Below are 143155 nucleotides of genomic sequence, written 5' to 3' on the forward strand. Positions count from 1 at the left end.
CTATACAGTTTTTGATATACAAGAGTGTCTACTTTTTTAATTAAGGGTCATTATTAATAGTTTGTCGGAGCAACCCACCTGATGCTAAGGTACTTGAAACTTGGAGTCCAACAATTGCGAAATATAACAAACAACCCATGACTGCCATGATATCTAACTGTATTGTGCATGTTTAGTTATCGTTTGCCTTTTATACACTTTCTGCTATTTACTAAGTTTAGTCAAATCTTTTGTTTTTCAATTAAGTTATTACATTTATTGTGGGTTCCGTACATAAATATATCTAATATACTTATTTTATTTATTAGTTAAATTATAACAATAGGATTATTATATAATATATCATAACCATATTTTTTTAAAGAAAGAAAGTCTAAAACACTTGTTTTAACAGAACTGTATTTCTGGGGATATTTATTTGTATTCTCAACTAATATTTATCTAAGACTTGGATTGAAAGAATGGGATAATTATTTCATTTATAAAATGATTACTTGGTATCACCCTCTCATCGGATATTCTTCCGCCAAATAGTACTTAGTACTATTGTGTTCCAGTTTAAATGGTAAGGGCAGTCAGTAACTACAGGACAAGGGACATACTATCTAACTTAACAAGGTTGGTGGTGTATTGGCGATGGAAGGAATGGTTAATATTTCTTAAAGTACTTATATCTATGTGCTATGAAGACACCATCAGGTGGCTGATTAGCCCCTCCCCCTACCTGTATTAATATTTTATTTTATTTTTAAACGTCAATCAAATTACTATCTACTAATTAGTGCGGGCAATAGATGGAATAAGCTCTAAAAGTTCGCCCTCAGAGGAGAAAAGGCTTGGCAGTAGGGTGTTTCAGACTGTTACTTTCGTTTCATTGGTATAATCATAGGTAAACAAATCTTTAAAATATTTTTTTCGAAATTGTTAAATAGTTTCTGACTATATAGCGGAATATTTAACGTCCTGAAAAATACGTTTTTATATTTGCTTAAGGATTTACTAAATCATAAATATTTATCACCAAATACAGAATATTCATGCTGTTAACATTTACGTTCAATTGCTTCTTTAATTATAGTTTAGAGACGATTAGAATGTAAATTTTTGAACTTATTATTTATAATGATGTATATACTTCTTTATGTGATATAAAATGTATTTCAAACATGCAGCAGGGTGTTCTTATCTATGTTTAATTGGTTGCATCGAAGCAAGCGCGGTGTACACCTCACATGCCAATTACGTTTGCGACAGGCAGAGGCTTTAAAGAAAAACCGAAATTATTTTTAAATGAACTTTAATTATATTTAAACTTGTTACAAATTAATCCTACGAACGGTGATTCCACTTCAAAGTGGGAATATGGAATAATCGTTTTTACAATTTTATTATTAAAAATGACTTTGTAAAATGGCTACATAATTGCTCCATTGACAATTTGATATATCAAATATAATTCAATAGAAATGTAACGTCGGCGTTCTTTATGTGATAGTTATATGTTATCGATAATTTGCCTTATCGATAAAAACGAAAACATTTACAAATACGTGTTGTGTAAAAAATAATTAGCTATTTTCAGCTTTTTTTTGAGTATTTAATTTGACTTATCGCTTAAACAAATGAGTTGTTCAGTTTATTATACAAGCTAGCCATTTAAACTAACGTTGAATTTTCCTTACATCAAAGTTGGTAAATTATCACCTCCTACAGAAGCTATCACGTTTAATATTGCTAAAGTGAAAATCATTCGAAGAATTTCGAGAATAGGACTTTATGTCCAATAGCGAAACCAATACTTTAAAACCTTCGAGAAAATGAATGAAATTCGTATTTGTATACTATCCTTGAAAGTTAAGTCTCCTTTTTCCGAATTTCTCTTATGTACTTATAAATTATATTGTTGTTATAATTTAATCATTAGCCTTTTTCTCTCTTTTTATACACGTATCGTTAAGTGTGCTCTTAGTATAAGTTTGCTTTCTATTTTGTCTAATTTTAATACCAATACTTTGATCACGGCTCCTTCGTATATTCATTAGATGACGCATTTTTCTCTGTTGTCGAATCGTCATCATTATCATCAGCCCTTGTTAGTCCACTGCTGGACATAAGCCTCTCCTACAGCATGCCCACTGACCTTTATCTTCAGTTCTCCTCATCCAGTCTCTGCTCACTGCCTTCGAAATATCATATTTCTTGGATGCTTATCCAAATTTATACTCTTTCGATTATTGTTTGAACTTACCTGAACAGCAAGAAACAAAACTACATTTGACTTAGTCTTTATACCTTTTAGTTCTTGCCTTATGACCATTCGGTGTCCATTTTCGCATCTGCATATATAAATAATTTTTTTTTAAAAAAAGTGAAATATTTCCCTTGTTTATTACTAGCGACCCACCTCTGGTTGTGGAAAATGAGGAGTGAGCTTAGTTAAAAAATATTAAGTAGATATTTTTATTTTTTCATAAATGTGAAATATGAATGATATAAAAATTTATTTCAGTCGTAATGATATTGTAAAAATTTGTCATTCAAATTTAGGCAAATTTTAAATGCCAAGGTCAAAATGTTATTGTTACATCGTTATCGATGCCAATCATTTGCGTCGAAAAAGCGTTCGACGCAAATGATTGGCACGCAATTTGGAGTCACTGATTTCTTCTACAGCATCATTCGAATGAAACAAAGTAGAAGACAATTTTAAATGCCTAATATTTAACATATTTGTTTAAATAATGACTAATAATTAATTGAAAATACTTATTACGAGTATAGATTATAGAACTTAGAAGGTAGACAAATACTGTTGCCGACTTTTGTATATGCCTTTTCACGACCTACAATTTCTAAGGCTTAGCCAGAGTTCACCATGCTTGCATACGAAAACACTTTTATGGGTAAAATATCGTTATATTTTTATCCTTTTATCTGTTGGTATTGTATCAATACCAGCTCCGCTAACTTTTAAGTTACTTCGGCTAAATTCTGCTAAACTCTGGTCTAGTCTCAGTGGAAGAAGTTATCGGAGACAGACATCGATATTCGAATTTATAATACCTATTTATAGTTTAAATTATGCTAGCAGCATAGGTTTTTGTATCAAGGAAGTGATGAATTAATTTATCAAAGAAAAGAAAACAAACAAAAAAGGTACAGCAACGAACTTAAGTAATCATACACTTTTACAGCCACATCAAGTAGTTGTGTCTTAAAAAAAAGCCTATAAATCGCGCATCCATTATTTATATACATAATTAAAGTCATACTTGTTAAGTTTTGTTCCTTCTCATATAAATATTTGATCAGAAGAGTAAAACTCACTCGTTGATAATTTCGAAGTATAACTTTGTTCTTATTCACATTGTAATTTCTGCTTAAACAGGAATATATATTGCTTTCAAATTCAGATTGTTTTGATGAATTTCGTTAGAAATATGACAATTGCGAGATTCGATTTACATCTTCTTTTGTCAATTCTCTTCGATGGCGAAAATTGTTCAAGTATGCAAATGCCTATTGAAATCCATCCATCTTACACAAAAAAAATAATCAGTTACTTACCTACCTATATTTTGTTTGTAATCTAACGTGTAACTGCCTTTAGCATAATGTTTCATCTGCCTGAGTGATTTTATCATTTTATAATTGTTACATAAAAAAATTATATCTTTGACATGAAGTTCACTAACGTTGTTACTATATAATATATACACGATGTTACTTCAATCTAAATCATTTCAAAATAAACACATTAGAAAATAAATTAAATCACGTATTGTGTACGTTGGAGGTAGAAGTGGTTTCACTACATACTGGCATAGCATGAGATCGTTTTAATATGACCATAAAACCTGATACCTGGTATAACGTAGTAAGACACTACGACGTATCAAAAAATTGCCTTCAATTTATCTCATAACGTCTAGGAAGAAAGTCATATTATTTGCAAAACATGTAACTTTTTGAGAGAAAGCTTAGACTTTAATCCAGTACCCTGCGTCAATGTGAAATGGTTAAACCCAGGGGAAAGAAGCGGAGTTCCTCACGATGTTTTACTAAATTAATTATTAACACGCAGTGGTAATTGCCCGAGTTTGAAATCTATTGGATTAGTAGGCACAACTCAACTGGACCCGCTTATCATTAATGCAAAAATATACGAGTAAAACCGCAGATGGAGCAGTATATAAATATATACCAATCTATCCATTAATGTTAATTATTATTTACTGTATTCGATATTTTTCAAATACCGAACTCAATTTATAAACTTAAAGTAGTACATATCTAATAGTAATAAAAGTCCTAAAGAATACATAAAACTCATCGTCTACCCATATGATTTTAAATAATAAAACCATATTTCCGGTAGTCTGAAATTTATAGCATTAAAGTCAGGAAAAAGATTAGGAATAGGAATGATATTAGAATGGAAGTCGAATTGAAAAGATGCAGCCGTTCGGGCCGACGAGGCGTGAAAGAGATATAAGGAATAGAATTTTAAATGAGGACATTAAGGTTTAACGTGTCCATCCAATAAAAACGAGACTAGCATTTAGGAGACTTCATTTAATTATTTTTTTTGTACAGATGCAGTGTGACCTGTTTTATAAAATTGCTTTCATTAAATCTGGAACTTTTGTTTAAATGGTAACTCTTATAACGATGTCTATTACGGTTTTCGCAATATTTGAAATCCTAATCGAAGGTTGTGGGTTCAATCCCAAGCAACCAATGAATTTTTATTTGCTTTTTTGTTATATAAATCTTGTGCTCGGCGATGAAGAAAATCTTTGTGCAAATATTTGGCTGCAAACCTGAAAAAGAATAGGCGTAAGACCAGCGATGTGATAATTACTGCTAGTTACTGTACATTTTACTGGCGCAATAGTAATTATGATTGACCTTGAAAGTCGCTATATTGATATTTCTTTAAAAAAAAAAACGTTTTCCTAAATAAGTATTTAGTATAGTTTAAATGTTTTTGTTTGCCAATGACCTAATAGCGTTATTAATAAAATTATTTAATTTAGTGTTGCTGTATTAATTAGAAATAAAATGAGCTAGCGCGTGCACGTAATAGCATGTTCCATATTCATATCAACATTTTTAAATTACGAAAATTATTGTGTTGATATCAACGATTAAAGTTAACTAAGGTTGAATTAGGGAATTGAAAGATTTATATTTGCAAAGGATTAGTTTTATTGGGTGCAGCTATGTATGTGTAAAATTGGTGTAATAGTTGTCCTTTATCTTATTTAAGTATCTTTAAAAATTTAAAACATATTTGCTATATTTGTGTCGTAACATAAACATTTCCGGATTTTAACTACGAACAATAATTTTTTTTTTACTAAACATTTTGTCTGGATGAGATGGGTAATTAGCGATAAGTCCGCCCATAGTACATATCTTTATATTTCTATATTTGTTTCTGTTTTTTTTTTTTGTGTTTAGTCCTAAGATTTCTATATTTTTGTTTGTGGTGTACAATAAAGTATATTAACATATTAACATTAACAAATATACATTGGTTGTTCGCGAGCTAGTGAGTGTGCGCCTTCGATTTTGACTTCACGAGTTTTCTTCGTTTAGTTCCATTTCACTTTTACGTTGTTTGAAGGTTATAATTTTTTTTTAGTCTCATAGTTACGGGTTCCGTTTAACAATGTTTTTATACCTACCACCACGCTGTTCCAATGCGGGCTAGAAAATGCATATGTGGCAGCCTGTCATCCGACACATACAATTTCCACAGGATATTTTCCTTCACGACTACGACACGTTAAGCACAAATTAAACATAAGAAAATTCACGTGCTTATACCACTGGGCCATCTCGACTCATAATAAAAAAGTGAAAATCTGAATTGTACAATAAACAATCTTTATTTATAATTGTTAAATACATTTCTAGTCTTGAAGGATAAGAAAGTGCGAGTGTCAACCGAATTAGGTCACTTACTTTTGGCCTGTGGAGCGGTACTTCAAGCCAAGCAAGGGCTCGTATGTTTTTAAAGTGTGTCTGCGTTGAGAACAAACTCAATTTGTACTTTATCTATTTATGTAACGTGAAATATAGCCTTGGCACTTTTTTTTTATAGTAACTTCGTATTATTATCGATGATATTAATTAGAGACGACAAGAAATAGATTTAAATCTAAATGCAAATATTTATTACTATTTAAATTCCTGTAATAATTAATCGGAATGGTTAGTTTTTTTAATTGTCAGTTTTTTTGCTTATGTAGTTATATTAAATATTACAAAGATTCAAAGAATGTTCAAGTTATATCATATAATATTGTAATGTATCTTATTTAATTAGAAGATTAAATCGTCATCTGGCTGCGTTTTGAAGGAATACTAGAAAGATCAGTTCCGAAATAATAGTACTAAAAGGACAACACCGCGTGGTAACTCTTAAGTGTTGACTCAGTCATAGACTTTAATTCATAAAATCACAAAAAAAATTGCTTGATTACTTACAAATTTCCGTGGATTACAATCCTTTTTGATATTATATTTTTATTTTAAATAATAAGTGTTACCTTAAAAATTACATACTACTATATTTTTCTTTCTCGCTTCCTCACACCTCAACCATTGCGTAGATGTCTCAGTAAGTAGATCTTCAATACCTAATTATGTTATTTTAATCGACGCTTGAGATACAATAATAATATTGACAGATATTACTTGTTTGTAGTAATTGGATATAGTCGAACCACTTATCAATTAAATCTTTTTTGTTCTTATTTGTTTAAATTAATATACATTTATACATTTAGTAGGTCAACTGTCAAGCTATTGCAAATATTAGTAATGTTACATACGCTGTCAATACAAAAACAATCTAGGTAAATAATTACCAATTACTAGACTATTTAAAACAGTCTGACGTACCGAATATTAACATCTTAAATTACCTACTAAAGTACTAACGTACGAGCTGGTACACGTTTCGTACAGCAAGTGCTGTACTAAAAAAGATATCTTGAAACAATAATGTAAATTAATTTATTTAGTTAGTGACTCGATAGTTTAATTTAATATATATTAGGACCTAAATTGGCTTTTTGTATGGGAGGACAAAAAAGGCAATTTTTTTGTAAAATATATTTAAAGGTCAGTACGACAAAACGCTAATTTCATATGTAAGGAACTAAGCGTTGTTGCACACAACGAAATTATTACATTTATTTGTGATTGGACGTATTAATACGTTATAACTAAATAAATTTATAAAAATGTTCCTAATTTTAAAATTAACTGGAGACAACCACTATGCTGTTTGTACTTATAATTGATTAATATAGTAGAAAAAATATAATATAAATTTTATGAGGTTTATCATTGGTATATCAATAAATAAATTCATCAACCAAGCTATGAATTCAACTAAATATACTTCAATCTAACTATCCCGTACACCTGTATTCTCGCCAATATAATTATCGCCCCTTAAGTTATTTATTATAATTATACCTCTCTCTCTCTCTATCAATTATCCACCTTTCTGTAACAAACAGACACAATAATTTAACAGTCTATAATTGTTGTATGTATACATTAGATTATTATTATTGACTGTATAAATACGTGTGCTTAATTTGTGACTTACAATTCATCTCGTGTTCGATCGTGAATGAAAATATCGTGAGGAAACCTGCATCTGACTAATTTAAATTAAATTCTGCCACATGTGTATTTGCTAACTCGCATCGGAGCAGCGTAAAATGAGTTCCAAAACTTCTGCTTAAAGGGAGAGGACGCCTTAGCCTAACAATGGAACAGGTTTTTTACTATTGCGGTTTAAACTTCCAGCGTGAATGTGAACCTTACACAAAATTTTTATATCTTAAAAGGTTATGCATATAGATATTACGTTAAAAAAACATTTTGTGTTGTATAATTTTCGTAATTACCAATGGGAAATTCGAAATAAAAAATAAAGTAACAATCAAACAAAATACAACTCTATTGAATTTTAGTAAGATTTTGATTCTACTCTAACATGCTTTAGTCTCACAAAAATGTTAAGACGTCTTAGATTTATGTAGGTTACGGATAGGATAATAAATTATTCTAAAACCTCTTAGAAGGGTTAGAAAAAGCTGACTAACATTTATAAAATAAACGATCTCCTGAAGGTTTTTATTTTAAGAAGATTTGATGGATACGAGTTACTAACAATACCATGTTACTATTTACATGTAGTCATGTGGTCACTTGATGGTAGACACTTGTACAAGCCTGTCTAAGTAGGTACCACCCATTACTTATTTTACCACTAAACACCACTACTTAGCGTTATATTATTGTGTTTTTGTTGAAGGTGAATGAAGCAGTATGCAAGGGACATAACTTTGAAGTTCCCAAACGGTAGCGCACTGGCGATGTAAGGAATGGTAAATATACCTTACAGAACCAATTTCAATGGGACGTGGTGACCACTTTGGTTAAGTAGCAATCCACTTTTACTATACATATATCAATTATATATATTATATCCATATATACCAATCCACTTTTATGTCGAAACTTAAATTACCTCTTAAACTAAGAAGTAACGCAACAGCAACTCGCAGCTGCCACTCAATTTGTATATTTAATCCAGGAGTTTCAGTCAATATACAAATTATTATATGGTTAACTTCCATATGACTTTGAGAGTGAGGGAATAACTTTACCTGTGTAGCCACACACACTTGTGCAATAATATAGCTTTCACAGATAAATAGTCTTTGAAATTGACTGAAATGTCAGAAATTGGAACATCATTATAATATTACCAATTAAAAACGTCTTACTAATAAATATATCGTACCTCTTTTGCCTATATATTATGTCTTATCCCTTAAAACCTTTTTGCAAATGGCAATAACGATCTCACGGGCCAGTATCCAATAAGAAAAGGAGGGACATTATTAAAATCATTTCGAAGACGTTTCTCTATTCAAACCCGGGGTTAATCTTGTAATTACCTTTAATTAATTAAATATACTTCCCATATAGAGTGGAAAGATTTTAGGTGTTAATTAAATGTAATAGTTCAAGTAAAATAAATCTTTGATACATCTGCTTCTATTTGTGTTTTTGCGATAAAACTTCATTGATTTTAGTGTCTATTGAATATTTTAATATTTTATTTTTATAACTCCACGTCTTAAAACAATAAACAATAGCTTCAAATTGAATATGATTTATTTAAATATAATGGTGTTCTATATGAATTTGTGCTATGGCTTATTACGTCAGCAACGTCGGAGAGAAAATTTATCGGTCCGGACGCTTTCTAAGTGAACGCTGCCAAAACATATGTACATGGAAATTGAGTATTTCAGACTTGTAGATCTTTAAAATGTTCACAGAAAAATCCTTGACACCATTATATCTATATTTTAAAGTCAAATGACAGTTACTGTCTTTCTGTTTCAGAAATGGTAAATATAATTAGATAAATAAATATAGTAATTTTTAATAGATTTTTTAAATATATTGATCGTATCTGATTTTTTTATATTTTCCGAAAGTGCATTCCATAACTTTATGGCATTTACAGTGAAGGAGTTTTTGAAAAATTTTATTTTATGTACAGGCATTTTAAGCATAAGGTTCCGCGACGGTCTTAATAAGGAAGAGCCTCCTAGAAATTCAAACTGTACCTTTAAATAGGAAGGAGAGTTAGAGTTGAATAGAGTACTGTACAGAAGAGAAAGAATATACAGGTTCCGGCGAAGACGTATAGAAAGCCACTTGAGCCTTGAACGATATTCAGAGATATGGTCATACTTTCGCAGCCAAAATATGAACCGGATAGCAATATTTTGAAGTCGCCCAAGCTTGTCAAGTTGGTCCTCAGTCAGATCAGGATAACTAGCATCTGCATAATCTAGAACGGATAAGAGGTGAAAGTTTGCTAACATAATTTTGGTAGGAATTGGAAGAACAGATTGGAGACGTCGTAATGAACTCAGTGTAGCAAATAATTTCCTACTGACCTCTTTAATTTGTACTGACCACGATAATGTCTGATCTAAATAGACACCAAGGCAGCCGTTGTATTCTACTGATGGTAGTTTAGTACAGTTTTTTTATGTTAAGTGTACATTTAGGTAATTTAAAGTGAGTTTTTATCGAATAAAATTTGATATTTAATAATAAAATTTTTTACCAATGTTATTTTTATATTTATCAACTTTGTAAATATAGGAGCAAAACCTTTTCATATAAATGTCTCCATTGGTATCGTTAGCGACAAAAGTGATAGAAGTCAGTAATAATTAATTCTTATACGAAATGTCACGTCTACGATATTTCTTGCGATGCATAGAACTGATATTGCATACTTTTGTATATATATAATTTAAATAGTGTAGCACAAGAAATATAATCTATCTAAATCTTAAAATAAAATTAACGAAATAATTTAAGTGTAATTATTATATTAAGTGTATTACATAAATACATAAAAAAATATTATAGCTTATGTTTTGTTTAGTAAAGTTAATCTAAATAAAAAAATAATAAATTGAGATATAAGAAGTTGTGATATTCATGATCAAATTTGTTCAGAAAATGTGAGTTTAACTTGGTACATTCAAAATGTACTTTAAGGTGCATATAGTTAAGTTTTTCTTCGTAGGTCCGTTTTAATCCAGGGAGTAAAAACCTAGCCACCGAGTATTGTGAGGTGCCTCGCTGATAATAATCAAGAACTATCGGTGAGACGCCTCAGAAGGTTTTTTAAAACATTTTTTTCAGATCGCAAGAACACTACTTTTGCCCGGGCGCTTTTAGTGCGCAGGGTTGTCTTTCCAAGCAAAATGCGAGGTTTATCGAAAAAACCTATACGATAATAGTTGTTTGTCTTAGTTTGCTGTAAATAATGTTTCTTCGAACTAGACGATTCACCGAATTTGAATATAATGGCGTGTCATGTCAATCAAAAACTAAAATCTTTTCCACATTCAAATCTCTATGTTTACAATTTCAATCAATGAGGGTATTGCAATTTATGTATAACAATTTAAGCTTGGACTGGCAAGAATCATTCGCCTTGGCATAAATTATAAATTGTAATGGCTTACATCAAATAGAAAAGATTTCTCTAGACTTCACGCCTTCATTTCACAGTGGACTTTGAATCATATGATTACGCCGAACATACTGTCGATATCGAGTGATAGAAAAATTAAGTTAAACTACTTTTTATAGAAATAATATTTCACGTGTGTGTTCTTAAAATATAATTATTCGCGAATTCATGATTTATATTTAATCGAGAACATTTATATATTTATAGTACAGTTTTGATTTAACTTCATAAAGCTACATGGGATTACAATAATAATCAAATAATATTGTTTAACAGTAGAATAGAATGAAAAAAGAACAATTATGTACATGTCTGTGTTCGTATTCAATATTTATTTTATTATTAAAATATGAAACGAATGTATAACAGGAACAGTAGAGCTATTCTATAAAGAAAACTCGAAACTCATCGCGGAACACATTAACGTCTGTCTGATGCATCAAAAAAGCATGTATGTCATTTTTGAATATTTCCCGAAATTAATTCTTAAAAATAGCACTAGAAGCTCGGATGCTATTTTTTAATTGAAAACAATCCTTTAAATTTTAAGGAATATTATTGTTTAACTCTGTTATCTATCTCATTAATATTCCATTCAATACACTCACGTGGTTGAACATGATTGTAATAAATTCTATCATCATAAGGTAAATAAATGTATACCTCATTAAAATATATAATGACTCCTAAATTGGGCCATCCAATTTTATAACGGGCGGTAATTTGCAAGGAAAACACATAAAAGAAAAACGATCTTCAATACGAAAAATAGGGATGATTTCTTAAATGAAAATTTCGAAATTCAGCCCTTTAATTATAGTCATATTATATTAAAAAATGTTATTAGTAGTAATTATAATATCTAAAATAATGTTTACTTAGTAGTAGGGCTTTGTGCAAGCTCGTCTAGTTACCGACTACTCTTCAAATATCGTACTAACAAACTATTTGTAGGGTGATTGAGCCAGTGTAACTACATTTACAAGGATCGTTACATCTTAGTTTTGAAGGTTGGTGGTGTATTTTAAATGTAAAGAATAACCTTCTGTAATAGCGCCCTATGGGCCCTAGTCACCCCTTACTCAGATGGCCCATTTACTTATCTACAATTAGATATAAAAAAAATCTTCCTACATGAACGTGAAAATGAAAGTCACGTAGGCCAATCGTCAAGACTTACTTAATAATTGGAAGTCTCAAACAAAACTCTCCATATCTTCCTCCTAAAGTCACCAATAGCCTTTCAATCCACTGGCAACTTCGTAACTTCAGGCTGCTACTAAGAATTTCTGGATATAAAAAACCCCATCATTTTTATTAATATTTACCAGGTGGTGGTTTCGTTGAAGCCTGTCTGAAATTGTACCATCCACTCAGCAGATATTCCATCCACAAATAGTAACACTTAGTATTTTTGTTTTCCAGATTGAAGGATGAGTGAGACAGTGGTTACACTGTTTCACTCATCCTTCAATCAGTTCAATGTTCATTCAATGCAGGCACAAAAGACAGAACATTTTAGCTCCCAAAGTTGCTGGCGCATTGGTGTGATGTCAGTGAAACCATACCTTATATGGCTAACATTTACTACAGTGCCAATATCTATGGGCGATGGGGACCATACGGTGGCTCATTTGCCCGAACTATTACGTAAAAAAAAGAATTAAAAGTTTTTTTTTACATTTTTATTTAACCCAATATTTAGAAATAAATGTAGTAGTTTCTGGCATTATCTTTTTTATGTTTAATATTGTGTTAGTCCTAAAATATTGTAAAATTTTCCAGGTTCTTACATTTTACGCTTTACAAGTATGAGATCACGCATGAATGCGCGGATTTAACTAAGTGGGAACATGAATAGAATTACCAACCTGGAACGTACTTGAGCATTTTTGTCGCCCTTACGAAAAAAGTCAGAAAGTCAAGCGAAAATTCTTTTGAGTTTTTGCCGCTTGAAAGTATTATATAAAATGTATTGTTTAATTATATACTAGGTTTTTTTATGATAGGCGCTCCGCGTAAAAATAAATTCTATATAAACTTTATTTACATCAATACATTTTTGTGATATTCATGTAACATATTTTATTCCGTTGCAATCGGTGCGTATAAAATTAAATTCGTGTCAGGTTAAATTAATTAGGACACTTTTAAATAAAAACGAATACTATGTATCCTTACCAACAAAGATCTATAAAATATTTGTACTATAAGTTATTTATTTATTATTATTAATTCATTATATATCTCATGATAAATTAAAAGATAACATTCAAATCCTATTATCATGATGTCATGTTGCAGATAAATATGTTAATCATACTAATGTTCTGAATTTTGATCAAGATAAGAAGCACCTAGGTTATATATGTAAATGTTAAATTTGTGCACACAATATCATTCAGTATGCGGCGACAAAGGTACACATCATGAAGAAACCAACTTTAGGTGGATTAAAGCATATAGGGATAACATAAGAAAGGAATCGACCAAGCTCACATTTGATCATCGTCTGTGAGAACATTTTTTGATATCCTAAATATAGAAAAGATATAATACTTTGTCCTTTTCTGTGCCCTGATCACGTGTATGCGAAGTCAGGGTAGATAAAGGGTACCTAACACTCAAATAATCTAGTATGTTTCCGTATAAAATTTTACATTTCAGTGAACTCCGATGAGATAATTGATATGATAAGCTTGACCTGATTCTACGCACAGTATTAGCTCTAGATGCAGGAACTCTTCAACCGTCAGCAGCATAGACAGGAACTATTGTACACCTACATAGGTATAAAACAGTGATAATGCTGGATCAATTACCTAAATGAGTAACTTGTGTAAGTCTATTTAAATAAATATATGTAAATTTATCTTGATTTAGATTACGAGAGAATTACAACATTAGTGGTATATTTGGCTGAGTGGGCGTTTTCGCCCCACTAAATATTAAAACAGTTTTAGGACTAAAAAGTTGAAAGTACTAATACAGACCCAGTTTAAGGTGAAGCAAATTGTGTTAGTTATTAAAACAAGTGTCAAAACAATCTGACAATACAATGGGTTGGTCGCACGTTAAGTAGTTACCGTCCCTATAGACAATATACGTACTATCCGGTGAAATATACACCTGCCTCGAGTCACCGTACATATGACCTTGAAACCAAAGATCTTTTTTATTTCAAAAGAAAACTTTTGAAACAATGTAGGTACGATACGACGACCAAAATATACTCTATAGATGGTACCAAGTCGCACTTGTACAAAACTCTTAACAAGTGATGATCACTTGGAACGCGATTTTATATAAGCAGTTTAATATCATTAAAGTTTTTACACATTTATAAGAACAAAGAATGGTCATAATAAATAATAATTTGAATACAGTTTTTATTATAATAATAATTAATTGCAGAGTAGGCTTTTGTACAACAAGTGACATTAACTGGCTAGTTCTGACTGAAACAATATTGTAAGCCTTCATAGTTTGCCTTTATTCAAATGTGTTTGTCGTTATAGTTTGGCAATTGTACGGTCTCTCGGTCTATGATAAAAGTAAATGAAAATGTTTTACAGTGTGTCAAGAATACGAGGATGTGTTTTAAAGAGTGCGTGTATAATGTACTCTTTAAAACACATCCTCGTATACTTGAAATGCTGTATTTTTTATTAGATTGAAAAAATATATTAATTTTTTCATATCTTAAAAATTAATAAAATCTTAACATATCTTTTTAATACAGCCCTGACCTCTAAACTAGTCTAAATAATGCGTCAGGAGTCAGTGCCTTTACATTATTACAACAAGATCTTAACTTTAATAAACCTAAATTAATTTAAACCTTTGGTATACTCGTATATTTGAGCGTGAATGTGTGGGTGTGTAAAATATCTTTGGATAATTGTGATATGTGTGCGTCCACTACGAATCCACTACGAATCTTGTTTGTAGTTAAGACATTACTATTTCATAATTATATTTGGTTAAATTTTTGAGTTTGATTGTGGTTTTAATTTTGTTTTTTTATTGGAACTCAGTTATATATTTTGTAAATGTGAAGAATTTATGGTGTAAGTCTATAGATATATGAGATATTTTTCATCAATTCCTTGTACTTTTGGTTTAAGTAAGTGTTTTTAACAACAAGACGTACTTGGTACTGATCAAGATTATACTATTCCCTCTTAACCATTTTATGACCAGACGAGAAGTGACAGCCACAAATATCCAACTGCTATTACAAAGAACTCCTTAATCCACTGCGCTGCTCTGTAGCGGGTTGGTCGGTGAACATGTGGAAGAATTAAAACTGAAACATGCATTCACCTCGATGTGTTACTTCACCGCCGAGCATAACATTAATTATAAACACAAATTATACGAGAAGATTAAATGTATTCTAACAACTATATTAAGCTGACTTAGTTTAGAATTAAGCAACTCTACAACTAGTGCAGTTTCCGCAGGGGAAGTAAGCTTGTGTTAAAATACATATCACACGTCATAGAGCTTGACCCAAAAATAGAAAGATTTACCCACTGAAAAATCTAAAATTAAATGTAAAATTTCAAACTCATGATAAAAGTGTAAGTAAGAATACTTACACCTTTATCATGAGCAAGACCAAGCTACTGGCTAATAAATTATGTATTTTTTAACGAACGAATTATATCTTATGAGGTTTTATTTAACTGAACCGAAACTCGAAAGTCGAGTAGTATTAGTAGGTCAAAGTGCCGATCAACCAATTGAGTTTAAATTTCCACGTTGAATTTCCACACGTTTGGTGCACATAATACAGTAACCATACTAAGATAACTGATTTTAGTACATGAATTAAACTAGTCTTTAAACATTAACAAAAAATAAGCCTTCTCGGAATAATGGGAGAGAGTAAACATTAAAATACTCGAAGTCACTTCCCGCCTTTAGTATAATATCGGGTTTAATGTTAGCTTTTCAGTCCATTCTATTCAGCTTTCTGCCTTAATTCATTCCGATTTACCGGCTTTTAACAAACTCATGGAACTAGAAGCTATTAGCATCGAAGGAAGGAACTTATGTTAAAGCATAACAAGGTCCTCTTGTAATAAATGGACTGTGTCAGTTTAATTAGCAGTATATTAGTAATGGCCATAAATGTCTCACTGGTGGGCTAAGAGATCCTTTCATCTCGAGAAGAAGGCTTGGAGCTTATTCTACTACACTGCTACCTTTAACGTTCGGTGGACACACATGTGACAGAATGTTGCTCGAAATATCCTGGATTCGCTATGTTTTTTTTCACATAAAAATACAGCTGTACTTGCCTGGGATTAAATCCGTAATCTTCGATCGACTAGGATTCACGTGCTCTAGACACTAGGTCTTCTCGGCTCTTTTATTTATAATATAGTTTAAAGTTAAAGTTTATACTTTAGATCTAATTTCTTATAACCGCCATTTTGGCCCTTCGGCTCTTCTTCCTTTCCATTGACGATATAATTACAAGATTAATTTCAATTTAAGATATATTTGTATATCCAATCCTTATTATAATCATAATTGCACCGTTTAAGTAGTTAGGCCTTGCACCGTAAGCAGACAATATAGGTATATTATATTTTTAAACATTTATGTTATAGTATAGTATAGTAAGAAGTAGTTTTTTATAATTCAAGTTTCCTAATTTGCTAAACATAATGATTGATGTATCGATATGCAAATCATGCTTATATTTAAAACATACGTTTTGTCATTATTATATTTCTAGAAAAGTTGCGAGCTGTAATATGAAATTTTTGTTTGCTTTGTTAAGCATACTATTGTGTAAAGCTATGTTACATTTATAAATTAAGCATTTTAATAATTACAAACAAATGGTCCAATGGTCAGCACAAAGGAGTAGAATTCATTTCGTGCTCGGCAGTGAAGGGATCATATTATGGCAACCTGACATTATTTGACATTGGCCATACTCGTATGTATGCATCTACCCGTGATGAAGGAGTATGACGAAGTAATCTACTTCGTTTTAAGAGAATAAAGGTTAAGAATAAACCTTTTGCCCAGCAGTGAGACATCTGCGAGCTGTCATTTTCCTTTTTTTTTACAAGGAAGAAAGATAAAAGTGCCCACAGCTCATGGACATTGGCGCTGTAAAAAGTATTAACCATTCCTTACATCGCCCATGCCCAACTTTGAGAACTAAGATGTTATATCCTCTGTGCCTGCAGTTAAAACGGAACACAACAGTAATAAGTATTATTGTTTCATGATAGAATAACTTATAAGTGTGGTACCAAACCGGGCTTGCCTAAAATTGTAGCGCAAAGTAAAGTTAGTTTTATAATCTTAATTTTTATGAAACTGACTTTTTTTTGCCCATAATTGCATTTAATCGAATCAATTGTAACAGGCGCAACGCAAAATGTAGTTCATACCAAACGGTATGAGCATAGTTTAGAGTTTCATATTTGTGCCGTTTCTAGTGGAAATATTTGAATGGGGAAGTCTCGTAGTCACTTTAGTCGACATTTAAGCTTAGGTATGAAATTCGTTAACTCTGACTGTATTGTGTAATACTCTACCACGATTGTTTTGTACACATATACAGTTGCGTAGGAACAATTACCTCGCAGGATCGTACTACTAACATCACAAGTGACAGATAATGTTTTGACTTTTCATAAAAAAGGACTAGCTATTTTTTCAAAAATAGAAATGTTTAATTAGTCCAATCATTAAATTTATCATAACATAAATAAATCAGTCCGAGAAATGCAAATGAACCGAGAAGGCTGATTTTTGGATATGTTGTAGGGAGGGCTTAGAAAAGCTTAACTTGAAATTGTCGACCTCGATTTCCTAATTGCGTTCGCCGCCATCTTGAAAAGGGTTTGAATATAGTTTTATTGCGATAACTCCTTTGTGCGTCTTGACACGAGAATTATTATAAAATCATTTTTTGTTGCTTCATTTGCATTCTACAATTTAGGTTCTATACATCTTTAACTTACCGTTGATGGTTATTGAGAAAATACCATTAAAAGAGTTATCGCAAAAAAAAAAAACAAATTCAATCCTTTTTTCAAGATGGCGGCGAACGCACGTAGATAATTGAGATCGACAATTTCAAGTTAAGCTTTTCTAAGCCCTCCCTCCCTATAACATATCCAAAAATCAGCCTTCTCGGTTCATTTGCATTTTCAAATGTATATAATGACTGAATTAAATGGATTCTTACTAGTAAGTATATTAAGATATGAAATTCAGTTATTCGTGATATATACAGGAGATGACATTTCCAGTTAATCGGACCTAGAGTTTCGGAGATCTGTCGTAACGAGTTAATCAGTGGAATTTCGCTTACAAATATATTAATTAATTTGGCCAGTTTCAATTATTAGTGAATATATTGTATTCGTTGTGTAATAACTTAAATTGTTACGAAAGCTGCTACTTACGTAGTTTATTTGTTTCTTAAAATATTCAGAATATTATAAGGATTTTTATTGGCTCATAATCAATTTTACGATGAGATTATTATTTCAGAGTAACAAACTTTAAAGCAAGTAAGAAACAACCAAGTCCAACCTAAAAGTGCTACAACTACTATCTCAGGTGATTGTGTCTGCATTTCCTGAGTAGCATACTTTATTAGGAATTACTGTAGCTAAGATACTTTTCTGTAGTTTCGATGTTTTCTGAGTATTTTACACTGGGTTACCAAATTATAAATTTACGTATCACTGTACGAATTATTTGGTATAGTCGATATAAGAAATGGTCAATATTTCTTGCAGTAAAATATGAATGGGCAGTGGTGACCACTTACTTTATGGCCCATTTGCCTGTCCGCAGTATCTACGTTTCTAAACGTTACATAATATTTCTATGTTCTTCTTATAAACCACTCAACCAATTGTGATGGGGTTTATATATATATATATATTAATATTATATATATAATATTAATTTGTAAATATTTTATACAAATTCTCTAAACTATGACTGAGTCTTATGCAAAAAACTGTTTTCGTACGATTGTAAAGCTAACGCTAACTAAACTATAAGAGATACAAAAAATATTGGTTTAAAATAGTCTACAAAAGGGCATATGTTCATCTTGAAGTACCCTCGTAGTAATTATTTTTATGTATTACTAATTAGTAAAATAACAGGTATAGGTTATTTGCGAATTAAATAGTAGACTGAAGCGGCTGGTCATGTATATCTGTATACCTTTGATGCAGACGACTACTAAAGAGATAGGAGACCGGCAAAAGCAGTTTTGGGCTTCAGCCAGATGAACCATAGAAGGTGAATAATAATGACAAGATTGAATTTCGTAGGCGGAGAACCGGGAGCTTTAACGTATCTTGGAAGAAACCCATGTCCAGCAATGAATACTACTAATGATAATGATGATGAATTTTGTACCGAAAATCGATTCGTTAATTTGTTTTTTTTTATATATATATGTATAATTAATCGATGATTCGACTCACTGTATAGTCAAAAAGAAATAAAGCAAACATAGTATACCTTGCGGATGAAAAAAATCAAAATAAAGTTTAAATCTGACCGCAGAATTTTTAAATTTATGTAATATGCCTATCAACAAATAAATTAAATTAAATATAATTATGTTTAATGTTGTGACGAAATAACAATTTAACTAACAACAATGAATATATGAATCAAAATATGTAAAATGCATTTTTAGGCAAAAACACGCTATAAAAGAAAGTTAATTAAATATGAAATGTGCTTTGGCTTTGAGTTGAACGCTTGAAGTGCTAATGTGTGAAAATTATCCGCTCTCTGAGCAAAAACACGTATTCGAATGTTCTTGAAATATTATAGTTTAAAAACAAAATGTTTTGTGAGTATAGTGAAATTTCATATTAAAATAATATAATAGCGGTTTATAAATAAAATAATTTAAATTTATAATTAGACTATGAAGACTATGATTATAGTATGATTAGACTAAACTTTTGTATAGTACATTTTGTTTGAGTAACTAATAAATATTTGGCTCACAATCCCTTCTAAACGGTATAAAGGATCTTATGCAATGAAATGTATTCCTTTCTATTAATTGTATGTATAGTGTAGCTATGATAGAATTGATTTCAAATATTGTCGGCTATTTCTGTAATTGTGGGCACAGTATTAATGCGGAACACGCTATATTCTAGGCTACTAAGCAACTTGTCACTTTATCGCAATCAAATCGTTAATCGTTGCTGTTTAGCCGTTTTCCTATTCTACTAACACAACAAAATATTATTATAAGTAGAATTAGTCGTCAGTTACGTTTCATTTGAGGTTTATTTTTGTGAGTCGAAATTGAATCGGAGTAAAATCGCGAAAATGTCGTAGCCGTTAAAAAATAGTTGAATTGATCCTCAGTTCATTTGAAAATATCCTTATTACGTTGTGCACAATCTTTGCATAGAATTTTTATACAGGACTAAAAATTGTACACTTGATACACAAGAATATGTGTCAATCAAAATATAATTATATTATAATCGGATCACTATGTCACGTTCAAATTTGTAGAGTCTGAGCAAAAAAAAAACAATCGCCGCTAAATCTGAATATGATATGTATTTAAAAAAAAATTAGCTATCTCTTTCTTTTGTATAAAGTTAAATAAAGATAATAAATCTTTAAGTCTTGTATGTCATAAAAATCAATATACACTTTTATCAAAGATTCGGAAGTTTCACTTTTTAAAATAAACTGTTAGTACTTCTATTTCCTATCGAAGCGAAATCTTATATATGTATTTATCGATACGGCGTACGAAACACTACTATAATATTTTATATATACTTTCCGCAATCATTTAAATCCTTTCATTGATCGTGCAAGCGGCAATTTGGCCATTATTATGAGATTTCATGGAGAATAATAAGGCTTTGTGTGCTCAATATTATTGTTTGTCAATGCTGATAGCAATTGGCTATCGAGAAAAGTACGCGTCGGTTTAAAATGTAAATTCATATTGGGTTTTAATATAATTTTTATATTGTAAACTTTAAGTAGCTTTAATAATAATCATAATAAAAACTGTAATAGCTAATCCAATAATATTAAATATCGGTAAATATATTTTTTAAACAATAATCGCACGAATGTCTATCTCTTACGGTAACTAATACGGAGGCTGCTTGGAGAAACTGCGAACAGGCCACAAATAAAATCTTAGAGCGTCTAACAGGACAATTACCATTCAGATGACAGGCTTCTGAGGGGGATAAGTATACTTTTCGGGATAAAATTTAATTGTGTTTTTAATTGTTTTTTTTATACGTCTTTCCTCTTTCTTTTTAATCCTTTCTCCTCTTTATATTATTATATAAAATAACAGTATTTTTTTTTACAACTGTACTGCACTTTGTCTGTTTTTCATTTTTCAAAAATTTTTCCAAAGAGTTAATTGCTTTTTTATGGCATAGTGGCGTAGTTCTTGCTGCATCAATAATACTGAAAGAATCACGACCCTAATTAGTATTCTGGTATCGAATTCAATTATGTTTTGGTTTGTAAGTTGAACATTTTCGAAATTGAATCCTCTGTCTTTTGTATCACATATGATGCATGCTTTTCGTGTAACTATTGTATCAGTTATTTATACAGGGAACCTGTTCAGACCTTGGTTTTACTGGAAAATTTGTATATCCATTTATATATACGAAATTATTACAATATGTGAGTCATGACGACTAGGTAGTAAGAACGCGTGCATCTTAACCGATTAGTGGTAAAACCCAAGCAAGCACCACTGAATTTATATGTAATGAATTAGTGTTTATAACTCATCTTGTCCTCGGTGGTAAAGAAAAAAATTGTAAGGAGCGTTGGAGAAGCGTGGTGGCAAGCTAGAAATCTCTTCCTCGAAGAGAGAGGAGGCCTTAGCTCAGGCAGACAGGCAGGCTGTGGAACATAAAAATATTTTATACATATGTATTGTAGACTACAGTGATTTTTTAAAATGCATTTGTCGCGTTTATTTCTTATGATATTATTTCAAACCATTTGATGCTTGTTTACTGTTTGTAGTATGACAAAAAGTATTTCTATGAACAATATTTTTTAACAGGAAACCTTTAAATTCTTGATTAGAAATATAGAAATCCGTGGCATATAGGAAATACGCTGGCAATCATTATGACTGAGTAGCATATGATTACGTATATATATACGTGTAAACGACTGATCGTATTTCCCAAAACAGTAGATAGGTAATTTAAGTTTTAAATAATTCATGTTTAGCAGGCATCTCTTTAAAGAGAATCGAAAATTTTCGTTAAATATATTACAAAATGAGATTTACTACACATTAAAAGCCTGTAATTTTTTCCCACTGCTGAGCTAAGGTCTCCTTTTCCTTTGAGGAGAAAGTTTATAACATATTCCACCACGCTGCTCCAATGCGGGTTGGTGGATACACATGTGCCAGAATTTCGTTGAAATTAGACACTTGCATGTTTCCTCACGATGTTTTCCTTTACCGCCGAGCACTCAATCTACGGTTAAGATGCACGTGTTCTAACCACTGGACCATCTCGGCTAGCTCTAGCCTTTAAATGCCAAATTCGCCAAAATACCACCCGCATTATTTACCCGACTCTCCCCTAATACTTATCATGAAGAGGATAACTCCATCCAAAAGTACAGCTCGTTTGTTATTATGAATTTATTTCCTCATCCTAATATAATAATAAAGAAAAGTTATTCGTTCGTTTATTACTTTTTTGCGGATACATATAAATCTTTTTGACATAAAACTTTTAAATTATGTTATTTTATTTGAGTATGATAAATTATTAATATTGAATATTGATTTATTAACAATGACCGATATCAAATTAAATCGTCGATTCAAGCACATCTAAGCTAATGTTCGGAATGTCAACTGAATGAACGAGAGCATCTATCTTCTACTTTCACGTTCACTGTCCCGGCCACAATAACAATAAAATCGTAATTATACTAATATTATAAATTGTTATAAATATTATATCTATTACTGTAGATTTAGGATTAAGCAAGCCTGGAGGTACCACCCACTTATTTCTTATTCGATCGCCAAACAACAATATTGATTGATGTATACCAGCTTAAAAGTGGATGAGCCAATGTTAGCCATGTAACAAACACTATTTGGTAATATTTCTGACAATACCAATGTATATCAATCCGGCGAAAAGGCCGGCGATCAAAAATCAAATATCAAAATATACTTATTTCTTTTTGTCATAAAAGAAAGCTTTTACAAGAACTTTTCTTTCGATTTCACAGACGTAATTTTACAAAATTTTACCACTGGGTCAGAAAATAGATTCTACCAGAAGAACCGGAAAGTAACTCAGTAGTTAAATTTTTCCCATATTTGAAATATCAATTTCTTCCAGTGAAAAAATATCCTTAAATTTTCGTTTTTAAAGTGTAATATGGATGAACACAATTCGTAAATACAATCTGGAGTAAGTATCCAACAATCAATTATTCATGTAATTTACGTACAATCATATAACAAGTATATTTCGTACAGAACCATTAATATTAGTGGTACAAGTAAAACAAAGCAATGCCAGTCTAATGGCCGCCCGGTAATGTCCACACCATCGGTCAATGTCACATCTGTCCGCCTTTTTGTGCACTTTATACATTTACTTTGCGGTGAAAATTTTACTAGATAACCCTGATTTCAAGCGAAATTTAGAGCTTTTCTAGTAAACGTGCGTCAAATGAAATGAAAATCCTTTCTATCAGTGGAAAAGGTCGCACGTGAATATTGTGTTTCATTTTAAAATTTCAAAAATTCATATATGTCTGATATTTTTTGTGAATGTATTGCATTCAAGAATATATATGTTTGTTATTTTTGAAAATATATAAGGATTGTAGGTAATATTAAAATACAAGGAAATACTGAATATTTGTTGCTGCTCTGTTGTAAAGTAAACAATGGTAACATAAGTCCTTATGCACTTCACTGATCTGTTAAATTAAATATTATCTGATTGGTATATTTGCTATTTTTTTTTTAAATTAATCATTACACGCACGCTAAGATATATTGTGAGTACAAGCACCCATACTAATGCCCGCGCGAGTATAATTTAACGCAGAGGCGTGCGCCTTCGTGAGTGACTGATCTTAGAACAATGGCGATATTTATTAAGTACTTTTTCGAACAATTTCATTTTAAATGAATAAATGACTACCTCCCACGAAACTCCTTTGTCATTTATAGATCGCATATCACATTTCAATACCGTCAATCAGGTTTAGTTGTTCCTTAGTAACAGACATAATGAGGTTTGCGTTTATAATATAAGTCTAAATTCAGATAAATATCTTAATGTATATTTATTTTGGATGTTATGTTAAACAAGTTAGAGGTTTCATACTTTCGATATGTATAAATATGGCAATGTATACTGACATGTCAAAATAATATGATATAGTAGAATCAACACGATGGACGTGTTTAACTTGTGAAGATAACTCTATACAAGTTTTCAATTTAAAATGGGAAATTTAAGCCAGTTTTAATTCATTATCGTTAAACCAACATTCCGTTTTCAAAAGCATTGTGGTTAATTTTGATAGATAAAATATTTTAATTAAAAATCTCATTGATGCATATACTAATAAAATTGATATATTAAATTAAATAATGCAAAATAATTCAATGCTATAAACTTTTACACTTAACACCGGCGATTTTTCCAAATCGATACGATTCGGTACCCTTCAAGAAAATAACCTATTTATTCGTTAAAGACCGGCAACGCACCTGCAAGTCCCTCGGTGTTGCAGATGCCCATGGACGGATTAAAGTCACTTTCCACCAGGTGAGTCTCCTCCTCGTTTGTCACACATACCATAAAAAAGAAAACGTTTTTTGAAAAATTCGAGTGGAACTACATATCAAAATGTAATATAGTTAGTTTCTGTATGGATTTTGATATTTGGCAGAGATCGACATGGGACACTTGATGGTTACTTCTTCGTTAATAGACATTGCTAATACCAGCGACATTGACCATACTATATCTGCCAAAAAATGTCAACCGTGTAACTTAATTATCATATTTTCGCTCGATAATAGGATAAATTCTCGATGACACATTTTTAATACCGGATGTAGGGCTTTGGGAGCCCAGCCCACCTGTGTCTATTTCAGCATACGTCCTCGTAAAATTATTTACTTGTTCTCACAATAGCTTATATACTACACATTGGGTATATTATAATGATACAAATATATTATATACATAGAGGAATATATATTTCGAATTTCTATACTATAAGAATACACTTTCTTGTGCTTAACTGATTTTTAATAAAGATCAAATGTTACAAATTCATGCATAAGAATAGTTTATAAATAATCTTGATACTTTTAACATAATTTACGATAACACGACAATGATTTTTTTAAGAAACTGAAGAGACAGACCAATATTAATTATAATTCTATATGTAAATCGTTTACGTTCTATAATTTCAAAAAGATCAAGTTTTTCAATCGTACAGCATATTATATGATAATATGTTGAATCACTTCAACGAGAATTGAATTATTTGTTGCAATTTAATTTTAAACAAGTCGACATGACTGCAAACCGAGTTATCTTTGTGCAATAAATAAATTGTCTTCCCACAAACATATAGTTTACTTTGTCACTTATACTTTATTGAACTTTAACGCAACTACATCGGGAGCGTGAATCTTCGCTAACTCTTATTTATAGCTTTGAAACGTAAACTTATTACTAAGTTATATTTATGGGTACATTTGCCACGTGCTTTGAAATTGATATTCGATATTGATTGCTTCATTAATATGTATTTATGACATATCCTTTTGCAATACAAAACAGTTGAATTTGATATATAAAGTTTAATGGTTAGGTACACGGGATTCTTAATTTAAGATAGTTTGTTCGAGTTTGGTCAAGCATCACTGAGTTCTCATGCGCGTAATTTATTTATAAATCGTTTTTATTTGTTCTTGGCGTGTATGTGACAGTTGAGTTTCTGCTACGTGTGTCGCTTGACAACGGTCATTGGAGCAGCCTGGTGGAATACGATTCAAACCTTCTTTTCAAGGGTAAGCCTTAGCTGAGATATTAGCAAGCTTTATGTAAGCCTATTAGTTAAAAAAAAACAAATGTACCTATGAGTATGTATGCCTGTTAAACAAAGTATGAATTGTAAATTACTACAGCCGAGTTATTTATTGTACAGCTATGTGTGGATAAGCCTCATGAAACTTGCTGGATAATTCTGCAAGCAATACTCTAACTTCGAAATAATTCAATACTTTAAATGGAAAACATATTTATGCACATGAGGTCATGATGTATTTTTTTGCATCATATAAATAGATAAAAAAATATAATATACTAATGTGGTCGTAATTTTTTTTTTTATTTGTTTCACGGTGCACTAACACCTACTACAATATTACTAAAAACTTTTTTTTTTATTAATTTTACAATTAACATAACTACTACTTATTGCATTCAATTAATAGACAATAATATTTAAGCCTTACATTTGAAATAATTTATAGAATCTTATAATAATAATCTTAATATTTTTTAATGATCCCTCTCATAGCAATAGCATTAAGTTCTTAGGAACAATAAGTTAAATAGAAATCATGTTTACAATACCAACTCGCAAACATTAAAATATACAAACATTTCACATTTATAATATTAGTAAGAATGAGATAGCAAGCTTATTTGTTCAGTCGTTTAAGACCTTTCATGATATTTCCGTCTCGGGCTTATGAAGAAGATTTGTTCAAAGAAATCCTGACGTCGTATGCCAGTGGCTCTCAAAGGGTCTATTTACTCGCGAGTGAAACACGGTTTGGTTGACATTGACGGATAGTGTTTGTAGATACGAAGAACTTAGCATGTAAACAGAAGGTTATTTATTTACAAAGTTTTCTAAGAATTTATCCCAAGCCTTCGTAGTTATAATGTTGCCGAATATTTTGTTTCATGAGTAACTTATTTTAGTTTTATTTTTTTTTAATATTAGATAATATTATAATATAATACTATCTAATAATAATAAGTTGTATGCTTTAACTTTACTGTCTATTACTGCTTTTTTTTAACTGTGTCTGTCTTTAAATCTTCCAACGGAATTTAAAACTTGTTCCGCTTAACTGATTGAGCTAAAATTTTGCACACATTTTTTGGTGACAATACAATCTAGTATACTACATTTCAGTCGTTTGTTTAAATTTATTTTTTTATTCTTTTTTTAAACTTTTTAAGCTTGTTTTTTCTGTAATATTTTTAATATCTATGTGTTAGCATACGTAACAAATATTATATACGACTAAGAAATTTTGAGTATAATATGATAATCTAAATAAGTTCTAATATTTAATTATTGTATAGTATGTAGAAACATACTATACAATGCTTAAATAAAATGTTAAATTAATATAATTTATCAACAATAATTTATTTATTTATAAACTTTAAAAACATTTCAAATAATAAACCTGATTACACGGCATACGATTTTCACAGAAAAAAATATTCTCTGTTGTTTTTTTAAAACTGTTTTGTAAAAATGTCGTGTTTCATGAAAGTTACGCTAAAAAAAATTATATCTAGAACGTGGCATAAACGCTCGTCTGTTTATTATTTAGCGGCATTGAGTGTGACGTGACGCAACCGCAATGCCTCTGGCTGCCTTCCATGAAATCTATTCTGAAATTACACTCTGCTTTACAATGCGCTCGACAATATTATTTTAAATACGTCGTGTTTTACTCCTCATTCGTTTGGACTTTTACCTTAAATGAATTTATATATTTAAAACACAATACTCCGTTTATATACATTTATACGCGAAACTAAGCCAACGACATTCGGTTCGATCACCATGTTTCATTTACTAAGTCATATCAACGTCGTTAATACTAATAACTTTTTATTATAATTCAAAATTTAATAGTATTATTTTACATATGTATATTAATTTAAACAAACAAACTCACAGAATTTATTTATTAATTAAATTTAAAATTATAATATTCATTTCATATCATTGGTATATCAAAAAATTTTTAGACATCGATTTTAAATTAAGAATATAGAATGTCTTGAATTGTATGAATTCGTAGCAATTTTAAATCTTGCTGGCATAATAGAAGTAGTGCACATTTATTTTGATGATATCGTCTGGCCGATTTTGGTCACGCCCGCCACTCTCATGGGAGACCAATCACGCAGGACATACTATAGTATAACATATTATAGTACACAAGATTGTACGAAAACACAGATGCACTCTCTATTCCGATACTCGTACACATAATCCGATGGGACGGAAAATCCGACACAACCGGAAAGATTTTAGCCGAGATGGCCCAGTGGTTAGAACGCGTGCATCTTAACCGATGATTTCGGGTTCAAACCCAGGCAGACACCACTGAATTTTCATGTGCTTAATTTGTGTTTATAATTCATCTCGTGCTCGGCGGTGAAGGAAAACATCGTGAGGAAACCTGCATGTGTCTAATTTCAACGAAATTCTGCCACATGTGTATTCCACCAACCCGCATTGGAGCAGCGTGGTGGAATATGCTCCATACCTTCTCCTCAACGTGAGAGGAGGCCTTAGCCCAGCAGTGGGAAATTTACAGGCCGATTATGTTATGTTTATTTATGTGGGGATTTGAACCCAGAACCTCGAGAACTGTGGTCTTCTATCAAACCACTAGACTAACACGGCACACACATACACAAGTAAGTATACATAATCTAAATTTGAAACTGTAGGTGTATTACAAACTAGTACATTATCCACAACTTCGTCTTGTCTCGTATCCTGATCAAACATACCTACTATCCGTTGTTACAAAAGACCGATCAATACGTTTGACAAGACGTTGGTCTTATTAAGTTTTCTTATAATATATATCGTCAGCTTTCTTATCGTTTTTAATAGAACTTCCTTATAGCAATTTATTTCATATCTTATTAATATAGTCCCGTAGTTTAGTGATGGCTTAAATTTAATTTGTAATGTTTAAATTTCTTATCGACAGGCTTTATAAGAATATCTAAGAATGACAGATATTTCTTACTATAAGGTGACGGTCCATTTGTTCGTATGCAATATTTATATATATATATATATGTATTTTTAAAATTACCAGTACTATATTCAACATTTTAAAATAGGAATATATAATATACACTCGTATTATTGATAATAATAATAATTAATACATTTGAGTATTATGTTTACTCAACTTGAGAATATTTTCACAATAATGTAATTGTTCATCTCGGTAGAATCTATATTAATATTATAAATGCGGAAGTAACCATCTCTGTCCATCTATTTGTCTACTTGTCTGTTATTCTTTCAAGGCCAAAACATTGAACCGGATTTTTATGGATATGAAGCAAGCTGAAGAAACCAAGAAATATCATACGCTACTGTTTAACGCCGAACGCCCAACGACCAACCATAACGCGAGTGAACTCACGTGCGACAACTAGTCCTATTTTTTTTTTTTTTTATTGGTTCATAAAACTGGTTACAATCCTTAAAATGTTAAACTTAATATAAACATGGACTTAATATAAACATGAACATAGATTGAAACTTTCTTGATATGAACACAGCATGCGTATATATATAAGTATCATGTGGTGTACAATCAAAATTTTAAATAACTAAAGCTAAACTAGGCATTTATATAAAAATATATAATATTATATAGTCATATATAAATTTGAAAAAAGCAAAAAAAGAAGATCTGTTGTTGTTAAATATGTTTTGAAATTAGAACGCGTGTGCTAGTGATAATTTAACCAGTTTAATCTCATAATATGAACACTCAAAAGTTTATTGTAAGCTACTACGTGGAATAAAATATATTTTGATTTTATAATGTAAAACGCAAAGAAACCCGTCCGAAGATCTTTGCTCCATCTACGTTCGAAAATCTTTTAAAATCCCCTACGACGAGTAAAAAGACTTTCGGAACAAGAGACGATTTGATAAATTCCATACGAAGAAATTATTATGTATACGAGGCGCTGGTTTTTCAACTTAACTGACTAAATATAGAAAGCGATATCTTAATAAAGCTTAGATACCATTTTTAATTAATATTTACACTTGTAAATACCAACATAATATGAAGTAGCAGAGGTCAACATATAAAAATATGATAACGACAAATATATAATTATGATAATATCACGAAGGAGCGTGATCCCACGAAGGAGCGTGTCTCTATGTAAAATTATTGGCACGCATTAAGAAATTTAATCAAATTTTTATCTTTTATACATTTCTTCTTACATTAGTCTTCTCATGAATTTGAGATTTGATATTAAAAGACCACAGATGTACCGTTTTATCTATCATCGTAAAAGTTAGCATATGTATGTATTTTTTCATGGAAAAGGTTTCATGAGAGTGGGGAGTTTCTTGACTAGTCTAACGTCGAATCTCCGTTCGAGCCTCGAGGATTGTTCTTTCCCCGGGTTTTTTCTTACCGGTAGTATCGGTTACCGCGTCAAAACTGGTCTGAAAGCCAGTGGTATATAAACCAGTGGATGTCTAATATACAAAGGTTTCGTGATAACCACTTTGTTCGACCTCGTCACTACATAGCGCTGAAGCGAATAAGTTTACCGTAACGTAGTTTGTAAACTAAATTAAATGAATCACTTTTATTAGTGGACTATATATTGTATAAAACCGGCTAATATAATGACTATTCATTTATTTTTGTATAATATAATCATACAGAAGCGGTATGTCATTTTGTGTATACTGAGTTTGAAATTGAGATTATCCCGTTTTGCTTTGCGATGCTCGACATCTAGTTTATACTTGCCGAGTAAAATGGTAACTTTTCTTGTACCAACTTCTTGTGCGCTGAAAAGTTTCTATAACGATTTCAGTACTTCACCTTGTAAGGCATAACATAGTTTTACCGCTCCGTATGAAATTGCACCAGCATTAGTGGTATATAACTTTTTTTTATTGAATTAATTATTTTCTTAACTATGAACTAGCACCATGACCTATTACAATGATTAAAGTGCGATCTCGTTGCCAAGTAGTATAACACGTATATCTTAGCCGAAAATTTCGAGGTCAAACCAGGACATGCACTTCCGAATTTAGTATGTACTTAATCTGTTTTTATAATGTGTTTAATATTTGGTGGTAACAGAAAATATCGTAAAAATAACCTGCATGTGTCGAATAAAAATCCGCTACATGTATCCACAAACACCTATTGGAAAGGTGTGGTCGAATCAGCCAAGCCTTTTCCTTTAAAAAGGTAATTCCAACATTAGGTACTTACAGGCTGTTATTTTTATTAATATATTGTTGTTGAGCATCGATGGAATGAAACGCTCGCTCGCTTTATATAATGTATATCGTATAACTTGTTTTATCTGGATATAATTAAAGCCTATTGTTCCATTCAATCAAAGATAGTCATCAGAGATAAAATAATGTTTTTATTCTCATAATGTTCGTATCAAGGAACCATGAAACAGCTATAACAATAAAATATAATATGTTTCGACTAATGAGTCTGAAATAATAACTTTTACTTAAGAGGACAGTCCTTGCGGAACGCCTAAATAGCGCTTACTATTTTCGAAATATCTTAAAACTGGAGCATTGATTATGGATGAAAAAAGACATTCAGTATCTTAATAGATAGATCTCAAGTTTCACCGCGTGATATTTATAAAATTTGTATTAATAACTCAGTAAATTCATCGTCAACATCACTCCAAACACTGAAATCGACCTTTTCTATTAGCGTTTTTTAAGCTATTTAGCTGCTAGTTTATACATGTATTTTTGGTTAAATGGGGACACAAAAGTGTAAATAATAAGTTCACCGTGTTAAATTTCTATTATATCACATAATATTATAGTAATTTTTATTTAAATATTGCTTACTTTTTGGCATTCGTCGTCCATACATTTTAGTATGGAGAAAATAATTTGACGGTTTTGACTTATTATTCGACATCGCTGTCAATAAATTTTCAGTCCCTCCCCAGAGCCCAAGGTGAGAGCACGTCAATTTTTATTTCGAGCCGACTCTTATAATTTCGCAAAACGTCTACGCACACATAGACAAGTTAGCATAAGGGTGGGGCGCGAGTGTCGTGGGACACAATTGTTAATTTTTATGTTGCGGAGCTGAGTCTTCCTGTCAGGGACGATAAATGAGGACTCCACTGAAGTTTGGAATCCAATGCTATAAAAAAAAACCGTAGTATTGGCTACATCAAGACGGCCACTATTTATATATATATTATAATTTTGCTTTCTAAAATTTGGTAGGGTAAAAACTACACATTTTGTTTTTGAGTATTCAAAACTAAATTATTTACTGTAAACCAATCGTGTATCTGTGATAATGCACCGTTCACATCGTCATAGTCAGTTTTTTCCTGTCTACCTTAAAAATCAGTGAAGTATCGTCAGCAAACAACATTATATCACAAATACCTTTAACATAGAAAGGAAGATCATTTATATATACTAGAAATAGAAAGGGACCCAAAATTGATCCTTGTGGAACACTCATTTATAACGTAGATCCAGAAAACTTAATGCCATTATTGAAAACTTGCTGGACTCTTTGACTTAAATATGAAGCAATGAGATCAAGAGCTTTACCTTTAATACCGTAGTATTTGAGCTTATAAAGAAGCGTCTCGTGTTCTACACAATCAAATGCTTTAGACAAATCACAGAATACTCCAATAGCATTCTGTGATTTTTGTCAAGCATCGTAAATATGTTTAAGAAGTGCTATTCTCGCATCAGTTGTCGAGCGACCTCTTGTAAAACCGAATTGCTCACTATGAAAAATAGTATTTGTACCGAAATGGACGAGAAGTTGATTTAAAATATTTATTTCGAATATTTTACTTAAAAATAGAGTATTAAAAAAAATTATATTTAACTCCGTTATTTATATTTATAAAATTTAAGAAGTGATTATTTAATGTGTCTTTACTTTAATTTAATTCGGTATATCTACTAACCTTAAAATATCAAGAAAATAATTATTATTATTTAGTTAGACGAAAGCAGTTGAAACAATAAAAATCATAATGAATATTTGGCATCTTAATGCACTCTGACCGCACCCTATGCTAACAAATAATTTATAATTGCGTTTGCGAGTGACAACCTTATAGCTAATACATTACTCGTAATTAAATGTATTTTTATAAATTCTACGTTATGAACGCGCAATGAAAATTTAATTTATTCGTTGCACCGAAAACAAGCAACTAATTATCTCCGGGGATGCGTACGATACACTGCACAATGCAACTGTATTATTGAAAAGTACCTATGTGTGTGTTCTAAAATTAATTCCCACGCTTACAAACTACGCTCTTAAGTGTCGGGATTACGGTTATTGTATTTTAAATATATTTTTTTATTAATATCCGTTTAAATACCATACATTTGTTTATGTTTCCATACGAGATTCACAATTTCTCACGAGTTTGTTCAAATAAATCTCAACACGTCAATAGCTCAGTCTATTTACACTATTCGCAGTACATATGACTTAACAAAAGTGTGTGATAGAGAGTTGGTCCTGTAAATATAAGTTACTTCACGTTTAAAATGTTTATTTCTTCTATTCTTAAAACGAAGTCGTTTCAGGATGATTTGTTTATATGTTCATAATATAAAATAAAGTCGTTTCCTACCGTTTGTACGCTTTGATCTTGTAAACTACGCAACGATTTAAGGGAAATATTTGTATATTACTTTTTGTACGAGTGTGAAACGGGGAAGCGTAGCTAGTATTTAATAACGCTGAGTTGTCAGTGAAAAAAATAAAAATATCAATTAATAAAAATCTTTAATTGAATTTTATTATCAATGCATAAATTACTGTTACTTATATAAACTCCTATTATTTATATAATAGTAATAAAATTATAAAAAAAAGTTTATTTTACATATATTCTAGAAAACCACTTAGTTATTCATATGAATTTCAAATAACCTTTACAATTTGTTTATATTAAAGAAGGTAAATGGATTCCATTATTTGTTTTTTTTTTCAACCGAAGCCAGCATACAAAAGTAAAAACATCGTACCGTCCTGTAAAACGAAAGCCCCGATAACTCAGTTTGCGGGCCAACTCGTTAGCGATAACGATTTTGACTCGATTCGTTTATGTTTGCGGATCTAGAAAATAACATTTACAGCATTTAACATTATTTTATTTTTCCATTCGCAATCGCATTTTTAATATCATTTAAGTGTTCGGCTGCACTATTTCAAATTATTTACTCAGATTAAGGTCAATAATTTGTTTCAAATATATATCAACATTATTAATTTATAATGGTCTTTGTATACAAATATCTAAATAAATATAAGCATTTTATTAAGTTATTAGTTCGGTCAATGAATAATATTAATTTTGTTTAATGTCCCAAAAAAGCAAAACAGTTAATAGTATATTTTTTCTGATTTTAAAACTCATTGAAATATATTATTTAGTCATTTGTTTCGATAGTCTAACCTACCCTCTAATTATATTATCAATACAAACGTTAGAATATTTGGAAGTATCTTAATTACGCAAGAAATACTGAACTGACTGATTTTGGATAAAGTTATTCACATAGTTTATAACATTATAAGGTCACACACATTCTTACGGAACCCCGTAAACCCGATAAATTCGCTTATACTGTAATTGCATAGGCATAGCAATTATAAACATATATTTAATAATTATAGAGGTCATCATACCCCATTGGTATTGTAAGACATATTAACCATGCCTTACATCGCCAATAAGTGGGTACTAAGTGTTACCTGTAGTTACACCGGCTCACTCACCCTTTAAACCGGAATATAATTCTAAGTAATGCCGTTTGGCGATAGAATATAATATTATAGGTGGGTGATACCTACCGAGACGGCCTTGCCCTATCACCAAAACGACTGTTATCAATTTATACTAAACTAAATTATTTTGTTTTTAATCATTTCTGCTCGTGACTTTGCGTGGACTTCAAAGTTCGGTTCAATGATAAATGAAAGTTATAAAGAAAAACATGTGAATACTAAAAAAAAATATGGAATAAAAAAAATTACCCGTTATAATCACATGCATTTTTATAGAAAATAGCTGCAGTTTTTCGTAAAGGTAATTAAGGTAACGCAAAAAAACATATTATTTTTTTAAACATATATTAATAATTTCGTATAGACTACGATAGACCCGATCGAAAGCTATCCACAATTAGAGATCACAAAATTCGTATAATCGAGATATTCGAAATTAATTCGTAAAATTCAATGACATGACAGTAAAACGGGCTGTCATTATTACAAGTTAGTATATTTAATATGATTTATTTTACCCGAGCTAAGCTGAATTGTCATCTACTTTTAATTTAATATACATCACACAATGACATAGTATGACTTATTAGTGTCCCCCTCTATAATATTCCTCCCCTTTACGAAATATTGCTTAGCAATTCGAAATTTATGGTTTGTTTTGGAATGGATGGATATTTTGAATTCGTTAGTGAATAATTTAGTTCTCTCTTTTGTTATTTTCCATTTATTATTTGCAATCTAAATGACGAGCTTCATAAAATTGACTAGATTTACTCTCTGGATTTTGTATTTTTTGCCATTTTATTTGGTTTTCTTGTTTTGGTTTATTATTATTTCATTTCACAGATTTGTAGAGGAATATAACACCGGAGATACTTTATATATTGAAATAATTGTATCCCATTTTTTTGCCATTTCCAGTTAGGAAGCTGCAAAGGGTAGACGAGCATTTATTTTTTATTTTTTTAATTGATATTATCTGTTGGTTAAAGTGACCTCTACAGCGTTATCGGTAAGAGAGCAAGTCTTAAATGACTCAGCCGGATATTGGGAGCGTACTTAAGAGCTCAGAATACTCACGTCCTTACGGCGCCTTCTCTGAGACCGGACCTCAGTTTAGGGGCCGTCGACGTCGGGAGGGAATGTACGTGGCAAACGACTACGTGCCATGAGATTACCCTTACAATTTAAATGGTATATATTTACATATACTACTTAAAATTATTTCAATTAGTCATTATAAAAATATTCACATATTTCCGCAGCACCTATGAGGTAATGTACTTGGCAAAATATGAGATGTAAGATGAAGAACTGCTGACACCTTGTACATTATTTTATCATTATATGCCGTTGATGAAATAAAAACTGATAAACCCATCGAACAAGAGCCATTATACAGTGACTGATAGTTGTACATATCAATTTCAAATGGTCTAGTTGTTCACGATTTTTTTCTTTCACCGACGAACACAAGATGAATCGTTAACACAAATTAAGCACATGGATATTCAATGGTGCTTGCCAGGGCTTGAACCCGCAATCATCGGTTATAATACACAAGTTCTGACCATTGTGCCACTAAGTTCAGGGCATCCATTCCATCTCTCTCTCAGTTCAGGGTTCAGGTAGTCTTAATATAAATGAAGATAATTTTAATCAGAAATTTTTCTATGAATTATGAATAATATAAATGATTTATACGCTGTTTATTTTTTTTAATATAAGTATGATAACGGCATAAGTTTTTCTTTAATTATTTTCAAGTATAAAATATTGCTACCAAAACGCTCCAGGCTCTGTTCCTTCAAAACTGTTTCAGATTTAAACTTTAAAACTTCAACACTGTTGACATTATTGCTTGGAAAATATTAAACTTTAGTTCTTCTTCGGTCTAGACTTCTATCAAAACTGTTTTAATTATGGCTTATTGATATTTTTTAACTGAATTTACTTAAGTTTGTTTCCTTGATCCATTTTATTTTTATTCGAACATAAAATGTGAATTTAGATTGTGTTTAATTTACGAGAAAACAGAATCGATGTAACATAAGCAATGAAAATACACGTGAAAAGTGAACGTGAGAAAGATTATGTGAAGAAGTGTACACGTGCTTTAGGGGAAAATATTTTTTTGTTATATATTACTGTATTTGACGCGCAGGAAACTAAACCTTTCTATCTATTTCTTTTTTTATATCATAGGTAGGCGGTCTGGCGAATGGGCTACCTGATAGTGTGTGGTCACCGCCGTTGGTATACATTCACAGACACTGACAGACAAGCAGCCTTACCACTAAGAATATTTTATCTTGATAAGTGTAAATATTTCCGATAGGCTCAAAATTGGTTGATAGAGAATAATTTTTTTTTGTATTAATTAGACGGCCTATAAAATGGAGCACTTGATTGCAAATGGTCACAACCGCCCATATATGTTGGCTCTCTAAGAAATAATGCTAACCATTCCAAACCTGGAAACTAAGAAGTTATGTCCCCCGTGCCTACACTAGCTCACTCACACGTCGATCTGGATCATATCAATACGTAGTAGAGCCGTTTATCGTTAAAAAAAATTATGAGCGGGTTGCCACCCACGATCCAGACACACTACACCATTATTATCAATAAAGGATTTAAAATAAATAACTCAAATACATATGTTAATAAATTTACTTTATTTTGTTGATCACAAATAAGGAAAGATTAGAAATAGTTCTATTTCATGTTGCTGACAATATAGACGGGGATAGTACTAATTTACTATTTCCAAGGGATGCGGTCCGTTAAGGTACTTATCTGAACCCTTCGAACCCGCAACCTAACGCCAAACCAATTGAAACGACCATAGCACTAATTATTATTTACACTTATATTTTTTGTACCTGCGTCCCACATTTCCATCAGCGTTGAATTCGTATATAAATTGTAAAACTGAATAATATTATCGGAAGGAACATCGGAACATCATAGGAATTGTTTTTAGCGATTATAAATCTTACTTATATAATATGCTAATTATGTAGTTAAATATGTTGTGATAACTTTTCATAAACTATCCCAATGTTGATGAAATAAAGTCAAACCTGTAACTTGTAATATTCAATATTATTACATTCAATAATTTACATTTATAATTTATACCCGTTTTGAAGATTAACCTTGATAAACTGGTAAACATGCTAAAATAATAATAGAGGTTATTTTGTATTTGATAGATTGTAAATTAAATTAAATTAACAAGGGCAGTTATGTTAAAATCACAGGCAGACTTGTAAAATGTATTATTCGACTGCGTATTTCATATAAATATATGTTTCTTTGAATTTATTAAATAAAATAACTATACGTAACCCTGCGGTATAAATAAACGCCACTATTATTTTTGGTATGAAGTGAGATAAAAGTCTTGGTATCACCAATATATTCTACTGCCAAATGGTAATAATATTTAATAATAAATAGTATTTAGTATTGTTGTGTTCCGGCTGGCAGGAAATCAATGAAATTACAGGCATAAGGGATATATGACATTAGTTTCTAAGGCGATATAAAGAATGGTTCATATTTCTTACGCGAATGTCTCTTGACAGTGGTCACCACTTACCACCAGGTGGTCTATTTGCACGGTCACCCACAGATTTTATAAAAAATCTATAATACCACGACGTATTTTATAGTCGAGTTAATCATAAGTTGAACTAAGAATATAAGATGCAAATAATATAATAATAAAAGTTAAAAACAAATAACTACACACACACACACATATGATACACACACTCAAAAAGTATTATGACAAATATATTTGTTTCGACAAGGGATAAGAGTAAAAGAAATTGACTCAAGTCAAACCGTAACGCTTATTTGGGTTTCTATGTAATATTATTATTTTGTGAAATAAACATTTGCATATCAGTAAAGTACAAACAACGTCGCAAAGAAGCTTTTAAATTTCATACTGTTCCCAGCGTTGAAGTCATGTCGATAAGATCTCGTGGAGTCGAGTTTCAGACTCCACAGTTTATGTAATTTCAATGGATTTCTAATGTTGTTCGGTAAGACTAAAATATTTTAAAAGGCGTTATTTTTCCAAACATATAATGTCTTTTAATTGACTAAAAATCATCGTACCATTGAAACGGAGTTTGTTTTTTTATTAAACTTACTCAGTATACGGGAATAAATCAAAATGTTTTCTTTAAAACGTTTTTTTAAATAAGGAACTCTTATAAAATTCATCTCATTTACAAATTAATTATTATTTATATAAAGGTATTGTATAAATACGTGAAATATAATAAAAATTTGTTTCCTTTCGTTACGGGTACTTTTCGCCATTTTCTGGCTACCAATTTCCTTATCGGACTATTCTGTTGCGTCATATTCTTATCGAAGAGGATTCCTAAGCCACACTGACAAAGTTTTTCATCTGGGTTTTTCAAAGAGGTTACAATAATTATTATTATTTATTGGAATAGCGAAACAAATTCACTTCATCTAATTTTGAAGTTATTTCTCTCAAGTTGTGAAGTAGGCCTATAAAGTTTAAAAGATTTAATTGGAAATCCTTTAGAAAATATGAGGAAAGGATGGAATTTATTATAAAAAAAAAACTAAAGATCTTTTATGACTATTTTTATAAGTCTTGGTGTGTTATTATTAATAGGTAAACTGCTTAATATAATTAAATAACTGCTAATTTTACGAAGTTATACAACCGAAACAAATATATATTTTTTACTTTTGTATGACCATCTGTTTGTACGGATTAACCTTCATAACGCCAAAAAGATACAAATTCAAATAAAAATGCAGTTTATGAAGTTTAGATTAAAAATTAAAATTTTATAAAGAGTATTCAAAGTCCGCATCGTCCTTATTTCATCAAAGTCAATTGTGTATATCAAAAGTTATAATAGCTAAAGTTCATTCACCCATATTTTTGGTGTCCACTATTTAAGGCTAAAAGTTGAAAAGGCATATTTTGAGGGATTTTTGCCGCAAACTGAGCTCTCTGCTGGCGAACCCGCGATAAAAACATCTTACATTATATTTGTAAAAATGAAACAAACATTTTAAGTTTCGGAAACTAACGATAACATTTTCTTTTACTAAGACATCTTGAGTTTCTTTTTACGATTATCGCCTTCAAGATCAACGTCTATTTCATACTTAGAAAGCAAAATCTCAACTTTTGTCATACCGCGTTCTTGTGAGCGCTTACAAGTTTGAGTATAACACATATTTACACTACTTCGTCTTACAAAGATTGTATCATATGATAGGTTTTCTATTAAACTCATTTACCAGCCTAGATAAAGATACAAAGTGATTGTCGATTTCTTGTGAAGAAAAACAATGTATACATACTTATGTATTCGATTTACAAAGTATTTAACAGTTGACGTATTATATGTAACCACAAGTATTAGATTCAGATCATTAATAAGAATTAAAGTAATATATTATTATTATTAATAATAATAATCAATTAATCTATTAAATTAGACGATCAAAAAAACAAGAAACCACATATAAAATGATTATTAAAACAATTGATTCAGATTACTGCTGACAACAATCAACATTTAATTTTCATTTAAAATATTGAACAAGTTTCAAAAGATAATATTTGTTCCTTTGGTCAGAAGTCATATTAAGAAGTTTAGAAGCAATATTACGGCCAATCTCCCATGCTTATCTTTCAATGAGAGATTTCAATGTTTTAAACAACAATATATTTTAATTAATTAGGAATAAGTTCAATGCCATGTTGACTTGTTAAATAGTTTATACTCAAAACTTTCTTAATTCATTGCTTGGGCGACTACTGGAATTCATAACATTAGGTGACGAATGTACGAATTTAACGATGAAAGGACGTACAATCATGGAGCCACTTTTGCGAATTATGTTAGTAACTATTCAAAATTATTTAAAAAATGTTTGGCAACATCTTTAGCCACAAAAATTAAAATAAGAATGCAAATCACAAAATTATTAATTGTAAACCTCCTTGACCTTGAGAATTTAATAATTTAGACAAAATCGAAGGTCAGAATCTCTTCAACGAGTATAGAATTCACTTATCTCAATCAATACAGAGGTATGTATTTCAGGCTGGCCAGCATAACAACTCAGTTCTGATGATATGTGGCATACTGTCTGTATAAGGAAGAGGTAACGTTTCTAAAGTGCACATGTTTGTGGGTGGTGGTGATCACTTTCCATCAAGAAGCCTATTTGCTCGACAGTCTCCCTTATAAATGAACAAAAATGAATGTAATATTGAACAAACATAAAAGCCTATAACATTTATGTTAATTACATCAAAACTGAAAGATACAAAAAGTTTTAATATATTCATTGATAAATAATATTAATCTACCTATAAATTTTATAAGTATTAACAATATTCAGAGACATAATTTAAAATGCCTAAATGAAATCTAGTCTATTTGTACTCGATTGATAAAAAAGTATTTTACTTACTTTCCAATTGTACTCTCCAAATATTAACAGAAATGCCATTTAATTGGATTAGCATTCAAAATTATAATTAATTACATTTTGAGAGCGAACATCTGTTATTTCATTTAATTCAAATTAAGTTTGACGAGGCGTAACCGCATGTTGACTACGTTTCCGTTAAACTATTTAATTTAAATGTGACAACATAATTGATAAGCATCTTATATTAAAACAACGTGAAAATATTAGCTTTTATTTAGGCTCAGGCTTAGCCGATTCGTAAGAATACTTTGCTATCACTGCCTCACCAGGCATTTTCTGCTCATTTAACGTACCATGTTAAGTAATATTTACATCCTACCCCAAGCATTTTACTTATTGACGCATACGTTCATTGAAACTACTAATTCCGAAGAGACAACTAAATATTAAATTAAATTTATTGACGGAATTAATAAATTAATTACTTTAAGTAATAATCTTTAGACATTTATATAGATGTATAATATATTTATTTTTTACGTATAACTTCCCCCAAATGACTGGACCAATTTTGATGTTTTTATTTATATATTTATCTAGATTTTAATTGGACCCGGTAGCGCTTCGATCTAATTTCAGGACAATTTAGAAAATTTACTTATTTTACATTTATTATGGACAGCTAGTATTTTTAGTTCATTGTATTCATCATAAAATGAATTCTCCTAAAATTTCGCAAATGGTATGATTTATCGTGTATACTTAATTAAAAGAGGAAAATTTAATAAAATACTAATTTTAAGCGAAAGGAAAACATCTGAAGCAAATGGTTATCCTGCCCGTGATCTGAGTTTGGAGATTGTCAAACTTTAACCGTTTACAAGAACGGCAAACTTGGATAGAAAACTTACCCACATTTTTCAGAATTTGTCCAAAGTTTATAGAAATGTGACTATATTTTTAGTCATATCATTTTTAAAGATCATGTTTTAAAAAACTACAGATACATTTGATTGACTATTCGTATTAAAATGACTAACAAAAATAAGACAATACTTAAACTTAAAATAATTCATTGGATGAAATTAAATTTGCTTCAAAAGTTATGAAAATGTTATCTGGGACTAGCAAATGCTTTGCATGCATTGCAACGCCTCTTTAAACCATATAATCTTGTTTTATTTACAAGTTAAGTCAAAATGGCCAAGCATACCTGAATCTTAATTGAGTATTCGTGTAATCAAACCCCGCGCGATTGGCAGCCCTGTACTACTGAATTTTTATGTGCTTAATTTTCGTTTATAATTCATCTCGTGCTTGGCAGTGTTGGTTAAAAACCTGTCATATTTGTATCCACCAATCCGCAATATTTTGTCCGAAAACTCAACACAAAACAATCAGATAAACGATGCGGCAATGCGAGCAAAAACAAACAATTTTTATATTTATTGTATATGGCACTCGTACCAGAAACAAAACATTGGAAAACATGTCAAAAGAAAATTTAATATATTAGTATGCTTATGTCCCTTTATAAGATTTCATTACATCTAAGAAAGTAAAAAAGTATTTTATCACAATAAATAAGCGATATACATATGAACAAGTAAAATATACGAGTTCGCCGTTTGATCTTACAAAAACGAGTAAAACAATTTATATTAAAAGAGGTTGCATGAAGTACGTAGGCACGCCATCTTGCTAACCTCCAAAGATGTGTTACTCTCGACTTTTCCAATTACGTTTCACAAAGCTTGGAGAATACGCACAATGGTAACTACTTAAGGAACTGATTTCAAATTTACTTGGTAAGGCTAGCCTGTCTGAGTAGGTACCACCTACACGTCATATTTTGTACCACAAAGAAGCTATACTTAGTATTGTTGTGTTCCGGTTTGAAGGGTGAGTGAGTCAGTGCAGCTACAGAAAGGACCTCTCAATTGCCAAGATTAATGTAGCATTGACGATGTAAGGAATGGTTAAAATTTCGTGTGCAATTGTGTATGGGCAGTGGCGACTGCTTAGTACCAGGTGGTCCATATATAGGACCATATCATACAAAATCATCATAAATCTCCTAATACTATGTATATCATAGAAAATACTTTTACATATTTGAGGGAATTACATTCTATAGCAAGTTTACAATGTCTTTTTTATTTTATTTTATTAACCACTGCTGCTAAGTAACCACTTAGCACCAGTAACTTACCTTCAGCATAATTAATCAGTAAATGGTACCTAACTCAAACGAGCTATGGTTAGAACATGTTGATCTTAACCTTGAACCAATACAACCCATTTTTTATGACTTGTGTTCGTGCCTATAATACATCTGATGTTTTATATTAAAGGAAAATTTTCATTTCATCAAAGCTAAGCTAATAGTTTAATTGTAAGGTTTTATTATTTGGTCTCCGATATCTACAGGCTGTAATTTTACCTAATGGTTTCACGACAGTGTTGTTCATGAGCATGTCAAATATTATCGTTAATCATTATCCATTTCATAAGGGATGCATAGCTAAATAGTCATTGGTGCCAAATATATAAGCCGATATGATATTGTTTTGGCAGTCCGCCAGATTGTTGATTCGATGAGAATGAGTTTTACTTCAACGATTCGAGACGTCTGAAACAGCATTACTATTTAAAATGTTATGAAAGTTTTATATTTACAGGAAAAATAATCAAACAAAAATCAGTGTTTAGTATATATATATATATATATATATATATTTAATTTTTCTCAAGACTTAAGGTCGCTTCCCGCCGTATGTACGTTTAGATCTTTTAATCTAAGCAATGGCCTTAATTGGAGTTTTTATCAATGAACAGAGTAATTTGAAAGGATATGAGATTTTGACTTTCCTACGCGGAAAAAAATAAGGAATTTTCTATTATATTTGTTCTTTAATCTGAATTTTATATAGAACCTTATTGGCATCGTGTGAAGCTGGGACGGAGAGTTAATAATTAATATAATCTGTGCTGCAATCTCAACTCGCTCCAAATGATAAAAATTGCCTGTGACAGGTAACGAGTGCAAAGTCCGCTATAGAAAATACCATTATCTAATGACGGTTACCTAATTTCTCTAAGCTAGTGTCACATGTATTTAATCGAAATACCTTAGATAAAGACATATGCGTTTACAGAAATAAAATTGACGTAACATAAATTATGTCTTTAATCAAAAGTAGTCTTGCTCGGGAAATAATTCTGACTGTGATATATTCTGGCCGAGGTTAAAAAGCTTGTTTTGTATGTTAACTATTGCAATAAGCATATATTACAGTCTAATTCGAGTAAAAGCATATAGCCAACATAGCATATAATTACGATCATATCTGAATTAAAGTAAAATTGTAATATACCGAAATTTTAAGAGGATAAAAATATATAGGTATGACATACAGATTTAAAACTCAATACTGATTCTTCACTTAAGAGATAGCCTTAAAATATTGAAGTTATAATGTTTTATTTATATTAATTATTGTACGAAACGTTAATTCATTTTTTATGTACTGTGATAATAACTGTTTGTATTTGAACTTAAAAATCACATTGCATCATGCGACATATACAAAAATCACTCTCATTTGTAGACAATGTTCATTCTTTATTATGGTAATGATGACGTCATTACCAATATCGGAGAAGGCGTTCAGTTCAACCAATACTAACCAGCTGCAATGTACATATGTAATATAGTACGAAATTGCTTACGCAAATACAAATGCGCTTCTGTTATTTTCCTCTTGCATATATATATATATATATCTTGGAATGAATGGAATGAAATAAAAGTATTGAATGGAATAAGGCGAAGGCTAATGATTTTACCTTCCTTTTTAACCAAACAACAGATAAACGATGTTGTGAAATAATTACCTAGATCGGATATGATTATTTCACTTTACATCAGGTGCTCCTGCTCGTTTAATTTTTTTAATATTTTTTTTTTTAAACAAATGTACCTACGTCTCGGGACGCCCGACAGAAGTAATAACTTTAACTAATCTAAGTTGAACTATTTAATATTGAAATTATATAACTTGAAAGAAGCTTATGTTATTATTATTATGTTATTATTATGGTGCCGTAACGTTTTACCTAAATACCTACATATAGTAGTCAGCTTATGTAGTTTCTCTAAGCTTGGATTTAATATTACTATATCATGTGATTATTAATATGTATTTAGTTTTCTAAAGATTCATTATGAACACATGACAAAATTTGTTCACACAGTCTAAACGAAGCTATTCAAACGTCGGATGCTGTTACGGAAAAGGAATCCGTGCGATAAAGGGTAAGTGCCGTTTAACTTGCTCACATTTATTCAGATGAATATCATTATTGAATGGGAAAAATATAGATACAGCTATATTTGAATACTAAATAATGACTGTATTTTATACGAGTAACATAAATTTATTATTATTTTATGTAATATTCTGTGATGTCAAAGGACAAAAGCCCACGGCTACAGACCTCTTTTGTTTTTCAGACTCTTTCCGTTGCTATGGTTACCGTGGTATCTGTAAATAATTGCTATGATTTAATTAGCTAATTTGAATTGTTCATTTCGTGTGTTGATAAAATATTGTAGTTAAGAATTCTTTTTAATTGAAATTTCACTTCTAACTCCCCAACAAAATTAAATATAAAAAATATATGAAAAGTTATTTTACGTCAATAATTATAAGGCATTTTTTTATTTTTTCAATGCCCGGCTATCAAAGCGATCTACATATACTATCGATCGTGGGCTCCTTCCTACCTAAATTACAACACACCAAAACAAATTAAAACTCTTTGGTGATAGAATAATAGACGAGGGCATGATACCTCAGCTTATTTATATGTATATATACTGTCAAAGCTCGAAGGTCGAATACGTCAAAAAAATAGCAGCCAACTCTTGGCCATTAAGTAAATGCACTCTAGTGTAATAGAATGAAGTTTTGTGAGTATCAAGCGCAGCAGTCACGCACACTTTAATAATAAATATGACCCGTTTGTTTTAGCTCTTTTGTAGTGCCTCATTCTATTTAGATATACAAATAATCTATATATTTTTGTTTTTATATTTAGTATTATTGTTTTTTTTTTCAAGTCCGAAGATTTCTATATTTTATGTTTGTGGTGTACAATAAAGTATAATAAAATTAACATTACAATTTCTAAATTATCTACGGATGATTCAGAGATTTTTCTAAAGTCATACTTCTGCGAAGTAAATTGCGGGAATTGTGTTAATCATATTTTGATTCATTTTCCAAAGATTACATACACATTCGTCAGCCTAAGCCTAGCCAAAATATATAAGGATTAAGTTATATTGACCGTATATATATATACAAGGAGATATTCGTTTTCTTACGATAAACAGATTAATCGTTCAACTGAACGGAGCAGACCAAGTTATTGCAATGTTGAAAGTTAATTTCCTTCTTGCCTATATCCTTCGGAAATAGAAAAGGCTTCGATGTTTCCTGCTTCAATGATTAAGAATTGTATTTGCCTGATTAAATATTAGGTACATTAAATTAAATAACTGAATACCTTTTTATTACTAGATATCAAATTTTAAATATACAATGATATTGTGAAACTAAAAATACTAAACAGATTTTACACTCCTTAGATGTTGCCATAAAAGAAACATCGTAAAGAGTACAGGATGTATACGTATAGAATAATTGTTTGTCCGTCATTATATATTAATGAAATGTCTCTAAAAATGTAATGTTTAAAAAAATTAAGCAGTTTGTATATTTTTTCTAACAATTACTCATATATTTAGTTGCCAAGTTTTTATTTTGAAAATGAAATACAAAAAGGAAAGGTGACGTTTTTTCTTTGGACGTTTTAATTATTAAACTATTCATTTCTATACATTATTGATAATTCAGGGAACTGTTAGATTTATTTCAATTGATATAAGAAATTTTCATAGCAAATTACGTCAATGGGTCGGATGAATATTTTAATTGTACAGGGGCTTGCCAACTGTACAGCAAATCTAAATGTCTATGCATTTGCCAAGTAGTAGCTAATGTCTATAGATAGTGATCACTTAGAATCAGTTAGATCATGATTTGATTTTTCATTTAATTTAAAACCTATAATTTAGGACGTGCCTTGTGGAACTTATAATATAATATAAAAGTAAAAACTCGTAACTGTTTGTAAGTACATATAGATATCTCTCTTTCTCTCTCCGCCACTCGTCTAAAACCTTCTCTCTCTTATTGCAGAGGAAGGTGGAATTTTCATGTTTTTGGATTCATAGTTAATTGTGTGTACGATGTTGAAGGAAAGCATCGTAAGGAATCCTACATATTAATTTCAAAATAATTCTGCCACACATGTATCCATCAACCCTTAGTGGAGCAACGTAGTGGAATTTATTTCAAACCTTCTACTCAAAGAGAGAGGTGCAGGAACATTTACAGGCTGTTTCTTTACTTTATATTATTAAATTTTAATATATTTTCAGTTTACGCTACACTAAATAACTGTCTATTATATGTTATGAAGAATAAGAACTTAATATAAATACGGTTACAACAGACAAAGTCGCGATAAGGGATCGTTTTGTGTAAGTATTATTGAGTCCCGTTTATGATCTTCAGTTGAAGTTTTATAGCAGCTCGTCCGTATCTGGAAAGTATGAGCTCGAAACCTGATAACACTTTGAACAGATATATAATGTTAGACTATACGTATAAGTCTGGAAAGTTTATTTTATTTTGACGTACATATATTACAGTCCGTGTAAGATGAGATGATACGTGTTTATTTTGAGATTACATTGGAATTCTTTAAATGTAATTTATATTATACTATATTTTAAAAAGCGTTAAATAATAATTGGATTTTATTTTATTAATTGAATTATTTAATAAATCATAAATACGTCTTAAATGTCGTGTACATGTGTATTAACGCACTGGAATATATTATTATTTTTATTTTATCATTTATTTTAAAGAGGGTTTTTTCTTTAAGAAAATGCTACCCTCATAGTGGGATTTGAATATTAATATTAGAAAAAAACAAATTTAGAATTAAAATTTAGTGTACTTATTACTAAGCAAAACCACGATTATACGTTTATTGTTTAGGTTTAATGACCTCCATTCATTCTCATCCAATCTCCGTCTGAACATCGTAACATATAATTAGTTAACACCCGTATCAAGTAAGAATAATATATGAATACCTTAAAAGAGATAAAAATATATATTATGCTTGACTTTAACAGATATTCTTTCTTTGATCTCATAAAGTAAAATAATAAAAAAAAAATATTTTATTAAATTATATAATTATATACGTCACCAATATAAATCTGTCAAAACGAAAATAAATTTTAATTTGTTAAAACGAATTCACTATTACAATAATAAGAAAAAATCGAACGTTTTGCTGTCTCATCAGCATTAAGAAAAAGTAAAACGTAAAAATAGTAAAACAACATTTGCAAATTACCAACTGTGATTGTGTTTCCAATGAAGTAAGCCTTAGCCGAGTACTCAACGTCGTACTACTACAGAATAACAAAACGCTGAAGTATAATAATCTCTTGCTTATTTTAAAAATATAAAAGTATTTTTTAAGCCAGAGTTAGAAGAATAGATGAGAATACTTAACCTAGGCGTAAGAGTCGAAACGCAGCCAAAAACGCTAAGTAGACTTGTATATTATAATAAAATTATACAACATAGTTTTCACAATATAAGTAATTTGTATAATTCATTTCAATGAAAGAAAACCTTATAGGAAAAAACGTACTTTTATAGAGTTAGGCAATACTAGACGTTGAATTTATGGCACAAAATCAAAAAAATAAAATATTTTGTTTATATTTTTCCCCATATAGTATCGGAAGACGAGCTCGTTACAATAATTTAAAAATGCAAATGTAATTCTTAAACGAAATTTAAAAATGCAACTGTTACAAAACAAATATTTTAACTAGCGATCCTATAATACAAACGTATATTCAGTTTGTTAGCGATTTTTTAATTTTTTCATACTTCAACCTATACAAGTGTCAAAAATGAAAAATATGAACAACTATTGGTAAGCCGAGATTTTGCTCGCGTTTTAGGGGGTAGTCGTCAAAAGTAACAAATTTCATCAAATATTGGTCAGTCGTTTGACCATGAAAAAGCAACAGACAGATTCACAGAGGTACTTTTGCATTTATAATATGAATATAGATATAAAACATTGGTTAGAGTCGTAATTTTATTTTAAAATTGAGATCTAAATTTATCCGTGGATAAATTTTGATATTTTTGAATAATTATTTTTAATTATCTTTAATTTTTAATTATTTTTATTATTAATGAAAATATTTTTACAATTAGTTGTCCAACTGACATTAACGCTGCTAATCACTTTATTAGACGGTTGGTGGTGGTACTGGTTATGGCACCCCAAGTAAAATTGGGATAAGGGCAGGAGGATGTGGATGATGATGATGATGGTACAGGTGGAACTGACCACTTGCAGCGAATGATTTTATTGGTTGCACTTAATATAGAATTGGTGATATCTTATAAAGTATTGCTCCGAATAATACACTTTATATGACAATTTTATTCTACATTAAATTCTAAACATATTTATGTAAAACCTTATGACAGAAAAAAATGATTTTTCAAAATTTTGTGTAGGCTATTTTAAGTAATAATTTACTAGTACATTGTTTTTATTTATCGCTTAATATATTTTTTAATTTAGTTACTAAGTTTGCTAGCGATTTTTACATTTGTCTTTACATTCTTACATACATACATGTACAATCATAATATATCCACAGATTAATATGTAAAATCATTTAAAAGCAAACACTACATGCTGATTAAACTATTAGTTATTATTGCTTGCTACGAAAACAAAAAAATAAAAACATGAATTAGCACAAAAAGATTTAACAAGCGTTGGTCATGTAATCGTAATGATAGTCGTAGTTCAGTCATCTTATACAAAATAATTATAAACCTTTCTCCTTTATTGCTCATCTAATAAAACTGTATCAAAATCTGAAGAAGTAAGCTAGAGAGAAAAATAGAAAGTGATTTTAAATATGGAGAATAGAAGTAAGAGATACTTTATTATTAAATACTCTACAGAATTATAAATAATTTCATGAAATGAGGTTAAATTTTAAAGACAAATACGGCCTACAAAAACTAAACGTATAATTTTTAAATTATGCCTCTATGCCAAAAGCTATGAAATGTAACACTTTATCAAGTAAAGTGTACTGAGAAAACATCCAATGCAACCTCGTTTTAATTCTCTCACATCAGAAGTATAATCTTCATAATCCACACTTTTAAAAACATTCATTGTTCAGACACTTAAGCGCCGAGCTCTACAGATTAATTTCCACACGAACATATTTTATCATATAAAGTTATTTTTTCCTGGCCTGATGTAATTTTCACCACGATATTTTCATTCATCTCCGAGCACGTGATAAATTATAAACAAGCACATGAAAAGTAACTCGTGATTACCCATGCTTGAACTCGCAATAATCGGTTCGAATTCACTTGTTTCACGTATGTAGCCACGGAGCATCTCAGCTCAATAAGTCGCTACTAAAATTGTACAAAAGAACTTCCTCGCCTCGCCTATCCACACGATTACTTCCTTAGAACTTAATCCATAACAGGATAAGAGTATTTAAAGAAATATTACCGAATCAATAGATAGCATATATATAAACATAAAACAAAACTGGTATTGATATACCATAATAACATATAAAACATAATTGTAAGGTTAATATTATTAAGTAAATAATATATAGTTATTATAATTATTTACGTTGTAGTAATTTCTTTGTTTGATTGTGTTAACATTGACAATATTGTGAAATGTACGTATACGAAATTGAGTATTAACGTTTTGGCAATCAGCCATAGTAACTGAGCCAATAAATGATAGGCTATTTCATTAAAACACCTAGAATATTCCTACATAATTATATAGAATACACATTTAAATATATTATTCATGAACAATAGCCGAAATGGCCGAGTGGTTAGAACGCGTGCATCTTAACCGATGATTTCGGGTTCAAATCCAGGCAGGCACCATTGAATTTTCATGTGCTTAATTTGTGTTTATAATTCATCTCGTGCTCGGCGGTGAAGGAAAACATCGTGAGGAAACCTGCATGTGGCTAATTTCAACGAAATTCTGCCACATGTGTATTCCGCCAACCCGCATCGGAGCAGCGTGGTGGAATATGCTCCTAACCTTCTCCTCAAAGGGAGAGGAGGCCTTAGCCCAGCAGTGGGAAATTTACACGCTGATAAGGTAAAAAAAAATTATTCATGAACAAGCCATTAAACTGATGTCTATTGTTAAAGAGATATGTTATTTCCGAAATAGTTTACTATCATAAATACACTTTTATAGTTTGCTTGGTGGTATGGCCTCGTTCAGTCGGTCTGGGAAGTACCACCTACTCGTCTCACATTATTCACCACCGGATAATATCAATACTTCCATTTTTCACTAAGGCGATGTTGAACATTTACCCTTTTTAAGAGCTTTTATTTAACGTGCAATGTATGTTTGTTCGGGTTGAATCTTGCTACTCAATTTTAAAGCAGATATCTTAAACAGATTGAACTGATATTTTGTATAGACGTTTAGTTTGGATGACGTCATTCTAAATCCAATTTGATGGCCCATCCAAGATGGCGGAATGTTTAATGCATTTCTACAATATGGGTATCAAATGAAAGGGCTTTAAAACATTTAAATAAAAGCTTTTTTTTTTAAACATTTTTTTTGTTTTAATTTGTTTATTAAAAAGATCATAGATCGCATAATTAGACAGGATACCTCAATTGTCCGAACATGTTAATGTTAACCGACTATAGCGTATTCAAGCCTATGCAAGCACCATTGTTTCACTTATGAACTTTATTTGAATTCACCTTAGAGGTGTCAAATGAAATTTTCACATACGTGTTTCCGTCCCTATAGGAGTATCGGTGCAATAAGCTCCAAGCTTTGTCCTCAAAAATAGACGAAACCTCTGTCCGGAATGCTTCATATATGTTTTGTTGCGTCATGTATATGGCACATGAAATAGGAAACCTATATGTGCCGTATGGAATTCTGCCATATGTACCAACCCAACAAGCTCCAAACCTTCATCTCTTGCCCAGTATTGAGACATTTGCAATTACTTTTTTTCTAAAATTGTTATATCATTTTTAACTAAAACTAGTATTAATTACTAAATTTTGATTTAATTCACTCACAAAAACAGTTACGCGACTAATTTCCGTATGTACCTTGTTTTGTGCTCCAAATGTTTCTGATAATGCTACCAATTATAATGATATAACGAATATGATTTATATTCCACTGGGAGCCGAGGAAAATTTGGCAATTATAATATTATTTAATGAGAAAATTAAAATTTGCCGTGATATTATTTTATTTAGTATCACTAAAACATGTCCGGGGTTAAATTTTAATTATACCCTTGCGAAAACTGTAAGCTAGTGATAAAACTTGGTGGTAGATTTTGTACAAGCCCGTCTCGGTAGATTATATTATATCTAGGTATCGTAGGTATAGTTGCGGTAGGTAGGCCGGAGATGACCATTTACTATCAAGTGACCCATTTACCCGTCAGTTATTTTTTTTATGTCATAGGTGGCAAACGACCAGGAGGCTCACCTGATGGAAAGTGATTACCACCGCCCATGTACATCTGGAACACCGGGCGGCTTCCAGGTACGTTGCCGGCCTTTAAGGAAGGAGAACGCTCTTTTCTTGAAGGTTCCCAAGTCGTATCTGTTTGGAAAAACCAAAACAAAAGTATACTAAATAAAAAAAATAACAAGCCAAATATTATAAAAGCAGCAATACTTGTATATGTTTCGTTGGCTACGTGATATAAGACTGTAAATACCGAGAATCTGAAGTCAAAACCCGTATTGTGCCAATTAAAATGTATTGTTTATTTATGTTTAAAATTTCTCAGTATCAACTCGAAGTTGACAGTTTTGTATATATATTATTTAGTAAGCTACGCACAGAAATTAAAATGGAGATGGGCGGGCCATATAACGAGAATGACCGACGACAGATGAACTAGACGTACCACGATATGGAAGGGGCCAGCCGGCTACAGAAGGAGAGGCAGGCCACAAACACGATGGGCATACGACATCACACAAATAGCTGGACGAGACTTGGTAACAGAAGCAAGAGATAGAAATGTATGGCAATCTCTGGAGGAGGCCTTCACCTAAAGGGGTTCTTGCCAAAAAATAAAAATACTAATTTTTATACTATAAGAAATATTATAATATAAAATTTATTATAATAATAATATAATTTAATAATAGAAAGATTAATTTACTTCATTTTGTTAAATTGTTGAATTATATGTTGTTAATCTATAATAAAAAGTTAATATTACTGTTAATTTATTAGTATATGAATATTCATTTTATTAAATTGTTAAATATGTAATGTTAATTTACTTGGTGAGAAATAAAAGGCTTTTTTATTTATTTTTTTATTTTATTTATTTATAATGTTATTATTAAGTGTACTAACGATCAAAGTTTATACTTCATATTCATCTTAATTAGTATGTGCTTTGTAAATATTTAGATACGTGTAAAACTTGTTATTATTTGCTTAATTTGTGAAGGAAAACATCGTGACCAAAACTACATGTTTGTTTTGTCGAATAGAAATCTGCCATGCGTGTATCCACCAACCCACATTAGAGCAATGCGGTATAAACTCCAAGTCTAGATAAAAGTGCATTAGAAGGAATGCCCCCTTCTACAGGGTATTACTTAACTTTTAATTTTACCCCGAAAAAAAATACTTAACACGTTTATAGGGAAATATTAAAAACATATTTTATTTATTTTAACAGTATTATTGTTGATTTCTTAGGTAATAAATGTTTTAAATAATTAAAAAAACAAAAGTAGTATAGTAGATACCTACCATATGTATATATATATATATATATATATATTTGTGCAACAGATAGGGATATTTTATAGATTAAGGTATAAATTTAAAGAAATTAAGATATTAACTGTTGCTTCTCAATATATATTCTGTAATGTTATGTATGTACGGAAAAATATTAATGATTTTATGAGAAAATGTGTTACTTATAGCATTTGTACAAGGAACAAACACAAACTTGTTACTCCTGTTACTGGACTGCATAGAGTCAGTAACTCTTTTGTGGGGCAATGTATACGGTTCTACAACAGGATCCCAGAAAGCGTTCAAAATGCCTCTGTTGCCAAATAAAAAAATAATAATAAGGAACGTTTGTGTGCGAAAGGTTATTATACAATTAGTGAGTTTATAGTTGATAGCAGACCTTGGGAATGAAACGATCGGCTCCTGGCTATTTCTATTCATATTCCATGTATGTAAATAATAAAATTTACAAAAAAAACGTACCCGCTGAGTTTCTTTCACCGGTTCTTCTCAGGTCAGGATACTTTCTTGTCCGAACCGATGGTAGTGTTTAATTTGACTATCAATAAGTAAGTGTAATGCTTTTATGTTGAATAAAGGAATTACAGTTTGAGTTTGAGATATCGCAGGCATGAACCCCAACAGATAAATATGACATTTCGTTAGCTGAGTTGGTAAAGGTAAAATCTGGTGATTACGCTCCGACGAACAGCGCTGCGACCACTATTTCCATTACATCAATAACGTAATTCAATCCCCAAAGGGTCACTATACTTGTAACAAGTGACCTGAAATTTTCTGTCGCTATCTCCTATTTCTCCTCCTCCTCGGTCTATTTTATTCCATTAAAAATTGCGACAAGGTCAAAATAATGGATAGTTACAGGTAAAGTTACATACTTATATAGAATTCACCGTGAAATGCGATAAGCAGTTCAGCATTGCATCCGATACTTTTATTACTTGCTTTGAACACATAAACTTGTAACCTCTTTCAACCGATTACACAATACACAAGGTTAGTAGCTCTTTAGTACAGCGCTGGATTTAAGCTAAAGTCACTCGGGGCTGCTCCCCGGGGGCGCAAATCTACAGGAGTGGCAAAATTCGGAGGGACAGAAAAAAATTAACTTCGCGTTATCGAAACTACTTATCTCATCTTCCAATAATGTATAATTAAAACATATATAATATATATCTGGTACAACTGAGTCATTTTATTACTACTAAGCGACATTTTTTACAGGTTCCAGGAGCGGCATTAAGGTTGATTCCGGCACTGTTTTAGTATGAAAATATTTATAAATATTTAAAAAACGCCATGGGACGTTTATCTGTTGCTGAAATTTAATTTATAGAAACAATTGTAGAAGATTTAATTTGTCAGATTAGAGCTATTGAAGCGGCAAAAGGATGGCTGGATGCTACGAAGCGTGCGTCAAAGTGTGCCCGAAATGAGAGCCAATTACTAATGCTTCGTAAAAATTCCATAACGTTATAATAAAATAATAATGAAAATAGTAAAAAATCTTCAAGGTTCACCTGGATACGTCGAATATGTCGTATAAATATACGACATATTCGTTAAATAGTATAAAATAAAACGTACAAGTTGCAATTTTCCCGAACTGTGATGACGTAAGGCATTCAGTAGCACACATAGACCCGATATTATAAAGACAAATTCTAAGTTAGGTAAATTTAATTTTTATATTAAAGAGTATGGGACATTATTCAATAAAGATTACTTCTTAAAATTCTCACAAAAAAATCACACACCATACACATTTAATGTGTTTGAAAACATATTGACACAAGATCTCGTTCCTCCGTAACTAGATATTACGAAAATATAATAATAAAATTTCCAGAAATATGTTTATATAATTTATTTCAATAATAATAATGTATGGGAAATTAAATCTAAATAATTATATATATATAGCTCGACAAGATTTCATAGGAAAAGATTTGGAGTTTATTCGACTACACTGCTCGTCCCATTGCTGGACTAAGGACCTCTCTCTTTGGACGCTTGTCCGATGCGATTTGATAAATAATATAAAAACAAATAAATTCAATTTAACAAAACGTTCACGATAGAATCAGTATATTTGCAAAGGCGCAAAAAAAGTTACGTTATAAACTATGAATGTCTCCTGCTGGGATCTCTGTCTTAAGGAAAACGTTGGGAGATTATTCAACCACATTGGTCGACGATAGATGAATTATGAACACAATGACATAGATAATTTTGATTCTGATAAAACCAGCAACAATAATTTTATAAAACCGATAGCTAATGGTAAACTCTGTAAAGTCAAATAATCCTTTCTTGGGCAAGGGATTTGTTTCAATTTGTAAATTACAATTCCGTTATTCCTATCGCCTTGTTTGCCTATTACATAAATTTGGATCTTATGTTAAGAAGATTTACGTGATACAAAATAAAGTTAGTATTCAGGATACATAAATTTATTCGTAAATATTATTTATTTCGGTGACTGTGCATTTCATTTGAGGATAAGTAACTACTGAGTTTCTTGTTAGTTTTTTTTAGTCTCGAACACAACTTTCCGTAACGGTGGTTTCTATATTTAGCTTTATCTACATTTTTTAATCCTATGAAATGATAAATTAAAAATGCTTATGGAAGCCTACTAAAATATATTTTGATTGTTGAAACAAAACTAATCGAAAGAAAATTTGAATCCGTGATCTTCGGTTAAAATCAATGTATTCTGTGAAGTGACAAAACCACAGATAGACTTGGCGCTATTAGAATTGGCGCTGTAAGAAATATTAAGCGTTTCTTTAGATACCCAATGTGCCGGTAACCTTGCAAACTTTGTTATGTCCCTTGTACCTGTAGTAATTGTGGCTCACTCACCCCTTTAAACCGCAACACAACAATATTAACTATTACTGATTGGCAGTAATATCTGATAAGTGGGCGATACCAGCCAGACAGACTTCCACAATGACCTACTAAGTATAAATTTGACTAAAGTCTAATTTCAGGATGTATAAAGAAAACATCAAATCGTATGACATTTTTTTTCGATATCATGCGACAGAAATCAGGCATAACCTGATTTCCAGTTTCCTTCCATTACTTTGTAAGATACAAAATTACACATAATATTAGTAGGTACATAATAAATTTCGTAAGTTATCTAGATTTTAATACCGGGGGTTTAACGATCTTCGTAGAAAGTTTTATTGAATAACTATTTTATTGAAACGATCACCACCTGAAGCACATACGCTTAAAGTTGGCTTTTATTAAAAAATGTTGACGCTCGCTCGAGCTTTTAACCGACTTTAAAAATGGAAGGCAGTTATAATATTTTAGATGCGTTTCGTTTACTATAAGTTCACCGATTACATGAAAACGTCTAGAAATTAAATAACGATGTTTTTTTAATCCTTATTTCATTTAAGTGAATCCGATATCTATGTATATATTTTATTAACCGTTATTAACCGATTTTCAGAACACTGGAAATTAACTGATTTAGGAAACCGTTGATACTTTTTATAGACTTAATAAGTGCTTATTAGTTAAAATTTACCCAAATCAACCTTTACATATATTTCTTTGATTAAAATTATTTCAAAAATAACAGAAAATACGATAAATATAAATAAATAACAATCTGGTGAATGATGTGCGAACATGGGCTGTGAAAAGAAATATCTCAGAATAACTAAATTCTCATAATTAACCTTAATTATTATTTTATTTGGATTTATTGTTATTGTAAATAAATCTTATATATATAAGTTTTAAAATTGATTAATGCGAAATATCTGAAATAATATTTGAAATATTTTTATTGGCGGTGTATTTATTTGTTAGCATTTCCGCTTCGATAATATATGAAAGTAAGTTTTCGAGAATTTCGTTGCTTGAAATCTTGTATCTTATATTTCTCTCAATTAAATAATTAATCAAATCTTCAAAAATTACGAATGAAATGCAATTATTATTCTGAGAAATATCACTAAGGTATTGAAAATTGATTGAAAGCTTCGCTTTATTGCTCTCTGGATTTAATTAGCACATTTTTGAGATAAAAGCAAAACGCTAAGGTTTTAATATAAAGCGATTCCATGATTTTTTAATAATATAATTTTATTATTTCAGATAAAGTATATATCGTAAGCGCAGGGATTTTTTGTTACGTACGGCATAAGAAATCTTCGACTTTATACCTTCTAGTGCCATTATTATGATATTTCTTTAGCACGAACTGATAACTAACTAAATGATAATGTTTCTATTTTTATTTATTGATATTATCTTAGTTAATATTTTATACATAATAAAATTTTATTATATTTATTTAACTTAAATTTATATATATATATATTTAATTTAAATTATATTTACTTTACATATATCAACACTATATAAAGCTATTTATGCTCTTTAAATATGTTAAATAGTTAAAAGCTATGTAAAATCGAACGGAAATTATTTCGATGATAACAATAAACGGAGAAGATTGAAATGCTTTAATAAATATTTGCTTATTATTAAAATGCATTTAAATTCAACACTAATTTAATACGTAAGTATTTTTCAATGCGGGTCCGAATGCTAAACACTATTCACATTTCACAATGCGAACAAAACAAAACTTATATATAATGGAAAACTTTCTGAATGTAGTTTACTATCAGATACCTACCTACTTGTGAAAGATTTGTTTGAAGTTTTGTTATAATAATGTATGTGAGGGAAACTGTTTGCGAAAACATGTACAATTTACTAAGAATAAGTTTGGCAACAATTCAAACAGCGGAAATACAAAAGCGAACCATACTATATATTTCATTTGCATTCGATTCATTGATGTTGTAGACAAATTTATATCGCTATATTGAAACTGTTCGAAATTTAAATATATCGTATAGCTCTAAAAACTAATCTGTAGATTTATTCTATAACAACAAAAGTCGTTTAGTTTTTATTACAAGTTTATGACTGAAATGTGTACTGGTCGTTGCTCCAGGCTTACCGGATTACGCCTCATAAAGACTCTGAGCACGTTTGATACATTCACTGTGACCAAGCGCTTCATCTCTCCTATAATAACATAATATTATTATGCCTAAGAATATCTCCTGAAAATAGTATACGACGTACGACTCCGTTAATTATTCTTAGCACACATATATAATTAAATACGTATATTTCCCTAATCAATAATAAACTAATATTTTTATTTTTATTTTTTCATGCAATAAGTTTTACTACAAATTGAGAAAATCTATCGAGATAAATAGTTTTAATTTAGTTTGTGAATTTGTTTAGTAATTTTTAAATTTAAATTTCAACTTTTGTAAATTCATGTCAAACAAATATCTGTATAATTTTCAGTTCCTCAATATTTGATCAAAATATGACAATTTGAATTGTCATTTATCTGACTACAATTATCAAATTAATTAATTGATTGACTTTTATAAAAGTGCTGATTAGTAGTATTGAGATAGACAACATTTAAAACTTTGACAACATTTAAATGACAGAATGTGTCAACCAAGCATTAGACGACACAGCCACAGTGTATTAGCTTAAGAGAACCATGCATGTGGATACGTTGAAAAGATAATGTTGCATTGATTTTATTTACCTACTGAATTGAATGTTCAATATTTAAATGAAATAATTGATACAAGGTGTTTTCTTATTTTTATTTTATGTGACGTTGCTCGAGGGAACTCAGCGCCTATATAAAACAAATCTGGGATAATTAATTTTAAAACGAATTTCTATTACACAGCTGAAAATTGAAGACGTTAGTTTAAGAAAATATATATGGTTTCTTTAGTGGCGTTAATGAGGATCTTATTATTAGAAGCAATGGCAAATATCATACTATAAGAAAACTGATATTCATTGTTAACCAACTGATTTAAGCTTTGGTTTTTTTTAACTCCCATCTGTTAAAATTGTTCGATGTTCGTGAATAATTTTATTTTTAAGAAGAACGCATATTCACAGCACATAATAGACATGTCAACTTAGAAAATCATTTTCACAAAGGAACCAAAAAATAATTCATAAACAGATGTCACGCAACACCATTATTTCTCATTTCCTGACTATTCAGTGACGTAAAACAGAAAAATTTATATAAATTATAATGACTTGAAAAAACAGCGATAAACTTTATTCCTTAATAATTTACGCAGCGTTATGCGTATTTGATATGAATAAGCGGTTTTGTTTTCTGTGATGTTATTTGAGCTTATATTATAAAAATACAAAATTTATTTTTAAACACTTCGTACCCTTTTATTTTTAAATTATATTAATTAATGTCACAAAATCTGTCTAGAAGCGATTTTTTAACGTTCTTATTTTGTTATATAATGATTAATTTCTCCGTAAGCAGTATTTATAAATTGTTTTTTTTAGATATATTTTACGAACCGTCAACTAAAAAGTATATAAAATATTTTTTAAAAAATGGAACCAAATAAAGTCTTTACATAATACGTTCTCTTCTAGAAATTCATTTCTTTGCACTGCATTGACTCTATACCCGACTCTAAGAGAAGGCACGAAATTTCACAAAGAAAAACCAAAAGCACTTTTCACTCGGAACCAAATGACTTTGATACTAAGCGAAACTTAAGATACCTTTCATAAAATCTCGAGCCTACGACAGTACAAAGGAACTTATCACGTACCTAGCGACCCCAACTGAATCCAAACGACCAGACCCAGGGTTTTTCTAGAATGACCGATACTCGACCCAATATTATCATCGATATTCTTATGAACTTTCAATTTTTTTTATTCGAAAGATAACTATCAACTTTTTGTAGTGTTACTTTGATAGATTATTTAATCTGTAATTCTAATAATTGTTTATTTAGCTTTTATCCTTATATACATAAGAATTAATAAGTAATAACATTAAAGCTTAAACTATATACAAAACGGAATTAAAAATAGAGTTACTATACAAATCATGACCACCTGGAATAGTGGCAAGAATGCTAGCAATTCTGATCCCCTAAGCAAAAAGTGAACCAGCCCTCCTGTCACCAGTGGAGGCAATATCTTACATAGTATTATTTTAAACATAATGAATTAAATGCTCACTGTTTTGATATTTCTATAGCTTCAATGTATACAGTACAATTAAAAATCAATACAAATAATATGATTTCAAGTATAATATGCAAATTATAATAAATAAGTTTTATTATTACAACATTATTTTAAAATAATATCCAAAATAATTTTGTCAGAATTAATTCCGACGAAATCCTCGTAAATATTTATTTATGTTATGATTAAAGGTAACGATGAGTCGTAAGTATGAACATCAGTAAATATGACATAAAAGAAATTTTAGGATCTCACAATGGCTGGTTGAAGTATTGTTCACCTGTAAATACTCATAACTTACGAACACAGAAAATGTACCCACGACAAAAAATATTATATTCCGCCACATAACGCTTCGTTTTGATTTTCCTTTGAGCTTTTATCATATTTTACGTTGAAATTCTGTCCTTTTTTTAAATGTAAAAGGATTTTGTATAACGATACATCATAATTCTATGAATAACCAATATTAACGTAACTACAATATTATTTTAACCTAATATTCTTGCAATAAATCATTATTAATAATTTCATTAAGTGCTTTTTTCAATTTATTTCGACAACATTAAATTTGTTATGATATATCTAGTTTATTCATTTCTCATCATATGAACGGTAGTATCATTTTTGTACAGAGTAACAAATTTTGGTATCGATAATTTTTTTGAGGAATATTAAGTTCCTGTACTGCCCATCGATTTATGTTAAAGGCTGTTTCAAGAAATGCGGTTTGACAATATCTGCCCATCATCTACTATGAAACCGGTGACTTCCATAGCGCCTCTTAATCTGTAGTGCTATTGAGACTATAAACATAAACAAAAATAGTGAAACAAATAAACTGTTCTTTACAAGTATTAAAACAACAGTATCTGCTTATGTTGTCGAGGTAAAATTTAAGTTTGATTCTATTATATTTCTATAGTATTACACTGGAAGAGTATGGTTGATGACGCGTTAGCATCGGAAACCATACAGCTACTATAAAATATAAGTGATATACAGTATTAAGATAAAATTTTATATAAGAAGCCCAAACATTATATTCAGTATCGCTTCAGGCTTAAAGACCAATAAAATTTTCGCCCTGTTCATAAAACGATGGCAAGAAACGTTTTTATTTTTCATTCTTTTAATTCCTATAGAGTTGAAATATTAACTCCAACTACCACGATAATAGTTTTCTACAACACTGTGCAATTGTGTGTGTATGACTATTATGTATTTAATGTAAACTAAAAATATTCAATGTTGCAATAACCGTAAGAGTAATAACTTTTAAAAGACACATCAAATTATGGTGTCGGGAATCGATATTCAAAATTTTTCGAACGAGATTATGTTCTTACGAAATAGCAATATAATTGAATATAGCTCAAATTAAACATTATTCTCCTATTATTTACAAAATTTTAATAATTGATGATATGAGTTTAAATAGAGTTAAACGGAAGAGAAAAACACACAATAGTTTCCACTTATAAATGGAAAAGTTCAAGTGAATGATGATACTAATGGTTGTTTCTAGATATTTGTAATATGTTTGCAATATTCTAGAGTCTAATCTAGAACGACTAGCCTGTAAATATGCTACTGCTGAGTGCTGAGCGAAGACTCCTCGTCGAAAATTCGTTTGAAAAGAAGGTTTGGTGGATTGCAGTTGTTTGATTGTTTTTGTTTTTTGTTTCTCAATTTTTCTCAATTAAGACCGCAAAATTAATAATTGTTATCACAAATTAACCCCATGGTAATTCAATTGTACTCGCCTAGTTTTGAACCTGCAATCTTCGGTTAACTAAGAAGAGCTCGGGTAAATAAGAAGAATTCTTATGGAGTCAGAATCGGAACCACTTAAGTATTTGCGAAATTCAAAGACGTTATATTTACGAACATCAAATGTAAACCTTATGCAAATATTGTGTAGGTGCTCAAGCGTTTTCAATTGCTCGTTAAGATTAAGATATCAAGGATTAGCATTCAAGATAGCCAAGAAAATGTAGAAAAATTGTTTGTGCTAACTAAATTTATAGGAAGGCAATTTTTTAAGATCCATAATATAATTTTATTCTGTGTTGGAGGTTTGGAGAAATATAAAATAACTTGGAAAAAAAAACAGGTATCGGTCGCGGAATTCTCAGTAGAAGCCCAGAGTGTGCAAGTCCTGCGCCTGAACTCTTTGCAGTCATAGCTATGGAAATTGTCTTTCTATCGAATTATGAGAGTGAAAAAAATATATATACAGGGAGGCCACCTGATATTAATTGGTCACCATCGCCCATAGACATCGGCACCGTAAAAATATTATCAATTTAACAATGTACCATAAACCTAGAGGACTAAGATATTATTTCCCTTGTGCATGTAGTTGGCTGGCTCACTCACACTTCAAATCGGGACACAACAATTCTGAAAATTGTTGTTTGTCGGCAGAATTTGTGATGAGTGGTACCTATCCATACGGACTTCCAAAAAGCCCTGCCAACAAGTATATATTTTAAACTCCATGTTACTCTTTAAACTTAAAATTATTCTGATCAAAGGAAGTTGGCGGTATTCAATAGGATCTATGATATAAATCTTATTTTTTTACTTTGAATTACATCTATTCGTTTATGTTTGCTACAAACTGGACTAATTAAATATTGATAACTGGTTGATACCCAACGTACTGGTATTTGCTTAATTTGTGCTTATAATTAACGTCATACTTGGATATGAAGAAAATCGTGAACAAACCGATACCTGTGTCAGATGAAATCCTTTCGCCCCGAACTTCTTATTTTTAGAAGTGGAGGCCCGTATAGCCTGCGGCACTTTACTACTACCCCATTAATCCTTTTTATAAAGAAATGAATTAAATATACTATAGTATATGAAACATAACTTATTACACAAAAACTTATTTGCAAAATTTTTACACAGCTAAAATTCAAAGATCTTAAATGAACGTTCCATTATAAAACCACTATAAAAAGAAATTATAAGTTGCCAGTGCACTGCATTGCGGAAAAAACTGAATAGGCTAGGGCCCGAACATATTATGTGGTTTCATTTTCTAGGGTTTGTTTGAAACAATGAAAAAACCTAAATTATTTTAATACTTCAATAAAAGGTAAAATTAATTTGAAGGTATTACTTCTCGCGTAGGTAAAGCTGAATTGAAATCAATTAAATGTAATCGTATAAACCTTTTTTTATTGTGATCAACTTTGCTGATTTGATATTTAGAAAATATGTATTTTTTTGTGAAATTATTAGTTTGTTAATTAAAATATATTTTAAATAATGCAGGTCACTCTTCCAGTTCTTACTTACCAGCTAATTTTGATATAGATTTGATGTAGATTTAGGATTTTATTTTATTTCAATTCTGTATATCTACCTACTACATATAATCAATATTATTGTTTATTTATAATTGATTTTTTATACAAAAAAATATCTATTTAAATGTGTCCTTCCTCTTTTTCAGCCCATTAAGATTTTTAATTTATTTTCTACATTCTACCAAAATAAAACTATAAAAGTTGCTTATTGAATTTTATTCCGTTTTCTTTGTAAAATTAACATTTAATTACATATTAATAATTTGTTTTCGTCACATTAAGATAAACATGTGCGACTGAGAATATCGTCATTTACGACAAAACAGTCTTTTTTAAAATAGTCTTACAAAAAAAAAACACATTCATATTGATCGAGAAAAAATATAATTATTTGAATTTATTCAAAATAGCAGCAACAGATGATCCAGTATACTTTATATCTTAAAATTTATAAATCTTAAAATAATATTCTTTTTATTATTACTACATATTTCACAGGAACCTTTATAATTAACTAAAAGGAGAAATAATTATATTATTAAGTTCAACTACTCATTGGCTAATATTTATACTTATCTATTACAAAAAATACAAAATTTACTATCAATGACTTCCACATTGCTGCTTCTACAATCTTTTAGTTTATGTTCAATATTTTAACACACAAAATACAATTTGTAGTAATTAATCAACAATAATTATATTCATAAAACACATCTCAGAATGTGAAATTTATACAACTAACGTAAATACAATATTATTTGTTAACATTACTGGAATATTTTACAAAATATAGACCTGATTCTACTGGTCCACATACTTACAAAATACTTACATCTTTAAAAAAACTATGACACTTCTACTTACAGAACATACTACTTTACAAAATACACATTTGTTTTAGTTTTTCTCTTCGGAACAGTCTCTAAGTGCACAATATTCACTGCTTTATGAAAAGTCACTTTCGGTAATCATCGTGTCAATGTTACTTCAGTATCACTAGAACTTCTGGAACTCTCCTTAATTACATCAAGTTCTCTATTGGAGAGTGAAGAATTTCTGGAAAATTTATGAGTAATTCCGTAATCACTTTTTTCATCGAAACATTCACGACCACTACCGTTAAAGTCTTTGAAATCATCTGAATCGTCTTGAATCACATCATTCACTTCCACTTCCAATAAATTATCATGTTCTTTAATACCATACGCATTGAAACTCTTCTCTTCACTCAAACTACGTATTCTATCCAAATTATGCTCTAAATTTGGCATATCATCATCTTCCGTACAAGGTGATTCATCGAATTTCCACTTTATGTTTGAATTAAAATGTTCTATTCCAGGATACATACCTATGCTATTACTTCTATGCCCGAAGACCGGACAATTTCGGAACTCTCACAACTCTGGATGCCTGCCATTACAAATTTTGCTGAAGTTTCCCTCGTCCAAACTAAGATTGGAACGGGAACGTCCACACTCAAGGCCAGGTCCAGATCTAAATAAACAGAAATCTGATGTCTTTAACCTACATTGTCTTGAGCAAGGTTCGATTTGAAATGCAGATCTATCTAATTGTCTATAATCAGTGGGTCCATAGCCGTCAAAAAATCTTGATCCATGCTTACAAGTTCCGCTCGGGTAACCTTTAAATGATCCAGTGCAGCGCATGGGGTCTCTGTGACAAGCTTTCTGAATTGCGTGAAGAGAGTTGGAGGATACTGTCCGTTCCAAAATTTCTCCCCAATATTTTTCACCAAGTCCCTCAAACTCTCCTTTCGAATGTAGTCCATCTGAGGTAATTGGGGACCCACAACAGCCAGTCGGTTTTTCAAAACTTTGAAATGACTTTGTTCTTCGGCAACATAGCTATTAGAGAAAAATGACATTATTAATATTATTCAGGTAACCGATAATGATACTGAAAAATATGAACTATTAGTATCATTCATTATAAATAAAATTAATTTAGTAGTTAACACTTACATAATATTGAATTAGCTCATTGCTTATTCTCCTAAAGTGACTATTTAATAGCCAATACAAGAACGGATTCCAAAAACTGTCACTAAGAGCTAACCATGTGACAATAAAGTCTAACGATGGCGGTACCTATAATTGAAAGAAAATGTTAATATTGTTATAAAAATTACATAACAAGCATTTTAAAGAAAATACATACCTTACAACCCGTGCATGCCGCTACTACTTCTTGTATAGTGGCCGGGGTTACCATTACTATAAATCCTAGAGACATTGCCGCCATTGTACGAGATGTACTCACGCTATGCGGCCTGACTGGAGTCTGAATTTGCTTTAACACAGAAAGTAAATTTAAAAGTCGCCGAGTTAAAACCTTTTCGTACATTTATTACAACATAAAAACTTACAATAGTTTCTAGATCACTGTGATTTTTATTGCAAGGTACTGGAACACCATTAGGTCTGGGGTCTTGATTACATTTACTTCTTGTTTTGCTAACATGAAAACCTGATCCATAGCAATACATCAGCGCCATTGTTGTTGGAAAATAATACGCGCAACAAGCTAGAATTCTAAAGGAAATAAATAATATAAATTAAATTAATTACAATGTAATTAAACTACGAAAAAAGGATTTTTTAGATATCTATTTATGGTCAAAATTGTTAAAAATATCTTTAATTTTTTTTTTCATATGGTAATATTAGATTATTGTAGATAGACTAAATAATGTAAATGCCACTAAAAAATAATATTAAAAATATGAATTTTACCTGAATGCAATTCTACTGTGAAATACGTCACATGCCATCAAACCCGTTGAATTGAAATAATATCCTGTTCGAGGTAGAACCATAATGGCAAATAGAGATACTGATAGAATCCAAGTTATACTTATTATTAAAACGCAACCCTGCAAGAAAAATAATCTATCAATGACAATTTTATCTGCATTTTTTATTAATGAATAAAATGTGTAGAACAGATATGTATATATCCAATCGTACTGAATTATTCCCAAAGAGTTTTTATTAAATTAAAACTATTTCAATTAAACTGATTAAATTATCTGTATGAAACCCTCAAATAACATTCAATAGAACAATTTTAAATCAAACCTCTTGGTATTGAACTGGGTTATTAGGTTAAAATATATAACATAAACTTAATCTGCAAGATCAGATCTGCCTTTGTATTTGTATCTAAATCATATTTAAATTCTAACACCCAGAACTTCTTAAGCTACTTAGAGAAAAGATTTCAACGTTGAAAGGTATTATTAAGCAAAGCCGTCTTTGAATACAACCTTGGATTTTCGGCTTTTAGAAGTACCGAAAATCCAGGGGGAATTTATTGCGATTTTCATTTCCAAAAAGTATTTACTTTGTATTTACCTTTTTACTGGAGTGTTTATGATAAGTATTTGGATGTAGCAGATACAAGTACCTATCTATCGCCATACAAACTAGAATAACAGCACTTTGTTGACTCACAGCTCCCCTTAAAAGCGCCTGAAATAAAAAAAAAATCTTAAACAGCCTTTTACTACACAGCGTTATGTCAATAACAACAATGATATTGGATGCTGAGTGGCCTTATAAAACGGGTTAACGAGGTAAATAAAGCCTTACTTTCAAAGAGTAAATTATTTTAAGGTCTCATCTTACATGTCTGCTCGGTCACTAAAAAACATGCCGACGATAAAAAAAATTGGGGCTAATAAAGTTCAGGAAGTTCACCTAAATAATACTCTAGTATTGTTTAGTAATAAAATATTATCAAATATGATATCCGAAAGTATCCGATGTAGATTTGAATATTTTGTTCATATTCGAAATATCAAAACTAAATTGTACCAAAAATGAGTATCCGATTACCTTTAAACTCGCTTCCTCAATTGCGAACTTTTTACAAGAATTAACTTTCCTCATTTTCTCCTCGTCTCTCGTTTAGGTAACTTTTAAGAAATACATTGTTGTATCTTTTAATTTCGACTGGATTTAATGGTTCTATTTTATAAACATCAATGTTTCGAAATAAACGGTATTTATATTTTCGAGTAAAAACTTTTTAAAAAAATATACAGTTATACAATTTATTTTACCTGTATCTGACAAAATATTTCGCCGTAAGGCCAGCACTTATACAACGCAGGCAAGAGAGCCACGGGGGCGATAAGAATCCCAGTAAATAAGTCGTTCAGCGCCAAAGAAGTCAGTAAATACCTTGGCTGTAAATAATTAACTGTTTCTTTAATAGACTCAATACAAATAAATAAAATACAATTAATTAGAAATGTTTACTAAATAAAAATAGTTAATGAGACGTGTGAATACAGCAATACATTTACGAACTTTCATCGGATATTTCGTATTTGAACATAAAATAAACATTCTGACGTCGATAATTAATAACAAATATTTACTGGTACATGCGTTTCCAACCGGGATCGAGGAATATGAAGTGAATTAGTTATCAGTTCGTATATTATAATTAATTTATGTTATTCGGTAGCTATGGCAATTAAACATAAGTTTGTCCAAAGTATCTTGGAAAAGCATAAATTATACGATATTTGTTTATTTACAATACACAAGGTGTTTTGTGTTATGTATATTTACAAAAAATTGAGACATAGGTAATCAATCATATTATTGCAGATTCTAAGAACTGTGATAGTTATGTAAAATATTGCCTTATATCTAATATTAAGTATTAGTATTATTATTGATAGTCTGGAATTATGTGAACATTTCGTGTGAACAAATCTTTGGCTATCCTGCTAAGATCATAATTGGTTTTTTGGTTCATTTGGAGTTGGTCAGAGCTGTCAACTTAATCTCCAGTATTGGTGTTGCTATTAAGAATATTTTTTATTTAGTTAACGATAAAGTATGCAATAAAAAGTGTCACTTGAGCGAGAAAGATATAATTATAATCATAAAATCAAAATAACTTTTAATACCCTCACCTGATTATCAATATACTTTATATACCTGCGATTATTTAATACGCAAATAAGTACCAAATTGCAAAAAACAATAGCCATAGATAAGGCAAAAATGAAAAAGGCTTTCAGTATATCTTCCGTCGCTGGAAATGTCGACGGCCAACCTTTTCCATTGGGCCAACACGAGCTGTTAGACAGAGATGGCGCTACTAGCAATGCGCCTTTAGTCGAGTCGAACATAGTCGGCGCCTGCGACCAGCAGCGCACTGTTTTTTTGAATAAGGCATTTAGATCATATTATGTGCACTATCTTTGGTGGCGTGAAGCTTTTTCTCATTTTATACTTTTTTCGTAATATGTTTTATGAAGCAATGCGTTGTCGTCATTTTTAAGATATCAATTACATAATCCGGATGATTAACTCCAGTCATCTGAAACAATAAATAATATTTGTTACTGAAATTATCACATACTAAACAAAAAATTAAAACTACTACTAAATATTCAGAAGTCAATTAGGTTAAAGGTTTAGCTGTTTTAAAAAAAGTAGATACGAGTTTAATATACATGGTTTCTTTCATACGCAGAATATTAAAAACAAACAAGCGCATGAAATTATAACATTGTTACCGATTGAAGGTAAATAATGTACTTAAATATCATGAGATTTTGACGAGGTTCACTAATTTCATATACAGACTGACACAAACATTGTTGAATACACAAATAGACACGAGTTTAATTGCCTTGTAATAAACACGTATAAATAGTTTTTTTTTATCTACGTAAAACTGAAAAACTTCTTGCGCAAATAATACGCTAAAACTTTTCATGAAAATAAAGTAATAAAAAAGATAATTCCCGTGTTCAAGAAATTAACTAAAGCCGAACATGCGATTATTAATTTGATTTCTTTTAATAACATAATCTTTGGCGTAGTATTAAAGTAATTAACGATTACCTAATAATTCAGTAATTTAAATTACTAAATGTATGAAAGAATTAGGAATATTATTATAAACGTAACGGTTATGTTATGAGAGACAACTGAATAATATAAAAAGTAAGTGACAATAATAACAAATCTTCCACCGTCATATACGTATGTGCAAGTTTGCAATATATGTGGCACCAGCATAGGCTATTTCGATATATCATTCAGTCTAGATATTTTCTAAATCTTCTGATATTAAAGTTTAAAAGGTAAAGCGATTATTTATTCCAACCTGTTGGTGACACTCTGGAAATAAAAGAACTCGATTAGTTTCCGTTCTTTATAAAAATGCTTGAAACACCAAATTGTCCTAGGTAAAATAACTTTTTGTAAATTGAGGAAAAAGTTTAACTATTTTCTCTCGTACAATAAAAAGGACATTGTTATCTATCTAAAAAAGGAAATACAACAAATTACTCGTAACTATATATTAAGTATAGCCGCTCTCTAGCTAGCCTGTAACATTTTTCCGGCCTCTAAAATTAATTATTTGTTAGTAAATTGCAATCAAGAATCCTCTTTATTTTTCTGCACATCTACGGCAGGAGCTCTTCAAAATGATACCATAACCGATTTTTTTATGTGAAGCTATTGTCCCATAATCACTGGGACAAAAATCGGATTACGCTATTAATATATAAGATTACTATACTATTAAAATATGACGAAATTATATCTAAAGCCGTTGGTATGAAATCAATTCTAGATAATTTTATTTTTGTCGCTGGTAAGATTAGTGTGAAAAATGATTTCATTTTAAGGTTGATCCATAAAATGTGTCCTTAGACATTTGAAAAATGGTCTGCAATTATCCCTGTCATTTATCTCAATTTTATTGGAATTGATAAGAATTGTTTTTAATAAAGTCGAATTAATTTCAACAAAAGCAAACGGAATATGTCAAAGATAGTTCTCGCTTTTTTGTTTTATAGTATGTAATCTTTTTTATGATATACGAGTAATGAGGCGGACGAACAAATTGGTCGCCTGATGGTTAGTGGTCACCACCGTCGATAGTCATAGAAACCTTGAAAACTAAGGTGGTATGTATTATATGTATGTGTATTTACTCATCCTTCAAACCAGAACATAACAATAATGAGTACTGTAGTTTGGCGGTGGAATATCTGATTAGCGTGTGATAACTACCACCAAGTTCGGGAGGAACCTTTCTAGATTATAGCAGTGCCAGTCTACACACAGTACCATTAACCACCAAAAGTTAATACTTTTGATGTTTTGCTAGGCACGGCACGGGTATGTTAATACTGGGTGTTCTAAATAAAAAATTGAAACATGATGGTAAAAAAATATATTGCGTTTTCATTGGTATGTTTATCTCATCCCTAAGATGTGTATTTTAAGCATATTTAATTATGTTTTAATATGGTAAAAAATTATTTAATTAAATGGACTTATTAGAAATTTATGGGGTAATCCATTGACCCTCTTAAAATTTCAACCGATTATCACAAACATACGTTCCAAAGTCTATAATATTATATTATAGTTATGGCTCGATATCGGTAATCATCTGTTATAAGCCACAGATCAGATACCTATATATTCGAATAAGTGACAAAAACACGCTTTAACGTAATAAGCATTTTAATATACCACATAAATATAATTTTCCTTCAACGATTCATAAGATTACCACAAGAAGCTCTGTCAATTTCCTAAAGGAAATTGGGATCTTCAACAATTCGAACAGAATTCCATCGCAAAGGGTTTTTAAATTAGCACCCGGTGTTAGAACCATATTTAGAGAATGGATCTGATTGAGAGATTATTTTCTACAAGTGACATAAGGAATAATTATATTACTATTTAAAAATAATATGTAGAAAATGAATCCCAATACTTTATATTTTCCGTCTTTTATGATCACCTTTAAAAAACAGCCAATCCACAAAGAGGTGGCAAACGAGCAGGAGGCTCAACTGATAGAAAGTGACTACCACCGCCCATGGACATCTGCAACACCGGGGGGCTTGCAGGTGCGTTGCCGGCCTTTCAGGAAGGAGTACGCTCTTTTCTTGAAGGTTCCCAAGTCGTATCGGTTCGGAAAAACTGCCGAAAGTTGGTTCCACAGAGTGGTTGTGCGAGGCAGAAAATGTCTTAAAAATCGCGGTGTTGTGGATTTTCGGACATCTAGGTGGTGCGGGTGATATTTGGAATTTTGACGAGATGTCCGAAGGTGAAATTCGGCAGCCGGGATTAATCCGAACAATTCCTCGGAACATTCCCCGTGATAAATTCTGTAGAAGATGCAGAGCGATCCAACATCTCTACGCAAAGCTAAAGGATCAAGCAGATCGGAAAGGCCTTGATCGTCGATAATTCGAGCCGCTCTACGTTGGATACGGTCAAATGAAAGGAGCTGGTACTGGGGAGCACCCGCCCAGAGGTGAGAGCAGTATTCCACTTTGCCGGAATTTAACCTCCGCCATCGTGGTATCACATCGCGGGATTGTTGGTGGTGACTTTCCTCGGTCATCCAGAGTCGAGTTCGCCGCGAAGAGAAAGCCTAAAATCCTTAGCTGTATAGGCCAATGACTCACCGTCTCTGTGCAAAGATGGAAAAGAGGGCTGACAGAAATTCCCTAAGACAGCCTTAGCGAGAGACCAGAACGCACGTGTTCCTGAAGGGAGGCGCACCAGTCTCTCGCCAATTCTGCCAATGTACTCCGTCTTCGCCTTAGCAATCACGTTTTTGAAGGATCTAGAGGCAGAGTTATATTCCTTTCTGAATGCGCTGGTATTTACATCACGAGACGCCGATGCGTTAGCCCAGTTTTGGTAGCGTTCCCAGTTTCGGTGTGAAGCCGTTTTGCAGAAACGACTAAACCAGGACTGGGACTTGCCACCGATGGGGACCGCAGAATACGGAATGAACAGTTCCATACCCTGAAGTACCACATCGGCGACAGAGTCAGCAACAACGCTCGGATCATCCGGCGAGAAACAAACCTGCCCCCATGGGTAGGATGCAAAGAAGGACCGCATCCCATCCCAATCTGCTGACTTGTAGTGCCACACTCTGCGGCAGCCCACGAAACGAGGTCGTGAGTACCGCGCAACCGGCAATGTACTCCGGACGAGACAGTGGTCCGACGAGCCCAGAGGGAATCGACGATAACCTGGTAGCCATCCGGATAGGAAATCAGCAGAAGGTCCAACAGGGAAGGTATATGATCCTCCACGTCTGGTATTCGCGTTGGCGAGGTGACCAGTTGTGTCAAATCATATGCTAAAGCGAAGTCGAGAACAGATCTACCCGCATGATCGGTAGTGCGTGATCCAAGCCATTCGGCATGGTGGGCATTAAAATCGCCAAGAATTACGATCTCTGCGGATGGGATCTGCTGCAGCAAGGAATCAGTAGCCATTTGGACGTGCTCAACCAGTCGGTCGGTTTCGGCATTACCGCTATGGGACCTATAAAGGCACGCGTAGATTCGCGGATGGTCGTCGCAGTCTACACGCAGCCAGATATTCGAGAGGTCCTGCCCTTCAAGGCTGCCGAGACGTCGAGAGCAGAAATCATCTCTGACGTAAACGCACATCCCAGCTCGTGGTACAAAGGAATGTTCCAATTTATACCCGGGGTAAGAAAGAAAAGTCATATCGGCAGGAGAGGATATCTGGGACTCGGTAAGAAAGAGCAAGGCCGGCTTCGCCGTCTCAAGGTGAAAGTGAACGGCGTTCAAGTTGGAGTTGAGTCCCCTTATGTTGCAGAAGTCCAGTGTGGGTGGTAGGGGTTGCCTTATGATGCCTGCTCCGCTTGCCCCGAACAGTGGCGAGCGCAAAATTGCCCCCCCCAGAATTCGAAGGGCAGCCTGGGCATCACTGCTCAGGTGGTGTACGTTCTGAGCATGGATGCCCAGAGAGGGATTCTCCACCGCAGTCGCTGATGGTACCCTCCTGGGGTAATGAAACCAAATTCTGCACAACCATTATGTTTTTGGGGGGAGGGGGATCGGGCCTCCGGGACTCTCACATACTGGACGAAACGCGGTAGCACAGCTACCACTTTACGCCGATTTTAAGTGAGAGTGGTACTTCCCCGGGCGTGCCGGCCCATTCGGCTGCAACCCGAAGGTATGCAGTGTGGCACTACCACTAGTGTATAATAATAATATAAGTATATATTTTTTAAAAAATATTTAAAAAATATATACTTATATTATATTTATTTATATAAGGTCAGATGAATGGCAAATACTGTGGCATGGTGTATGAATTTTAAAATAATTTAATCCACAATTGCTTAAACAAATTTATTGTTAATCATTTCAGTGTCACAATCTTTTATATAACATAAATTTAATTATCGTTATCGATTAGCCGTTAACGTTACAATATATTAAAATTAAATATATTAAACTATTTTAAAGTCACTTTATTATTATATGCTGAAACAGCGACCCACCCCGGATTCGCGCGGGTGCAATTTTTAACAAAGATAATGAGAAGTTCATCTAGCAAGAAAATATTAATTAGGTATATATGTATTATCTATTTAGTAAATTTTATTTATTTATTTATGTTACTTATATATTTGTCTGAAATTGTAATTTGTAGACTTTGTTATATACTATTTAAAAACAATGAAAATTGCATAATGAGGAAGGCAAAGAGCAATAACTACTGAATTCAAGTTAAATAAACAAAGCTAGAGACTATTTTGAGGAACTTGCCAAGTGAGTCAGAATGCACAACAATATGATTATTGTAACTAGTCCAAAGTTTATAAAGCCGGGGATGATAGAGCTTGCGCCTAGTACTGTACAGAGTGGGGAACGTTAAGGAGTAATAGGCGCACGACGTAGCTGAAACTCGAAATAGGAACTTCTCAAGTAATTGGGGACAATCTATATTGCAAGCGTACTTACTATAGCGTAATGGAATCATTGATCCTTCTCCGTCACTGTAATGATATCATCCCAAAACGAGAGTCTGGTTTTTTCTTATATTTGTTAATGCCTAAAGATAATAGTACATTCTATAGAAATATATTCTGTATTCGTTTGTAATTAAAAAGCTGTCACCATAATGTTATGTAACGAAATCCTATAACATTTCCATTAACAAATCCTAATATTTTTTATACCTTTTTAATAACAATTATGACTTGAGTAGAAATCTAACAGTGTCAGGTTATCTGTTGTCAATTTAAATAATTTAAGTAATAATAATATTTTATGCATTGCTTACAAAAACAACGTTAAAGCAACATATTACTTCTATCAAAATATATGTTCTAAGGTAAGGTATAAGTCACTTCATAAAGGCTTGAATTACAGGCTCCAAGAATGTCCCGAGCGTAATTTAAACAATGGTCAAGCAAAGTTTGGATGTCCTTAATATTAATTATAATATATTTGAGCGTAGCAGAATGTGTAGCTCAAATTCTGAAACTATCAATTTTAAGTTATAAACCTCTTTGTTACCATGATCATATTATGGTTATGGAAAGGTTTAATTTTATTTCGAATAAAGCTTATAACATTTCGAAAGTTCCATTTCGAAAGTTTTCTCTAAGCATATTAATTCAGAACTGCCAGATTGAAATATAGATATTTCAATCTATTTAACACGTATATTTAGTACATATGTATTTAATGCGTTCCTATAAACCTTAATGAAATTTCTGTAGTTTCAAAATAGTTTATAATTCATTATGATTAATTATTATTAATCTGCGAAAGAAAAAAAAAATTCTAATCATATGATTTATAAACACATTTATTAGTGAGAAGTATTGGTGCCGGTGGCTGTAACAGTGTGGGCAGGCCATTATCGTAAAAATGGATAATGAGCTAATTTATAAGCTACATAACGCTTTCAAAGTCATCAGTTTTGAAAGTTACTATACATTTTATAATACTATGAGAAAGCCTAGCTTTATGTTAACCTTCACGATTAATATTTAACTACTCATAGCATAAAGTGAATTAACAATTTATATTGAACGTGTTTTTTGTATTCAATACTATTATTAGGTAATTTAAAAATTATATATACGTATTTAACTTGACATTCTAAAAAAAAAATTATGTATATGACGTAGATTCTAGTAAATTTCCTACTGTTGGGCTAAGGCTTGCTCTCTTTTTTGAGTAGAACGATTGGTGGTCATTTTACTACGCTGCTCCAATACAGGTGGATACACATATGGCAGGCTTTCGTCCAACTTTCACCGTGATATTTTGTTTCACCGACGAACTCACATTAAATCATAAATACAAATGAAAACTACGAACATTCAGAGATGCTCGATCGGGTCTGATTAAGATTTACGTGTTTTAATCATAGGGCCATCTCGGTTCATTTATTTATTAACTCTTATTGCACCCAAACTTAAAACTAAAAATTACAATTTTGCTACACAAAAGTTGCATGAGGTGCAACAGGCGATTTTACAGTCAAACATTTATATTATTATCAAAGCCTATTTTTAGTATAAGATAAGATTATATAACAATTGCCTCGTTAGTCTAGTGGCTTGACATAAGGCTACAAATCCCGAGGTTCTGGGGTTAAGCCCCCGTGTCAGGATGTGAAAAAATCAGACTAACAGCCCGAAGTCTAGAAGTTGGAAATGTGTACACTCCCTGCCTCAGAATGTACCTAAAGTCGTTGTTCCTTGCGCCTGAACTCTTTCCGGTCATTTCGTTTGTCTCATTGGACTACGAGAGTGCACCTTTAGTCTTGAGGGAGTCTTTACGGTAACACTTGTCCACTTTAATATGTCCTATGGAGTTGGTTGGTCTCCCATAAGATTGGCCGCAGTTACCGCAATGGGCCGGACGACATCATCATCATTATATAACTGTATACCATTATTAAAGAACCCTCAAAATATTCTTTTATATTACAGTTGTTTGCCATTATGACATATCCTCATTTTACCTCGCTAACGGCACGCTATCTGTGTAACCCATCTCTAATTTCACTCTTTTAAGTGATAAAATGCAATGAAACTGGAAACTTCTGAAACTGGCCCTTTAACATTTTAACATAGGCCTAATGACCGATTTTCATGTTTCTAACATCAGAAATGACGAATTTCGATTAATATTTTCTTACCCTGATTACAATAAATTAAAAAAAAATCCTTTCTTAGTGCTCATCTACGTTCCAGTGGAAATTTCTGTACAGAATTTCATTCTGTTGAACCCATGTTTAGAAGTATGCTTTGCGTTGTATGTCAGTCAATTCTTTTAAAAATTATAGTAAGTAGATTCTTAATTTAATGTATCTAAGCCTTTTTAATTTTAATGTAATCGATGAGAGCTGCTTTCGTAAGTTAATATAACAAATTCGTTTATAATCCATATACATCGTGTCAAATATTTAGATTGTGTAAATTTAGCAAAACCTTTCGATGTTAAAATTAAGACCCGGTATTTATGATTCATTAATTAGAGTTTTTGTGTTAAATCCAACCATTCAAAGTAATTAGGCTAATGCGAGTTACCTTTAGAGCAATGATACGTTTGTTTAAGTTAATCTACAGTATACAAAAACCTCATTTAGACCTTCAATAAATTAATATATCGTTAAATAAAATATTTATAATATAAATACGCCTTAAATGTGCCAGTCGATTGAATAAGTGTTTTTTAGCGAAAGGTAGCGGATTCAAAACCGAGGCAGCACCGCTAAGTTTTAATGTGCTTAATTCGTGTTTATATATAAATATAATTCATCTCATGCTAATTGATAAATCAAACATCGTGAAGAAATCAACGTGGGAAGTTTGAAATGTCATGTGATCCACCAATCTATGCTGAATCTACTTAATTGTATGATTATTTATGGGCTGTAATTTTTCTGTTTGCAGCCAAGTTTCTAAGTATCATTATCGTCATCAGCCAGTGTAACCACAGGTTAGGCAAGGGACTTAACATCTTTGATTCCAAGGTCAGTGGCGTTTTGGCGAAGTAAGGTTAAACCAATTATGGTATTGCCAATGCCATGGTCAGTTGTGATCATTTACTTACATTATTAAAAACAATCATTATCTCAGCCTAAGGAGATCCACTACTGGACGAAGACTTTCCCCAAGGATCTCTACGATGATAGAATTGCGCTTCACGCATCCATCGGCTCCCAGCGAGAAAATAAATGATCCATAAAACCCTCAACTTAATTTAATAAGGCCAACGATATAAACTAGTATATACCAGTTCTGTTTAATTGAATTTCAAAACAATCAGAACGGAAGCGTCACAAGTTATTGACGCCTCAATGGAAACAAGTCTTCGACTGAAGCGAACTTGTACACTCGCTAACAAATGCAAGTCATATCAGACATTGGATTTTCAAATACTGTATTAACATATAGGTAAATAGTTGCGGAAAAACTGTACACTGTTTACTTGGTGATACTTTTTATGCATCACATATTTTGCCGTCAAACAACAATACGCAGTACTTCTGAATGTTAGTTTCAAGGTTGAAGTAGCCAAAGTAACTACAGGCATATTGAACATAACATCGTAGTTCCCAAAGTCTTTGGTGAAATAAGAAATGATTAATATTACTTACAGTCGACATCAATCTTTATATCCAGTGGTGACCACGTATCATCAGGTGGTCCATTTGCCAAACTTTATTACCTATATTAATAAAAATATGATTTTATTCAATCAAACACCTACAAACAAAATATAAAAAAATATTGGTTGGTAATATTTATTTTAAATATATATTATTTTCCCTTTATAAAAAATATTAATTTTCAACCAACGTTTAAAAAATTCAATTTTATAATAGTTTTCCAAAACTTCTGCTAACTATATAAATGCTCTTTTTTAGAAGTCAATTTAAATTAAATACAATAAAATAAACGTTGATAAGGCAAAAGGCTGCGCCAACCAATTTTAGCAATGCATACTTAGTATATTTATTCATGTGAACCGTAACGGTCCAGTGGTTAAAAAATCTTGGCCGATGATTCTTAGTTCAGCCGGGTGCAAGCACCACTGAATTCATGTGTTTAATTGGTATTTATAATTCATCTCGCGAAGAAAAACATAGTGAAGAAACCTGCACGTGGTGGATGAGAATCTGCCACATGTATTTACCAAAAGGTATTGAAGTAGCGTGGTGGAGTAATCCTCAAACCTCCTCCTCAAAAAGGGAGAGGATACCTTCGCAACGTTTTTTTATGACATATGTAGGTGGAAGAGCAAATGGGCCACCTGGTGGTAAGTGTTACCGCCGCCCATAGACAATGGCGCTATAAGAAATATTATCCATTCCTTACATCGCCGATGCACCATCCTTGGGAAGTAAGCTGTTATGTGCCTTGTGCCTGTAGTTCCACTAACTCACTCAACCTTCAAACCGGAACACAACAATACTGGGTAAGGCCGTTCGGCGGTAGAATATCTGATGAATGGGTGGTACCTACCCATACGAGCTAGCTCAAAGCTCTACCACCAGGTGGTACAATATCTCATAATCATATTACATGTTTACAGGATCTTAACGATAGTTCATGTTCATAACATTATTCCGCCTTAATACGAAACATTATACATATGTATCGAATAATAAAACGAGCTAAAATATATATTCTTAGAGTTTCCTGACGCTATTTATCGTAATTTCTCACGAGATGGTTGAATTCGTTAAGGCTATTTCACGTACTTCTGGGATTTCTTAACACATCTCGATTAAACATATATTTTCTATATCTCAGACTGACTTATCACGAGATCTCCGAACTAAAGGCACCGTTGACTTTAATTTAGTATAGGTACTTATTTCGGAGGAAATAGCAAATGTACCTTTGTGTGGATTTTACCCGTGGGACATACAGTTAGTATATATATATATATATACATAATTCGTCTGTATATGTGTATAACACTAAACTTCTAGACGACTGGATTGATTATGTGAGTGTCTGTATTATTTGATGTTACGTAAGAAGTCGAGCTGGGCAGCTGGTTTAATATGAAATGTTTATTAGTCTTAAATAAATCTACTCAATCATAATATTTCAACTTATTTTTACAGGAAATATTCAATATAATTCACAGCATATTTACATAATAACAGCATCAGAACTGTAATTACATTTACTCCAAGGCTTTTAAAGGTAATCGATTCCCCAAAATGTACACTGCACTTTAATTTGGACATTTCTATTCCGCTTTCGTCGGCACAAAATTGGCTTTTACCTGACAGTCTGAATGAACAAGGAAGTAACTTCGAAACTTGTAAGACTTCTTTCAAAGAATCTTTAAGAAATTTGATTCAACCATATACATATCTTACTCTGAAATCGAAACACGACATTTTACTTTATATTATCCAATAATGTTTTCTGGATATACAAAAGTCTCACAGATTTTTCCTTAAGTAATTTTTTGCAAAAACTATTTTATTTACCATAATATATAGTTATTTAAAACATTTATTTTGTATTGTACGTTTAATTTCTTATTATTAATAATTCTATCTCCACATATGATATTTGTGTCCACGACATGATTCACGTTCTTTTTTTTTATTTTGTTGTCGCTTCATTAATACCTTTTTATATCTTAATCTATATTTTACACATTTTATTTTAGAATCTATGCATTTGAACTTATCCTCGACTAGTGTCCAAGACAATCGACAAAAAAATGCCATAATAAAAATCTCTCCCGTAATTTAATCTTTTTTTGGAAGTTTCTGATTTGAGTTGATCATAACATTTTTTCATTCTATAGTAATAACTATTCATAACTAATACTTGTACCTTCATTTAAAACAATAATTGTCTTTCTTATTTTTAAATTCAAACAACTCGTACTATGTAGTCCAAAGACTAACCTCTTTATAAGGAGAAGTGTTGTTTTTTTGGTATCTGACAACTACGGATCGCATCATAAATTCTAGGGCCTTTTTAATATAAAAAATACTTTCAGCACTTAAGCACGTCCGATTTTTTAAAATAGATGTTAATGCGACTGTGTCTACCGCGTGATCGATATGTAAACTCGTTTTATCATGTTAACACTGCTGGCTTAACTCCGGTACTAACTTTTGGAATAGACCTTAAATAACCACAGCGATAATTTATGAGCCTTAATTTCCGAATCACGAGAGCCCTAAATAAGGAAAAAACCGTAATAAGATCTCGTTGTGACCGATTTTTAAGATTATTTCAAATCTTGACTTAAAATTAACGTTCAAATTTTCTTATTCGCTATAACATGGAAAGAAAATAACATGGAAAGAAACCTACATTAGCCGAAATGAATTCTTACTCATGTATAATATCCCCCCAGCGTCCCAATCTGCAGTGCAGGAACATAGTAGAGGAAGCCCTTCATATCAGAATTATATCTTTGGGCTTACTATTTTTCTAATAAACTATTGTGAATACAATTAATCATAACATTTTTTAATTGTAAAATAGGTGGTAAGTGGTCACCACTGCCCACATATATTGGTGGTGTAATAAATATCAATCATTTCACATATCACCAATGCGACCCCAACTTTGGGAACTAAGATGTTATGTCCCTTGTGCCTGTAATTACAACTAGCTCACTCACCCTTCAAAACGTATTCAACAATTGCTGTTTAATATGATTTGCGGTCGGTGGTATCAGTAAAATAATAGTAAAAAGCCACTTTGGGTCACCAGTCATAAATAAAAATGATGGGAAAAAATAAATGGTTAGTAGCCAGAGAAATAACATTTTTAGAAGAACACTCGTATTGTACTCGAGGCGCCGCGGGCGGTCGCCATTGTAACAGATGATGCGGGTCAAGATAATTATAACCTTCCTCAGCGACTATCAGGCGCCCGGAAGATCGTTTTTGATTTTCAGACTTTTGGCCTTCCGCAAGCCGTCTGTGAATTTATGGTACGACCGCTTCAATTCATTAGGCAATATTTTTTTGTTTTTTTTTTGCCGTTGTGAATTTATCTTGCATAAGAAAATTATTCTTTGTATAAAGTGATGCTATCTAAAATTGTTTATTTCCTGTAATATATTAAAATTACCCCTACATGTATTTATATAATAATTGTAAAAGGTATAAAATCCACGAGTTTACTGGAAGAATAAATCTATTAAGAAATAATTTATTAAGTTCAATGACCCTTCAATTTATAGACGGTCATTTATTTCGCATTTAGAATTATTTAAATAACAACATTCTAAGATGATTAAGTTCGAAGTTCAAACATACTTAACAATATACATAGATAGAACTTTATAACATTTTACTTTAAAATAAACCAAATCAATATTCCTTACACATACTGTTTAGTCATATTTAAATATGACATGGAATATAGGTCAAATATATATTTTATCCTATTTGGCTACGACGTAAGCTTGGCTATAACGTTAGACCTCGTAAACTGTACTACATAGAACCGAGGCGTGCGACCGTATGCAATACACCGTTAATGCACACATGCACAGCCAACTTGTCTAAACTTTGAAAATAGAGGTAATGTTTTATATATCTTATACTATAAACGATATTCAAAATTGAACACATTGGATAAAGGTTTTACTGTTTTTGAACGCATATATAGGATATATGTATAAGTTATAAGGATTAGTAGTTTTGTTCTAATAATATTTGAACTGATGTTACTAACATTTGAAATTATCTATACACTGTCCTTGTAGACTTAATTAAATAAATATTTATCTGTAAACAAAATTGAAATACTGTCATATAATACTTTATTAACTGTATAAATATCAGGCTTTATTTGTAAGTAACATAAGGTGGGTGGACCATGGAAGGCCACTCTAACGAGTAAGCACTTTTTATTCTTTTATTAACTGGATAAATGAAGGAACTAAATTATTAAGTAATACTTTCTTTTATTGTGTACCATATAAATCACTTTTTTTAACCTAGCTTTAATCACTTTATTAAAATTAAGTTTTATTAAGCTCTCCCAAATGGCCTTGCAAGGAACACGGCTCCAAACAAGACCAATTTTATATATCAGTTATTTAACTTAAAAATAGAATTGTACAAATTGATATATCTGCTTTTACTAAAATTACATGCTCAGTATGTTTTTATCATCTATAAAAAACTCAACGAACATTACTTGAACACCATCCTATAACTAAGAATATATTCATGGAAATTATTTAAAAATAGTATTAATGAGTATTATATTGACATCAAATAACTTGCTAACGCGTTTTATAATAAAATTTAAAACTTTTTTTTACCTAAAATGGCCTTCTTAAGGAACGGACCCACCGTTCTTTGTAAGGCCAAAATGTTCCTAAGAAGGCCAAACTAACAATTATTATCAATTTCTTTTTTTAAGTAGTGAGGTTCTTCAAAATTGTGTTTTACAATGGGCTTAATCATTTTTTGAGCTCTAGCTGGATTAATTAGCTGGGATTTTCTTTTTGAAATAGATGGGTTTCGAGCCAAATACATATTGACCCAGCACTACTGGGCCCTGATTCTGCATGCCACCGAAAACACAAACGAGCTTGTAACGCGCTCGCGACGCGTTTTTGGCTAATAACGGTATTCCGAATGCCACTGTCAAATCAAAAACCATACCTAGGGTCGTTTAAATCGCGTTTTTAACTCGTTTTTAAATGTCAAAATTCCACGCTTTCATTCCGCGTGTTTTGAAAACGTGGATGGCATTTAACATAAAATATAATGGTTTTAAAGTGATTTATAAATTATATTGATGGGTTTTAGAGTTATATTTAGTTAAAAAAGTGTTCGGGTTCATATTATGTTACAAAAATATAAAGGTGATTCAAAAAAAATTACTACACGTATATGCGATTCAAAGGCTCACAAATCCCACATTCACTTTAATAATGCGAAATCGTTAAAAACGCGATTTAAACGACCCTAGGTATGGTTTTTCACTTGACAGTGGCATTCGGAATACCGTTATTTGCCAAAAACGCGTCGCGAGCTCGTTACAAGCTCGTTTGTGTTTTCGATGGCATACAGAATGAGGGCCCTGTTCATATGTTATATAGTTTGTAGAAGTTCCTTGTAAAGCCCATGTACCCTAGCAAGGCATACCGTCAAATTTTTGATTGGCCTTATAAGGAACCAACGGCTTTCCTAAGACACTACCAATATTTTAACTTAAATCGATGCAAAACTATTTAATTTTTCTGAAATACCTACCATAAATATATCCTTATATGATAATTTACAGTAACAAATATGAGATAATAATACGTCATTAAACTAAAAACTTTTGTTTTGCTCTGCGCGCTATTAACAATTGTAACGTCGACGATAAAGTCTACGAAGCATGAGGTCGCACAGCCACAATAGCGGCGCATGCGACTTGTCGCTGCATCTGTGAATTTGAGTTTGATGCATATTAGTGTATAGCAGAAGGAATTTTTCTTTACATGTCAATAACTACGAATTTTCAATAGTTGGCCTTCAAAGGAGCGTGGCCTTCCATGGTCCACCCACCTTACTCTAAATTAATAAGTTGAAGTTTCGTGTTAAATTAAATAATTTTAAGAGGCATTGGAATGCGAAACATTTCTAATAAATTTTAACAAGGCTTAAGCTATTAATTTATATTTAAATAACTATTCATTTGATACATATGAATCATTACCCAATTAAATGATTTTATTATTAATATTAAAATATATATAACAATAATAATAGTTAATTTCTTATAAATAAGCTTTATATTAATTCGTTAATTCAGAGGATTACCGTTAAAAAAAAATGATCGCAGTGGATTAAAAAGATGGAAAAACAGAAAACTTAGCTGACGTTTCAGACGTGGATATTGTTTGCAACAGTTTCAACAATTGTCGTGTGGAAAGTCTTCCGTTGTTTATTGTGTCCATCGAGGTAAATACAAGAGCTATTCTGAAAGAAGAAATTCGAAACTCAGAACAATCAACGATCTTGAAATGATCGTGAAAGTTTAAAATATATACTCATCAAAGTAGAGCTTTATTACGTGTTGGTTTTCAATTGGTCACGTGATATACGAAGTGAGTTTACAGAATATCGTTGTTGCTTCAATAAATTTATCAGACTATTTATGAAAAATCAAATAAAATATTAAATTAAAGTCACACATTGGTTTAATCAATTAAGGCCTAATTGAGCTATGAGAACAATTTTATAAAATAACATGCAATTTGTCATTTTAATTTATTCAGTAACAATTCGTTCGCATTAATTAATCATTATCGTGATGTTATTTATTCATTTTTATTTAAATACTTTATTGACCACCACAAAGTTAATGGGACAAAAGGCGGACCTAATGCCTGAAGGCATTCTCTGCCAGTCAACCTTTAGGTCAAACAGAAAACTATGAAGGCGGTAATTAAAAATGAATTAACAATATATAAAAATATATGCACATACTTATATAAAACTACATAAAAAAAACATTAAATTAAAAAAAAACAATCCACAATATTGTTAATAAAAAGCAATCGCATGATATTATTTAAAAAAAAAAATGTATTTTGATAATATCGATGTTAAGAAAATAATTTTAGTTTAAGAAAAAAAAATAAGATCAATAGATGTTATTCCTAAATTATAACTAAAATCCATGAATATTTTGTCAAGAAAACCGCTTTCTTCTGCTTTCCGTACAATTCCGCACAACAAAGATTTATTTATACACATTAATCCTCCATGTTATAGAACTATGTGGAAATTGTCGTTTGTCGATGTCTGTATCAGCTTCAATGACAGCTATGAATATTGAATAGTCGTTTTGAACGAAATCGTCGCAGATCGATATGCATTCTGAAGCTAGTAACTTTATTAACATTTCCCCTTCATTTATGTATATATTTTGTTAAAACACGACAGAAGTGTTAACATTGAGGATTAATTAAATATATAAAAATAAAATTTGAAAATATCTATTGTGCAAATCATGAAAGCGTGGAATGGTAACAAAAATGCAAGCAGCACTTCTCCGTTATAGCGCTATTCCGATTATCTGGATGAGAAATGAGCGAGACCTGAGTGGAGGCAATTAAAACGGGGTGTTATATCTTTTAGGTTTCTTTTTTGTCTTATTACTCAAAGCACCAGGTGTTTCAGCTGCATACGGTACAAAGACAATTATTTTACTTCGCTTTTAATGCTCGAAATTAAAATAAGCATTTAGTTCACGCTTGGATATAGGCAATCTTTTATCACACCTTAAATATTTCTATATATTAGGAACACTATTTTTAGTCTAAGGCAGTAATTGCTTAACTATTGTGAATATTGTTCTAAGTTGGAAAAAAAACTTAAGTTAAGCACTCTCTTTTCCCTCATGTCTCTAGTCTCTCTAGTGTTAGGCTTTCTTTATTAAGGTAGACGTAAAAATGGGCTACCAGAAGTATCCACTATCACCATATTCTGTTTTCTCTATGCACAAATATCTATGAACTCTATGCACTAATATGTATGAACTCTATGCACTAATACTTTGGCAATGTAAAAAGTATTAACCATTCCTTACATCGAAAATTCGCCGGTAACCTTAGGAACCGGCGAATTTTGTGGCTTGCACAAAGCCATACTTGGTGGTAGGGCTTTGTGCAAGCCCGTCTGGGTAGATACGACCCACTCATCAGATATTCTACCGCCAAACAGCAGTACTCAGTATTGTTGTGTTCCGGTTTGAAGGGTGAGTGAGCCAGTGTAACTACAGGCACATGGGACGTAACATCTTAGTTCCCAAGTTTGGTGGCGCATTGGTGATGTAAGGAATGGTTAATATTTCTTACAACGCCATTGTCTATGGGCAGTGGTGATCACTTACCATCCGGTGACCCATTTGCTCGTCCGCCTACCGATATCATAAAAAAAAAAAAACTAAAATATTATATCCCTTATGTTAGCTCACTCGCCTTTCAAGCCGGTACACGACATTACTAATTATTGCTTTGTTACGGTAGAATATGTGTTGATATATGATATCTCTTACAGCGCCATTGTCTATGGGCGGTGGTGAGCACTAGACACATGCCGTAAAAAAAAATCATCGAACAACAGCCTTACCATTACCTCAACGAGACAGTCAAACAGAAAACATATTAATTCGTCTGTATGTATATCTCATGTTTTACAAATTGTTGCTTTAAACCCAACATTTTGCAAAAAATTATCACTCGATATTTTATCATAATACACCAAAAAGTTTGACAATAATTCCATTTATAAACTATAACTAACATAACTAACAAATTTTAATTTTGAAATGTATTATTTGACAAGTAATAATACATATCTCATACCTACATATAATTTAATATAATAACTTTTTTACTATTGCATTCTAAGACAACTTCCTTAAACACAAAAAAAAAAAAGTCAAGAGATTTTTGGTTAAGCATTAGTGAACCTATATTTTGACTTAATGTATTTTTTATCTCTTTTATAACTTCCATTAAATAATAATGTACTATTATTTTATGCGTTAATAAATTTTTAGCTATCGTTTATTGATAATACAATCAAATTACTCTTAAACAAGTTAAACGGTATTGTTGATATAAAATTGAATTGATATAATTATTATATTCAAATTAAAAAACGAAATTTATTTATTCACGAGTATTCGACGAGTATTGTATTTCAGTTAATGTGTAGTAATGTCAGACAAAGCCCACAATTTAAACACAAACACGGTAACAACAGTATTTAATTATGACATTATATGAAAATTAAAATTTTCATCATTTCAAGCGTGTAGTTTTATAGCATGACAAGTTCTGACCTGTTTAGACGAAACGAGAGTAAAAGATAAACTTTCATCTCGTTGCTACGTGTGAGACTTCAAAGACGTAAATGGATTAAAAGATCTCAGACTCTCGTTTCATATCTGATTCCAATGGTGAATTATTTAATTAATCAATTTTATCTTAACTAACATTATAACTGCGAAAGTTATTTTGTTTGCCTGGGGAAAAGACAAAGAGTTTATAACATCTGTCTGTCTCTTGGTAAATAATCACTACCGTCCATGTCTATTGGGACTGTAATATATATTAACCATTCCTAACATGTTACGTCCCTTGTGCCTGTAATTTCAAATGTCGTTTGACCTTTACAATCAAACAGACCAGTATTGCTGTTTGACGGTAGAATATAGGAATATTTTATTTTTCTATGTTTAATAACTATAATAAGTTTATAAACTTTGTATAAGAATAACGTACATATATAAAGCCGTGATGTCACGTTTACAAGGCATGAATCTTAATCGATGAATTTGAGTTCAAAACTATGGTGAACAACACTGAAGTCATGAGCTTAATTTGTATTTATGTATGTATTCATCTCGGGCTCATGCGTGAAGGAAAAAATTATGAGCAAACTTGCACTTCGTGAATTGAAATCTGTCATTAATGGATCTGCATGTGTACATTATAACAGCATGGTGGAGCAAACTCCTAAAACATATCCTGAAAAGAAAGAGGATTCCTTTGCCCAGAAGTCGGACATTAACAGGTTACTTTACTTTAAATAAAAAATAACATACAATCACCTAAGATACAAATACACGACACGTTTTTGTAAAGAGCTACAAGTTAATAAAAAAATATGGAATTATTGTTTCATTTAATATAAATTATAGACAGGTAAAATTATTAAGATAAACATCGTATAATATTCTTCCGGCTATTATATCGTATTTACTTAACATTTTATTAAACACATTACTTTGAGGATAAAAATGAACTCGTATAAAAGAGATAACAAGACAGTGATATAAATTACATTACATCGCGGAAAGTTCTTAAGTAACTTTCAACGTTCCGGTTGGTCCTTATATTTTTGTCATATAATAGTATAGAACAATACAGGTATACATACTTTAATCAATTGTATCTAACTAAAATATATAATGAGTATTGGTTTATTATAATATAGCTGAAATTATTGTTAGGTTTTCGCAAATAAAAATAGTATAAAATTCAGTTCAATATTATTTATAAAATAAATATGCAAGGAGATATTATTATACTTACATCTAATCGTGTTCAAATAACTATTGCTTACAGTTTATTCAAATTCAATTCTAAATTTGAATTTGGGACGTTAAAAAGTTTTATTTAAGCAAGGCAATAATTTAACTGGCAACACTAGGTGGCCATTTCTTTTAACGCTACAATATTGTTAGATCGTATCCAGAGCGCATTTACGTATATAGCAATGCAATAAAAAGAATCTTGGAAACTTACTGCGATGTATTGATAGCGTATTTCAAACATTCCCAGGGATTTAGATGACGATATCGTGTATTTATTCTTAGTATGTAGTCTGGCGCCAACGAACGAAAACATAATGTTGCATGGTCTGGTTGACTTGGTTGGGTCGGAGCATTTTTTTAAGAATTTTATTTTACTTTGAGAAAATAAGAATGTCCTATGTCCAACACGCATATTTTGCGTCGACAAATTTGTTTTGTTTGATAAAAAAAAGTCATGTATGTTCACTACGTCACTTAAATTTTGAAATATTGTAAATCAAAAGGTAAATCAATCACGCTCGCTGGTGATGAGGTAAATACCTACGTACAGAAATTTGTTTTTGTTTGCTACCATTGAAGGCAGGTTTTGTAATGTAACTAAATTGCCGCATAGAAATATAGAATACAGAAGTATTTAATAAAATAACAATCTGTTACTCTGGCAAAAACTATGTTTATAAACCCAGGTAGCTTATATAAAAATTAGTTTTTTTAATTATGTTGTAGGTGACAAACGAGCAGGAGACTCTCTGGGAATGTGATTACCACCGCCCATGGACTTCTGCAATACCGGGAGGCTTGCAGGAGCGTAGCCGGCTTTTGAGGAAAGGGTACGCTCTTTTCTTGAAGGTCCCAAGTCGTATCAGTTCGGAAAAACTAGTTCTAGTTATTGACATTCATTTATAAATTTGGCATTTGCATCGTTGCACGTGATGCACTAAAGAATATTCTTTTACGATGTTTTCACATTACCAAACACTAGAAAAATAATAATATAAATTTAGCACATGAAAATTCAGTGATAGTTTCCCGGGATTTATTTTATAGCATTTTATATGAAAATGTTCCATTTAATATGAAAACAAATTTAAACATTTCAACGAATTGCATATAATGCCTTATAAAATACTTAACTCACGTTTAGACAATTAGTAAAATAATACGATCATCATCATCATCATCATCATCAGCCCGCATTCGTCCACTGCTGAACATAGGCCTCTCCAAATGCACGCCACTGTGGTCTTTCTTCGGCAACTCGCATCCGGATAAGTGCAAGGTGAGCTTTTGTAAGACTTCGAGTTTAAATTCAAATCATAACGCTTTTTACTTGCTTAAGAAACAGCAAAATCGGTATTTGTATACGTATGAATAAATCAACTTTATTATAAGCTTTTAAATCAAAAAGTCTTAATTAGTGTTAAGTTTAGTATCAGCCTGTAAATATTTACTGCATCTTTGATAAAAAAAAAAGTTATATTTGTGGCTCCATAGACATGTTGTCCGTGCCTTTGGTATATTTTCTTTAAACTGTATTTTTTATTTTAGTGCGCCTGCATGTTTTTTTATAGCAAGCAGTATTAGAGGTTAAGTAAATTAAATTTGCAATATAAATATCTGTCTGCATGGTATTTACTTTTCGGTTTCATAAATACTCTATTTAATAAGGCTTGGAGCTTATTCAACCACTACATATTATATAGATACAGATTTATATTCGAGACTTGCTGGTTTTTCGCGATGTTTTCCTTCACTATCGAATTTTACGAGATGTATTATAAACAGTGGTACTTTCTAGAATTGAACCATTACAACTAAAATATATATAAAGTGCGATTCAAGAAAATAAATTCGCAACAAACACAGACACTTAATGCGATTTTAAAGTGAAACTTAATCAATATATATAAAACTCTTCCGTTACTGAGTCACTAAGTGACTGACAGACAACGCACAGCCTAAACCATTGGACCTAGAGACTTGAAATTTGGCACACGTATACCTTGAGTATCCTAGAGGTGCACTAAGAAAGGATTTTTCAAAATTCCCACGGGATAGGGAATAAATGAGATTTATATTTTCGAACCAAAGTAGCTCTATCTCCGTAACTATAATTATTAGGGGTTTCAAATTTAGCATGCAAGTAGGTTATAACAACAACTAAAAACAATTTTTAGGATATTTCAGAATTCCCAAGGGATAGGGAATAAACGGGAATTGTATTTTTTTCTTGAAAGTCCGTAGTCCTAGAAACTGGAAAATTGGCATGAAGATAGTTATTATAGCACAATAAATTAAAAAAAACTAATTCTCATGATTTTTTTTTATTTTTACATAATACTTTATTTTTAGGATACTGATTAAAAATTCACATTTAAGCGTTTCTGCATATTCTACTCCTAAGGGGGTGAAATAGGGGATGAAAGTATGTATGCAAGTCCGTAATTATTTAAGAAAGAAACATGAAACTTTATTTTTGGGATACTGATTAAAAATGAGTTGATACATATTTAAACGTTTCTGGATATTTTACGCCTAAGGTGAGAAATCGGGATGAAATTTCGTATATGGGATAGTCTGGAAGACCCTCATTTTTGAAGTTAGAAGCATGTGAATTTATTTTTGGGCTACTGATAAAAAGTGAGTATATACGTATTTAAGCGTTTCTGAATATTCTATCCTAAGGGCTGAAATACACACCAATGTGGTATACAAAGGGGTTTTACATTAACATAATATTTTAAGTTAATTTATAAATATATTCATATTCTACGCGAGCAACGCCGCGGGTAACAGCTAGTTTTTAAATACAACCTTTAGCATTTACAAAAGTGAAATATCATTTAACGTAAAAGTTATCTTTGATATCTTTCAAATAAGATGCCAGCAGTAAAAGAGACGTTTAAAAAGAGTACCTACTTACACATTATTATTAATCTCAAATTATAGGCACACTAATTTTACGCCAGTAAAATTTATTATTATTATAAATATTTAAATCTAACTTAAAAAATAAAATAAAATTATCAAAACATAAAAGTATTAAAATATAAAAAAGAAATATAATAACGTCATAATAACAGGAACACACATCTGTATCCGAAACTTACTAAGGATATATATTTTCTACAGGACTAACCTGAAGTGTTGCTTCAGCATATCCCCAACACGACCCTAAATCACTGCCTCTCTTAGGATTTTATGGTGGGTCGTAGGAAATGGACATTACGTGACAAAGCGGTGAGATTTTGTTTTGTGTCTATTGAATCAAGACAACTGTTCTTCTATTCCCAAGGGCTAACATTTTGTTTATAGTTTCAATGATTTGACTAAGTTAAAAGCAAAACGTGGATTTCAAGGGATACCCGGTTAGTAAATAACTAGCACATTGAAATAAACTAACAAAATTAATTTTTAATGAAATTAAAAAAAATATATAAGATATGATGGTGATGTCATCCCGGCTGACTGTCACGGCAGTCAATCTCAAGAAGAACCAGCCAACTAGGCACAGGTGCATTCTCTATTCCCTTACTTTCATCATCCGATCGGACGGCGAATCCGATACGATCGCAATGACGAACGATAAGGAAATTTGTTGAAAAAATAATCATAAACCTATAAGTGTTCAAATTTCGAATTACTTAATATTCATACTTGATATTTATTTTGAATTCTAATTTGAAAAAATATGATAATTCGTGGAATAAATTTGATCGGAACTCATCGTGACACAAGAGTACGTGCGTATTATATTTGTAAAGAAAACTTTTTTCGATAGCATATTTTGTATTCCGCCATCGTAATAAAATATATGTGATACAAGAAAATTCAAGGTTCCTTTTTTACTATACAATCACTGCTATGAGGTGTTCCCAATTGCTGTAAGTATTACAATCAATAATATAAAGACAACATTACAAAGATAAAAAGTCCTTGTAATAAAATTATGTAGGGTATATTTTTATCTACCACGTAGGTGCAGGTAGGTATAGGTACCTACCCAGACGGCATTGCACAAATCCTTTCCCTTTTTGTCCTTAATATATGGTAGGTATATTAAACGATTCAATAATTATAAAATTATAGATATAATATATAATTATATAAAATCCCATAATGTGCAAGTTAAACTTGCTAATGACCAGTACTTCTTTCGTTAAAGCAAACTTTTGCGTTTAAAACAAAAATAGTGTTCCAAATACAAAAGCATTTTTTCAAAAAGAGTATAACGATTTCATTACTCATTGTAAGTTGTGATATAAAATATTTTATTTACAATTTCAATATACCAAACTGTTATTCAGTTATTGTAACATCCTCTTGTCAAACGGTTCCATTTTCAAATTGAATTATCAGTCGAGACTTATCTGTTACGAGCTGTGATGACAGATTGACAAGTTCGTTACAAGTTATACGATATATGGCACCAGATATCTGGCCGAATTTGTATTGCACTGCCATCGTTATATATGTATTTTTTCATGTGTGTATCACAAATTTGATTTACTACTTAAATCTATTCTTCAGTTTTTTTTTTATAAATTTATACATTTTTATGAATAATCAAAATTGAATAAAGCGTAATTCAAAGAGGCGCTTTAAGAAATTTTAAATTATCTTCGCTTTACTAATATTTCATTTAAAATATATACAGGGTTATTGTTAATTCGACGTATTCCCGTTAGGAGGTGATAGGGGTAGCTATTTGCGATAATTTTAACCCACATGCATGAGGCAAAAGTTAACCATTTTTGAGTTATCACGTTTTTTAGTTTTTTTCAAAATAAGTCAAAAATGCAACTTCAAAAATTTATTTAAAAAAAGTATCAATTGAAATCATTTTTTTTTCTTCTGATTTATAAAAACGATTAAATACTGGTTAATTACCAATAACCCTGTATATATTAAATGTGGCTCTACCGAGGAGAACTAGCTTAGTTTCCAAAGATTAAATATTATTCTGCATATTGACATAAGATTAAGGCAGTTATGGTCCAGCAGATGTTATTCGTAGCTGATGAGACCGAGTTCAAAAATCAATGTGGAACCAGGCCAGCTCCACTGGTGGAATAAACTGCAAACTTTCTTCTCATAAGAAGAGAAAGCCTTTATACCCAGCAGTGGGACTTTTACAGTATTACATTACTTCAACTTTAATTTAGGGACAAAGTTAAATATATCAATAATATATCTATATATATCTTGAAACAATTATGTGTGTGTTTTTTTTATGGCATTGGTTGGCGGACGAGCATATGGGCCACCTGATGGTAAGTGGTCACCACCGCCCATAGACAAAGGCGCTGTAAGAAATATTAACCATTCCTTACATCACCTACGCGCCACCAACCTTGGAAACTAAGATGTTATATCCCTTGTACCTGTGATTACACCCTTCTAACCGGAACACAACAATACAGAGTACTGTTGTTTGGCGGTAGAATACCTGATGAGTGGGTGGTACCTACCCAGACGGGCTTGCACAAAGCCCTACCACCAAGTACATTACACAAGTGTGTAATTAAATTGTAAGTATGTACAGTACAAATTATTTGATGTTATTGTATTGCAATTATAAGATATATTGTATCATAATACAAATTAATTAAATCACTATACTATGGAACCGATATGATAATGTAAGTATATCTATTACATTTTCTAAATTAAAAACCATTTATATACAGAATGGGGAATTAACGAGCCTGATATAAGTTCTAGTTCGTTAAATGGCCATTATGAATTTAAACAAATTAAAGACCATGGTTTCAGTTGTAAGAATGCCATTTAAAATTCATGCCCCTATTTCTATTCAAATAGGCTAATACCCACGTCGCAACCATGTTGCAAGTGTATTGGAATGTCTTTTGGCAGTAGCTCCTGGTTATACAGCTCGACGAGGCCGTTAGAGTCATTGTTATTTAGCAGCTCAAGGTTGGCTACCACCCAGATGTAATTATCACTCCATCCAGATTATTCACTTTAATATCTAATAGTGTCAGCAGCACTTAGCTTCGGTATTTAGAGGTAAGACTGTTAAAAATTGCACCCATCCTTGTATCAAATCTATTGTAACGGTTTTGATTTTTAGGAATAGGAATTAGCTGAAGCCGATTTGCGGTTTATTATTTTATTATTATCTACAACGCATCACGATATAAGCATAACTTTTTTTAAACATTTGTATTACCTACTGACGTAAGTAAATCACGTAAGTAAGTAAGTAAGTCTTATGAACTAAATCTATTACTTAAGTTAGTTTTATTTTTCAAAGTTTGGATAAATAAACTATGGCATAATCATAAAATTTCGAAGAAAGACTCGTAGTTTTTTATCAATCAATTAAAACACAAATATGCTTACTTTTTTTAAATATTTGACAGTAAATTTAACTTTTCTGGGTATAAATAAAAATGTATGGACAATAATCCCATTTACTAAAAGATTTTAAACGAAAGTCAAGGTTTAAAGCACCATAAAGTTTTCATGTACTTTGATTAATTATTATTCAACGCCATTTGTAGTATGAAATTCACCTCATACCGTGGATATGATGTGGTCAGTGTTATGTCATGTTATATGACAGTGTCTCTGCCACATGTTTATCACCAACCGTGTTAAAATAAGTTCAAAAACTTCCTTAAGAGAAAAAATAAGCTTTATCCAGCTGTGAGATACTCACAAGCGTTTGGTTTAAACTTAAGCGTAATTTTATTTTCACTTTCTGATTCCTCTTTTATTTTATGATAGAGATGGTGTTGTTACGTCAACCAAACATAATCTTCAACCAAACTGTTTTGTGAACATTTTATTTTGTTGAACATTGTACCAGCGACTACGGTAAGGCGTATCCATCATCTACAAACGTCACATTCAAGTATCCACGTAGCGATATGATTTGGTGATATTTCCACTCGTCTAAAAGCAAGTGACATCGATTTGAGCACAGAACATGCCATTAGTCTGCAACTACGCTTCCTTTGTGAAGCATCGTGACAAACGATGCGATTATGTCACGGAAATGGACACGAGTTTAAGCACGAAAAGATGTAATGGCAAATTTAGCGGTTTCAGTGTTTTTTTATTAGCTTCCGATTTAAATAATCAATGACTTGTTTTTCGTTTAGAAATTTATTTTTCAGAAACATTTTTTATACAGAAAATATGCTGTTCCTGTTAAATATTGACGATTATTAATTAATAATGGTCAATAATAATTAACTTGACACTCAAAACTTTCGCGATGTATTCTGTTTTATAAATGGTTACGCAAAATTATGTGCATATCTAAAAAATATATTAAAAAATAAATACCAAAGGTAAGTATACAGTTAAAATGAAAGAAAGGAAGGAAGTTAAGAAATAACTGAAGTTTATTTTTTAAAAATAATATCATCTAAATTATGACTGTCTACGAGGGTACTCCTCTAACCGTGAACGGAAATGATTGAAAACTTTCTTCAGTAATGCTGATGTAATTACAGCCACTTAACCACGGATATTCTCCGTCCGCTGATCGATGTTTCTCGGATTATTACTGTAGACTTTGTGTTTGAGTTTTTCCCACAAAAAAAGTCAGGGGTCAAATCTGGACTACGAGAGGCCCTTGGGATATCAGCTCTTTTCGAAATCAGTCTACCCGGAAACATCTGTCTCACAACCACCATGGAGTCATTTGACGTGTGACAGGTAGCTACATCTTGTTGACAAGAAGTCCTAGAATTCTGTTAATTCTTGAGGTATTTAAATGAGTAGCCAACTGTAGTAAGCTCACTTCACCTTCGCGCTTTCTTCACCACAAAAAAAGATGATACAATATGCACGTTCTATGGAACCACCTGTATATTTGGGAACCGTTGCCAGTAGTAGTCTTACGCCTCATCTGTCGGTCAAAGAGTATCTTTGCCAAAACACTTCTGCACTATGTCTCCTGCATAGTTGACTAGTCTCAATAACAATTTATATTAGGCCTAAATCAATCTAAAAGATTTAATCATCGTTTTAATTATCATAAATGATTTGTTGTTTATACTTCATTTTCTGTCCGCAATGTTTCTTCATCATAATTATAGATAAGTGCCTCAATTCATCAGATTAATTATAATTATCATTCTATAACATGAGACAAATAATAGCAAAAAGTCAAGGCAGCTTGCTAGATAGATCCGTACACGTACGTAAAGCCATATGTTTTGTAATAAGCTATAGTGCATGCTACACACCCCCCCAACGCTGGACTTTTTGACGCACACTAAGCTTTAGTGCGAATTGATCGATATATTATCATACTAGTATCATTTATGATACCTCTTTAGAGGTAAGTTATTTTTGTTTATTTCGATGATTATAATTTATCGATTCAAATTTAAAAAAAAATGTTTTATAGTTTCAGAGAGAAATATAAAAAAGATGACATTATGAAAACTTATTATTTTATTTATTTTTAATTCATATTGTTTATTAACGAAGCCAAATCATTTTTTTTTAATGGTTTTATAGTGGTTGGAACTGCCACACCCACTTATAGCTTGCTTCGTCTCATACACATCTTTATTAGTCTAGAAAAGATCGTTCTCTTAACGATAAGACCGCCTTATTTTAAGATACCATTAATTTTATTATTTGTTTACAGCTGTATGTTTTCTTAACTCTTATGATTTTCAAGGAATATTCTAAACTATGTTTATACGTTGCATAATATTTGAGATTGGTTTATTTGAAAAAATTACTTCTTGCTCTTCTTCTCTGTCTTCATTTAAATAGATAGCATGTGAAGTAATTAATAAAAGGAACCTTCACACGTCTCATGAAATGTGTCCTATTAAACCTCCCAAATGGCTATATAAGAACGCCCCTAATTTTATGTGGTTGAATATGCTAAATTAACATCTATGAACGCCTAAAATATCATTATACGACTTAGGTATTGTATAATATTTATTTCACATTAATATTGATAGAATTTGTGAAAATAAAGTATGAATAAATTCAACGTTATAATATTGGTTTTAACAGTTAACCAGCAATTTTACATTGTTCGAGTTCTAAATTAACTTCATCTTTAAACTTTGATCTTGAATATATATATAATTACCAATAAAGTTCTTAAATACATACAAACATTAATTAAAATTTAAATCATGAGCGTGTATGGTGGCAAGAACGCTAGCAGCGTTCCCGAGTTGATTCGCAATTCAGATCCTCTGGGCAAAAAAAATCGGCCCTCCATATTATACTTTAAATGTATAAAGTAAATATAGATTGTAACTGAAGCAAAGAATATACTAGGGAAATACACTTTTGTCCCGCAACATTACGCGCAACACTCAGTCTATGAAACGCTGCAACGTTCCACAGTTTCCCGCAACATGACCCGCAACAATTTACGTGTCGCGAAACATGTTGCTTGCTTTTGCTCTGAGTGTGAGCGCAAGTGTCATTTAACACTGAGTGGACTACGTGCCTCTCAAAGTGACCCGTGCGTACATTTTATTACTCCTGAAATATGTATGTACATATCACTAATAGCCTCAATAGCCTCAACTTCCTCGGGTGACATTTCTTATTAGTGTGGCCTACAAACTGTTGAGCGGCATTTGTCTTAGGGACATTCCATGTAGTTGTTGAGGGCATATCCCGCAGCATGTTTCTCCATTGATTGTCTAGTGTAGCCGGGGTTTTAAGTTCGACCAACATGGGGTAACGTTTTATCCTTATATTAAATTTCATCATCATCCTAGCATTAATATATATATATATTTTTATGAGTAGGTTTTAAATTAAGCCGCAGAAAAATCTACCATCCGTATCAATACGAATTGCTTCATGAATATAATAGTCGATCTATAACCGTGTGATATAAAGCACAGTCTGAACTAAAAAAACTAAGCATTTTTCAAATTAAAAGAATAAGTAATTAGTCTAAACTATTTTTAAGCTCAAACTTATCTGGTCACTTGATTAAAATAATTGAATTTAAAGACCTGTTGTGGGATAGTCATCAAATAGCGTTAATCTATAATTAAAAAAAAAAAAAAACGATTTCAAAACTGATAGAAAGTGATACGAGACATGAATATAATATTTAATTAATACACGTGTAAATCGTAATTCGATTTTTAATATTTCACATGTGTAATACGAAGTGAGTTTTTACAAAATAGCACTCGCACAAACAAAGAATATAAGCGGCATTTTAAAATCAAAAGAATTAGTAATTAGTCTCAACTGTTTTTAAGTGCAGACGAAGCTGGCCATTTGATCGAAAGAATTGAATTTAAAGGCGGATTGAGGGATAGTCATTCAGGTCACAGGAACAATAGTCGCCTGCTGAAGCGCTGACGTTCATATGTAAACTTTGGAAATTAGATCCGAATTAAATAGCTGTATTTTGAGTATCTAGTTACACATTCAAAGTAATTTTTTAAATACACATTGCATGTTAAACGTAAACATCGATCTAATTGTTAAGGTTTTCGAAATTTTTAACAATTTAACGATCTAATTGTTTATTTAATAGAACATTCATGCACTTTCATCTATTTTATTTTAAATTTAGAATAAACAGAATTTTCATAATTCGTACAGTTTACCAGTTTGGTTTACTTTTTATAGTTATTGTTCCATCCCTTAAGGTCATTGTGTTTGGTCGCAAGTTATTAAGCCTATATCGTCCATGTATAAACAGACTATCCAACGTAAAAAGAATAATTTAACTCGAACTGGTAGTTTTTGAGATTAGCGTATTAAACCGTATACGGCATGGAACTCTCTAGCTTTATAATACAAAATAGGGGCTAGGCGTTACTTGCTTTAAACATTCACTATGCTTTTGCGGATTGTTTTGTGATGTTATCGAGTCTAAAACTTGTGTAAAATTAATTTTCTAGTTAAATTGGTCCTGTGATTAGGCCGATTAAACAAAAAAACTGTACAAATTATTCAACTCAAATTATTTAACGAAATGTTTAAATAATTATATGCTGTTCATTTTTATTTTCCATCGAGACAAAATTTAAATACAATTAAAATATTATATGTCCTATGTTTAATTATTTTCACTTTTTAATTTATATCAGACCTGAAACTTTATAAAATTATGGAAAAATTGTAAATATAAAAAAATTATAAATGTTACAATGTCGCTTCTTTCAACCCTAAAAATATGAAATTTAAATAATTGCTCTTACCTCTGTTGTATAATTTCTCTGCATAATTTGAATAAATGTATTCAAGAGCCCCGTTAAGTGTACTGAACAGGGGTCAGGGTGAATAAGGACAAATACAAACATTGAATATACAATGCAATAATATGAACACTAGTATATTTATATCTATGTAACGAAATAATAATAATGATAGCAATAATATAATTACTTTGTAAGTGTGAATTAATTTTGTGGAAGGGAAATTATGAGAATAAAAAAAAAAAAAAAAATTGGAATAAGTCTGAATTGAAGCTAATGCCTTGTGTCTGTAGTTACACTGGCTCAATCAACCGAAAAAACGCAGTACAAAGTATTGCTGTTTGGCTGTAGAATATAATATGAAACAAAGCCCTACCACCAATACTTTATAACGAATAAGATGCCACTTCTAAAATTCTTCTTCAACCGAACCTGCGAACTGCGCATATTCTTAACATACTCGTAATTATTATTCTAACAAATCAAGACTAACAGTCAACATCATAAGTTTATCATAAACTATATTAACTTATACTCAATACCAAACGAGACACGGTTATTAATTTATTTGATACATCAGCTACATGTTTGAATTGTCAAAAAAAACTCAAAATGTAATATCATCCGAATTACATAATATATTTGCTTGCATAGTATAATCGATACGAAACTTTAAATCGTCTTCTTAATAAAATGTTCTTTACATATTGGCTTCGTTATATAAATCATAATTAAAAATAATAAAAAGATTATGTAAATGAAACCAATTAAATATTCGAATAATTAAATAACCGTTTTAATTGACAGCAAAAATTAATTCAATTTGATTTATTCATAGTAATGATTTCTATTTTTTTATCATACTTTTGTTTCAGATAAATAATTCAAATTTTTATATTACTTTCGAATTTTCGAATAAATTTATTTATTTGCTTTATTCATAAAATTTATTAAAAAAAAATCTTCTTATGTGTATGATGTTCTTAATTTAAAAAATAGATTACATTTGTAAAAATCTCGATATTACATGAATTACGTGCTCGTGTGTAACCTCCTTACAGAAAGATAATAGAAACGATAATGCATAATAAATGGTCACGTGTCAATATTTCGTTTCTCATACAATATTATACCAGACTTATCCTTCGGAGAGGACAACAAAGTGAATATTAATGCTTATGAATAAATCGGCGAAGTACATATGCGACCCAAATGTAAATAAGTCCTGTATATTTGTATGCATGAATAGGGAGACGTATATATATTTTGAATTATGGCAAAATATAATAAGGTTATAAATTTTATATAAATCTGTATAAAATTATATATAATATGTGTTGATTGATAGTTCGGGATAATAATTATGTAGACGATGAAATAATTATTGTCATGAATGTAAGAATTTGTAACGAATATTCGAAGATATTAAAAAAAAACCGTATCATTTTGGAAATTGTAAAGTATATAATAGTTTTTATTTTTTTTATTCAAAAGGTGGATCTCTGGCACTTGGCAATGTTTATACTCCCAAGCGTCAGAAAGAATGTAAAGCCGTAGGTCCTGCGCCGGCAATGTTGCATGGCCACCCCATCGGATCATTACAAAAAAGAGAAAGAGACTGCTCTTGTGTTTTAAAACATGCTTATGCGATATAATTTTTCTTGCAAGGATACTTGGTCTGGTACACCAAGCTTTTTAGACGCCAAACTGGTTTAAATTCCAAAATTAAATGGTAGAGTTACGAAAAATGTTTATATATGGATATTGTTAGATACTTGAGTTGAATATAAATATACAAATCAATTTAATATGCTTATAAGACGAGCACTCAGACCAAAGTGCGTTAATTTGTAGATTTTCTATAATATATATGTAGATATAGTAATTTGAAAATCTTGATATATGTTTGTATTCAATAAATGCAAAACATGTTTCGGCTTCTATTTTATTAAAGCATTCTAAGAAAGGGTGAAATGGACAATTTGGGTTGATAGCAAAGGATTCTGACCACTGTAAAAAGGCACGTAGATACAGTCCTTTGCCCACCGATATTTCAGATATTCAATAGGCTGACCTATTTTAAAGCTGTCGCTGCTGAATTTCGAAGTTGAATAGAATGCTTATACGGAATTCAATTTAAATGGAGTATTTTTATTGAATTCGCCTTGGGATTTTCTTTTTTCTCCTTGTGCCTTAATTTTTGAAGGTTAAGCTCTTTGCCTATATATGCATATGTATACCTTTATAAAGAAAACTATTTACATTTGTTCTTGAGTTAAATATTGTAAATAATTATTAATTTTAAAATATATTTAGTTATTTATGCATTGGTTGAGCTTTTTAGGAAATAGATAAGTTTATATATTTATATGCGGAAATGAATAATATTTAAATAAACATATTTAAAATTAATATTTAGTAGTACAGTTACAAGATTTAATTTAAATTAATAACTTCATACAGTTAATATGTACTAAAATCCTAATAAAATGTACATCTTAGTAACAAAATATTATGATATCCTCTTGAGCGATATTGGTTATGGCAGGTATTCTTAAGAGTGACCAGCTGACTGAGTAGAGTGACTATGCGACACGACCCCAGAAAATTCAGGGATGGCAATTGTACGTGCTTTCCTGGGTAAATACTTATAAATGATGACAAAAAACATCCAAAGTCTGAACTACTATAAATAATTTATTGATTAAAATACCTAAAAATGTTTTAATAGGCCGACCTAGGGCTTGGACCCAGGAATTTGGGATCTGCTGCCTAATTGGTGAACGACTAGACAAACGAGACACTTATGCTATAATAATATTAGTATTATCATGATAAATAATATCAGTACACCATTTGGTTTTATTATATTTTATATTTATTAATCCTGAAACAAGACAATTTCCTTGCGAAAGAGAGATTGCGGACTCAATTTCTCAGTTTTGTGGATTAGCACTGAGTGCAACTGAGTTAAGTCTTCAAGAGCTGAAGTCTCTTGAGGCCTACATATTTTGGGTGAAATTTTGCCATATATTGTAAATCCGTAAACATACACGGGTACAAACATGTACTAGAATAAATTGCTTATATTTGATAATTTTTACTCCAAAATTCTAGATGTACCTTTTAGCGTAGCGTTCAACCAAGTGTAAAGCAAACATTGCCGTTTACATTGTGAAAGTCTCATTTCACTCACACGGGCATGTATGAATCACGCTTTAAAGGCAACATATTGGTCTGAGCTTAAACGACTCAGTACCAAGAATATGTCAATTTGACAAAGCCTTTTTCATGTGCTTAATTATTTTATAACTCATTTCGGACTTAGTTGTAAGAGAAAATATCTATAGGAAATCTGAATTGAGATGGTGTATTTAACTCCAACCTTCTCTTCGAATGGAGCTGCAGCATTTGCCCAATTGTGGAACATTTATGGGCTTTTACTATACTTTAACTTATATTATTGTAATGAGCTTGCAAAACTTGTGTTGATAAATATTCATATTGTAATATATAGCCCAATTGTTGAAAAAAAAGTATTTACAAAATTGAAAACTAAAAAATTGTTTTTTGTAATGTTTTTCGGAGATTTAAGGCTTAAAGAATATTTTACAATTTTTCAAACGCATTGTATTGTAATTACAATCATAAGGCTTGTAACCAAAACTACGTATAATAGTGATAGTCCAATGCCGTCAGAAGTTCTGAAGTTATTAACTTAGGCGAAATCGAACCACGTTAAATAAAGGAGAAAATCAAACCAATTAGTGCGTTTTCATTCAGAAACACCTTCGTTCTGGTCTCATCTTAAGGACTTCTTAGGTAAATAACTATTAATTAATGTTAGCCTTCTTTTTTATCTTTTTACAGTGGCGATGGTCCGTTGGTTTTGGTTCATGCTGCCGAATGAAAACTGTCTCTTCCCGTTCAACTCGACTCATGATGCCCGAGCTGATTATTCTGCAATGTGACACAACAACGCCAGAAGTCAAATTCCGGTAAACTTGCAATTCTTTCCGTAGGCCGAAAGGCATTTCTCCGATCGTTCTGCAGACATTTGCTCCGGAGTTGGCACCAATTTTTCATTTGTCCTTTTCTACAAACCCTATCATTACTTCTCTCTAAAATTTAAAAAACACAATGGTAAGTCCCCAAACAATATTGAAGTAGTCTAAAAATATAACGAAAACCTAATTAATGGTAGGTATATATTTAATAGAGTCTAATCATTTTCATATCTATTGAATGTTGTATAATAAAGTCTTATTATTTCTTCGTTTGGCTCTAACGTATAGCGTATAGTATGTAGTTATGACAACATCAGCTTCCAAAACAATAGCCGATCAATCAACGATCATGTTTCAGTCAACTGTACTTTGTATTCAAAATAGTCAAATTTTATAAGAAAATTGAGATCGCTTTATTGTTTCTTTAGTAACGGCATGGCGTGTTCATCATTAATCACTTAGTTGGGTTGACATCTTTGGATCAAATTAATTTTCTTTGTTGTGAAGTATTTTAAGCTTCGCTATTCTTCCTCATTTTAAATCATCAAATGATTTGTAATTTCTTAAACAAACGAACAACAGTTATTTCTTATTAGAAAAATGAATAAGTACCGTAAATTTATTTGTTTAGACTTTATAGTTTGTATGGTTTTCGAATCATTTTAACGCCGAGATTTGACGCCACAATTATCAGTTAATTTTCTAATCGCTGGCCCATCTCGGCTCAAAACGTTATCTACCAAAGTTTTACCTTTATCGATAAAATTCTTTTCTCTTCGTGGGATTACGATGCTAACAAAGCGAAGGAATTAGAGAGAAAAAACTACCAATACAGTAAAAGGTGAAACTGTTTGCCGTATAGAATCGACTGAATCCAATTCGGTTTGCAAATTTCGCACAGACCAGAGGAGGCTAATTTAAAGCATGCATATTGAGTTATTTTTACAGCCGCTTGTTGTACATTTACTTCTAACATAAGCTGTCTATGTATTTATATATACGTATATAGTAGTATGTCTTAATATATAATGTTTTAAGTGACAACAAATGTTTTACCACCCCTTAAATAACTTAGCATTACCTCATTTAGAAACCGCAAATAAGTAGGTATGTATTACCGCAATTAAATATTTCTTTTATATATTAAGGGGTACCACTCTTCCATATACCATAACTTTGAATGAATTATTATTAAGAACAATAGAGAGGCATGCAACTATTTACATGTATATGTATGGAAGTGTGTATATGTATGTGCGTGCGTGCGTGTGTGTATGGGTGTGTGTGAACTCTGCTGAAGTCAACTGGACATAAATTATATGTACGTAAAAAATACTTTACTTCGAAGTTAATATTTTTTAAATAACAACAGTTCTCAAGTTAATCAAACGTATTAACAATTACCTCGTATTAATTATTACGAACAGAAATAGGAAATACGCTGAAATACATTCGCGAAAATCCGTATTACTATCCTTGAAATGAAAAGAAGCCGTTAACAGTATTCCTTTCCTTTCAAATGGGACTAAAACGTGGGTAATACGACATGTGAAAAATGATCTCAATCTTTTTGCTTGAAGATACCTAAATTAAAAGTATATATATATAATTAAAATGACCCAATATTTAAACATTATAGATCGACTGCCTCATACATATTATACATCAAGTCTCTTATAAAAATTACACATTAACATAAGAATTTTATTTATAAATCATATACCTTATTTTGTAAATTGGTTCTAATTTATCTCTTTCTATGATTTAAAATTTGAAAAAAGAATACACATCATCGCTCAACAGACATCCCCATAGCGACCATTTGTATTTAAAGCCTTGGACGTTGTTTTAAAACTATAAGTTAATATAAATACATTTTACAAATACGCAAAAATATAAAAAAGATATTAGCCTCTTTGCTCTTTGAAGTCGATTATAAAGACCGCTGAACCACAAAGCTCATTACTTTATAAAAGATTCTACTGACAGTGTTTTCTTTTGTCCCTGAGTAGCTTGGCCGTGTCGAGGTTAAAAGAACGGTGGATTAAGGCGGGGTCAGACGAAGTTTACACCAAACTATGTATATTAAAATATATTATTATTTGTTTGATTACCTAGTCTAACCAATCAAGGATACGACGTATTTTTTAATTCATAGACAACAATTGTTTTAAATGTTCTTGTTTAATGTTGATATTGTGTCACACTTTATACGGAATAGTTATTTTACGTAACGTTTGAACGACGAAATTAAAGTTTCTAACGATATGTGATATAGAAAATTTATATGGAGTTAGAAGTACATTAAAGAAAACAACATTTAAATTGCAGGTAAATTCAAATTAAGAATGTCTTATTTTTTCTAAAATTACTATTACTCGACATACGTTGCAATTCCTCTTCAATCAATGTTTTTATAATTATCTAAAATGATCACTGATCAACGGTGTCATCTCTAGAGGTAACTGTAACTGTAAAATTTTACCTCTATCGAATGCATGATGCATTTATGTATAGAATATGAACAGAAACAATAATTAACTTTCATATATATTTTAAAACGAGGAATAATAAATAGATTTACTTTGGTATGTCTTGGTTAACACTGCTGCACTGTAATACTAAACAAGGTAATTCTAAAGTCTTTATTTTAAGTGTATATTATATATACTTTTCGGAAATCCGCTAGAAAATAAAAAATAATATCTACTTAATATAAGGGTGACCATGATAGGGCAAATCATTACAGGATAGAAACTCACTTGAATTTCTATCCCGTAATGATTATTATAACTTTAGTTAAGAGGTTAAGATTGTCCGAAGAATAGATAATTGCATGTACATCACACATCTTACGTCTATGATTGGCAGCTCATCATCATCATCCTCCTGCCCTTATCCCAATTTTACTTGGGGTCGGCGCAGCAGGTCTTCTTCTTCCATACTTCTCTGTCGGACGTCATCTCACTAGTAACATTCTTTCTAACCATAACGTCTTTCACACAATCCATCCATCGTTTCTTGGGTCGTCCCCTACCTCTATATCCATCCACATCCATTCTCAAAACCTTTCTCACAACATGGTCCTCATTCCTCCGCATAACATGCCCATACTAAGACAGCCGGTTTCCAGATAGCTCCTCGGTTACCGGTGCCAATTTCAAACTTCCTCTTATGTACGCATTCCTTACTCTATCCATTCGCTATATAATTATTATGATTCGATATATAATTTAATATGATTGGCAGCTCATACACGGTGTTTTTAATTATTTATAATCCATACAGTGTGGCACAGGGTGGAGATGAGCTCCCCGTGGCCTATTTGCTAGTTTCTATAATCATCAAAAAAATATAATGATAAACTCCATGAGTTTTAATTGGAAACAATTATATCTTTCATGAAATCTATGAATTTTTATTTCTTTCTAAATTTGCTTTACTAATTAAACGTAATAGGATGGAAAATCCAATAGTAAATAATTGTGTTTTATTATATTCATTTCATCCCAAATTAATGAGAGTATCTGTTACAAGAGGCGCGGTCTGAATTTAGAATTCAAAAATATCGTTTAACGTTTTACGTGAAATGTTGCGTTAACGTAAAATTTTATATGATAATATGTTGAATATTTATAATACCCAACGTAGTTTCTCGTGGCTTCCATTAGTACGTCCTTACCTAATGGACCGTAGCATTTCTCCGTTTATATGTAGGGATTCTTCTTTCAACCGTGAATTACAAACGGTCACAATATATGAAAAAACTTAGGATCAATACTAGAAAAATTAGTTTTAATTAAATATAAAAATAAAAATTAAACAACTATGATTAAGAGACAACAAAAATTCTAGCAATAATAAGTTTAAAAAAAAAATTAACTATTTCTATTAATATTTTTTTTAAATCGACTGTCTTTTTTTGCTATTTTACGACCAAACCAGTTAAGCAAATCAACTTTGCATTTGAAATGGTGAAAGAAAGTAACTACTGAATTTACTGCAAAGCATTTGTGTTATGGAAAATCAGAAGTAACGACGGTACCACATACACCCAGCCCCAAGACAACATAGAAAACTAATGAACTTTTTCTACATCGACTCGGCCGGACCTCGGAGTGGCGTACCTATGAAAACCGGTGTACACACTACTCGACCACGGAGGTCGTCATACGGTCGTCACTTGATAAATACTATAAAATTTACAGCTAATGTGAAATTTCATAACGACACGACACGAACGACAATGAATTACAATTAAGTTACAATACACATGCCTCTAGTCCTTATTTATATTCTGGTAATTTCCAATTGTGTACTAAATTAGTATTTATGTCTTATTAGCTTAGGTAATCTTGTTACTAGTTCTTAAAACTAAGGTTTCGTAAGCTGATTGACTGTTTATTACAGTCAAAATACTTTACTTTGAATCATTTTCTGTCTGGGACATTGATATCCTTACTACTTGAATTAATGAACGACTGCGTACCTACTCGTTTATCCTTCTGGGTGGGTATTTTACCCTAATCACTGGTTAATATATACACACATTAACCAGTGATAAGGTCACCAAATAGCAATACTTCGACTACACCTACTAACCAGTTATTCAGATATATTACATAATAAGCAACATAACAGAAGAGAAAATGACGAGTACACTTGTATAACACGTATATATATATATATGTCGCAGCGTCAGATAATTAAATACTTTGATTGTAATCTCTTAGTTTCGAGATTTCATTCGGGATGGCCAGTGAAGTCAATCACTCTTTGTCACGTTAAAAAAACATAACATGTCAGTTGTCAAGAAGGATAAGACAGATGTGGTCGCGGCCAATGAAATATTGTAAAAATCAATATACGATAATCCAGCTATCGATTTGTTGTATTATTTGTGAATATGTATGACGAAGATGATGATCCCGAACCAAACAATATTGCCGGCTCGCCGTTATATATATATATACAAATATATATATACATGTATATAAACCGAAACTATAAATTCAACTCCAAATCTTATATAATCAAGCAAAGCTTCTAATATAAATACATAATTATAACATTTGAAGACAACATTTTTCGGTTAGTTATTTTTATTGAGACAATTACACAGTATTAAACAGTTTAAATGATTAATTGACAAACATTACACGTTTATTTTTATAATTCTACAAATAAAATCAAGTTTATTCAGTTGAGCTAAGTTTAACAAACAACCAATCCACTAGCTTTGACAAGGGGATAAGCAAGTCATTCAATTTGTCGTACACTGGTTTTCCCCTGTCACGTAGCACGTGACAAATCACGATTTAAGAACTATAGAGGTATTCTGTAAGAAGAAATTCGAAACGTCGCAGACCACGAAATGTCATATTGTGAAATGGGACATTATAGGATACACGTATCAAAACGGCATAGTACTGTAAGGCGGCTGTCAACATTTCACGAGTAAGATACAAAGTGAATTCTTATAGAATCACACCGCTGAAGTTTTTGCGACAATTGTTCTGTTTTCTGGTTTTCTCAAAATGTTCGTTTTATAACTTCGATGTTAATTCGAAAGAAAAAAGATTTATAGTAAAACTCACTTGATAGTCTCACAATAACAACAGAAAGTTTTCTTTCTAATTTCTATTTAAGTTAAAGTTAAATATTACCCATGCCTTATAAATATACTACCCACCTTTGTAATAAATAGATTTTTCATGAAATTGAAACTGAGTAAAATTGCGAGGAAGAGTAAAGAAAATCCTAAGATATAACTTTTTCTGCAGATACAAAGCAATCGAGACGATCTCCCTTAACAAGAGCTGCTAAAAATAGATCAAGTGGGCGGAAGGCGTTGAGTTTTGTCTTAACTCTCAACCTCTTCAGGGCCAAAGCGTCATTAAACCAACTGAAAGCATTCAGAATTACATACAATATACAATCACGTGTCAAATTCTTAAAACTTATAAATGTGAACTTACCAACTACTCCACCCGCTTTCACCAAGATTAAACGTTACTCCGCTCTCATGGGTCGTAGAATAATGTTTTAATACGACAAACAATCATCAATAAGTGAGCTGTATTTTTAATATACTTATAATATTGATACATTATAAAACCTCATTAAGTTCCTTTTGACTACTACCATAGAAACCATTCTCAACGAAGCTTGAAGATTAGACATTGAAGATTAACATTGAAGTGCGCAAACACAGATGGACTCCCTATTCTCTTACACTCGTAATGCTGTCAACTTCCACCCCCATGCTACTGAGCAAATCTTGACAGAGTAAAACTCAATATTTTTGAATTTACATCCTCTTCGCGGGACTTTAGTCCAGACTGACAATTATAGCATTATAAGCTAACTTCAAGATTGACAAAGCAGTCACAGATCTTATTTAGTTAGGGCAAAGTTTAACTCCTTTAACATAACGTATCAAACAATTTGATTACAAGAACTTGACCCAAACATGGAAATTTCTTGACTCTGTTCATTATCCCTTGAAACCAGCAAAACTCTGTAGCAACTATAATATAATTAGCAATACCTAAATAAGAAGACTCCAGAGAACGCCTTTCTGAAATCGTTGATATCTCAACACAAATAGCTATTAAACGGATTGTTTAATGGGTACATATAATTTCATAATCTATGATACTTTAATTCCAGATATTATTCTTACTCAGATATTATTATTGCAAAGGTTTTCGTTGCAAAGTCTGGTTAAGCTTACAAATAGATACACCAAACATTTAAAAAAAAGTCCCTACGAGTTATCCATTGAAACTAGTTTATTTTAATAATTTATAATAAAAGATAACCAACCCATACATTTATGTGTAGTAAAATAAATAAAATCGTAGTGTTTCGTTACTAAAATTAGTATGTTTTTCTTATTATCAGGCGACGGCATAAGTAAGCGTCATGCTGGCAAAAATCAGACTCCCTAACTCGCTAACGTCCTCAGTATATAATATGTTTCACTAATAAAAATAAGCTTATTGATATTAGTATTTTATTGAATTATTAATCGAACAATACATATAAACACTGATGATAATGAAAATATTTATCTTTTAATAATATAATATGAACTAAAACGGGATAATAACTGTTTTATTTTGAGAATAAACACATTGTATTCGCTATGGCAATTTATTACGATAAACTGTCATATTCTTTATACGCAACATTTATTTTATTAATGGCTATTATTACTAATATTCATAGACTCGTACAAAAGATTAACGCTTTGATTATTTACTTATTTAAATATCAGTATTTAACTTTGTCTTATAATTTAAATTAAATATTTGTCACTTAAATATTTATTACATAGATTTTTTAAACAAAGAAGTTTCATTACGAACAAAAATATTTCGCCGACCATTTTCTTAAAAGACAAATGCGTTATAGATTATAAAACGTAAAGATAAAAAATTAATATTCTAGCTATATTAAATAAACTCGTTGGCCGTGTCGACCCCGCCGACGTGCCGCAGCTCGGCCTAATTGTCGGCATTTACCTTGTCGGCTAAATCGCTGTAATTTGCAAGACTACCAACGCGTAGGCTCTCCTGTTTTAAAACTCAATTTCGCTTGTCATTTATTTTGAAAAACAGATTAAAAAGCAATAGAAAGCTTTTATTAAAACGTCGAAAGGTAGAGAAGTAAATACGTCTTGAGACTAAGATGTTGTGCTATTTTGTAAAAACACGAATTTATACAACATGATCATTAAGAAGTGATATACTTTAATTACAATACATGCAATAAAAAAAGCATATTCAAATCAAAATAGCATATCAGCGTAAAACGGTTTTCAATATTTTACGAATGGAACGAGGTCGACGGCTCAATTTTTTCCTAAAGAAGGACATTGCTGATATTGCCAAATGCGTTGCCAGTAATAAGATTACATTGTATCCTTGGATACACAACAATACAAGATATTGCCGTTTGGCATTTGATTTTTTAAAAGAAAACCATGATACTATAACTCATCGCTTTCCTACCTTATTGTTATTTAAATTTGCACTGCATCGATTACATTAAAAGAATAAATACCTAATACAACAGCCTATTCTTTCTATTGTTGGCATAAGACCTCATCTCCTGAAAAGGTTAGTAGCGTATTCCACAACGTTCTTTCAATCCTGATTAGTGGATAAACATGTAAAAGATTTTCATCCAACACATGTCGGTTTCCTGACGACTGTTTACTATTATAAACACAAATTAAATTAATTCTTAGGCTGGAACTTATTTTTAGACTCTAACGCTCAAATAAGAAATCGAAAAATCGGGTTCGTTTAGAATCTTTAAATAAATATGTAACATTAGAGGTCGTCGTTTTGAAACACCTATGAGATTAATTATGATTTCTACCAACGACTGATATTATATGTTGAATACTATTGATTAAGTATGAACAAAGTATTTTTACTAAAAGCAAAATATAAATATTTTTCATATAGATTACGGGCTTTTCTTTGCCAGAATAATATTGTACAAATAGAAGCTTACACAAAACGGAAACATAATAGGCCGTAAATCATACACTAGAAAAATATTTAGCTTAGAGATACGAAATAAATATTTTTTTCATAAAACCTCAAAGGTTTGCTTTAGATATTGTAAGTCACATCGTATTTTTTTTGTAATAAGTACAAGTACATTTTTTCAATGTTGTAAGTACATACATACATTCATCCTTCACTCTCCCTTATTCCATTTGTTTTGGATTGATATAGTATGTTTTAAAAAAAGTAACAGATCCCCACTGCTGGGAAAAACACAAGACCAAAAACAATGCTGTTAGCATTCTTGCCGCCATTTCACGCGATCATGATTTGTACAGTAGCTATAATTATATTGTTAGTAAATTAAATTAGCTATATTTAAACATAACTATTTTATACACACGATGAGAAATAAGCCTTCACAGTACTTATTTTGATGACCGTTTATGGTTACTGCTCCGCTACTAAGCATCGTAGCGTGATGTTATAATAGCCTATAACCTACCTCGATGATTGAGCTATCAACGACAAAAAATATTTTCTAATCAAACTGATTCCAGGTTAGCTGGGCTTAGCGCGTTAAACATAACTCACAAACTTTTTATTATAAGTATAAATCAATGGGACGTAAATAAAATATATCATTAACATCCTCCTGTCCTTATCCCAATTTTATTTGGGGTCGGCGCAGTATGTCTTCTTCTTCCATACTTCTCTGTCTGACGTCATCTCACAAGTAACATTCTTAATTATTATTATCCTCTTTATTTAATATTTTGTAATTATTGTATCTAATATAATTTATGTTGATATAATACTATACTAAATAAATAGTTCATTGTTTTTATAATTCAGCCATAGAAATAACAAAATACGTAAGCGCCGAAAACTCATATTTTATATTTGAATAAAAATCATAGCGCGTATTAGACCAGAGGACGGACACATGAATGAACGGTTCTAGTTGCCGCATACCATAAATTTTCTTTATGGAATGATCCAGGCTTTTCAGAGCCGGACGGCGCCGTGGGTTACGAGCCACTCATACTTCATCGCATCACTTTAGGGGGATATGCAGAAATATTATAAGTATTTTATATGGATATCGATATTTTTTACACTTGAAATCGTCAGTAATAATACGTATACTTATAACTATATAAAGCTAAACAGTTTTCCTTATTTCTTAAAACGCGCCGGTCTCATTATCTATCAGCATAAATTGAAGAAATATTTCAGCAAGATAGCCCATTTATTGAAAAAGTTTATCCATTGCACAACACGCTATGACCCAAGGGGGCGGAGCAGTAACGCTTAACCGCCCGGAACTGCTAGTCTATGATAAAACCACAAACACGTACAGCTCTATTTTTTTGCTTATAAACAAGACAAACTCTCGCGGCTAATAAAACATTTTATACTAAAAGTATATTAAATATGCACAGTGTACAAACTTTGTGTCCTAGCAACAGCGTACATGATAAAATTGTTCCGTGTACCGCAAACTAAGAAATTATTGATGATGACCTCCCGAAAAAATGACAGCAACGACTCCCATTCTTAAGGAAGACTAAGTTACTAAGCAGAACATATTAACGGAAACAGATATGTTCGTAAACTCATATTGAGTTTTTATGCCTCTTTTCCTTCACTCACAAAATTTGATGTTGAGGAAAGCTAACGAAAGAGTTCAAACTCAGGACTACATTTACCTACTTTGCGAGAAATACGCTGTGACAAAGAATTTCCGACGGAAAATTTCGATATCTTTTTATCGGTCCGACCGACTTTGAACCCAGAACCTCGAGATCTGCAGCATTATAAGCTAACCACTAGACCTACACACAAAATCACAATATGATACTATTCCAAATTATTAAAATAACAAAACTAAAGGCATTCAACACTTTTAGTATATAGAAAAGTTATTTCGGTATATTTTTTTGGTGAAGCCTTCTTTTATTGACCTCCTTTACCATGAACAATAATATCGTGGATGAATAACAGTATACGTTTCTTTCTCACGTCTGTATTTTTACATTTGGAAGAAGGAGACAAAGCATTCTGTAACTTTAAAATCACTTACATAGTAATTATGTTTATGTTATTAGTAAGTAGGTAATTATGTTTAATGAATTCATTCCTAATCGCTGTTCCGTACGTCGAAACAATCTTGGTTTTAATGCAAAATGATATTTTCTTAGCAAATTTGAAATCGCCACAAGCCAACCGTTGATATTATTTTATTTGTTGTTTTGTGAATGTATGAATATAAAATCAGAACTGCTGAGATGAAATGTAGAAAGAAGAACATTTTTCAAGCATAAAATATATTTTCAGTGAAATATTCCATTTCTCATATCGTTATGTTTTTAAAGTAATACAACTTAGACTTTTATTTAAGTATAATTCTTTATTTTTAATTAATTCTAAGTTGGTAGTTGAGCATGTATTTCGTTTGAGTAAAATAGCTACTTATAATTTACTTGTTGGTGGTTGCTTTTAATTTAATTTAATTTTCAAACATGTTTCGAAAATGCATGTAAAAACTAATTTAAAAATAAAAAATAGATTTTGTTTTATAATAAACTAACTACGGTCCCGGCTTCGTACATGAAAAATAAGCGTTTATATCGATAAAAAAAAATATTTTCTACGGAAAAAAAGATGTGTGTGTTCACAGAACAGCTTATCTAAGTTTTCTCACAATCGGATCATTGGTTTGGCAACGTACAGAAGACAAACATACAAATATTTTTTTAAATATATTATATATGATATCTACATCACATTGTGATTCCATGTCGCACCTTAATCGCATTCCATACCCGTAAGCGGAAAGAAAATCAAATCATCCAACTCCATTTTACTCTCTGAAATAACCCCGAGAACCACTTTGTTGAATAAAACAGTGAGTGCAGAAATTCTTCCAAAATATTACTTTTTTATTGTTCTTGTTCAAGAGAGATTAAGGACGTAAAACTTGCTCAAATCCCAAATAAAATTCCCTGGTGATTATCTAGAGCGCTACGATGAACATTTTATTTGTCAAGATAATTTATCTCCACAAATAATGGGTACTATAGTTTATGAAAAATAAATAACATCGCAATTCATACAAAGTCTTATTAGTAAAATTGCTTCAAATCTTTTTCCTTAAAAATAAAAGGAAGCGTTATTAACAACGATGCATTTTAATGTTGTCACTTAACTTCTACTGTTATACAATATATTATTGCTTTGATAGATAAAAAACTAATAATTGAATATCAAGTCTGGCTTGCGCAATCCCCTATTATCGACAGTTTGAAAGATTAAAACATTTATATGAGTTCTAACAGTCTATTTCTGAAGCCTATCTATATTTGTAAAGTTTAATTACATTAATAATATAGCTATACTTTATACGTATAATAAAACCGCAACGAGGTCGTATGTGGAGGACATTATTATATGATATAGCTCTATGAACATATCGCTCCTAATTATCCTAATACTAATTTTTAAAATGTTCCTAGTATATAAAATGGCTTGCTTTGCTTGCTCTTTTCTTTCTCATATAACATTTTTCTTCCCAGACATACTTTGGAGAATAAATTTTACAATACGTAACACCAATTTAATTACGTTCTCATGTAGATCGGCAACTACTACAATTGTGCTAGTATACTATTTAATTACACTATATGTTCTATTTCTACAATAATTCACATCGTTTAGCTTTGTAACTTATTGAAATCAATGTGGATGCTGTGCAGCATTAGTTTGCGATCTAATTACCACTTTTTATAGAATATAGTCCACATTAGAAATATTTATATCCCTAAACAGCAATTCATATTCTAATTCACAGATATTTAATTAATTCACGTATATTTCACTTTTCAGAAAATAATGGAAAGTGTTGTTGATCGAACATCTTTTCGTTTCGATAAGATTTTTTTAAAAAACACTCAACGTCTATGTTTCTTTCATATTCAATTCTGCGATCAAAAGATATATCTCAGCTAGGCTTTTGATATAACTTGGGAAAACATTATTTGATATGTAGTTTAATTTAAATGTTTAACAATTTACATCACAACATTCAATCGATATCAAGTACATTTGATTTAAGAATCGGTCGAAAGTGATAACCAAATAACATTGTTTTTTTTTTTTTTAATAAATTAATTCTCTTCGCTAATGCGGTTCTTTTAGAGTATTTTTCTTGTATTAAACTTATTGATATTACATTCTTGTTACTATACATTTTTCAATAATAATAACTTAGATACATTTGCGTCTATGTAATGAAGCCATTGACCGAAGGATGCTTGCGATGGAACGACGTTTGGTAAGATGGATTAAAGTAAGATTTGGTCAGCTCCCAAAAAATATTGGTTAAATAGCCTTAACCTACTAACATTCAACTCGGTTCTGACAAATCTTTTCGAGGTGCTATAAAAAATATTAGGTTTATACATACTGCATAAAAAATGCGTACGTTTTTTAATAATCTTCTTATTAAAATTTTCAATCAAAATAAACCTATACAAAATCATTGACCCACGTTTCATTCAAAATTGCATTGGTCAGTTAAATGTTTTGATCCGGTTAAAGTTTTCGATATGATTTAAAGTCCTGGTAAACTGGTATTCATCGTATGCAGGACTGTAGAGACACTAACTATCTAGATATCGTAGAGTCTCTGTGAACCTGCGTTCCTTGATTTCATTATGGTAGCTTAAAATGCAGCAGGTTATGTTGTCTAATGCAAGTCAGGCTTACGAAGTGGATGCTCTCAGTAATTCGAACAATTTACCTTGCCTTACATTCAACAATATTTTCAAGAATATTCATAAAGAAGAACTACATAAAGAGACCAGATAATAAATTAACTATTGCAAAATTAAACATATTCTATGTAAATAGGTAATCGAACTGCAGATTAATATAATGCGTATAAATACGAGAGTAACCCTGCTCGCTACCTCATCATGATCAAGTATATATTTGACGTAGAGCTTTTGTTGGGACAAGAATAAGGAAATAGGGATATAAATTGCTAGACTTACGGGAAAATAAAATAAGTTTGGTGCGGATGGAATCAAGAAAAACAAATAGTACTAAATATGGTAATCAGTTTACGATAAGAGAATAATTCTTTCGTTAAATGGCTTGGGCGTGATTAGAAAATGTAAATACGAAGCTTCGTAAACGCTTGATTTTAATGCAATTGAAGCCATAATGAACTTAATGTATACAATGAATGCGTACTTACATTTAAATATATAATAATGTGTTTCAATATATTTTTTTTTCCAATATCAATTTCGCGCTTTCTATTGTAACGATCTACAGCGATGTAACAATTCATAAATGCGGTTGATACCATTAGACTACATTCCACAACGTTCTTCCATTGAGGGAATTACATCAGCAGAAGCCAGGTGGTACTGTACGGTGGTAAGGGAACATACCACCAATTATGAGGACCACGTGATCCACGTGATTAAATCCGCGATTTCTAATTACGTATCTCTTAACGTATTCTACATACTGAGCCACTTCCCTCAGTTGAAAATTGTTGATTTTTTGACATTAATAAATCGGATAAAGAAGACAATACAAAGCAACGAAAGATAATATGTAATATTTATTGTTCTTTTAAATCATAATGAATAGTAGGTATTTAGAAAACATCACAAAATAAAGTCTATACGTGTTCGTATAGAATTTAAAAACTAAAGTGAAAACGTTTATGAAAAATGTCAAAGCGACTAATTGAGAAATCGATATTGACGACAATTAAGCGCTTGACTGATCACTCCGATAGTCAAGGTGTGAATGTAATTTGTTTATCATTGTATCAATGTCTAGTTATTTCTTCAAAGGCGTTATTTACTTTATTATTTCGGAAATAAATCACTTTACTGAACCTTTCAACTAAAGTGCTATGAGCTAAAGAAAAGTTAAACCAATTATACGGCTACAGGAGAAATATAATACGGAATTGTGTAGGTAACGAAACTGAAAATTGACCGGTATTAAGAGTATTTTATTTTATTAAAAGAATTGAATTTCTCTTTGTAATAAATTAATAAATATCACTTGAGATATTATTTATATCTTTACAAAATTTACGTTTCACCATTTGATCACAATGAAATGTTATGGTAAGTATTTAAATAACATATTTTGTTTAATAGCAAAGAAAATTCTAAGACACTACCTTAACTTACATATTATATACGATACAAGTTACGAGTAAGTCATTTTTTTATTCGTATCTATTAAGATACTAAATCTGAAAGACCTCACGAATCGTAAATAATGCTAACGGCTAACAGTACATAGTCACGATATACTTATATATGTACGTTTATATCGTACGAGGTAAAATTTACACCTCGAAGTCACGTATTACCTAAACTCTAAAAAATTATAACGTCTTCAGACGTTTTCTTTTTTATTATTACTCCATGATTCCGCCTGGATATCATATATATTTTTTGAAAAATAAATAAAAAATAAAGATATTATTGAATTTCAAGTACATCAAATGTTGTAGTATTTACAAATTATTAGTCTAATGATATTATATTTTGTTTTTACAAAATTAACCCAATTTCAAAATTAATGAGTAAACTTACAAAATGTGACGTCAAAACACAGTAACCCTTTTCACGCCTTCTATACATCATTTGTGTAATTTTAAGATAAACAAATGTAAAGAGCGTTGACAAAGGGTAGAGCTTTTAAAACCTTAGTCAAAATTTCATGTTAATTAATCTTAATGAACGAGCAACATACATCATTTAATTTACCTTAAAGGTGGTCACTGTAATTTAATCAATTTGTAACATTATAAAAATATGAAAGTAGATAAATTAAACTAAGCAAGTATTTCCAATTCATCAAATAAAAATTGTGGATTGAACAATAATATTTTGAATAACACATTATAATTGAAAAAGCGTAAAAAATATTTGAACGAATCAATTCAATCAAAACAAGTATCATACACTTACCCTTATCTGTCAATTCTGTCAACAGTCATCGCAATTTAGCACAATTCACTCAAAATCCTGACGGCAAAAAAAAGTTTTAATCCTAGAATGAAAATTTTACCAAAGAGAAAAGTACTGAAATAGCACAGTCCAATAACACTGTATTAATTAAATACGAAATTTGATAATCAAAGAAAATGTTTATAGCGTTTAGCGTACTAGTATGATAAGGGGATTTGGTTTAGAACACCGCGCACGTCCTTTCACGGCAACTGCTGTAACAGAACTGAAATAGAATTGAAGTTGCAAGTTGGTGAAACATTTTACGCTTCCAAGGGATTAATTCGTGCCAAGATAAAACAAGTACTAACTGGAAATTACGCTTAAAACCTCAACCTGCTTTTTGCTTTAGTTTAGTTGTATAAAAATTACAAATTCTTGATAGCATCGGCGTCCTCTTTATGTAACATGAATAATGAATTTTTCAATTGGAAATTTTTCTACTAAGCTTAGGATCATTTGTTTAAACATATCAGAAAGAAATTATACTTTTAAAAAATTACTATTAGCCATTTTAACTAGTTCTGAAACTAAACTAACCTAGCTGGTCTTTATTTATTTAAAGGTAGGAATTAATTAAAGTAATATCTGGATCTCTCTTGGAATAATATTTGGAGTTTATTCCACCACGGAATGGAACCACCATTGCAAGTTGGTGCATACACACGTGGCCGAATTTTACACGACATACGCAGGATTCACGAAAGCTCGTTAATGCTCAGTCAAGGTTTGAACCCGCAATCTTTTTTCAGATTAACGAAGCCAGTAAAAAAATGTTATAACTTCAAACAGTATATTTATTCGAATTTTTTAAGTTGAAATACTTAATAAATTAAATTTAGTTGGTATATGGTTTTTTTTTCATGCAGATATTACTTAAACGTCAATGAGTGTATTCTTATTTAATAAGGTAGAAGCTTATCCAACCTGACAATATAATATATACCAAGGGTATAAAGAATGAGGTTCGATCTACTCGTATTTCTACAAAATTTATAAGTTGTAGTTTTGTAAAAGATAAAATAAATGATTCAAATTATCGCACTTCTCGTTTGTGGCTCACATAAAAATAAAGTTGGAATCAAACAATCACATTGAGGTTGTTCGAAAGGGAGACGATGGGAGTTGAAAACTTGCCAGGCAATAACATGCAAGATATAATTTATATACTTATGTTGCATGGGTCAACTTATAATGGTTTTATAAATGCCATTTCCTTAAAATTAGGTTAATAAAGTTTTATTATATCAATCAATCTTTTTTTTATAAAGAATACTAGCAATGCCCCGAACGAATTAAGGAATTACTAATATTCCTATTTACCCCTCCTTTAAGGCTTATTACTTGTGTTAAGAGCGGGGACGACAATAGCCCAAGGGGTTAGGATCGATCCTGCGACTTTTTACATCGCTAGGCGACACGTAAACCATTGCGCTATTGACCCTTTAAAATCATTAATTTAATATAGATTTCATATTCATTTATTGGGCAGTGACTAATAAGATTCTTGTATGTATATAATTTATTGTACAAAAAACTGATTTATTAGTTATAATTTATCATCTGTGGGATTATAGAAATTCCTTTGGACTTATTACTTTTTATTTTACTAATATTATAATGCGAAAGATTGGATGGATGGATGTTTGTAACTGAATCACGCAAGAACTGAACGGATCTGAATGAAATTTGGCACTGAAATACGTTATAATCTGGGACAACAAAATACGTTTTAATTGTTTTCGCTGGCTAAGTTAGTAATTTATTGTATATTACAGTATTATTTTTCTGTCAATATCAGTAGTTTATAGTTGTGGATAATAAGGGCATCATTAAAAAAAAAAGCAAATAATTTATTTTCGACTTAATTTCTAAGCATCTCGATAGTTTTGAGACGAAAACACATTGCTTACATACAAAATTAAACTTTCACCGTACTTTCTTTCAGACTATACTGAAACATTTTCTGATGCTTTAATATTCTAACCGTGGAACGTTCAAATTGTATTAGTACCTTTAATTGGCACTAGTTCATTGTGTAGACTCGTCTTAATTAAGTATGTTAAGCTACCCACGTATACGTTATTATACCATAATATTACTATCATCTTTTCTACTATAAAAACTTACATGATGGTATGACTATCGGTTCATTTATCAAGCTAAATGAATCGATAGCAATTTAGTAGCATTAACGAAGGATGAAACATTTATTTTTGCCTACAATATAATTTAGCATGACCACAGAGGAATTATTTGACGCGTGGTGTTCGTATAAATAATGGGTAAAGTTGAAAGAGTTTGAATTGAGCTACCCAAATTTCGTCGGAAATTAATTACGAAACCGAGACGCAATTTATATTGTATCTGATTTTTTTGTTGAATTTTGTTGGCTCTTGTGTCTAATGTCAATTACCATCAGGTCCCTTATTTGCCTATTTATACAACTTACTACTTATTGAATAAACCGTTTTGTTGTTCTTTCGTGGGACATACGTAACAATTAAATACGAATTCTTTTATTTTGGTACTGATAATAATTAATTATTTTCAGTACTAAAATAAAAAAAAAAATTAACGTTTGCTGATCTGAATTTCAGAACATTAACAAAACCGCCCAGCAAAAATCATAAAAAATGTATGTATTAAAATTTTCCTATTCTATTCATAAATTCATTTCTTTAAATATTTCTAATCGAATCTCTAATCACAAGATTAATTGTAACATACATCCTGTGCCTTACCCGAGACCGTCCTTCATTAACCATATGAGACAAGTCACGCCCTCATAAGTCGTAATTAATAATTATTTTATGCAAATCAGCCTGTATGAGATAAGAGCCCCAAAGGAAACCAAGCATGGGCTTAATGATATTATAAATGAATGGGTTATAATCTCCTCTTGCTGATGTCGGTAATATTTTCATCGCAATTTATAATTTGATTAACAAACGTTTCGATTCCATCGACATCCTTATCGTTATCAATTCCAAGGTCATTGCTGGACATGAGCCTCCTCTAACACCACTCTAATCTCTATCTATCTATCTCTACTAAATATGCATGTGTAATCTTGATTGTGAATTGCAAAGTATGCACTATTAAGTCGTATAAGTTGTAAACAAATATTTGAAAAGAAATACTGAGAATTTATCCACATGTTTTAAAACAAAGCAATCGAGGTGTACATTTGTCTGATACGTGGCTGAAATAATTGAATCTTAACGAACGATAGTAGGTTTAAATCCTGTACTTGTTTACAATCTATTCATCTCGTGTTCGGTGGTCAGGGAAAACATTGTCAGGAAACCTGCATGTTCCAGGTTATATTCTGCATTGTGGTACCTCAACCCATTCTCTTCTTCTCTTTTGATTTTTTTAATGAGAAATGTAATTGTGTTATTAATTTTTCTATTGATTGAGATATTTGCTAGTCGCTATAAGTTGCCAAAACATATTTAAACGTATACCACACATTAGCCAATATATTAACGAAATTATTAATATCAGCACAACAATAAACACAAAATACTCTTAATAATATAAAAATTCACGGCAATATAATCTTTAATGTAATCGGGATAAAATGGAAAATGCCATATTAAAGCTTTTAACGCTTAAATTCAAAAGATCAACACAGAAAATTAAAGTCGTTAATGGTTTATGAATTTATAACCATCGTTTCCTTTTGGTTAGTTTGTTAATAAATTTTCATTGTTGCATTTTCGATTTACAGATTTAACATAATCGAATTGCTAACGTTCTTCCGTTAAAATCGTAATATTAATTAAATAAATGAAGAATTTTTAAATATTTGATTCCCGTTCTCTCGTTGACAACAATTTAAATTTATTGTTAAGCAACTAATCAGAATTTTTAATTAACAATTACGTTTCACTGTTTACATTATTGACAGAACAGCATCATGATCGTGACCTACGAGTCGCGTATTCAAATCTAGGCAAGTACTACTAAGCTTTCATTACTTTAATTTGTGTCTAACATCTCGTGCTCGTAAAGGATATCATCGTGAGGAAACCTGCATGGGACGGATGATATTCTGTCACATATATATCAGTAACCAGCCTGTACTGGATCAGTGTAGGGAGTCCCAAGACTTATCTGTATAAAAAAGACCTTTACTTAGAAGGAAAAGCCAAACACACGATGGTTTAAAATAATGGAAATTGAACAAAAAAAAAGGCTTTCATAAAGACATATTAATGCATCTGAAATACTCATATGTCCTCTTCTAGGAATATTTATGAATGTTACTACAGCATGCTCTGTAGAGAACCTTTCAAATAACAAGCCCGTTCCAAATCTGGATATGCAATCAAATATCAATATCTATCTCTGTTACATAACGTAGAAACTTACCTAACATAATTCTGTATGTAATCTATTATACTCTTGTGTATTCGGTTATTTCAAATACAGAGAAACGAGATAAATTAATGTTACCTCAATTTCATAATTACCGACAACTGGTATGCGACGAGGGTAAGAAATTAATCAATGACCTTACTGAGTATCCTTTAGAAATTACATTACATACATTACATTAGCAGCCTGCAAATTTCCCACTGCTGGGTTAAGGCCTCCTCTCCCTTTGAGGAGAAGGTTTGCATATTCCACTACGCTGCTCCAATGCGGGTTGGTGGAATACACATGTGGTAGAATTTCGTTGAAATTAGACTCATGCATGTTTCCTCACGATGTTTTCCTTCACCGCCGAGCACGAGATGAATTATAAACACAAATTAAGCACATGAAAATTCAGTGGTGCCTGCCTGTGGTGTTTTTGAAACCGAAATCATCGGTTAAGATGCACGCATTCTAACCACTGGGCCATCTCCTTTAGAAATACTATTCAATAATGGGAAAGATGTTGGCCCTTCGACACAGATCGATAATTATAATAGTAGTTGACTTCTTCTTAAAGTGCCATCTCCTTTCGAAGGTCGGCGATCATTAAGGCGATCATTAAGGCAGTTGCTTTGTATCTTCGATGCCACGGCTTTGAATAATGAACGGGTGCTTATTCTATAACAATGGCGTAGGATTTTAGCCAAGATGTTCTTTTCCGACCCATACTTCGTCTTCCTTGGATGTTGTCCTGTATGAAGAGTTGAGTAGTTCGTATTTTCGGTTTCTCATTATGTGACCAAGATATTCAAGCTTTCTTTTCATAACAATATATAACAACAATGTATTGACAATATTTTTGCTAGGTATATTGTAGTGTTTCCTTGGCTGACACCGACTACATTATATTATCGTAAATCGACTTTTAAGTAGTCTAATATTCATTCATTTTCATTTCATTTAACTTAGGAGAACTAAAAAATGTTTTGATCATTGATTGTTATTCATAGGAATGTGTTGAGTTAGATTTAAAGTGGGTAGATTACCTACCTATACTCTCGCGTGGAAAATTCATAGATAGTACCTACATATTGATGAGTAGAAAAAGTAAATTGATTATTAAGTTGTAGAAGAATACGCAATTATTTTTTTACTTTTAATGCATATTGATTTGTTTTGGAATTGTGTTTTATTAAGTCGGTTTTTTCTTTGTTAAAATTTTTGTTTATTGTTTACACTTTCTTTAATTCATCAGTTCTTCTCGGGTCTCGAGTAGTCATTTCCGTACTATTAATAGATTTTTGATTATCAATTAACGTATAATTCTAAGGTGAATTTAGATTTTGACTTTGCAATTAAAATTATAATATTAATTATTTCTCTCCGCGTTCGCGAAGATCAGTTTGATTAATGTAAACAAACTTCAACTAGCAATAGATTAAATGAAATTCTTTAATTAATTTGCGAACTTCTATCGACTTGGGTGAACTTTGTTGATTTTATTATTCTCCTTTTAAAATTACTTTGTTGATGTTTGGCTGTTTATTCATGAACATTAGATACATGAAATTAATCATATGCATTATTTTAATTTACAAACAACATAACGCACGCACATTGTACCACACTTTTTGCTTCGTTTATGTACAAGTGTAACCTTTTAAAGCCTCAAAGCACATGACCAAAAACCGTAAATTCGAAAATATTTCTTTTTTAACGATTTTCAGTATATTTCTTCTAATTGGACAAATGTCTAGTTTATAATAATGAAGGCAATCAAATAGAAGATTTGAAATCCTGTTTTTATTTTAATACTCAAATACCTAAATTAAATGAATACTTATGATTTGCTTGAGAGCTGTGTGCTTTTTTTTTTGTTTCAAAGTGTGAGTATTCGGTATTTGATATATTATCTCTTATATATCGTTTTCGAAATAATTACAGAAAAAAATTTATCGTTTTGGTAATTTGTAAAATACATAGACTCGTACGAAGTAAAATGTCTACGCATCATATTATGTAAACACCCGCAATCGACTTGCACAGTAATGGCTTTGTTGATAATGTCAAGATGGCACTTGAACGTATTAGCTAAACAATGCGTTCATTGTTAATTATGGACATAAATAATACCGCTGGTATCCCAGAGACCGCGGACAAGTAGTTTAGTGTTAAAACTAGATCTGCTTCTCTTATTATTTGCCTTATTTATTTTTTTGATTTTAAAACTAGTGCACATTTTTTTAAACATGATTCATCTGTATATATTTTAATTAATCAAAAGATGCGCCGGCGCGGGAAATGTTGAAGCGAACAAACTATCCAAATATTAATCTTATTCCAAATTATGTCTTTGTCCTATTTGCAGTTGAAACACTTGGAGTAGCACAAAACCCTTCATTAAAAGTATAACACCTCTGATACAACACCTCACCTTACCATTATTGCCGCTTCTGGTGACAGGAGGACTGGTTCATTTTTTGACCAGAGGATCGAAATTGCGACTCAATGAGGAAATGGTGCATTCTTGCAACTACTCCACATAGTCATGATCTGTACAGTAACTTGTTTTATATTTTATTTGTATATAGTTGAGACCTTAAAGTTAATAATTTAAAGTTAATAATTCTTATAGAAATAAATTCAATTATTATTATTAAAATTATAAAAATAAAAGATGAGATAAGCTATATTTTAAAATGAATTTACGTTTATGACGTAATTATTTTTATAAATCTCCTAAATTACCCATCAACAAGCAACTCAGTCCCTTCGCTTGATTCTAATTTTGAAAACTAAAAGCTTATAAATTAATATTTGACTACGAAGAATTTTCTCTGTGCATAAATTAGTTTGAATAGCATGTCTTTATCAAATTCGGTTTATTCTTGATGATTTTTAACTTTCTGACATTTTTTTTTATTTTTATTGTCTCAATATATGAGATGTAAAAATTCTTTATATAGGAATATAAACATTGAAACTGTCATTTACATATTTTTTTAATTAAACTTGTGACAGTAAATGTACAATTGTACAATGTATTTAGTAAATTTCTCACAAAATTGACCAAATTCTACTAATATTCGAAAATGAATAGTTATAAATAATCAAAATCAAAGTATTTATTTATATCGAAGAATAATTTAACAATCTTACACTCGAATGGAAAATCTTTAAAATAAATTTATAATGTTCAGTGAAAACAAAGCAACTTATTTTTCCTCAAAAATAATATATTATATCGACTGACAGCTCTGCATATCTCAGCGTTCGGGTTTCCGAACTGTTATGATGCATTGAAAGTTTTATTTCGATTGATTTATAGAATCTATTTCAAAAGGATGTTGTCAATAAAGTTATACATACACCGGAATTGTTACATTCTATTGTGATGTGGTCTTATTTTCAGGCTTTTTATTTATTTATTTACTAGTATTTGTTCCGAGGTCGATTCGATCAAAATCAATATAAAAAATATGATAAAAACATTATGTTTAAGATATATAACGGACGGGCAAATGGGTCATCTATTGAAAATGTTCATCACCGCCCATAGACTTCAGCGGTATATTATTTTTTATGTCATAGGTGGCAAACGAGCATGAGGCTCACCTGATGGAAAGTGATTACCACCGCCCATGGACATCTGCAACACTCGGGGGCTTGCAGGATCGTTGCCTTTAAGGAAGAAGTACGCTCTTTTCTTGAAGGTTCCCAAGTAGTTTCAGTTCGAAAAAACCGCCGGCGAAAGCTGGTTCCACAGAGTGGTTGTGCGAGGCAGAAAATGTTTTAAAAATCGCGCTGTTGTGGATTTTTGGACATCAAGGTGATACGGGAGAAATACCTTAATAACTTCGAATTTTGACGAGTTGTCCGAAGGTGAAATTCGATGTAAAGAATGGTTAATATCGTTTACATCGCCAATACGACACCAGCATTGAAAACTAAGCTGTTATATCCCTTGTGCCTATAGTAACACGGGCTCAATCGACCTTCATACCAGAACACAATAATACTTTGGCGGAAGAACATTGGATGAGTAGGTGGTACCTACCCAGACTGGCTTGCACTAAGTCCTACCACCAAGACATTTATTTTTTCACATGTCTTAATTTTCATCCAAATATTTCCTTACAGCCTTTTTTTTATAACAGCCGTCAATAGCTTATCTAAAAACATATGTTACCTGTTCCTTAGTTTGATCGGATATAACAAAAGAAACAATTAAAAAATTAACCCCGTATCTTAATTACAAGGTGTCCAATATATAAATGTAAATTCTTCTAAAGCATTTATTTTAAATCTTTATCTTTTCCCTTTAATTGGATGTTAATGGAATACTCTTAAGTTTATGCAGGAAAAAAGAAAGTTAAATGTCGGCCTGAGCTAATATTTTATGTAAGCAGTTTGTCAAAGTAAATCTAGATACTTTTTAATTTCAACGTGATCTCCCTAAGAAAAAAAGAAGTTTTCGTTATATTAAAAATATTTCAGTGGATACCAGGAAATAGACCATATAATCCGTATATTTAAAACATGGTTGAAACTTTGAGACGAGTATAGGAGAACTTCGTATACTTCGATTTTAAGTTCAATTCATAAGCATTATTGAATTTATATAAGATTTTTTTAGGAATAATTAGATTATTAAGAATGTTTTGTATTATTTTCTGTTTAATAAAGGATAACCATTCCCACAATAAACCATTAATTATGGCAATGTCTATGTACGAAACATAATAGTATAAATACAACATGAATCATTGAGCTGCTACTCTATTGAGAATATCCTTAAAGACAATCCAAACGAATCTCGACCCAGGATCGAACTTAGATCTTTTTATATAACCTTATAAGATAGAAACTAGAACAACACAAATTTCAATTCATTAATACAATTAATTCATGAACACCAAACCATCGTATTTTAAAAAGCAATGCCCCGTTTTAAGAAAATACTAATATTCCTATTTACCCCTCCAATCAAACTTAATGCTCGTGCAGTGGGGACGTCAATGAAAAAGAAGGCTTCTCCTGACCTCTTGATCAGGATCAAACCTGCAACTTTTTACTTCGCAAGGTGACCCGTTAACCATTGCGCTATTGACGCTTCGATACTGCACTGTCTATACTTATATCTTACTAATTAAAATAAAAGTAATAAGGATTATTTGTTCCTAAAGTTAATGTGTCATATATTATTTACACAAGAAAATATAATGGCCGAATTGCGTCTAAAAAAATCCTGATTATTTAAATGACGTTAAATATTTTCGATCAAACGAAAGTCTGTGGGTATTTTATTATCTTGGAATTAAATAATTTAATATCAATAAATTTTGCATAAAATATGTAAATTATAAATATTATATGTTTCGTTTTCAAATTACTTTTTAAAATCATGTCAAATAAAGTATACCCCAATTTTTATTTATATATAGATAAATATACTTTTAAACATTTGCGAGTTCTCTTTTAAATATAACACCATTTTTTATGTTAATTTTTTTTGTAAATACGATGAACGTGTTTAAATAAAACAGCACATTATTTTTCTAAATATGTGACATACGCTGTTCCTAAAGTCATTACTCAGTAATATATTAAAGACATCTTCCAGTATATTACAAGCATTCCATTCTTAAATGGATTGCGTAAATTTTTCCTACTCTATTGTGAAATAAGTCGCAGGTGCGATTTATTATCAATGAAAAAGGTCGCTATCAACGAATGCCCTTTAGTATTGTATTAGGCACCTTACCTTAATAATAACGACCCTTTATCAAGGCTACCCTTGATGTAAAAGGCATTAATTTAAGTGCCTTTATTAATTCTATTTTTATTATGACGCAGGCAAGTTCTAATCGAAATTCAACCGTAATATAAAGATAAAAATTCGGGCAAAACGTCCAACCTTTCTTCCACTTCTAATTTACTTTAGTGCTCGTTAATATGTTTGACTATTTATATATACATAACTTCTAATTCGCTCATAAATATTAGTCATGACAAAAATTCACATTTTATTATAATTCATGTTTTCTCTGCGACCAATCGAGTTGGTAGGTTACCTGATATTACGAGCGCCTAATTATATTTGAAGAACCAATTACATTTTGAGTGGATATGGCCCAATACTTGAAAGAACGCGTGCGTCTTAAAGGATGACTGCGGGCTCAACCCAAGCACCACTGAATTCCACGAGCTCAATTAGTTTTTATAATACATCTCGTGCTCAGCCGTGAAACGGTGAAAAAAAACATAATGAGGAAACCTGCACGTGTGTAATGAAAATTTGTCAAATGTGCTTCCTCCAACCCGCAGCATGGTGAAATAGCTCAAAAACCTCAAAGGAAGACGAGTCCTTAGGCTAGCAGTAAACATATACAGACTTACTTAATTTATTTTTCTTACATTTTCAATTTTCTGCTAAACATTTACTTGAAGATATGAACGTGTCAATTTTTCATGTGTTTTAGGAAGACGGACAATATATTCTGTTTCTTGATGCTGACTTGTCACCGTCGCTCATTGATACGAGCACGTTAAGAAATACTAACTAGTTAGATGTTATATCTCTAGTGTATGTTATTGCAATGGCTATTTTTTTATCGACGACCATCAATAAACTAATTGATGTATGATGGTTGAAAACCTTATGACTAAATTGAACCTAACCCAAATAGACTGATCGATACTCCACGGTGGTTAACTTTACTTACTTTTCTCCTTATCTCCATCGTAGAGGTTAGAAAGGCTGAATTCGGCTTCGTCTGATATATCGTGCCAGTAACAAAATCCCTTGAAATTAATCACTCAGTTTCCATTGTCATCTAATATCATATTAAATAGCGTAGTCATATCGAATTTGATGTTCACTAAAATACAAAAAAAATAAATAATTGAAAAAATTATTTCACGTATAGAATAGGTCTTCAAAGAAAGTTAATACACGCAATTGAACCGGTAAAAAAATTCTTAAAAAAAACTAACTTTTAATCGAATTGGGAGCTTCTAAGATAAGTGCGTTAAAATATATTCTCAAGTTTAATGTAGTAGTACATTCGCTACGAGCTTATAAAATCGAATATCATCTTTTTATATGAGATAACAATTTTTTTATGACCTGACATGGAATTTGAACAAAGGGCAATGGGATGTGGCTATACTCGTATAAACTAGCCACTAGAACATCGAGGCAGAGAAATAAGATGAGTATACTTACTTAAATTCAGAAATATAGTTCCTTCTCCATTTATTGGCATTGAAAATAAAGTTCCTTCCACCTTATATTGACCTTTTCCCGAAAGGTCGAAGTGAAAAATCAGTCGTGAAACATTGGATTTCAAATTGAGACTGTTAAAAAAAGTTTTATATGAGTGTTGATTGCTTTAAAAATATGTACTTTTTTAAATATATTCATCTTTTTTTGTATATTACAATAATGACTTAGTATAAATGACCCAGTGGTTGGAACGCGTGTATCTTAACCGATAATTACAGGTTCAAGCCCAGGCAATGTATTTTCGTGTGCTTAATTTGTAATATGTATTCTCGGCGATGAAGGAAAACATCGATAGAAAATTTGCATGTGTCTAATTTCTTTTGTAGGTAACAGTTACCTTTATTAACATTTAAGAATTTATTTTCTTAAATTTTAGGGTTCATTTAGAAGTAAAAAGATATCTGAATATGATATACATTTTTGCTTAAAAGTTCAACATCTCAAAAAAAAGTGAATAGTTCTTCGACCGCTTTATGCATTCTGAAGAAATTTAAAACGATAATAACGATATTTAGGTCATTCAGCGAAGTTAATGATTTATATAAAGTATTGAGGTCCATATAGTATTAATTATAATTATAAAAAAAGGAAGTGACAGATGCAAATATATTTTAGAAGTAACGAAAATATATAAACGGCAATTGTTAGAATAACATCAAATGGTTTAAGAAATAATAAAGACCGCTTCGATGCTAGAGAAGCCCCTCCATTTTTTATATTTTTTTCGTTGCCTTTCCTACTTTACGGTACTTTTATTGCGTAAGCTTTTTATGGTCTCGCTTAGGATAGCGTAATTTCTTATTCTTGAGTTAGAGTCAGACTACCTATAAAATCAATATATCACAATATTATAATCAGCGTACATGAATAATAATCAACTAAGAAACGATTAATCGTGGAGCTATTCTATAAGAATAAACTCGAAATTTGCTAGAGAATACGAGCGTGAACTGTCAGAATGTGAAATGCAACGCATGCAACATTGACTATCTATCTAAATATATAAAAGTAAATCGATGTTCGTTTGTCTAGTTAAAACTCAGAAATAGCAAGACCGATTTGGTTAATTTTATCTTTAAAAATATAAGAAATATTTAAATATTTCTTGAAATTCAGGGAAGGTTTAAACGGTGAAAAACATAATTAATAAGTAAAGGAAAATACTTAAAAAGACAATTTAATTTTCCAATACAATCAGTCCCAAGCTATGAAACATTTGATGTCTTTTGTCTTTTTAGAAATAAAATAATATTACTTTGTTGTCAAATATTTATAGGATAGCTACGTGTACATAAAAAAATCGGAACACATATATGTGTTCACATTTTTTTCTGTTCCATAACTGTAAGAGGTCCGATCTCTTTAGCCTGTTTAATTGGAATACAAAACAGTTCTAATTCCAAAATAATTATTCATAAATAACAATATAACAGACCCGATATTTTTTTTTTTAAATGTAATAAACTAAACTACTGCCGGATACTTTTGTACAAATTTATTAACTAATATTATATTTCATTAAATTACAAGATGTTACACGTATTAATTCTTGATTGACAAAGCCAACTTCTTTAAAATTTTCGAAGTTGTTGTAAAATAAGTAGGTATAGGTAGGTACTCGACAATAAAATACTCGACAGGTAATCTTTATTTATTTATTTTAATCAAAATCTGATGAGTCACTGTCACTCGATTAGCTCTCCCCATCTCCATCCCCATTTCTCTTAAAAAAAAATATTTGAATGTTTTTGTTGTATTTGTCTTTGTTAAAAATATAATAAATATATGCGATCGATATCATTACTTATTTGGTCACAACACTACAACTAACAAATTAGAACTGTCATCGAGAAAATAAAGAAATGGAAATAGTATAGTGCATATTCCGAAATTTATGTATAATATAAATTTTGAAGTCGGCTTTTTTTAACTTATACTTTTTTATCTTTCTTTTTTGTCTATGACATATAGATTAGTGATAAACATTCGCTCTGTAAGAAAAAAACCTATCACATATATCGTCAGTGCGATTGGACACTAAGATATTTTGTCTTGTGCTTCTAGTTGCATTAGCACACTTACTATTCAAACCGGAACACGATATTACTTTGCACGTAGATATTGCTACTTGATAGCACAATACGTATATGATGGGTGGGTCGTTCTACCCAAACGGACTTGCACAGAACCAATAGGATACCAATATTGTCAAAAGACAATTTGTATATGACATTTGCAATATTATAGTATAATTATGTTTTATTCGTTTTTACTTTAACTTGTCTATTTCGATGAGAATTACTTTCTTTTTACACTAAATATGCTGCGAAATAAACAAGTTTTCGATAACTTCACATCAAGTTGTAAACAAGTACGAATTTAAAGTTGTTAATAATTCAAAATACTAGTTGACCGAAGGATATACATTGTAATACCAGTTAACAATCAATAATTAACTTTATTTCAATAAAGTGGGTCAAAGCCAAAAAAACAATAGACAATTTTATTAAACAATAGTTTGTATTTAAATCGGCAAACGTCATTAATAATAAGATAATAATTTTTGTGCATTACAAAATAATTTGTATTTAACATTTAGGTACGTGTAGTGTACACAGATCTGTAATAACATTATTAGTATTAGAATTATATTTTATATGAATATTTATATTATCTGTGTATTTATATAGTATCTGTCATCACGAGTGATACACATCGCGGAAAGCGCGGGAAAATAAAATATATAAAAATTGGCGTGCGGCGAAGACGGTATGTACAGCGAGCTGATATTTAAATATAATATCTATTTAATGCAAATTGTAAATCGACCTTAAATGTGAACATTACAGTACGTATTTGCCTAAATCATGATTGATGTAGAATACTGCATGTACTTACCGTATAATATATACCCAAAATTACATATCAACTGAAAAACATTAGTATATAACCTATAACATGAGTATATAACTTTATTAAAAATTTTGATTACTATGTCTACTTCGTAATAAACCCGGATTTTGTAATATTTTTCCACAACTGTAGTTGGAACTGGAATGAGAAGGAAATTCTAAAAATTATATTTATGTGATTTATTGCATTAATAAATATCCCCAGTAACGTTTATTCTCAAATATCTTCCATGTACAGATTTCGATCAGTGACGATTCTATTATAAGTAAAGAATATCTAAGAAGAAGATAAAGTTTAAAAAAATGTTATTATGTATATCTTATATTTGAAAAATATCTCATTCTAAGCTAAACTCGTAAATTTAAAATACTTTGTTTTTGAAACAATATGATATTACTTCCTTGTTCCTATACCAATTTAAATAAAAATAGGGCATCTTTATTTATTTTAAAGTTGGTTAATTTATTTTTATATTGAAATTGAAAGTAATATTATTAAGATTTTTAATCGCTTAAAATAAGTAATAAAATGTTCTAAGCATATGGTATTATAATATTTTAGATGCATTATAATTTAAGACTAGTATAGTCTAGTCTAAGTATTTTTGATATACCCGATTAATTAATTTGGCGTCAACTTCAAGTCTTAAAAAATTAAGCAGGAAATAAAACTGGAATTAATTTTTCAATTATATACTCGTATATCGATTCTTCAAACATGTTAAAAATTTACTTACTCAAAATAAAAATGTATATATTTATAATATCCATTTGGAATTTGCCATAATTTGAATTTTATACAATTCTAATTTTTATGTTCACGTACACATAATTTAGTATTAATAATTTCAAAAATATTTTAACCTAACAACTATTGAAATCCCTCAGAGGCATCGAGAGCATGTAGTCTTTGAACGTGTTATAAAACCTGTCAGCGACCGGGTCCATAAAAATCTTGCCAAATTGTGTCGTCATAAATTTCCAATTCTGATTAATAAGGAAATGCATCGAATCACCTGAAAAGAGAACATAGAAATATTTTTACTATATATATATACATTCATTTTTTTATTTTAAAGTAGGCAGACAATTTGGCAATGGGGCCTGATGGTTAGTGGTCACTATTGTCGACTACATGGGCATTGTAAGAAATATTCATCTGTATACTCGATTGTGCCTACCAGACAAGTTTGCACAAAACCCTTTAACTACATAAAGTTTATAAAGGTAACATCTAAAAATAGATATAATATTATGTTGCTGTTGATAAAAAATTTAAAAATTTAAAAATTAAATTCCTCTTAAGCAAGCAAGCAAATGTAGTTTTAATATATCTGGTTCACATTCTTTCTACACCAGCAAAGTATTGATATTTCTTCGCTAGAATACTTGACGAGTACTAGTACTAGTATACTAGTACTAATGGTTATTGGTATGTATTATAGTCGTACCTTGTTTACTTACCTAAAGTAGGAAAAGGTATTATAAAATCCCACCCAGAATAAAATAACATTTAGTATGAATAGGGAAAAAGCCTGTTAAATGATAATACAAAAACATTTACTTACTTAATTCCTTATTTCCATTATAAAGATTCGAAAAATTGAACTCAACATTATCCCTTACATCATACCAGTAATCAAATCTCTTCAATTCAATAAACTTTTTACCATTTTCTTCTTTGATATCAAACGGCATTATCAAACCAAATTGTACATTCTCTGTAATGTAAACAAGGCACTTTGTAAATTGGAAAAAACGTACGTAAAACAATACAATAATATTCTTAAAATTGATAGTATGTACAGCTAAGTAAAGCAATAAGAGCCTAACATTGCCCCACTGCTGTGCAAAAATCTCCTTAATCAAATGGGCCACCTGACGGTAAGTGGTCACCACAGCTTAAAAACATTGGCGTCGTAAAAACCAATGAGCCACCAGTCTTAGAAATTAAAGCGTGATGTCTGTTGTGCCAGTTACCTACACTGGTTCTCTCACCCCTCAAACCAGAACACAAAAATACTAAGTACTGATCCTTGCTAGAATAAATTATACATGAGTGGGTGGTACTACCCAGACGGGTATGTAGAAAGCCCTACCAACTAAAACAAATTGTTTTGTGATTGTCAACAGAGAACATGAGAAATTAATAACAAATATTTTGGACATTAATATCTAAATTAAACAAAATTGAATTAGTAACTTCCTCTTGCGTATTATTTATACCGAGTAGAAGTATTTTATATGATTTTAACAACGCTAATTCTATTAAATAGCTTATTCTGTTTCTAGAACTTACTTACGTTTATATTACAGGAACCTTCACCACTAATTGGTATAGCAAATAATGAACCACCCGTCTTGTAAGGATGCGTGACCACCATATCCGTGCGAAAAGATATTTGCGAAACGTTTGAGTTAAAGTTAAATCTGTAACATAATCACACAACTAATTGTTTGTAACAAAATTATGCTTGTGCTCTGTGTCAATATAATAACTGTATTAAACATAATTCGTTAGAAAAAATTCTGCAAATGACAAATAAATTAGACTTCAAAATCAGGACTCTATTAATACATTAACCACTTTCAGGTAATTTATCCAATTTAAAATATCAACAAAAACAGTTTTTTACTTACCCAAAGTCTTCTAAAATTGCGTCGTCTAGTCCTTGGTACTCTAAATTTGTTGTATCAAATAACCAACCATCCTTGTCCAAAGTAATTGCTTCCTCTTTTAGAGTATTAAAGCGAAAATTAGGAGATGTAACATTAGTATTTCTACCAAAAACGTTCGGAAAACTATGGTTTTGAAGAAAACATTTTAATGGTATTGATCCTGTAAAAATAAAACGATCTTAAATAATAGTCTATTATAAAATATTGATTTCATATTTAAACATTTATTTAATAATTGGAATAATGTAAAATTACTTAAACTGATAATTTCACTAATTATTTTGTAATATGAACTATAATACAATTCGACTCATAAGTTGGAACAAAAAATTCATCGTCATATCATATTTACCAACAAATGCAGCAAAACAACTATTTTTAACAAAACCTCTCACCTGATACTAATGTACTTGTAAATTGAATTCCAATAATTGCAAAATATATTAAAAAACCCATGATTGAACAGCCAGCATCCCACTGTGAGTTGCTTTATATCAAGTTTGCCTTTTATACATCTTCTGGTATAAAACTGGATTTATTCAAGTCTACGTGATAATTGATTTGTGCTGAATTCCGTACAATATAAAAATGTTATTCGAGTTTTGCGTTTTGAAAATTATCATATTTTAATTCGATTTGTATGTTTTTTTTTTTTTGAAAAGGGTATTTTTGATATGCCCGAAATAATATTGACTTTTGTTAATGGATACAAAAATCCTAATAAAGAGAAGCTAAGCAGGCGAAGTCTGCAAATGTTATATCAACTGCCACTTATTCAAAAATAATATGAATTAAATAAAAGACTTTAGCAATGAGAGATTGTAAAAAAAACATCAATGGTTTTAGAAACTCATAGAACTATTCGTGGCTCTTAAAAAAAGTAAACTAACAGCCTGTTAATATCCCACTGCTGTACAAGGCATACACTGTAAGATAAACCTCATCCTTTTCAGGAGAATGTTAGCAGCTTTTTCTACCACGCTGCTATAATACGATTTGGTTAACATGCCGCAGCAATTTATCCACCGACTCATATTGGTTTTCTCTCAATATTTACCTTCACACTTTATCTTTTGTTCAATCAAACTGAATCTCTCAGTGAGAAAAATTACAGTAGCGAAAGCGCTACTCCCGGACTAATATCTGCTCAGTTAAAATTAAGATTTATTCACGATAGTTATTTGCGGATTGGTGTATCAGATCTGATAGAATATAATCAATGAAAAGATAATGGAGAAAGATTCGTGGCAACCCTGTGATACTTGCCTAGTTTTGAACTCGCTAAATTTGAATATTCATTAAAAAATTATTGAATTATTACCTACCTTACCTATTATTGAAAAATTAGATGCTTCATTTGTGTTAGTCAAATTTTATTGAAATGTGTTTTTATAGTATGGAAAGAACTAACATTCGCATTATTATTTATTTATTTTGTTTTTTTGTATCCTAAATCCCTTTCGATGAATGAGGAATGATGTACCTAAGTATTTATATAAAAATAAAAGTATAACAAAACTGCATCTATTCGCGACTTAGCTTATTTAAATTCATTTAAATATCTACTAAAATAAAGACTGTTAATTATGTTGTAATTAACATTTATATTAAAGTGTTTAAACTTAAATTAAGCGATAATAAATTTAATGGTTGCAATTCTCTTCTCTGTCATAATTATTAGTTGTATTTATAAATAGTTATACACAAATAATAACAAGCAAACCTATTTCCTTGTTTATATATATTTATCTATTAAGAATATAAATTTATATTTGGACGATTCCCTGCATAGCACCGTCGACACTGTTGCTTGCAGGGAGAGATCTGGTCCAATCTCGTGGACCAGGAGCTGCTCCCGCCTCTCGCGTATGCTGAGTGATGTCGGTAAAGAGATCATTAAATTAAATGTAAATCTATTCGTCTGAGAAGAATTAGCAAGAATAAAGAAGATCAAATGATCTACTGAGTTACTTGCCAATTCTGACTTACATATAAAACTAAAATATTTATTAATGTTATGGAAGTAATTAAATCAATAGATATCTCCTGAATTTATGTGAATAAATAATAAATGAAATCTCTATATGATATTTAGTAAAGAATAAGATTATTTATACTTAAGATATGCTTTAATGATATATATCCTAGAAGTATATCCTTAATTATTAATGTTTATGAGATTTTTAGACAGTTCATGCCTGTCGAATATTTTGCTTGGTTTAAAACCTCTCCATACTTTAGCTATATATAGAATACGCCTATAATTCTAATTGTCCTTTTTGATACTAAATAATCACATACTTTTAAATAACAGTTTAGCAATTTTCAAGAAAAGAGGTATTTTGAAAATCATCTGTTAACGTTCTCTGCCTATTACAACAACTTTTATTTTGAAACATTTAATTTGAAATATTCAAATTTGACCTGATTTTCACACACAGAAATAATTCGTGAGTAGCTTCATTATGATGAGACGCCTAACAATTTCCTGTCCGAAAACTCTCGACTGTGGTAGCTAACGGGGCAGAAGGGATAAAATATGTCGATTTGATGATTCTCAAAAATTTATTACAAACTGGAATTATTTTAGCTTACAGTATTTAAAACGGGATATTTACCATGGTTTTTATTTTTATTTGGTGGTTCGATATTTCGACATTATTTACGAATGTCTTGGTCACGAGGCGGCGTTTTAAATACTATTAGTAATAAAAATAACCATGTTAATTTAAAATCTTATTTTAGCTTAATCTCAAAATAATCATTTAAATTATTTGAAAAAAATATTTGTTCTACAAAATGTATGGTTTGATCAAAGAGTCCCCTCCTTCCAATATGTATAGATGATGAAGTCATCAAAAATGATTACTAACAAGCTGATAGTATTTTTTTTACTTAGTTAATATCTATATGATTTTATAGTCACATTGTCCTACAGATTTCATGGTACGTTATCCCGGTCCTAAGACCCTTTTTCTCATTACTAACTGTAGGAAAAAAAATTTACATGATAGGTTAGTGTGTTCTGTGCCTAAATGAAACAATGTCTTACAAGAAAACAGGTATGTATCACTAGACCGACAAAAAATGACAATTTTACATTTTCCTGTTTGTTACATAAGATACATTGAAAACATACATTGAAAACATATTTTTTAAAATTTAAATAACTTTATGTTAACTAAACTAGGTACAAAAATTTGTGTATTTATATATAAAAAAAATCTTCATCAGATTCAGCTGACAAATCTTCATAATCTTCACTACTAAAACCGCTGTCATCTTCATATATTTACATAACACAAAAAACACTCCAAAAGGATTTAGAGGCACAAAAAATATTACTGGAAATTATTACTCAAGAGATAAAATAAAATACGTAGTGAGCTGAAAAAAATTTTGCACGTTTATGGTTGACACTAACATGGGACACCCAATACGCAGTAAGCAATGCTCTGTGCATGCATAACGGTTGTACTGGCAATATACAGAAAATAAACAGATTTTTAATTTCATGAATTTCTAATATGCATTCAATTGGAGCACCGCGATATCGTGTCTGGCAATTAGGACAATGTGACTATTAAATGATATAAATATTAACTAAGTAAAAAAATATGCTGGATAGTAATAATTTTAATGACTTAAATAATTTAGATAATTATTTTGAGATTTATCAAAAAACCCAGTTATAATATTTTTTTGAGAATCATCAAATCGACATATTTTATCCGTGCTACCTCTGTTGCTACCACAATCGAGAGTTTTCGTACAGGAAACATTAGCTTGATAGTAATCAAGTGCAAAAATGGACCATGGATCCTGGACTATAAACAGTACTATATTAAACTAAAAAAAGAGGGGAAGATTTTAATTTGGTGGATGTTTGCGTTATTATGTACACAAGTAAAGTATATAAAAAATCCATAGTACTTTCCCAGGTTTAATTGTTTTCATTGATTATACGGACTTTCATTTAATCTTTTTTAAATCTCTATAATTTCTGTATTATGTTATTAATATATCGCCGTGGCCTTTATAAATACTAAAAATAAAACAGCAATAAAACAAATAAATCGGTATGATAAACAAATTAAATCGTATTTATTGACATTTCAAACATGTTTATTTAAAAATCATAAAATAAAATATATTTTATTTCAAGAGTGTCAAACATAAATATTAACATTTAGATACATTTTAAATTGATGATAATTCAATACATTAAGCATATAAAAAATATTATTGTATGTTTTTACAGCAATAATAAATAGCGTTTATTTTTTTTTAAGAATCAAAACCTGGTATTGAAATCCTTTAAGGGCATTGCGAGCATGTAGTTCCTGAAAGTATTATAAATGCTGTCGACGATCGCGTCCATAAAAATCTTTCCGAAATTCACCGTTAGATATCGCCAATTCTGATTCATACGACACTGTATCGAGTCACCTTAAAGGAAAACATAAATATGTTTAAAAATGACGAAAAGTATTACTTTTGTAAATTTAAGTATTATATATTACATTTATTTAGTGGTAAAGCTATGTAGATGCTCGTCTGAATGGTCTCTAACCAGTGATTTAAGAACCTATCGCCTAAAAGGTCATTAGGTCATTAACCAATGAAAAGGTTGTTTATCACCACGCGATAGATGTGAGAGCTGGCAAAAGAAATGCAAAGCACAACTTCTATCGTGCAACACAAATGGTGAGGATGAACATAAATCTTGAAACGATGCATTCCTTGCTATACGATAAACTTATCTGAATATCTAGTGACGACTGGACCCGACTATACGCGATCCAGCGTCACAAACCTAAGTGATATGAATCTCAAATGTGGCAAAGTACATCCAAGTTTGATTAATTTCATTCGCTATTTAGAAATAGCACAATCTGCCATAGTTTTTACTTCAAAAAATTCAAATTATAATACAAAAACATTTACTTGCTTAATTCCTTATTTCCATTGTACAGATTTGTTAAAGTAAATTTAGCATTATCTCTTACATCATAAAAGTACTGATATCCTTTAAGTTCTATAAACTTTTTTCTTTTACTTCAATAAACCGTAAAACCAACACATTGTAAAACCGTATTAAATATTCCCTGTAAATTAGAACATAAATTAAATAAAGTGAAATTAACGCACAATATATAATTCGGCAATTTTTTTTTCTATTAAATTGTTGATACGC

General features: G+C 31.0%; 3 protein-coding genes across 3 annotated transcripts in view; all 3 read right to left on the reverse strand.

The window, feature by feature from the left end:
* LOC113402538 (uncharacterized) overlaps nt 1-183 on the reverse strand; it is a 3162-nt gene extending 2979 nt beyond the window's left edge. Inside the window, exon 1 of the mRNA XM_026642820.2 lies at nt 79-183. Coding sequence (XP_026498605.2) covers nt 79-148 — 70 coding nt within the window. The 5' untranslated portion in view covers nt 149-183. The remainder of the gene's footprint in view (nt 1-78) is intronic.
* Nucleotides 184-65193: 65010 nt separating this feature from the next.
* On the reverse strand, nt 65194-120957 carry LOC113402592 (trace amine-associated receptor 8c). Its single transcript, XM_026642885.2, has 9 exons — nt 120673-120957; nt 69951-70360; nt 69084-69209; nt 68374-68490; nt 67753-67892; nt 67386-67551; nt 67178-67309; nt 66982-67107; nt 65194-66864 (listed from the first exon to the last, which is right to left on the reverse strand). The coding sequence occupies exons 2-9, from the start codon at nt 70167-70169 to the stop codon at nt 66394-66396; spliced, it is 1497 nt and encodes a 498-aa protein (XP_026498670.1). The 5' UTR covers nt 70170-70360; nt 120673-120957; the 3' UTR covers nt 65194-66393.
* A 15136-nt stretch (nt 120958-136093) lies between these two features.
* Nucleotides 136094-138487, reverse strand: LOC113402593 (circadian clock-controlled protein daywake-like). The gene is made up of 5 exons (XM_026642886.2): nt 138354-138487; nt 137920-138118; nt 137579-137709; nt 136848-137000; nt 136094-136295 (listed from the first exon to the last, which is right to left on the reverse strand). The coding sequence occupies exons 1-5, from the start codon at nt 138412-138414 to the stop codon at nt 136144-136146; spliced, it is 696 nt and encodes a 231-aa protein (XP_026498671.1). The 5' UTR covers nt 138415-138487; the 3' UTR covers nt 136094-136143.
* Between the last annotated feature and the right edge of the window lie 4668 nt (nt 138488-143155).

The sequence above is a fragment of the Vanessa tameamea genome, chromosome 11 (genome assembly GCF_037043105.1).
Source record: "Vanessa tameamea isolate UH-Manoa-2023 chromosome 11, ilVanTame1 primary haplotype, whole genome shotgun sequence".
Lineage (NCBI taxonomy): Eukaryota > Metazoa > Arthropoda > Insecta > Lepidoptera > Nymphalidae > Vanessa > Vanessa tameamea.

Bases quoted from the DNA above. Each gene is read 5' to 3' on its own strand.
- LOC113402592 (XM_026642885.2), bottom strand. From the start codon at position 70,169: ATGTTCGACTCGACTAAAGGCGCATTGCTAGTAGCGCCATCTCTGTCT. The intron at 69,210-69,950 runs GTGAGGGTATTA...AATTATTTACAG, and splicing joins TAAAGTATATTGATAATCAG to CCAAGGTATTTACTGACTTC. The intron at 66,865-66,981 runs GTAAGTGTTAAC...TTTCTCTAATAG, and splicing joins ATGAGCTAATTCAATATTAT to CTATGTTGCCGAAGAACAAA.
- LOC113402593 (XM_026642886.2), bottom strand. From the start codon at position 138,414: ATGGGTTTTTTAATATATTTTGCAATTATTGGAATTCAATTTACAAGT. The intron at 137,710-137,919 runs GTAAGTAAAAAA...ATTATGTTACAG, and splicing joins GCAATTTTAGAAGACTTTGG to ATTTAACTTTAACTCAAACG. The intron at 137,001-137,578 runs GTAAGTTCTAGA...TTTACATTACAG, and splicing joins TTCCTGTAATATAAACGTAA to AGAATGTACAATTTGGTTTG.